Source organism: Passer montanus, unplaced genomic scaffold (assembly GCF_014805655.1).
Source record: "Passer montanus isolate IOZ18808 unplaced genomic scaffold, ASM1480565v1 scaffold28, whole genome shotgun sequence".
Taxonomy (NCBI): domain Eukaryota; kingdom Metazoa; phylum Chordata; class Aves; order Passeriformes; family Passeridae; genus Passer; species Passer montanus.
Window position 1 is genome coordinate 2,806,234 of NW_024367483.1, and position 141,691 is coordinate 2,947,924.

General features: G+C 46.5%; 2 protein-coding genes across 3 annotated transcripts; both read left to right on the top strand.

The window, feature by feature from the left end:
- The first annotated feature begins 20,153 nt into the window (after positions 1-20,153).
- Positions 20,154-86,970, top strand: PTGFRN (prostaglandin F2 receptor inhibitor). 2 transcript variants are annotated; one of them, XM_039713250.1, is made up of 9 exons: positions 20,166-20,615; positions 48,663-49,028; positions 49,885-50,304; positions 53,691-54,074; positions 57,306-57,731; positions 64,478-64,897; positions 74,853-74,960; positions 81,877-82,182; positions 83,458-86,970. In XM_039713250.1, the coding sequence occupies exons 1-9, from the start codon at positions 20,552-20,554 to the stop codon at positions 83,622-83,624; spliced, it is 2,661 nt and encodes an 886-aa protein (XP_039569184.1). In that variant the 5' UTR covers positions 20,166-20,551; the 3' UTR covers positions 83,625-86,970. The 2 variants fall into 2 exon arrangements, with proteins under 2 accessions (XP_039569185.1, XP_039569184.1); XM_039713251.1 differs by lacking the exon at positions 64,478-64,897 and having other exon boundaries at positions 20,154-20,615.
- An 11,145-nt stretch (positions 86,971-98,115) lies between these two features.
- On the top strand, positions 98,116-113,612 carry CD101 (CD101 molecule). Its single transcript, XM_039713158.1, has 9 exons — positions 98,116-98,224; positions 99,137-99,514; positions 100,281-100,697; positions 103,385-103,762; positions 104,590-104,973; positions 105,769-106,173; positions 109,733-110,134; positions 110,957-111,352; positions 113,284-113,612. Exons 1-9 carry the CDS (start codon positions 98,173-98,175, stop codon positions 113,475-113,477), a joined length of 3,006 nt encoding a protein of 1,001 aa, XP_039569092.1. The 5' UTR covers positions 98,116-98,172; the 3' UTR covers positions 113,478-113,612.
- The last annotated feature ends 28,079 nt before the right edge of the window (positions 113,613-141,691 follow it).

A 141,691-nucleotide genomic window follows, 5' to 3' on the forward strand; every position in this document is an offset into this window, starting at 1 on the left:
TACAGCGAGACATGAAGAGAACAACCACCCTAATGGTACTGCAATCTGGGAGACATAATGCGCCACGGAGAAGAGGCAAAGAAAACAAAGGTCAGTGGTGTTCTATTAAGTCTGAAAGCAAAGAAATGTACGTAAAAGGTGTCTTTATCTAATGCTTTGCATCCAGATGCTTTCTGAGATCATCTGCCCAGAGTCTCCTGTTACAGGCAGAGGAAGGACAAACTTCCTTGTCCCACAGGGGTGCTCAGAGCATACTGATGGTAAAAACTACCTAGCAAACTTCCTCCAGGCTGAGGCTGAGGTTCCCACCTGCCGATTCCACCCATGGTTCCATTTAAGCTGCTTTAAGTGAGGACTTCAATGTCACATGCCTAAACCCACCCAGCTGATCCTCTGCCAAACCTGCTCCATTTAATTTTTGCTTCTGGGCTGGACTTCTTCATATTTCAGATGATCTTACAAAAGTGAGTACTGCATGAAGTGCTGGGCAGTTAGCAAGCAAGCTGCCCTGAGCTGCTGCTCATCACCTACCTGACACTTGCACATCATGGTTTTCCACCCTTCTCCAAGCCCAAGCTTCATCTCTAGCTCTTCAACACAGAGAAGAGTCACAAAAAGACACCAAAAAAGTAATTTATGATGTGCCCATGCAGCACCTTGCATTACAGGAAGTCTTTATGTGCAGTGCCTCACTTCTGCATGAAAACATTTGGATAATGTGTGATCTCTCTCCACCCTGGGCAGGAGCAGAGCTGATCTCAGTGCAAAGGGAAGCTTGGAGCCTTTGGCCCATTTCTCCATAGACATGCTGGATGGTCTGACTCATGTGGCATGTGTCCATTAGAAACAGGCTTGGGATTGTCCTCAGCAATTTTTTCAATAAAATGGGCCAGAAACTACCCAGGGGGAACAGCACCAGGCCTTGGCTCTGAGTTCTTCTAGTCAGCAAAATAAGAAAAATCAATTTTTTTGGTTATTCAGCTACTCAAAGGTAGCTGAATACCATCAGTGTGAAACCTTAGGCTGTTGAACAAGATAGGCACATGAGGACAGTGGAAAATAGGGACAAAAAGGGACCTTTTGGACAACATTGTCCAATCCCCTGCTGCTTGGGGTAGCTGTGATAAGGAACTGCCTCGCTTCTGCATTAAAACAAATTGGGTTTTTTGTCGCCATAAAACCTCCTGCAAGTCAATCCCAGAGATGCACTTCTTGGACAGTCAGGTCCTTCTTCTAATTTCCAGCTGAAATGTATTCCTGGCAAATTTATAGGCACTTGTTCTTCTGCCAGCACTGCCCTTTCACTCAAATAGCTCTTCTCTCTTCCTGGTACTTCCCTCCAGGGTATTTGTAAGCAACAAATATATCTTTTTCCAGCCTGCATTTTGCTAGACTCAAGAAATCAAGCTCATTTAGTCTCTTCTTATGGAAGAAAGCTCTCTCCTCCCAGGTCATGACAAGAGAGAAAGGCACAAAAAAAGGCAATTTTAAATTAATTCATCTTTTATATGGACATACAATATTCTGTACTTCTGTGATGGCATTAAAATCTTGCTATTTCTATTAGAAATCCCTCATCTGACATGTCTTAGGCTCACATTTGTCTTTCTCACATCTGCATGCTACTGCCAGCTTACAGACATTTGATCAGCTCGTGCGCTCAGGTCTTTCTCCTCCTCTGTCACTTCCAACTGATGAGCTCCCAGCTGGTAGCAGAAATTCTCATTATTACTCCCGCGGGGCACGACCTTGCATTTTGTACTATTAAATCTGATGCCATCTCTATTGCTTCTGTCCCTTTTTCGTAAGAAAACTGCTCTGATTAGTCACCATATAATGCCTTAGAGACCTAAAGACATATTCACTATATTTTTATTTTTAGAAACTGTTTGCTGTTTCAGTATTTTCATTCAATGAATGATGCTGATGTCTCTCTGTATTACCACTTCTCTCTAACAGAAACTCCAGGCTGATGTGCAGAAGGGCAGGAAAAAATTGCCTTCCAGATGAAATATGTGGCAAGAAAAGCTATATTTCCAAACAATTTCAAAGAAATAATTTTGTAAGTTATTTGTCACTCTGCTGCACAAAATGATCAGACACACTGTCCAATCAACAGCAAACCAGAAACTAACAGGTATGAAAATGTTCTGTTTTATCTAACTATTTTTCCAGTGATCCAGATTTACTGTGAGTAAATTTACTGCGTCTCACTGCTGGGATGCAGCTCTCATCTACAGAGCTGTCACAGTGATGGCTCCCAGCACTTTGGGTTTTAACCATTAAAACTATTTTTATGATGTTCAAAATACTTCAGAAACAACTGCTGTTATTGCCTAATTTTTGCGCCTAATTACTGTGGCAGTGGGCAGTTTATGAAGATCTGTGATGGTGATGAGAATTCATTTACTCTAACCTCTCATTTTCAATTACAAATAATGCTGTGTGGAGATCATTTTACCCAGAGAAGGTCTGGTGTAATTCAAAACACCCCCCACATCCTTAGGATGCTGCAGCCACTCTGAAGTGTCTGACACTGCTGGTGCTTTATGGAAAAATGTATTTCAGAAAATAGCTGGGGAGAGGTGCCCACAGAGGTACTGCAGAATTTTATTTCCCACGCCTAGGCTGTCTGGTGGATGTTTGTGAGGTGTTTCACAGGGCTGTGAGCTCTTTGATGGCTTTGGAGGTGTTTGAGCAGCACCCAAAGCCATGGGGCTTTCTGGCCTGAGGGGACCTCTGCAAAGTCCATCTGTGCAAGTGAATATTGAGAATACTGGTCTGGTATCAAAATCAAAGGCATTTTCAATTTGTTCTTCTCACACAAATGAGGTGCATTCCAGAGGCACATGATGATTTGCCATGGAGGTCATCAGATGGCCAAAACTTGTTTCTCTTGAAAGAACCAAATTTCCTTTCCACACTGTGTTCTGCCTGTGCTCTGGGGATGCCTCCTGTGTTGGGATGCTGTGGGGAAAATGTGTCTGGGGGGGAAGCTTGCTGTGTGCCCATGATACAGGCTTTGGTGGCATCTGCATCATCTGCTCAAAGCATCAGGACCTCTGTGCACCCTTTCAAGCTGTGCATCATGGGCTCGTGCCAGCAAAGATTGTATTTCTTGCCTTGTCCAGACATGCTAATGAGGCACTCTGACAGGGCATACCTTTAGAGATGTGAAAGAAAATAGCAGAGGGAGATGGAAGGCAAAGCATCATTTTGGAAGCATGAGAACTTCTGAAACATTAATCTGGTGAATAACTCCCTGCCAAGAGAATTTCACTAAACCACTGATCTGAATCATGTCACAGATGGCATCGTCTTCCAAAGTGTTAGCAAAACACAGGGCTCAACCTTCAGTGCCCCTGCATTGCTATTTCTGATCCAGCACAACACGCCTGCAAAAGACAGAGCTTTTAATAACTGCAAGTCAGGAAAAAAAAAATAACCAGCCCTGTTTGGGATCTGAATAGCTGCCTTGCAGAAGGAGAATTGCCCATTTTGCTCAGTGCAGCAGTGAAGATGGGCTCAGAGCACACAGAGTACCACATGCTCTGATAGACTGCGAGATCCGCCACGGCGCGTTTTTATAAATGTAAAATCTCGACTGGCATTTCCGAGTGGGAGGTGCTAGGCTTGATAAAGTAGGACCAGTCATGGCACAAATGAAAGAGGAGGAAGGGATTGCATGTCAGCCAGCAGCCTCCATTTATGGCTTTTCATGGCTGCAAGAAGAATTTAGGCTTGAATCATTGTTTTAAATACTAAAACCAGCATGAGCTGATGCCAGGATAGATAAATAGTAGTGCTCCTGGGCATGTAATCTCTGGTGCCAGAAGCTGCATCTGTATTATGTCAGCCAATGACCTTTTCAGCACCTGAATTTAGGTGCCCATCCTGGCTGTGTATCACCTGCTCAATCAGAAGAGATTAGTGATCTCCACCTCCTTATTTCCATGCTCCAGGTCAGATCCATGGGTGGGAGCTCATTTGGGTGGCCAGGACCCTGAGGAGAGCCACAGCACACATCCAAGGCATGCAGCACCTCTCCCAGGCACCTGGGAGCTGCAGCCTGACCTCAGCTGGAGTTTCAGGAACAAGAGCTGAGATTTCCTCACCCTGCTTTCCCAAGGAGGGACAGGCCTCCCAAGGGACTGGTACCTGTCTCTGGAGCTTTGCCCTGTCATCTCCTGAGCTACCACTGAGAAATCTTTACAAAGGATGGTCAGCTTCTGTCAGACAGCTTTCTAACCACCACCACCACCAGTGCAAGGAAAAAGATGTTAAAAGCACAGTGCTAAAGATTGCGAAAGCAAGCCCTCCACAAGGAGGAAGACGGTGGAGGAGAGCCAGAATGATGGTGGCCTTGTGCAATCTGATTTTGGGCCCCATGAGTGTCCAACATGCCTGCTCCTTTAGCCCCTGGAGCCCTGCCTCTCTTAGTGCACAGACTGCAGCTGTGGAGGGGTGAACAGCAAAGCATGAGGACAGAGGGGGCTGTTGCCAGCTGACCTCTGCTCCTTTCTTTGGAGGAGATGGAAAGTGTGTAACAGTTGATGTGGAGGCTGAAAGAAGGTCCTGTCTCACTGAGAAGACACCAAGGTTCTGTCCCAGAGAACTGGACTTTCTCCCTGCCTGTGGTGCCGTGTACCTGTGGGATATCATGGACATCACTTCATTAAGATTTGTAGGTAATCTCTGCCTCTGTGTGCTCTCATTGCCCAGTGCCCATCTTGAAATTAAAGGGGCGCAGTGACAGAAATCAGCAAGAGCCCTGATTCTCCATGCACTGTGCCAGTATCCTGGTCCCTGGGTAGGCAGACCCTGGGCAGCTCAAAGGGGGTGTCAGAAATAGTTGCTTTTTCTCACCAGGTGAGCTGGTGATTATAAATGCAGGAGTTGCTGTAAGCACTTCAGCGTTACAATGGCATTCTAGAAGAACCTAAGAGGAAATTAATAGGACCAGAGTAACCAGATTTGAATAGCATGTCTTACAAAAGGCTGAGGAATCCATCAGCCCTAGGCAAGACCTCACAAAGATGTCAGCCCAGCCAGTTAAAGTCAGGGAACATTAGAAGAAACTGAAGGTAATGCCAACCTGCATAACAGACACTGCTGCCACCTATCACAGTAATGAGAGTTCATAAAGAAAAGCCCATCTCAGTGGCTTCCAGAAGGATTTCCTTTAGCAGACAGCTGGGCACCTGGGCTGATTAAACACAGATACAAGTTTGAACAACTGGAGCAGCCTATTATGTTTTGTTGCACCCAGGCAGTTCAAGATGCAGCAAACACATCCAGTCCATTTTTAGCTCAGCTCTGAATGTATGCACCCTGTGAGATAGCTAAACATTTAGTCCCTACAATGAACACAGTGCATCACACAACACATCAGAAATCCTTCCATGGGAATGGGCACCCTGGGTGGGAACAGCATCCTGCAACCTCTGCCATGAGACAGCAAGAGGCAGTATGCACAGATTGGCTGTCACCCCATCCTGCAGGCTGATGGAGAAAAGCAGGACAGTGCCACTTGCTCTTGGTTAGAAGACAGGAGCTGCCACAGGGTTTCCTCTGTGCTGAAGGAGTACCTCAAAGCAGGACTTAGCCACGAGTGTGTCTACACTTGGATCTGCATTGCAGTACAGCTGTGATGCTTCCTGGCTGCCCAGAGCCTCAAGCACAGCCCTGTCCCTCCCAGCAATACGTTGGTGAGGTTCTAATACCTTTTCACTGGTTTGAAAATCAGCCACTGCCAGTCTCAGTTAAGGCACTGCCAGATGGAGTTGGGGCTGAGCTTGTGATTTTGATCTGCAATTGCCTGGTGACTTGTCGAAAGCAGTAAGAGTCACCAGGAAAAGAGCTGGAGTGAAACCTTGCAGACACTGGGCTTATAGGCAGGGAGCTCTTCAGACCTCACTTCTGCCCACAGAAAGATTTTGTTTGGCTCTCACAGTGATCTGGGTCCCAGTTCCCTCCCTCAGGACCCCACTGCCACCCTGACTAATCATGTAAATCTCAGCAAAACTGGCTTCTAACACCAAGCTTTTTGTAATGTCCTACTTTAGGGGCTCAAGCAACAGTGGGACAATCTAGGGAAAAGAAAGGGCCAGTGCAATTAAGTGAAGGGATACCAGAGGCAGGGAAGGTTTAAACTCCTCTCCTTGTGAATCTTTGTAAAGCTGGAACTGAGGCAAAGCCCTGATTCCTCAAATCACCCAACACCTGGAAGCTACTGGCAGGCTCACAGCACAGGCAAAATTATTCCAGTTTTACTGCTATTATCATCACCAGTCCTACCAAACAAGCAGTGATGGAAGAAAAGCATCATCCAAGGAATGGTGTCCACCATGCATTTGTACACAATATGGCTTTAATTTCACTCAAAGGCTAGCCTGACAAATAAAGGGTAAGTAAATATCCTTTGAACTCAACACAAAGTTTTCTGTTGACTTGAGTGGGCATTGGCTGAGGACCACAACCTGCAGGAGGAAGTCTGAATCACTGTGGCTATCAAATTGGAGGTATGAATTTAGCAAAACCCATGCTGTGGTGTTCCCATTAATTTCTGCCAGATCTGCAGAGGAGTTGCATGCTGGCTGCAGGAGGAAGTCTGAATCACTGTGGCCATCAGATTGGAGGTATGGATTTAGCAAAATCCCCATGCTGTGGTGTTCCCATTAATTCCAGATCTGCAGAGGAGTTGCATGCTGGTCCATAACCCTCACACTTACCCACACCCTCCTGTCCCATTTGTAGGGAGTCACCCTTCTAGAACTATTTTCCTACTTGTAAAATGGCACCAGGTCATCAACTAGGGCACCAGCTCAGAATCTGACCTCTTTTAGATTTTTCCCCATCCTTCACGTAGAAGAAATGGCAATCCTCACTAATTTTTAAAACTGGAAAAACTATCAGATCAGATTCAATTAGCCTCTTTCCACCCCTTGCACATGCCTGAAATAAAGCTTCTGTTATTGGAGTTTAGCTGACAATGCTTTTGTGCAAGGAAGGAAAGGCTCCAGTTAGTTTTTCTGTAACTGAAGCCATATGGAATTGAAACTTGTTGAATCAATAATGAAACATGTCTGTGTCACAGAGCAGTTTTGATTCCAAGACATACAATGGACTGTTTGCAAAGTCACACTGCTGGTTAAAACTATTTTTTTTAATGGACAAATAATATAGGGACTCAGCTGCTTAGGAGGATATGATCTAGTTGATTGCCTGAGAAAGTTAAAAAATTTCCCAACCAGCCTGAGGTTCTCTGTTGACTCGTTTTCATAAGACATTTAAGTACTGTGGCAAATGCTTGCCAGCCATTTAGGCAAGTAGCTTAAGACACATCAAGAAACACAAAGCAAAAATTATTTAAATGTCCTAATTTCCTATCCATCCTTCCCAACACATGCACAGTAGCTGCACTGAGAAGCAGGTGAGTTGCTAATGCAGATTAAGTTGTCCTTTGAGAAGCCACTGCAATTAATCCACCCAGTAACCCCCGAACAAAGAAACACTTCCGTGACACATCAGTGTTTCCAGATTTGGAAAGGATTTGACAAATGCCAAACTGAACTTGCACAGCAAGTGAACTGTGGTGGAGAAAAGAGTGTGCAGCCTCCAGAGGAGGGCAGGGAGTACCTAAGAGGGTAAATAACCTACTTGCTCAATGGTAACATTTATTTTATTTTATTTAGATGCTTGGCAGTAAAGAAGGGTGTTGGAGGATGTCAGAGGTGGTTCAGAAAAAACTGCTGCTGACTAGAAATATCTTCACTTTCTGTTAGCATGCAGGTGGCATGCCCACAGCCACCTGAATTCTGACTATATTACAATATGAAGTATTCCCTCTCGTTTTGGTTCTCGGCCTCAATGTCATGCAGTTTTGTAACGTGAATGTAAAGTAGCATTTTGTGGAACTCAAAAAGCTTTGGTGATTCTTTTCAAAATGCTGAGCTTTTCTGCATGTCCTTTCTTGGCAGTGCTGGGCTGAGTCTGCCCTGACAACATCAGATTTCATAATCTCTTCCCTCCTACCAATTCTGGGTATAAGGCAAACATAGAACCCCCGTGCTCTCCGAGCAGGAGGAATGTTACATGGTGGTGGACTCCGGGCTGGCAGCTCAGGTTTCCTCCTCAGGGACTGAGGGAGCAGATGCCTGGAGCTGGTTTTCTTTCTTTCCTCTCTGATTCAGTGTTGGGTAATTAAGGACTGAAAGGTTGCCTTAAGTGCAGCTTTGGGAATTGTATTTTTCTGCAGATGGTGTTCCCTCTTATCAGTTATTGCATTGCAATAGGGCCAAAAAATCCGATGCAGATATGATCCTCTCTTGAAAAGGTTTAGTATTGGAACACAATAACCATGGAAGCAGATAAGATAACTGGGATTGTGGTGCACTGTGGCACTGTAAATGGAAGTAACATGAGCCAGAGTGCACTGGAAAGAGACAGGCACTGGTGGCAAATCATTCAAATCCCAGCTCAGTGCCTCCAGCGCAGAATTTGAGTCCTGTAGGAAGGGAATCAAAACACCACAGGGGATGAAATCATTACTAACCAAAATAGCTGACATCATCCGTGGTTGTATGGGAACCTGCATGTTGGTAGGCGTATATATGTATGTATATATAAAAATTTCCTGGTGTGGATTTTCCATAGCAATTTTTCACTTCGGCAAAAATAAAAACCTCAACAAAACCCAAACAAATGAAGTGAAAAAAGAAAAGAGCGCAATGTCTCATAATAAGCTCTTTCTGTTGTGGCAGCAGCTGCAGTTTCTCCTCTCAGATTTCTTTTCTGTTATTACCCAGAAAGAATCAGCAGCTGCTTAGGAAATATTCCAGAAAGATTCATTGAGAAGTTTCTGGCTGTTTTTCACATATTAATCTGACAGAAGTAATGTCTTCAAGGAAGGGACTAACTCTCCTGGTCTTTGCCTGCTCCTCATAAATTAGTGGGTTCTGATAATGGGATTACCTAAAAGGAAATAACAGGAGGAAAAATAAAGAAATCACATGTCCTGGTAATGGGAGACAAGTAGGTTTTTTATGTCACGGGGGAGTGTGGGAATTGCTTAGATTATTTTAATGGTTGTGTTTGCATCGCTTCAAAAACTTTTGCACAACCCAACTGCTTCCCAAATGGGCGTATCCAGGGGCAACACCCATAAGAGGGATCTTTTGGAAAAGACATAACACATGCTCCTGTGAAAGTAGGAGACCTTCAGGACATATTAACTCTGGAGTTGTTTCGGCGCTGTCATGCTCTGTGCTTTAGGACTGGAGCGTGCAGCCACCAGAGTCTGGATGGGGAAGCTGCTGGGGTGGAGCTGTGAGCAGGCATTCCCAGGGCTCAACTTCCCTTTTCTTTCTTGTGTGGCTTCTTTCAGCTGGGATGTCTCCTCGAGAAGAATGTTCCTCCCCTAAAGTGGATGCCTCAGGAGAGGCAGAGCTGGTGCCTGACCCCATTCAGGGATCTGGCAACTGGTGCCTATTAAACAGGTCAAGGGATAGAGATGGGCAATCGTGTCAAGGCTCAGCATTCCCTCAAAATCTGGCTGGAAGCTGTCACCCTGAGCTTTTTCCCTGCCATTGCCCTGGATACACACAGGGCAAATCACATTCCCATTGCCTGGTCTCTGGTGCATGAGGGCACAATTCAAACGTCATCTTTTGAATGATGTTTGCCCATCATTCAACATCAAAGCGCCTTTGCCCTTCCCCTGTCCTTCTGTGTCACAGGCAGCTCTGCCTCTGAGCTCACTCCTGGCAAAAATCCAAACCTCCTGTCAGCATCCAGAAGTGGAGACATGGATCTTCACAGAGCATTATGGAGCTTCCAAAGAGCATGGATCTTGCTTCATGGAAAACTCAATGAAAAAGTTGCTCCTTCTTCTTCTGCTGTCATTAGCAACTGGGGAAAAAACCAAACCCTACAAACCCCCAAAAGTAGCATATGATTCTTCCCACAGAAGGACTGAGTAAAAGCAGTTTGAATTTGTGATGTCCAGCACTGCAAAACACTGTCCACTGAAGTATAGAAGCTGTTGGGAATGTGGGAGAGATAATTGGAGGTTAATAGAGCTTTTACTGCTGGCTGCCTGGCTGATTATTTCTATGAAAAAATCCTGACTTTTTTCCCTTTATTGAAGTGAGTTCATGATCATCTATATAAAAGAAAGCTGTATTCTGAGAACACATATGTATTTGCATATGGATGGTGTTCTCTTGGAAATTATTTGAATAAAAATAAAAGAAGAATGAAAACAGGAGTTTTCACTCAAGGGAAAAGTTAATGAACTCACTTCTCTTTCTTTCACTCCCTGATTAAATATTATGTTACCATTTTATCTTTGTGCATGAAGAGTAAAGCCCAATTCTGTATTTTGCCAGCTTCATTCATGAAGCTTTGTATTATTTTTACTGCAATAAAAAACTAAAAATTACTCTCTCCACACGAGAAGCAGAATGGAGAAGAGCAGTAATTCCCCACAGTATGGAGGAAGGAGAAAGTGAAAGACGAGACATCCTCTTTTGTTTGTTTGAATAGGCATGAGATGTGCTCCAACATGTGCTGGCAGGAGCAGTCGGAGAAGACCAGCTACAGAAGCTCATCAAGAAATGCAAAAGGCACAACCTGCTATCTAAGGTATCTGTGAGACCTTCCTTTCTGAAGAGGTTTTTTCCCTTTAATGCTCATTATTTCTGAGAGCCTGTGGGCTCCGTAGCAGATTGTACCGATGTTTTAAAGTTGACTACTTGATCATTCTAATTAGGATCCTGTGGATTTTCAGTGTTGCTAGTTAAGCGAATTTCAGTGCATTTGCAGTTATACCAGCTGAGTACCACTGGATTTCTTGGTGTGCAGTGGCCAGGTAGCTCAGCTGAGCCAGTGTTACTCACAGGGGGCACCACCTTCTTTGAGCTGGCAGCAGAAGCATCACAACATTTGATAAATAAGCCCACATTCGTATGCCAGAGTATGATTCCAGAATTGGCTTGGCATTTGATTAGCACTTCAGAAGGCTATTGCCATGGATTTGCCAGTCTCTGGATTCATTAAATTTGCTAGGAATTCCTATCTGAGACAGGAGAGCACCTGAAAACTAGTGCTATGTCAAAGCAACTTTGTGGGGAGTGTCCATCACCTGCTAAACATGGCAGGTTTTCAAACGTTCTTGAGAATAAACAGTGTTGATTTTAATCTAGAAAGGGATGCTTTATAGAGGCTTAGTGCCTGAATGCCTTGCAGTATTTGATTGGTGCTGAGATGTAAGCAGAGGCAAGGTGAAATCTCAGAAGCAATATTCACATGCAAACCTTGTAATACACAGTGTTCTCAGGGCAGGGTGGGGAAATATAAATTCCAAGTATGTGTAAATGAAAAACAAACAAACATGAGAATGGGGAAAGGAGATTTAAAATGTAGAAGTGGACTCCTCTGTCCAAGGATTTCACCTGTGCTGCTGCTACTGGCCCATTGCTCTAGGTAGCAGGAGCAAGGCTTCTAGCTGCCAGTCGACCATTTTCTTTTTGATAATTATTCACATTGCTGTAGAAACGGAAATTATCTCTATTTTCTCACTTCCCAATTGAAAACTGTAATTGCAGCTGCTCCCTCCTCCTTGTTTGGAAGTTTTGCATGCAGAGAGTCATCAGCCAGGCTTGCCTTAAATCAAATCTTCCCATGCAGCCTGGGTTATAATCTAGTGAGCACAGCAGCTGCCTATTCGAAGCAAGGAGAAAAGCAGCACATTTCTCCAGCCACTGGCTAGGAAATTCTTGCTAAAAGAAAGGGGCTATGCCTTGTCTGATTCCTTTATGGAAACGTAAAGGAGTCAGCTTCCTGAGGGCTTTCACAGATATTGCTAATCATCTTAAATTGAAACAGGACTTCCAAAACCAGCATGTAAATCCCCGTAACACACCTTCAATTTCTGTCTCCAAGGCTACCCAGCTGTCCTGATCCTCCATGACAAGCTCTGGAAATGCAGTGATACTTCCTTTTCCACTCGTCCTTCCCTGCTCCTCAATCCCCCCTGCTCTGAAGTCATCTTGCTTGCACGAAACACCACTCCACAGCATGGTGGTGGGTGAGGAGATGGCCTCAAAGCCCATGGGGAGTCTGAGTGGCAGGAAATGTACAGGCTCTCATCCCTTCCACCAACTGAGAAATGCTGTTTCCCTCAGGGATACAAGGAAATAGCCAGAACCCCCGTGCAGACTTGCCCAGCTTTGCTCACTCATCTGTGCAAGGGCTGGAGTGGAGGTGTCCTTAAAACAATGCTAATGGGATTTATTCATGCTGTTTTTATCAATCCTTCTTATTCTGCTAAAAGACATGCAGTTCATGAATAACAGCCACTACTCCCCAGTCACAGAAGTGCATTTTGAGGGACACAGTGTGTGTAGCCTCATTGAACATTTTCCAGTGACTTTATATGCACACACTGCGCTCTCACAGAGAGCCAAAATCTGCCCTCTTCTGAAGTCCCTTGGGTCTAAATTAGAGAGACTTTCATATATCGTGATTTGAATCTGAATGTGTTTCCTTGCTTGCAGTCCCTGCAGTCAGAGAGTAGGCAAGGGGACTTTGCTGTGGTTTACCTTGTGACTTCTGGGGCTTTTGGGGTGTCTTGAAGAACCACAGGATCAGCAGCCATCATTCTGCCAACACAGGAGCACCTTCTAACAGTGCCCATCTCCCAGGATGCAAGATTTGCCAAGGCACAGGTGTACGGAGCATCCCACAGAGAGCAGGAGCCCTCAGCTGCCAGCTCAGCTGAAGGTCTGGGGTGAGGTACAGCTTCTCTGAGTTACTTCTCTGACCATTATCCAAGACTCACAGAAGATGTGCTGGATGAGCTGATGAGCCTTTTGTACTGCAGATCTCCTCAAAACACTGCAGGGTCAACAGCACAGTGCCAAACTAGAATCAATGAGGCCTTACGCAGACACTCAAGAATAACAAGTCAACCAGTGGATTTGCAGGCAGACTCTAACAGCTTGTTATCTGATGTCCCCTGGGCACAAACACGGAGACATCTGCAGTTTTTGACCTTTTTTTTGTCTCTGCTGGCTCAATAGCTAGTTAGCTGGTCATTCGATGTGAAAACAAAACAGAGGAAAGGAGAGCAAATTGCAATAGGCAGAAGATGCCAAACTATTAGGATGCCAAAAGGACTGGAAATATATAAGTACAGAGGTTGCTTTGCTCTCCTTTATTATTTGTGCATTAAGCTCTCTGAGTTGGTTTTTGGAACTCTGTTAAAAGCAGGGTTTTCAATATGCCAGTTGTCACTGAACTTTTATGTTGGTTTTATTTTGCATGTATTTTGCATCTCTATTCTCTTTGCTTGGCACTGCAAGTTAGAAATTAACCTGAAAAACACATGTTGAGACTTCATTGACTTTCCCAGACTATATTTTTTTTGTCTGAGAACACAAAGCTCTCTTCATAGCATCTCCTCTAGTCCCACCAAGGGGAGGGAAGATCCCCAGAAGACTGACTTCTGGATCATACTTTGTACTGAGATCTCAGTTCCTTGGAATGCAGTGACTGCACTAGCTTATATGCACGGGGGGTGTGGAGCCTCCTTCCTGTTTCTAGGCTCTTGTTAATAAAGAGTGTGCCCACATTCTCAGACAGGGCCCTAATCACCAGCCTTAGCCTAATCTCTTAATTAATTCCTGTTAATGCAAATGGACTCGAAAAGATTCTTTTAGCCGTAGTGTTCAAGAAATTAGAAGTCCTTTTTTGAAGAGACAGTGTGTTTCTTCTTTCATGGTCTGGTATAATGACAGCACTGTCATGCTGTATGAGAAGGATTTCCCACTTCCTATGGTGCTCACTTATCATCCTTGGATTATAGATTATTTTAAATCAACTCAGGATAATAGGTGACAGCTCAGTGTATATTATGTGTAGCATTCCAGTCTAGCATAGGCAGAGACCTCCTGGCCTCTTGTTTCCATAATTTCTGTGCCTCAGAACAGCCTAAAGTCAAGGTTGGGTTACACACCTTGTGTAATATGTGAAGTTCTGGGACCTGCCAAAGAAATGCACTGTTCCTGCTTCTGATTTAATCTGATTTATTCTCATCACATGGATGTCCTGCAATCAAGGTCAGAAAAGGATTTGAGCCTGTTTCTGATGTAGGAAGACAGCAGTCTCACAAGTAAAAAACACAAAGAAGAGCTAAGTTCAGATTGACCTTACTGAAAAAAAAGCAAGCTCCCAAAATGGAGTGCAACTGGTCAATATCATGAGAGTGAATCTGGACCAGGGTAAGAATTGTAGAATTGTACCTGCCATGTTATAAGCAGAGACTCCCCTCTCTCGTGACTTCAATTTTCCCTAGGAGAATCCATATAAAAACAAATAAATTCCAAGAGAAATGTTTCTATTGTTTTCCTTCTCTGTATCTAATGAAATCTGTTCCTTTAAAACAGAGCAATATGCTCCCCTATGATTTTTTGCAGTCACATCGCAGAAAGAGAGAAACCTGAAAGCAAAATTGACTCCTTTTGATTTCTCCTAGTTCAAGAGAGGAGACATGCCAGTGGGAAGGAGAATAAAAATCACACTGAGTAAATCAGGATTTTAAACTGCCTCTAATGATCAACAGCAATTATACAAATATTTATTTCTGGTTTTATAGTTTATTTGTGTTAAGGCTGACAGCAGATTTTAAATTTGATATTCAGTCTTCCTTATTAAAAAAAAAGGCATCTTTTAGATTGGTTATTTAATTATTTACTTCTGTAGGAGTTCAGAGTGTAAGTTGTTGGGGGGATAATTTTGTCATGTATTTTCTGCTCCTTAATTCTTTGGTTGCTTAGGTACTGTCTGCACTCAAGTTGACAAGAAAATGTCCAGTAGTTTGAATAGGGTGTTGATTTTATCCTTACTGTTCCTGGCCTAGTGGGAGCTGCCATAACATCTAACATCAGATCTTTAACATCTCTCCAGCGCTTTGAAGTGCAGCCCCTCATATTTCATTCACCATTTCAACCAAGAAGCAACAGAGGGACTGCAGCCCTGCTGCTGGAAGTGCAAGAGGGAGGCGGGAGGTAGGAGGATGTGTCATTTATTGCTTAACAGGTTGGATAACCTTTTTGCATGTGGCTTGCTCATGTGGCGACAGCGACATGATGTGCAACCCACAGCCACAGGCAGCTTTTTGCAACCTGCCTGTTTTGCAGCTATTATGGCTCTAACCCGTGAGACCATCAGTCATCTAGAGAGATGCTGGTAAATCTGTGCATATGCATGGAAATATCACGACACATGGGGGTTTTCTTTGTGTGTTTAGTGCTCAAAAGTTCCAACAAATGTCAACAAGAGCTCAACACATAGTGTGTCTATGAGAGCTTAAGTAGTTAGGAGCCCAAGCTCAGGCAGTCAGATTTGAAAAATCTAGTCAGTCTTAGAAAGATGTGCTCTGTTGAAAGGAATCTAGTCTAAAGATGTTCATGAAGCTTGAGTTTATGTTGTAAAGAAACCTGTAGCGTGTGGTGTGCTTTTTACTTTTCCTGGATTTCATTATGCCTTCCTGCCTCACAGAACAGCTGTAACATTAAACCCATTGAAATTTGTAAAGTGCTTAGAAATCCACTGAAGGGAAACTGTAGAGGAGTAAAAGGTACTCAATTTTCATTGCTGTTCTATCAAGCAAGAGAGTTTCCAGAGTGTCTTAATAATAAATAAGAATAAATAACTGCAAATGTAGAATCTATTCTGTGCTCATTAATAGGTACCTTTGGGTCTGTGGTTGAGGAGAATTTCTTTTAAGGAGAAGGTATAGATTAGAGTATAGATTTGAAGATTGGAATTCAGATTTCAATATCTTCTTTACTGCCATGTCTTGAAGCATTGGGGTGTGCTTTAGCAGCGTGTGAACATTATCCAGGTCTACCGGAATTTGAATAATTGTGGCAGATTGTTTGACCATTTTCTCCTGTCAGATTTCAACTAGATTTTCAAATAAATCATTCACCAATATTTTTTCCTCATGGTTTGGTTAGCTCAAGAGCTAGCTGAACAATATTCATCAAATAAATTACTCACATTTTCCTCATCAATCTGCAAATAATTTATTCACAAATATTTTTACATGAGGCAGCCAGCTCTAGCCAGGACAAATCAAGGTAATTTCCTACGCTTTTGATCACATGCCAGTAGGACTTTATCTTGGACAGCTCAATAGAGACAGGTTTTAATGCATAATACATAAATGGCTAAGCTGAGTTTTTCATAGTTCTTTGTGAGCTCTCTACTATTCCCCATATTTCTGTTCAACTGCTAAAGGGGAATGACAGGGGGGCATACATTTTCCATACAGGTACGCTCAGAAACATTTCACAAAGCCGAGCGTGGGGCTCACGTCAGCCACAGCCGTGATGGGGCAGCCCGTTGGCTGGAACACACGCTCTGTTCGCTGGAGCAAGGCGAAATTTAACAAGAGTTGAGAAGAGGAAATGAAGACGAGTATTGTGCCTGCTTGGAAACACAAAGGGAACCTAGGGGCGGAATGAAATCAAGCAACGTGGGATTTCGCCAGCATGCTGGGGATGAAGTCTCTAGCTCTTGAGAAAAGGGTCCTTAAATGAGACGGCACATCCCTGCACAGATGTCTCCAGGACAACGTTTGTGGTGTGGCTCCCTTTCCCCAGGCTTCTCATGCAAACAGCTTGGAAGCCACCGAGCTCTTCCTGCCTTAGAGGCTGCTGTGCTGCTGACGGGGCAGTGGAGCATGGCCTTACCTGTCTGTCTGCCCACGCCTCTCGTTTGTTGTGGAGAGCTCCTGGCTGCCACACGCCAGGCAATGGCACCAAAAGATTTCTCCCCTGGTTAAGGTTTGCAGCCTGCAATCTACGCTGCATGTGAGCAGCACTTTTGCACCTCTGCCCCTAAGCAGGGTGCTGGGTTCTCATCAGGCCGGGTCCTTCTGCTGTTGATCAGCCCTTCTAAATGTTCTTTATTCTTCCACTCCGTGTTGGATGTGGGCCTCGTGCACAGAATTTCACCCCATCCTCTGCTGCTCAGGCAACAAGGTGGGGAGAACAAAAGTTGTTTATCCATGTTTGCCAAGAGAGAAACTGCAAAAGCTAGCAAGTGTATGTTGGGGGAGTGGTGCAAGCAGGGAGTGGTTGCGTGTGGGCTTCTTTAGGATCAGGGTGTGTTCATGTTTCATGAACATGTGCATGCATAATAGTGTCTTTAATATAACACTCCAATCTTGATCCTTCCCCGAAATTCTGCTGGCTAACCTAGTTACCCCCAAATGAGAGACACTTTCAGCCTATACATTATGCAGAAATGTAGGTATGAAGAAACGTAAGCAAGCATTTTTACAGCATCATCAATAAATAAATACATACTATCTACTCAAATCAACAACATGCTAAACAGTGAAAGTCAAATGGGATGCCTTCCTGAGAAACAAACAACTGACCATGTATTTACTCTGCAGCTCATGAATAAACATTCAAAATGCACAAAAACAGAGGAAGATATTTGTCTCAACTTGGAGAAAGCTTCTGGCTCAGACTGGCTCTCATAGCTGAACGATACAAAATGGAATTGGCAAGGGGGAAAAATGACATAATCACATACATGTAACAATCCATTGAAAGTAGGACACACAAAAAGGAGAAGAAAACAGGCTTTGAAGGAGAAGGTAGACTACCACAGCGGTCAGCTTCAGACCTGCTCTTTCTGGCATCTGTGCTGGCAATTTACCAGGCTTGGAGAAACGGCTCTCAAGTTGAATGAGAAGCTCAGCCACCTGCTTAAATTGTCACAATGTTACAGAATGTATTTTAACACACCATGCTGCAAGGCCTTGTTCTGAGAAGGGAAGAGCATAGTGATGAATGGCAGGATAAAGATGCTTTCAGGAAAAACACAGATGCAGAAAGAGATTTGGGGACTCAACATGGGTAATGAACTCCACAAGCTTTTTGTACAGCACAGGAAATGGTCTACTTCCATTTTTAGTTATGAGAGAAGGGGGAAAACAATGCCTGAGAAATTGCTTTTACTCTGTGCACAGCATGTGTGTATAGACCACAATGACATTGTACCCATGCTGGGTGCCTGCAAGTCAAAAAAACGCTTAGAAACACTGGAGTCCAAAAAGTCTGCAGTGACCAAAATGAAATGTTACAATGTGAGGCTTCAAAGAAAACAATCTATTCAGTTAAACAAGAAGTGATGGAAGCACCGTGTATAGTTACTTATCCATGAAAATGGGATGGGTGTGCAGTTTTGTAGGCAAAGGCATAACAAGTTCTGATGTCTCAAAGTTGAAGTTAGACAAATTCAACCTTGAAAGAAGCAATTTCCTAGCAGCAAGGATAATTAAACATTGGAATAAATTAGCAGGTGGAAGAAGGCAGTTGTGCCATTACTTGGAGTCTTTAAGACGTGTTGTGTTTCCAACTCACTTTGATCCAGCTGCTGAGGAAAAAAATCTATGGCTTTTGTATATGGGTCAGATTAATGGGTAACCGTGGCCCGTCAGTCTGGAAGTCTGACTCTATGTGGGGGAAAAGTGTTCTTACTGAACTAAAAGAGTGAGAGGTGCTTGTTGAGAACACAACCCAGGGAACAGGACAGCAGGGTTTCAGGACTGAAGCTTGATGAAGGATCAGGAGTTTAACCAGCGTGGTGGAAGCTGACTGGTAAGGGTGAGACATCTAACCTGCTTTCTGAATTTGATGTAAGGGACACGTCTTGGTTTATGGAAGTGATATTTTCAAGTGAAGAAAAAGTGTGTTTAAATGCTGGCTAAAGGAGGAGATGACTGGAAACAGGCAGCAAGAACGAGCAGGGATATGAGGGCATTTTGAACATATTTGAAGACAGCCTTATTTTGATCAGGCATTTTCTTCTCAGTCACATTTGTGGATTCAGCCTCATTTGCTGTCTGGGAGCTGGGAGAACTTCAGTTGTGCACAGAACCAAGTGTCCTCCAGACAGCTCGTGGCTGCAGCTCTGCAAAGAGGTCGATCTACTCCTTGCAGGAGCTCAGGTAACTGTGGCTGGAGGGTGAAAGTTCTCCTCATCAGTTTTAGGAGGGTCTCATTTCATTCCTATCAGGCAACACCCTCTTTCCTGTAAAGCATAACGGAAGGAATAACAAAGTCCAGCCTAAAATCCAGTCTGATAATCATGCTCAGTCAAGAACACAGCAGACACTTCCTGAACCTCGCCCAAGCCAAGTCATGCTCAAGAGCAAGGTGCACTGGAGATGCTAGAATAAAACCTAAACCAGCCAATTTGTGCAGGAGCAGCTGCCCCAAACCATGCACAGGATCCAGAGATTCCCTGCTGGAAAATGTATGACATGGATCCCTCGCTACCAGGGAGCCTGGACAACAGGCAGAAAGATGTGCCCAAGATTTCACAGAGAATGTGGCAAGGGAACTGGAAGAGCAGATAACTGCCCGAGTTACTAGAGAGCCGCCCAGTGCCTCCGCTCTTTGTTTTTACAAACAAACAGGAAATTAAATCCCCGAGCAAACAAAAATCTCTGAGCGGGCTGGGAAGGAAGGCGGTGGAATTGGTGGCACGAATGCCACGCTGCAGCAGCCCCTTATTGAGTAAACTGGGATCTCAGGCGGGGGAAAAGAAACCGAGTCTCAAAAAAGTGCAATGCTGCTTGTGGGGCTGCCTGGCACCAGTGGGCGAGGGAGCGGTGGCCTTGCCCACGAAGCGCTTGGGGCACAGACACGCTTGAGAGTGTCCGTGTCTCCTGCTCCCAACCCGGGCCGTGAGCAGGGTGGGATCGCAGGAGCGCGGGCAGGCCCGCTGCTGCCCGCGGAAGGGAAGGGGACACGGCGGGCACAGCCGGTGCTGGCTTTTGAGGTTACACACGCATGGAACGGGGCACGAGTCCGCAGCGCCGGGGCTGTGCTCAGGGACAGGGCCGGCGGCGGCTCCGTGCGCAGGGATGTGAGGGGACACAGGCGACCCCCGAGCCGCGGGAGCGGACACGGGGGGACCCCACCCCCGTGAGGCGGGGCCGGACGGGCTCCGCAGCCGGGGCAGGAACGAGAGACCAGAGTATCCCGGCCCCACGCTGCCCAAGGGCCGCTCCGGGGGTCCAGGGCACGCTCCCGCCCTCCCCGCACCGGGGCTTTCCCAAGCCACGTGTGCGCGGCGGCGGCCCCGGGAGGGAAGCAGGGAGGGAGGCGGCGAGGGCAGCGCCGTGCTCGGCTGGGCCCTGCTCGGCGAGGCGCTCGCCCCGGGGCCGGCAGCGCCGCTCTCCTCCCTCCCTCTCCCGCCTGAGGGGAAGGGGCCGGGCCGGGCCGGACCCCGCGCCGCCCCCGCTACCTGCGGGCGGGGGCGGGCGCTGGGAAAGTTTGTCTCTGTGGTTGGCTGCGCCGCGCGGCGCGGCCGGTCGGGGCGGGCGGGCGGCTCCGTGCGCTCGCAGGGCAGCGAGCGGCCGGCCGAGGAGCGCTGCCGCCGCCGGTGCCCCCGGGCCAGCCCAGCCTGCGAGCCCGCGGTCCCGCTCGCCTAGGGAGAGGCGCCGCGCAGCCCTGCCAGCATGGGGCACCGCGGGGAGAGGGCGTCCTGCCTGCCTCTCCTCCTCCTCGTCCTGCTGCTGCTCGGTGAGCCGGGGGTGCGCGGCCGGGGGCGGCGGGGAGGGCGGCCGGGGGTGCTCAGCCACCTTGCCCGCAGGTAGCGCGGCGGGGCCGGGAGGGAGCCGCCCGCCGGGCCGTGCCCGCCCGGGGCGCGGCGGAGCCGGGCCGGGCGCTGCCCTCGGCGGGGCCGGGCTGTGCCGGCCCCGGGAGCGGGCGGAATCGGCCGGCCCAGATCCCCCGATCCCCGCTGCTCCTTCCAGGGGACCGCTGCCGGGCATTTCCCCGAAACTTTAGGGGGGCTCCCCGCAGCGGGGGTGGGTCGCGGGGGCTCCCCGCCGTGAGGGGCTCCCGCAGGCTCCGGGGTCCCGCGGCGCCGCGGATCGCGGCGGGCGAGCCGTAGTTGCTGGTAAAGGAGCCGGTGCGGGGCTGTGCTGGCGGTGAGGCGGGAGCGCTCTTTCGCTCTTGGACCTCACCTGGCGGAGGTGGAGCCGCTTGTTGAGGTGGGCACCGTCCTTGTGCCCGTCCCCCGGGGGCCCGCACCCTGCTGGGGCTCTCCGGGCACACGGGCACCCCTGGCGCTCCCCTGGCGCCCTCCCCGCCGGGCTCCCGGGGTTTGCTGCCTCTGCCGGGAAGTTCTCCCGCTAGGAGATAGCGTGTGGTTGTGTAGGTGGTGGTTGAGGCTGTGTTCAGGTAATTGTGTAGCTGTCGTTAGCGTGACATGTGGCGTTGTTCCTTACGGGTGGCAGTGCCAGCCAGGCAGCGTGCAGGGATAAAGACAGGCAAGCTGTACACAAAAGGGTGGGTGGTGGGTTGTCGTGGGATTTTTCTTTTCCTTTTTTCTTTTTTTTTCCTTTTTCTTCCCCCCCAACGCTGTACTTGTAGCGTTGTTGCTAACTCTGTTACAGAGCTAGCAGTGAATGTAAAAGTAGAGAACTAGAAGACCATTGGGGTGAGATAGCTCCGTCTGGTAGTGTTTGAGCGGCTTTGTGTCAGCTCTGGGCAGCCAGAGGGACAGCAGGTGCTGGTGAGCAAGCATGCCCCACAAGTTACGTAGTTCATGATTCAGAACACCTGATTAATTGCAGGTAGTAAGTGGGAGCCCTTTGCAGATTTCAGGTAGAAGGAATAACTAAACAGTGCCCCAGCGCCACACTTGCCAACAGTCTTCTTTAAACAAAACTCTACTTGCTGACTTAGTTTGTGCTTGTACTTTTGACTTCCCTGCGACTTTTTTTTTCCTTAAGTCTGCCGGAGCACTTTCCTGATAGTTTGGATGTTGAATCTTTCACAGCCAGGTCTGCAGAGCTGAGAGTTGCAGTTGAAAAGTCAGCTTCCTAAACCTGGTCTTGTCCCAGCCTTTTTCCTGAGTCTGCTTGCAGGCTCTTGGGGCAGGGGGTGTTCTGTCTACAAGATCCTACCAGACAAAAGTGTCCACTGTGCTTTCTCTTACTTGCAGCTGACGTTAGTCATCTCGTTTATCTTTGCAACATAGGCGTGCTGCCAGCTGGGGAAACAGTCATGAGCTGGAGAGCTCACCTTCAGTATTTTTGTTTAGAAACAGAAAGGGAATAAGATTTTTCAAGAGGATGGTTTAATAGGACAAGCGGAAAATCAAGACTCTCAGATGTTCAAGGTCATGCAGCAAAAAGTAAAAACTATTAAGGATGACGCACAACAGGAAAGTTGTTTCCTTCTTAATTCAAGATGCAATGATTTGAAGAACTTAAAGTGTGCATGCAGAGATATATGGCCATTGTTCATCATCTGGTTTGTCTAGATGTTCTGAGTTGTCTCTTGGGGATCTTTTTTTTTTGGTAATTGGAATGGTGCTTTTAAAACTGAAAGTGTTTTTTGTGTGCAGAAAAATCTCTGAACTGTAGTCTTATTTGTAGTGTGTGTTGCAGAGTGCCTATCTTCTGATACCATTGCTTGGACACTTATATGAAATATTCGAAAGGTTAAGAGGTTTGGAAAGTAGTCATTCTCTCACTCTGTACACTTCTTTGAACCATTTCTAGCAGCTCTTTAATGGAGAGATGGATTGGAGCTTTTGCTGCAAGTATTGAGGAATTCTTGTGTAAGGGAGGGAAGGAGCTGAAGCATACACAAGTTTATCCCTTGTGAGTACTTAGACTTGACTGTTTTCTTCAGATATTTACAAAATAATCCAGCAAAAGGATGCAAATGGCTGAAGTATTTGGCTGTGACAAATGAGAATGTTTTATCATCCTTTTTTTTTTGATCCAGTACAGTTATAATCTGTTTGGTAAGGAGATTTTGGGATCCTGATACTAAGGCTTCATCCAGTCTCTCTTTTCTTGCCTCCTCTGGTGTGGTTAGATCCTGAGAAGGGAGGATACTGTAAGAGCATTTTGCTCTGTCTGTTTCATGTATGATTTCACTCTGTAGCCAATCTACCTAATCAACCTGTGAAATGCTCTGGAAACCAAAACATCTCTCCTAGGACAAGACAGCCAAAAACCAAAACAAGTATCTGATTGTTACCAGGGCTCAGACAGTAAAGTAAACAATAAGCATTCCACCTCCTGGATTTTTTTCCTGGTTCTTGTTTGAGGTCCAAGGTAATAATTTCAGTGGATCTGATAAAAAAAGATTTTTTGTTTAAATGCTGTGGGGCATGAGGAGAGCATGTACTCAGTAGATCCAAGGGGAAAACCACTGATAATGGGTTTCCCAGAGATGGCCTTTTTCTTACTCACCTTTTAGACCCGAGTGGCACTCACTGTCTGCTATGATGGAAGTCAGTTCCAGCATGCCAGAACCCCAGGAGCTGTGTGTTTAGATGGATGGAGTTGTTTCCTGCATCTCGTGTCTGAAATTATTTTTTGTTTCTTTTCCTCAGAAGCTACAACAATTAGTCATTTGAATCGAGGTTTAATTCAAGCTCTGCAATAGAAGGCTTTTGGTAATTAGTGTAAGTTATTGTGATCATGCACTTCAAGGAAAAGCACGCTTTAATCTTTTCCTGCATTTGCAGCTGAAGTGGGAGCATTAGAGAAAGGGAGAGCCTCAAGGTTTAGGGCAGGGAGGCAATGAAAGGATGATTGCCTGCGGAGTGTTCAAGGTATGTTGGAGTGGAATCTCCTCCTTCTTCCCTTGCTGGTGCCTGCTCACCTGCAGGTGAGCCCAGGGCTGGCCCTGGTGGCTTTTGCCTGCCTGTTCTTGGAAGGAGGCAGGCTCAGATCCTCACTGGTGCTCAGAGAAGGCTTACAGCTAGACCTGCCTATCTCTTGTGACTTAGGAGGTGGCTAAAAAGGCTTCCAAAAGGGAAGTGCAGGCTGCTAATGCACTAGAATCACGTAGTGAGTGTTGGAACTGGGTTGGTGAGGCACTGAAGGGCAGGTGGTGTTGCCGAGGAGGAAGCTCTTTCCCTGTGGCTTTGTCATGCTGATGTATTTTCTTGGTGTGTAGGCTGCGGGAACATGTGGGAATCGAAGGGTGAGCAGTGTAGTGAGTGTTTGTTCTTTACATCCTGTCTTCTTTAGGGCTGGCAGATGATAGCTTAGTCACCTTCTCTGGCTTTCTCGCATCTTTGTAGGTGCCTGTCTGGGGCTGCTTTTTAGGGGTCTAGGTGCTTTTTCTGAAATTCTTTGACCTTGTTCCCCAGGTTTCTCGATGGCTACATTTCAGCATTAGCAACAGCTTGCTCTCTTTAGGTAGCCTCTGTTGTATTTGGCTCTAATCCCCGAACTGAGGTATAAACCTGCCTGAACAAGATTTGAAGTAAGCAGTAGGGGTCGTTTAAAAATGCAGCCACATGCTTGATTAGAGGGGAATGTGCTTAAGAAATAATATATATCCATCCATCCAGTTATATAAACAAACATTCAGGGACATTTGAGATTTCAGCTTTCACATCTAATGTATTCATGGGTTGATTTGTTTCTGCGTGGTTGTTTCTTGTTGTTGTGGGTTGGGGTTTTTTTTCCCCATTTCCATAATCCTTGTCAAACACTAACCTGCAAAACAGAAATGTATATATTTTTTTAGAAGGCAAATGGGTACATATCTGAATAAGGTATTTTTAGAAAGAGAGCATTTCAATTGTCTGGCTTTAGATGCCTTTCAGTGATATATTTTATGGTGTGTGAAGTTCTGTGTTTTAGAAGGAAGGAAAAGGGGACACATTGTCTGAAAATGTGAATTCTTTCAGATTATGTATAGAAGTCGATTGAAAGTTAAGTTGCAAAGAACTTGAGGAAGACAAGGAGCTAGGTCAAAATAGTGGTTATGTCAGTGTCTATAAAAGTCTTTAGTACTTTTAAAAGAAAGCTATTAGATGGAGTATAGAGTCAGTTTGTATATTGTAATGCAAATAAAAATATCTGTTTAATACTTTGTTTTTGACTTTTATTGGAGATGTTACCAGGCCTCTGATATTTGTTCTGCTTTCTCAGATCTGTGATAGTAAGTGATAAAGTCTTATAGACTTTAAAGTTTTATAGAGACCTGTGAGGTGCAATTGTCTAGGCATACCAATGTTTCCATTTCTGTCCAAGAATAATAAGCAGTTTCCAGCGTGACCCCAGTTCCTAACCTGCACAAGGTACCTCAAAATGGGATTGAGCAAGGCAGGGAGAGAATGTGTCATAAGCGGGTTTGAAGCTGTTAGAATTTCCTGTTCCAAAGAAGAAATGACCTTACAGGGAGATACTAGTTTCTCAATGGTTCTCAATTTTTCCTTTTTTTGTTTTGTCAGTTGATTCTCTAGAAAGACTCAAATATCTACTGAGAAGAGGCTTTAAAAATAATGAGAAACTTTTAATACACCTTGTGTTTTGCTAGGGGCAAAGGTGCAAAATCAGTTTCAGATCAAACTGCTTTTGGATAAACTGACAGGTAGCTGCTAAGGTGCCAAAAGTCTTGAATAATGTCTTTCCAGGTGATCAGCATATATAAAATAGGATAAGAAGGAAAATGGGAATTAAGGAACTTAGAATTTCTTTTTTTTTTTTTTTTGAGTTTCATATCAGAAGCTGGCTTTTTCATATACATGTAAGATTTCATAATTGGAAGGCATAACTGATTTCTTCATAATGCGGGAATTAAGGAACTTAGAATTTCCTTTTTTTTTTTTTTGAGTTTCATATCAGAAGCTGGCTTTTTCATATACATGTAAGATTTCATAATTGGAAGGCATAACTGATTTCTTCATAATGAAGTCTGAGACAGAAAAAAAAGGATGGTTTTTTTGGTTTTGATTTTTTTCCCATTCCTTCCAGAGTTGGAAGTGGTTTCAAAGCTGCCTTTCCAGAGCAAACTGTAATCATCTTTGACATTCTGACCAAGTTTAAAGTGAATTAGGTAGAAGGTAGAACTGGTGTTGCTAAATGCCTTTGCTGAGTCTTGGAAAAATTATAAAGCAATGTGGTAATGCTTGTAGATTTGGGTTGATGTGACTGCCATGGGGACTGCTTGAAACTGGCACTGGAGTATTGCATTTGGGTGCACTTGGTTCATTACCCTGGAGGAGGCAAGCTGTGGGGAAAGAGGGGCTGAAGAAGCAGCCTGGGGAACAGTATCTGTTGTGTGCAGCAGAGGCAAAATACTGCTGCAGAAATATGAAGAATTGCTGAAGCAAGCTGAAGTATTTGACTAGTGATAATCTCCACGGCCAGATGGAATTTGCATGGATGCTCTAAAGGATCTGAACTGTTAGCTGAGCTATGGGATGAAGAGGTAAGAAAGGCAGAGAATTCTGGACAGGATTTCCTTTAAAAAAGAATCTGAGGGTGGTTTTTAGAATTAATTGACTTGTGAACTTCAGGAATGAGAACTAATTAAAGACTGGAGCTCCCAGGCAATCTGTCTCAGCTGCCAATAAGCAGAGCTGGCAGCAATGCCTGTAGTATATCTGCTTGTTACTGTTTGTTATGAGTGCCATCTCTTAAATTGTTTATTATTCTGCAGGACTTCAGGCATTCATGCTGAAATTTTCTGGGCTGGATATCTACCACAGGTTGACTTCCCCCACCCCCACCAAGGAAACACTGCTCCCCTTGCTCTCTCTTTCCTTAAAATGCTCCAGTATTTCCAATAGTTGCCCTTGGGAAGGCAGCAGGGTGAATTCTTTTTTTTCCTTTTTGATTCTTGCAGGTTCTAGCTATTTCTTCCTTGTCACTCTTGAACCAATAATAATCTCAGCTGGCAAGTTTGGAAGTTCTAGCACAACCGTGCTGTGGTTTAGAACAAGAACTGGAAATTTGGCTGGAGTGTTAACTCTACATCAAGAATGTGGCTTTTGCTGTTCCTAGGAAAATGTCCAAATTTGGCCACATTATAGACTTGGAAAAGCATCAGTTTGTAAAAGCTTAATAGGGAATTAGTCTCAGGTCCCTAGAGAAAGCATTCTGTCATTGCTTGTAAGGTGTCAAAGGATTACAACTGCAGTTGGGGGTGGAGAAATGGAGCCCTCCTTTTTATTCCAGTTTCAGTCTTCTGTAAATGTGTGTGAAGGCCTTTCTCGCCGCTCCCCTGCCCCACACTTCTGTTGTTTTTTTCTCCCCTTTTGCCAAATTGGCCAATGCTGGATTGATGTACTGGTTTATGTGAATCACTGATGAGAGCTGCTGTGAGAGTCTGCTGCTTTTAGCACACAAAGTATATATATCATCTTTCTTATGCGTAGCTTGGAAAAAAAATCAATGTAAACTTTGTGTTGCTTTTAACTTTTGTTCTCTGGCTTCAGTTCTTCTCTCAGGCTTTTTTCCCAGATATCCATCACCATTCTTTACTTCTCACTGGCTGTAAAACAGCTCCTGCTGCTGTAGCTGCTCTTATTCCACTCTTTCTGTTTAACAGGCTTGATTAGTCTGGACTTGCCTTTCTGCCTTTCTTAAAGACGTGGTTTAGCTGTGCTGCTCAGTGCTTGCTTTGTGACTGCAATGTGTGTGCTCTCCTGCTCTTTGAGTCATTCTCTCCTTGCCGTATCAGAAAAGAGTTTGATGGAACCATTGCTGGGGGTCGTGTTGGTTAGCAAGAGTCCAGTTCCAGCAAAAAGCTGGCTCTGCTTAGGTTTGCCAGTCTCAAAAAGAATAATTGCCAGTGTAAAGGATTTTGTTTCCGTGCGTGTTGCACCGCTGGCTCTGAGTGCAGAGATTTAGCGTGGAGTTTCAGTGGGCCTTTGATGCGGCGTGGCTGTGGGGAATCTTTGAGCAGGCTGTAACGCATTGTTCTCCTACACGCATTAGAGTGATTGTTGCAAGAGAGGCATCCGTGGGGACCTCTGCCAGCTCCTTATTGATGTGTGCAGTTTCATCTATTGACACGCTACCCTTCATTATTACACAGTGAATCCTGTGGCAGCGGAATTCGCTATTAAATCTGCCCCGCGAAAGAGAATTGGCAGAGGCTGCCTTAAAAGCAGTGTGACCCCTGCATTTGCAAAGAATAGCTTCTAAATGTGAAACAGATGCTGAACTGATGGAGGATGCTTCCTAGATTTTCAGGGTACCAAACATATTCATTTTGAGCAAGAATTCGGAATTTGCTTGATTTGTGAATGGTAATTGAAGTTTCAATGCCCATTTTCCCCCTCAGAAATGCATGTCTAATCAGTACATGTATTTGTGCTTGAATGAAGCTAGTAATACTGAGGTGAAAATAGGCAATTATTTGTTAATGGAAACTGTTAGAATAAGCAGCGAGGTGTTAGTCTTTCTGTCTGCGCTCTAATCCTCTTCCTAGAGGGTGAGAGAGGTAATGTAGTTCCTTTGCCTTTTGCCTTTGCCACCAGACTATTTTGTGCTTTCACCACCTGTAATATTTACCCAGATAACATCCACCTTCCCCCAAAAGAGATGTTATGTTGTTTGGAAGCCCAGCAACATACTGTGTGTTGGGGAGGTGATGTCTGTGGATGGTGTTTGTGTAAAGAGCCTTTATGGTGTATGTGCAGTGTTCTTGTTCCCATCCACTTTATACAGAGGTTTAAATTAATGCTGAGTAAGAAGTGTATCGCATCAGCCTTGTTTCTGTTTGATCTCAGGGCTTGGTTCTAGACAAGGCATGCTGTACCTTTTGGCAAACAGAGCTTAAGTGTTTGGAGGTGGCCTCATCAGTGAGAAAATAAAGAGCATGACAGCTTATTGGAGACAAAATCACTCAGTGATTGGAAGTGGGAAGTAACACGAGGCTGGGTCTTCCCTGTCTTATCACAAAGCTGGGTTGAATGGTCACTAAAGCTATTGACTGAGCCCTGTCTGCTGGCAACTCTATTGATGGGCACCTGTCAATAGTTGCAAAGCTGCTGATATCCCTAGGTCTGTAGGTTTAGCTATTAAAAAAAAAAAAGGTTGAGAAAGTAGAAAATACTCTGGGGTCCCTGGGCATAGAAGTATGGCTGTTGCTTGAAATTAGAAGTGGGAGAAGGAAGTGGAGGAGAGATAAGTGGAGCAGGGCATGCTTTCCACAGAGAAATGGAAGTGGGGGAATAGCTTGTTTAAAATGGAAGAATTAGTTAAATGTATGTCTGCATGAGATGGTGGTGCTGGGGCAGTTATCACACAAAACAGCACTGGTAAAAACCTGCCGGTTTCTCAAAACTCTGCAGTTGAATCTTGAAATACTCTGGTTTTGTAAGCAAAGTTTTCTGCTCACCACTGGCAGGTAAATGGAATATCTAATTGTAGACGCCTGCAGAGTTTAAAACAAGGACTGAAGTGTGGTGCATGTGGCTGCAGGGTATGCTGTGGCATCTGAGTAGTTGCTGGTGTCTGCCTTTAAAGTCTGAAAGGGCGGGTTGAGGGGGAGGCTGCAGTACTGTGAATAGAGTTACTGGGTGGGGATGTCCTTCCAAAATAGCTGAAGAACAAATGACATTTCACATGGTACCCTTGTTCCTGCTTAGGATCAGAGGCTGCAGGGCGTGTGCCTGTTCTGGACTTTGCCTTATGAACCTCTAAGGATCAACAGAGATAGCCAAAGCTACTTAGAAAGTAGCTGTTAAAGGTAGTTTGGAGTATTTTTCACTGATCCTCCTCTTGATGTGAGCTGTCAGCTTTTAGTTTGTATGTATATAGAGAGATTTTTCACCCTGTCTGATGCTGTAGAGACATTTAAACCTCTTTCTGTGTGTGGACAAGGGTAGTAACTTACAAGTCGGTGCAGGGCAGTGCATGGGGCACTTCTGTACTCAGACTTGTAAGGTGGGTCCTTTCCTTGCTTGAACAATTCCTATCCCAGAATAAGAAATGAGTCCCCTTACCTGGACTTTGACAGAACATGCGTTTGTCATCAAAGTAATGTGCTGGCTTTCTTCTGTATTTTCTTTTTTGGTTGCACTTCTGGTATTGGTGCACTGGGGTGAGAACATGCTTTGCACATGTGAGTTTGGCCCCCATCCAGCGTGAGTTCTGCTTTCACACGAGTGGCAGTCTGGGCTCAGCACTAATCCTCCAGTGTCAGGGCTGCCTTGTTGCTGTGGGATCTTGATTGCAGTCCAAAGCGGGGCTTTGGTCAGGTGACTCTCGCGAGTACACAGATGTTTCTTGGAATTAAAACGCTACAGCTGAGGTTGGCTCCTGAGTGAGCTCGGAACCCAGTTTCTGGTACAAAACAGCCAGATGTGCATGTGTCAGCCACAGCCAATGCACAAGGAGGGACAGCCCTGTCTGCCCTGGTTGTGACTGATTTGTTTGTGTGAGTGAGTGAAGAACTTCGACCTTCAAAGTTATTTGAATGCTTCTTGGCACTGGTTAACACCAGCCCTTCCTTCTGCACCTCCCCAGCAATTGCTGTTTTTGTATGCATTAGAAACTTGAAAGGCTCATGAAATGACAGTTGTTTTCAATACATGAAGCCAAGGAGATTTTTAGCTTGTAGTAATTAATGTCCTACCTGTAAGACCTCTATATTGTCCTGGATGTATGTCCCCAGATGATGACAGGAACTGGTCTGATGACTGTTTCTGTGTCTTTGCAGGATCTCTAAGTTCCTCACAGGCAATTTCATGTACCCTTCTCTTGTAATTTGATATAAATTTTCCTCTTGGTACATTTACCATGTTTCAGACAGATCTTCAGTGCTTCATCAGAGGCAGTGATGTGTCTGGGTAAGTCAGGCTGGGCTTGGACACTCTTTAAAGATGTGCAAAGGGGAGCAAGCATGGCTTGCCTGTGTTCTTGTTCTGCTGTCGCATTTTTTGGAGATGCCTGGTTCATGCAGTAAGCATAGCTTGGAAGGTTGGTGGGAGCTTCAAGGGACCTGTGGGTCTGCTTCAGCAGCCTCTGCCACAGGAGCCTCAGACTGTCTCCTAACTAGCTTGCCTGTGCTGAGGAGGTTCTGCTTTCCCTTGGAAAAGATGGCATGTGTGCTTTGTATTGAAGTAGGTGAAGGGCAGTGAGTACCTGCTGGGAAACCTGAATAGCGCTTGGACAGAATTCTGCTTATCTGGTGGTATATATTGTTGGCATTCTTAGGGGAGTAAAATCTCTTTCGTGCCCTCTTTCAGAACATCTGTTTCTGTGCATGAAGTCATCTTTTGCCTGCCTTTTTTTCTTCCATTTGAATCCACTTCTACCTAGTCTTCTTTGCAGCATCAGAAGTGTGAATGCCAGCAAGGATTTTGTCAGGTCGTCTTGGGTGTTTTGTTCTGCAGGAAAGTCACAGTGAGCAGAAGCATTGGAGTGTACACTTGTGATGGGCAGAACTGTGAGAGGCTGTGGGACGTGAGCTGAGCTGTGTTTGAGCTCACTGAGGCAGAATGATAGCAAAGGTATAGCAGTAGAGGATTTTTTTCTGTGGGATCTTGGTGCTTGTGAAACTTTACAGAAGTTTCTTATTGTATCTGTTTCAGAAAAAGGACATGTATGTAATCTCTTCTTACTGTGACAGCTGGTCTGATGAAAGATCTCTAAAGAATATTGCCTTATATTACTGTGGTTACATAAATACTGCTACTCTACTATACAGTTATTCTGTGACTTGTAATTTTGATGAGTTTTGCCACATGAATGCTGAATTATGCATTGCATGGAAGCTCCTGTCACAAGTCCCAAGTAATAATAAAACTGGAGTTTAAAACCGAGTGAGCTCTAAAAATGAATTAGTTGGCAGAACATTTTTTGAACTTTTGGTGGGGGTCATACAGAAATTCCACTGTCCATTACTGCATTCCCCCTCCTTAGCACCATCTACCTCCAATTGTTACAGAAATTTTTTATGTTGAGATAGAAACTAATGGGAATTAGGGCTGTGAAGATGGTGAAGGGGCTGGTGGGGAGGCTGTACAAGGGCGGCTGAGGTCACTTGTTTTGTTCAGTGTGGAGAAGAGGAGACTGAGATGGTCTTCAACAACCTCATGAGGGGAAGCAGAGGGGCAGGCACTGATCTCTGCCCTGTGGTGGCCAGGGACAGAACCCAAAGGATTGGCCTGAAGGTGTCAAGGGAGGTTTAGGTTGGATATTGAGACTAGGGTCTTCACCCGGAGGGTGGTTGGGTACTGAACAGGGTCTCCAGGGAAGTGGTCACAGCACCAAGACTCACAAAGTTCAAGAAGTATTTGGACAATGCTATCAGGTACATGGTGTGACTCCTGGGGTGTCCTGCCCAGGGCCAGGAGTTTGACTTGGTGATCTTCATGTGTCCCTTCCATCTTGGGATACTCTGCAATTCTGTGAATATTTTCTTTCCTGTCCTTTAACATTTCTGGCATTTAAGGATGAAATAGGGACAAATATTTAACTGGCTGACATCCAGGCTTAGCAGGAGCTCATGAAGTTAGGCTGTTGAAGTCTGTTCTCTTTCACTGACAGAAACTAGGGAGCCTCATTTTAAGCTTTTCCTGCAGGATATTTCTTGTAACCCCAGTACTGCCTTATGGACTTAACCTGACTGTGATAATGGCAATTGAACATTCAACTCTTGTGCATTTCCATAAAAATACATAAATCCTGAAACAATCCACAGTAGTGATGTTAAATTTGTTATTGGCTTCTAGTGTTGACATTCAAGGATACAGCTTTTGCCTCTGCTGTTGTTTCAGGCTCTCTGCAGATAACTTAACAGCCTTGGCTTACAATACTCTGGGTAGGCTTCACTCAAAGTTTGAGCTGCCCTGTGCAAATGTGTGTCCTTCATGCAGAAAATAGGGCTCTGATTATTGGGTTCTGCTGCTTAACAGATGTTTGTTTCAGGGATGACCAGTTGACTGACCATGCCTGTGACTCTTCCCTGGCACTCAGCTGTGTACACACCTTTTCTTAAAGTTGGTATCAGCTAGGAATAAGAAGTGGTTTTGATGATTTACAGCACCATGCCCAAGAGCTTTCTTTTCCCAGAGAATTTGTAATCTGAAAAATGTGATGTGAGTACAGCTTTGTTAGATTTGTAAACTCACATAATGATTAGAAGGGAAGAATGCATCTGCCAGGTGGATTAATGAAGATGGTTCTTTTCATCAGTAGTGAGATTTTTTCAATAGGATCTCGGAGAATTCTGGGAGAGCTCACTGATTGTACTGAGCAATTGTAGGTGATGGACAGGTAGTGAATTTCTTGCATTGAATTGCTAAGAGATGAAAGTGAAGTTTGAGCAGGGTAGGGAGAAATATGAATACCTTAAAACTGCCCAGGGAAGATAATTACTCAAATATTAAACTGTTGTTTTTTTTTTTTTAACACAGGTCTCTTTGGTAAAGAGGATATCCTTTTACAATAAAGGCAGAGTGCTGTTTTTCCATTTAGCGACAGACTGGACTTCTTTACTTTAAGACTTGCTGGCAATCCCTTGTCCAAGGCTTCCTTTTTCTTCGTGAAAGGAATAAAGATCTTGAAATAATCTGTGTTTTGTCTGGGAAAAGGCAAAACATGATCTAGCTGTGTGCTTTTGACTCCAGGTAGGCTTAGGCTATAAAACTACAAATAGTGGAGGCATTTGTAGGCTGCTCTTACATTCACTTTATGTGGTTGCTCTTCTGCTTGAATTCTTGGAAACGTCATAATTTGGTGTTGTGGATTTGAACAGGTCTAAGCTTCTGGGAAATGCTCTTCAGATTATTAAGCACTAAAAACCTGTTATTTTTCTGAAAAATTAAGTGGGGAGGCAGGAGGTGAGAGCAGAATTGTATAGATAACTAGAGCCCCGTAAATTCTGTGTGTACCTTCTATTTAGACCTTCACTAGCAGCAGGAGTGCCTTTTAGGCACTTTGTTATTTTCTTGTAACAGTAGTAATACTGATTGCTCTCTAATAATAAACAAATTTTCTAGAGGATAGTGATGCTGTTAGCATGACTTATGACTGCCATTCCAGCAAGACAGAAACCCAGTTGGTTATGTGGTATAGTAAAATAAAAATTGAGCAGGGCGTGTAAGTAGTACTTAGAAGGTTTAAAGTGTGAATTTATAAACAGTGAAGAAATTAAAAGGGAAATAAACAGTTTTGTTGTATTTATTTATGAAAGGCTTGTCAGGCTTATTGTTATGTATTGCTGACACTGGACATGGCTAGACCTGGGAGGAGGATACTTTATTTTTAAACCATCCATTGAGAAATCTGAGTACATGTATACCTGAACATTAATGAAGGCATAACTCCTTTTCTTTTGCCCAAGGGGGCTTAGATATAGCACTGACTTTTTAAACAATGCTATCTTTTCAGATGTTATCATGAAGTATTTGAGCAAGGAAAAATTCTTGGTGCTGCGCAGAATTCTGTCTCTTACTTGCTTATCTTTTTATTTGGGTTTTTTTTGTTTGTTTGTTTTTGTTGGTGTGGGTTTTTTGTTGATGCTTGTGAAATCAGGCTTTCAGTTCACTTTTTTTTTCATCTACAGCTCTCCAGGTGAATTTTAGCACCTTGACTTTCTAATTGATGATGTACTTTCCCCTTCTGTTCTTACACTGTTAGACAGCTACTATGCTTGCACTAGACATAATTTCAGGTGATGTTAAAATTTTGTTTGCATTAACACAGGGGTTGGTGGAGACTTCTGAGGCTTAGTCAGCTCTCTACTGTTGCTTTTGCAGTGTGTACTTGAGGTGTTGTCTGTAGTTGTGCTACACACATGCACCAGTGCAGGATCCTCAAAATGGCTGGTGTGCTGTCCATTGGGATGCAGAGTCTTTTGTTCTGCTGAACAATGTACTGTGGGACATAACTCTTCTTTCTAGCGCAGCAAATGTGAGAATGTCTGGGGTGCATGCAATCTGCTGTCGGTTTCAATGTGAGCTGATTATAAGTGTTAGTTACCGAATAATTTCAGCATATCCCAAGTTACACCCAAATATTAACAGCTACTTATTTTGTGCGTAGGTTGTCTTGTTAAATAGTGTAACCTAGAATAGTTCTGCATGGAGACTGGAGCAGAAAAGAAACAATTAAGCATTTTCCCTCTGGGTGTCTTTCAAAAATTGTATTCTCCTCCTCCTGCTATTTTAATGTCATGTTGGTTCTCTATCCGCCTTTCACTCTTGTTTCATGCTCAAAAGGATTCCCTCGCTTCTGATTTTGGAGTTATTTGAAAATTCTGTGTTCTTTCAGTCCTTTTTTTGTCTCTGTTCTCACTGCTGGGCCCAGCCTAGTCACCAGCCTGGGCTCCACTGAGGAGCAGCAGTGATAAAAGGGTAGTGCCTCCAAGCTCCTGCTTCCTCAGGCTGTGGAAGGAGGGGAAGGCTGACACTAAAGATGTATTTAGCCTCAGGTTTTGCCTCTGACAGTGGCCATGAGTGAAAGCCTAGGGAAGAGTGAACACATTACTATCCTAATGCATCATTTGATGATCATATGTAGCTTGGAAGCTTCCTAAATTAGAGGTGGTATCCTCATAGAATGATAGGATTGGAGGGGACCTTACAGATCATCTAGTTCCAACCCCCCTGCTGTAGTGGTTTTCATCCCATGCAAAATCAAGACACCTCCCATGGAGAGGAACACTTCCCACTGGACCAGGTCTCTCAGAGCTCCATCCAACCTGGCCTTAACATGCTTAACCTTGGCTAATTCCTCCAATTCATAGGATGGGAAGGGACCTTACAGATCATCTAGTTCCAACTGCTCTGCTGTAGTGGTTTTGATCCCATGCAAAATCAAGACACCTCCCATGGAGAGGAACACTTCCCACTGAACCAGGTTGCTCAGAGCTCCATCCAACCTGGCCTGAACATGCTTAACCTTGGCTAATTCCTCCAAGTATTTGCTGGCTCATGAGTGTTGCATTTGGCTACCTCTGAAGTTGGTTTCTGAGATGTTCTGGGTGTTGGCACCTATTAGCTAATCTTGTTGTCTTACCTTTCTTTTATCACCTCTGATGTTGACTGTCCAATGCATAGCATGCCAATGACAGCAGCAAAGTATCTGCCTAGGAGAGATACATTTCTTGAAAGCAGGAATAACAGGAAGCATTTTAATATGTGTATTTGGGCATGCTTAAATGGAAGTGGGTAGCTAAAGGCTGAACCCCAAACTTTGCTAAGGCTCCAAGTGGTGCTGTGCTAGTCTTCTATTACATGTGGATTTTCTCATGTCTAATGGCATCAAATTCTCCCCAGAAGCTCAAATGTGTGTGACATTCTGCAGTGCTACCTGTTCCTGTGTGTACCAGGGAGGCTGTTCAGGATTGATTGGTGAGGCAAAAGTAGATACTGCGGCAAATGCCGCAAGTTAATCAAAGCGGATAGCAGTGGTAACTTGCTGGCATATAATCTAAAGGGAGAAAAGACTTTAAATTTGTGATGGGGAACATGAAAAGACTGCTGGTCTTCTTTGGCCAGGTGCTGAATTGATGAGCCTTGCTATTCTGCTACTGGAGGTAACAAAATAGCTGCATTGAATTCAGGGTAGGGTTTTCAGAGGTGATGGAAGGCTTAGGATTGTGAGCTTGGAACTTTAGAAAGGAGGCTTGGTTCCCCAGGAGATTAATGCTCAAGAATTTTTGATAATTGAACCTCTTCATTTCAAGAACTACCTAACTTTGGTCACACAAGAGCAGAGCGTTTTTTTGCTTACTCTCTAAGTCACGAGTAGAAATGTTTGTTTTTCTCCAGGATTGGGTAATTTGGGGTGGAATTTCGCCAGGTGCTTGCTCAATGCTTTGCTGGTTTCTGGATCTTTTTTGTGTTGCCCACATGCACATACCTGCCCACCTGTTCCAGAAATCCTTTTCTTCTGTCCAGTAAAATTAATCTTCCAGGAAATTAAACAGCAGCCACATGCAATACTGTTTCCTTTCACGTGTGAGGACAGCTTTCTAGAGGTAGGATTCAGGGCCACAGACAGCTAATTACACAGCTAATTTGCCTTCAAGCTCTTGGAGGCACTGAATGCCAGGAAATTTTTGACTCTTGCATGCTTTTTTTTGGAAATTTTGGCTGTTCAATTTGTTGAGCAGGCATAAGTGTTGCTGCGAAGTGTGGGTGGATTTCAAATCCTGGCCACACATGTGTTCATGGCTTTAGCTCACTTTTGTGGTTTAGGGAAGAGCTTCTATTTCCATACTGAAGTTCAAATGTGAACAATCCTTTAAGCGTCCTTTACAAGCACACAGGTTGCATCTTCCTTATCATTTTGGTTGTTGAGGACTGAATTTTTGAGGTGAGTCCCAGTTTCTGCACTTTGCTTTTTCCTGGGAAGCAATCTGAGTGTGCAGTTAGTATTCCTTGGGATGTAAGTGACCCAGAAGTGTCACTCCAGGAGCATATCTGCTGTGCTTCAGCTGTTTTGGATCTTTGGTACACTGCAACCCCCCCCAAAGATGCAGTGTGATTTTTGGAGGCTTAGCACCAGCTGCCCTCTGTAGCCTGTTCTGTTTTTTAAGACTGTGCTAGTGCCAAAGTAGATAGTTGTGGTAGTCTTAATTTTCTTTGTGATGCAGATTTTTTTTTCTGTTTAGATATTAGTGAAGTAAATAAGGAGGCTATCTTGAGTTCCATCCATTAACCTAAAACTTTATTCTGAATTTTCAGGAGTCTTAATGAAACCATCAATATTGATTTGACTGCTTTTTGTGAGGCTTTTTCCTGTGTTTCCAGAAGTGTCTTGTGTTGGTATTTGTCCCTTTCAAATAATGAAGAGTGCTGTGGCATGCCTGTTTTCAAAGCCAGCTGTTTTGCAGACCCATCTGGGGGCAATTTTATTTAACAGTCTGCGTGGGGGTTGCACAGAGACCTTGACTGGAATTCCTGTGTGCCTTCTAGATGTTGTTTTATGTCCCTGACCTCTCATCTTTTTTCCTATCCAGACCTCTTTTCTTCCCTTGCTCCCACTGAACCGCTGACCCTCTGCTTTGGAAAAGAGAAATGATTCTGTAATGGAAAATATCTCTTCCTGAAATGGGTGATTTCATGTGTCTCCTCTTTTTTTTTTTTTTTTTTTTAATGCTACAGATGAAACTGAGAGATGAAACTACCTATCTTTTCTGGGGCAAGAGAGTCTCTCATTGTCTCTCCCATAGCAAGGTGTTTTCTTTTTTTTCCTTTTTTTTTTTTTTTTTTTTAATGCTACAGATGAAACTGAGAGATGAAACTACCTATCTTTTCTGGGGCAAGAGAGTCTCTCATTGTCTCTCCCATAGCAAATAATAAAAGCTCAGCAGCATTAAGTACTGTAAATACCTTGCAGTCCTGTTCTCAATTACAGAATTAGTTATGTAAATCTTGTCTTAAAGGAGGAAGAGCCCTGATGTCTCTTAAATCATACTCTGTGTGCACGCATGCATGCAATTCCTTGTTGTCCAGGAGAGAAATACCATGCAGGCTCCACAGAGATTAACATACTAAACACTGTTGCTGTGCATGACCTGAAATTGGCTTTTGGGTGCTAATTAGATATGTAGGCTTTGAGAGAAGGGCTTGGAAAACACTGGCCTCCAGTTTTCCAGGTTTCAGGCAGCAGTATGGATGTGATTGGTGTGTAGGGGCCCAAGTGAAGTCCTTGGGGGCACCAGTTGCTAGAGCACAAGTTAGGTAACTGTTGGCTTATGTCATCTTTGCCTGGCTCTTTGCATTCATCTTTATGTAAAGAAACTGTGATACAGTGAGCACTAATCCTGAAACCATCAATGCCTGTTATCTGTTCCTAAATGTCCCTGTATTTTAATTTGGTCTAGTTGGTTAATCTGTCCAAGTACATCTGCTGCAAAAGGACCTGGCAAAAGCTGTGCTACTGGACTTACCTGCATGGCCCTACAAGGCACAGGCACTAATTTCCATGCCATAACACCCATTCTGTGGGCATCTGCTGTTGGCATTTTTAATGTGGCTGCTTGCTTGGAGATTATTTACGGTGAAAATGAGACCGTCAGAAAATTAAATTACAGGCAGAAAGGATTGCTCTAAAACACTGAGCTCCATCCCCCCACTGGCTCCTGTGGCTGCAAATCAGTTGTCAAGCGTGGAGCCAAGGTGGGCCAGTGCCATATGCTGCCTTGTTCAGCACTTCCAGCAGCCTGGCTGCCCTGCCACCTCGTTCCATAATCTCTCACAACAGCAGATGCAGGCAGAGCGAAGCTGCCCTTCAGGATCCCAAATGGAGAGTCTGGGAGCCCAGGAGTGTGTGTGTGTTGTGTCATTTGGTGCTGTGGCTGCTGACTTCTGTGATGGGCCTCTGGTGCTGCTTTTGCTGAGGCCTCCAGGATGCCTTTGCTCATCTGGTGAAGTGCTTGTTAGGAAAAAACACTCAAAATCCACTGTGTGTGGAGATTTGAAGTGAACCCCAAAATAATTCTTGGGGACATAAGGATTAGTAATACCTGGATTATGAAGGTATTTGGCCTTTAGAATTTCATTTCCAAGTCCCCTTTAGATTTAACTTGGCTTTAGACAGGACCTTGTCTAGTATGAGTGGGGTGTTGGGTTAAACTGCAGTGGACAAATTCCACCAAATTTAAGCAGGTAAAGAACACAAAACACCAACAACAAAAACCTCCTGCAGCATGCCCCCCTTCATCCCAAACACCAAATAAAAATCTCACATCTGAAAGCAAGGCAAAACAATCCCTCAAGGAACCCCCCACAAAAAACCTCCAGAAACCTGTTTGTGCTTTTTCTTGCTTTGCTTTTTGGGGTTTTTTTTAGTATAATTCTTAATGAAAAGTAAAAGACTTAGCACTGGTTTCAGCATTTATTGCATTTGTTAGCATTTTTAAAGGATTTTTTAATATATATTACCTAGCATTAAAGATTACTTGGAAAACAAATTATTACTTCACACTAATAAAAATCAATGCTTTCTGCTTTGGGAGAAAAAGAGGGTGATGATAATGGAAATTATTTTGGGGAGAGAAGGGAGTGTTTCAGGATTTCCTTTCTAAAATACATATATATATTTATATGAATTACAGACTTCTGAAACACATGGATATTGCTATTCATGCAGCTTTTTCAAAAGTCTTTTGACAAATACTTTTTCTTAGCTTTCCAGCTTTATCAGCTCTGTTATGAGCTATGTCCTGTTAAGAGACATGTTGGTAAAAAACATAGTGGCTTATAATGTTTTAATGTGATCTTTCTAGGATTTAGATTTTTTTGTCTTGGATTTTCACTCAATGTATGATTTTTACTTAATGTAGATGCCGATTTAGAAATTATCTATTCCAATTGTTTACTCCAGTTAAATCTTCCAAGAGTTCAGTTTAATCCTAGTGGTGTGCTGCATTCCACACAGAGCAAAGAAAATGGTTTGTCTCTGCCCAGAGGAAATTACAGTATAGAACAAATGGATTTGGACTGCTCTGCTCAGTTCCAACTGCTTTGGGAAAGATTTAAGATAAGAGATAAGTGCAAGTTAATGATGTTGCAGAACAGCACTGATTTTAATTCTGTATATTCCAGTTTGGGGACTTTTAAAAAATACTGCTCTTGCTCAAGTTGGCATTAATAGTAGTGTTTTTTTAACCTGTGTCCTTCCTCCCCACTAAAGAAATGTGAAGATACTGTAGATACAGCATTTCTGGAAATATCTGCAGCCTGGTTTCCATCTATGCTCTTAAGCCTTGACTTGTGGGCTTTACTGCTTTGTCAACTGTTTTCTTTAGAATGCAACATATTGAACTTCTCCTCTGCAACACAAATTGCTTCTGAGGAAGAACAACAGAAAATCACCTGTCTTGTGTGGCAGTCTAAACACCACTTCCAGAATCCCTGGACTTTTTGGGTCAGATGTCTCCAGGTAACCTAAATGGGCTGCTCTGTCAGAGTAGGATAAAAATGGAGATCTGTGAGACAACTTGGAGGACACTAAATGAAGGCCATTAGCAGGGGCAGGTTTGTCAGGTGAGACCCAGGAATAAGTGGCATGTTAATTCTGGCATTTCGTGGTTTTTTTTTTTCCTATCCCCTTTCTTTTTCCGCTCCCAGATGCATTTTAGGGACTTGTCAGAAGCAGTTCTTAGATACAGCTTTTTATCTTTAACTGTCAGTCAGTGATAGGGAAGGGAATAGAGATTATATGTGATGGAATTGTTTGACATCCAGGGAATCTAAAGCATGGTCTTTAGTGTTATCTTTGCCTGCTAGGTGATTTGGTGGTGGTTTTTTTTGTGTTGGTTTCTTTTTTGTTTTGTTTTTTGGACGGGTGGTACCTCAAGTTCTCTGCCTGCCAAGAGCTGCTCTGTTTTACAAGATAGCCTCTTGTTTTGCAACCTCTGTGAAGGTTTGTATGGCTTCTCCTTTCCCTTCTGCCTGCCATATGCCTTGGTCTACTTTCCAGTAGCAAACCTCTCCCCATGGCCAGGAATCAGTGGTGTACAGAGATATGTGCTGCCTGCAGCCAGTGGTAGTGTTCTAAACTCTACCTGCACGTGAAACCTGGCTTCTGCCTTACAGCTTCCACTGCATTTTACTGGTCTCTTCTCCTTGTACTGTGGCATGAGTGATCCACAGAAGCACTTGCAGGAAGTTTCTGTAGCTTGTTTTGGCACAGGACTGAGGTGGGTGATGTGCTCTAGTGAAAGATGCCAGTCAGCCTTGTCTTCAAAAGAGAGGAACTGTACAGGTGACCAGTGCTTCATTCCCAAAAGTCTGACATGGCAGGAGAGGCAATGCTGCCTGTTGCAGCTGCCTTGGGAGAGAGACAGAAGGTGGCTTTCATTTTTGTGAGATGGTTCGGTGATATTTTTCCAAAATGAATCTTCTTGGGCAGTGATCAGATGAACTGTTGATTATGTGCAGTGTAATTGATATGGTGAAGTGTTGTTCTCTTACTGTCCCTCGTTTTTTGGACAGTAAGATCTGACTGCTGGCAGGGCTGGAACTTGTTTGCTGTGGAGAAAGGCTGAGAGAACTGGGGATGTTAAATCTGGAGAAGACTCCAGGGAGATCATCTTGTGGCCTTTCAGTTCTTAAAGGGGGCTTGTAAGAAAGGTGGAGAGAGACATTTGACCAAGGCATGTAGTGACAGGACAAGGGATAATAGCTTTAAACTGAAAGAGGGCAGGTTTTGATTGGGTATTAAGAAGAATTCTTTATCATGAGGGTGGAAAGACACTGGAACAGGTTTCCCAAAAAAGCTGTGGATGCCTCATTATTTTGATGGTTCAAGGTCAGGTTGGCTGAAACGTTCAGCACCTTGTTCTAGTGCAACATGCCCGTGGCAGGATGTTGGAACTAGATGATCTTTGAAAGTCAATTCCAACCCAAGCCGTTCTGTGATAACTGAGAACTGTGCCCTAGTGAAAACCTTATGGTTTGTTCAGGTACTTCTGTAATCCCATGCCTTGGTGGAGTGGGTGAGGGGATGAGTGGTGAAGAAAGCAGGTTCTTCCTGTGCTGCAAACATAACACTCATGTGCTTTCACGTGGATCTTAGTCCACATGGTGTACATGGAGTTCAGCTGGGAAGGTACTTGCTTTTTCACCCTGTGCTGGAGATGTGGCTTTTCTGAGATCTCAGATGGTATGGAGATAAGAGCAATCCAGCAGCCTTGCAGTTTGATAGCTTTTCTGAGGCTCCACTTAAGATGCAGTATGCGTTTCTTCATCCTGATAGAGATAATGGGTTTTAAGCAATTACACCCAGGCTAATTCCTTTTGATAAGAGCTCTACATTATCTAAAAAAAGAATCCTAGCCGCCTGGGAAGGAACAATGTAAATGTCTCTCTCACGGACTCTTTCATTTGCTCTTCTCTGAAATCTTCAGATGTTAGGCTGCAGATCTTTCAAGCCATAAAAATCTGTCAGGCTTTTTTTAGGTAAGGGAGTATCACAGTCAGAGAGGTGTGACACAACTGTTTTCTTACAAGGTATGGAGGGAGCCCTGTGTGCCTCAGATGATCCCAGGCTACTGTGGTGATTACAGCTTTGGCATAAACAATCAAGTTTGGTCTCTTTTAAAGGAGCCCCTTGTTTCTTCCCTGTGAGGGCTGGCAGGTTGTAAAGTCTGGGTTGCTTCTGCTGGTTAAGACAATCTGAGTTTGGTAATTTGGAAAGAGTAGGAATAGTCTACCACATAATTTAGCATACATCCCAATCCCTGCTGTGGGTGTGTCTGCACTGAAAAGAAGGGTACAATGATGTTCATGTGCTTAGCAGGGATGGAAAGGGATCTCACTTACTTAGTTTTGGTTTTTTCCTTCTCTTTTTAAGACTAATATGGAAATTTTGATCGTTAGCTGCCTTTCTGGTTCTTCTAGAACTTTCCTTTTCTGCTTAATCACTGACTTTTCCTCTCAGAGTACACAGTGTAGCATAGAAAATGTAATTGACTGCATTTAAAAAGTGGAGGAAATACAAAAGTAAAATGTTTCTTTAAATGTGCCTCTTCTAGGAAAATTGTATTATTTATATATTAAAAAAAGAGTTGCTGTAACAGTATTGAAAGATTTTCAAACATTGGGGGTGTGTTTGGTATAACTTGTTCTTTCTCTCCCAGATAGTCACTGATGAATTCTTGATGTGTAGCTGCCTGATTATAATTGAAGCTGGGAGGATAGGCAAGGGGAATAGGGGCAGATTGGAGATAAGGATTATAATCTCCTGTGCTGATATGCTTTGGCTCTCATTCCCAAGAGGAGAGCCTGTGAATGTGTGGCATGCTACCTGTCCCTTCACCTGCCTGCTTGCTAGGGAAAATTGCTGAATGCTTTCCATCAGGAGCCTGATAATTTCTTTTTTGAAAATGGATGAAGAGTATTTGAGTGGACAAGATTCTGGTGGGATAAAAAAAAAAATAAGCAAAAATAACTTTTTTTCTTCAATTTGGAAAATGGCTTTACACATCACAAACACTGTAGTTAGGCAGTTCAGTACAGAAGTAAGAGGTTTTTTTTGTGATTTTGCTAGAAATAGCTTTAATGGTAGGGATGCATTGCTCGCACTCCAGTGTGGCACAAGAAGGGTTGCCCCTGCTCAGCCCACTCCCACAGTGCTGCAGCAAGTGTTGCTTCGACTGGAAATAGATGGAAAAGTTCAGGGAGGGAGGATTATTACCACCATTTGCAAAGTTGGCTGCAGTATTTTTTTTCCTGTCATAAACTGTTGTGAATTTGAAAGGGCTGCTGGGTATTTCCTTCCCAGACATGGTAATGTTCAGTTGGCAAATGAAACAACCTTTTGTTCGGAAAGCTCTTTTGAGATGAAAGGCGTCAGCAAAGTTGTCGCTGTGTCTCCTGTGACTGCCTTGGTTGAGGAGCTGGACTGTGTGTTCTAAGTCTTTCTGATGCAGAGGCTCGAGTGCTTAGTCTGAGCCAATTTACTCATTCGTTAGCTCTTACTTTTTTGACTTTAATTGGCTTCCTACTGCATGTCAGATTGCATTTTCCTTCAGCTGGCGGATGTGGAGGCGACCTCCTTCTCTGGGCTGCTACGAGAACATGTTTTCTTATTAGAGAGAGCTGTCTAGTGCAGGCTGGAGGAAGCACCTTGTGAAAGAGAGTGCTGAAGCACAAGTGTGTTCTTTAGAATACCTTCTCACGCTTGTGGATGACTCCACAGGTTACTTTTCATCTTGTTCTTTCATAAGTGATACGAAGATGCAAAATCTATATGAAAATAAAGCTCCTAGAAGGCTTTCCACATGTCCCCAATGCAAAGGGACATCCTTAACCAGCCCTTTCCTTGAGGAGTTTTGTAGCTTGTTGAGAGTTTAAACAGACTACCTGTTGTGTAGGTCCTGCATAATTTTGCTGCCTGTTTTCTTGGTTATCGTAAAAATGACAGGTTACTATTTATACTTGGATTAACTTCACAACCCATCTATTCAATCATCTGCTTTTCTTGTTCTCCATATTGGAAGGATTTCATTTAATGCCAGCAATGTAGCAATGTGATGGTGCATCTGGGTGGTGGGTCAAATTTATATACCATTGCTAGGGAAAAAAATACTAGCTCAAAGCTGCCTTGGCTTGTCTGAGCTGTCTTGCCCCGTCTTACTAACATGGCAGACCCCAGTGTAATATTATTCTACCTTGAGCCAACTTTGTCCATGTTTCTGGTGAAGTATTTCATGCATTCCCGTGGGAGAATCCTCTAATCAAGTGCTTGACAAATGTGGTTATTTTACATTTGTGTGTTTCTGGCCCAGCCCTGCAAAAGGACCAGTGTTGCCTGGTGGTGCTGTCACCTGTTTCAGGAACCCAAGGAATATATCCCATGCCTTGTGTTTGTGTGCTGTCCTCCTTACAGAGGCTCCATTACCTTTTGTTTTGGAAAACAGTTCCTTCCAGTTTCATCTGGTGGTGTGGTAACTCAATAAAAATAAAATTTTGTATTTAACAGTTAACCTTGGGCTTAGGAAAATTTGATGTCCAACACTAACTCAGATCCAGTTATTGAGTTCTCACTAAATACACATCTTTGGTAGGATCAGTGATACTGAGAAATACAGAATTGTCAAAGTTCTGTTGTTTTCTGTCACTAGTGTATACATTGTTTTGTCCTCCTCCATCTGTTTCTGTAGTTAAATGGGATTCAGATGAATTCATTAAGAACCTGTCACCTTATATTAGCAATTAAATATATTGGGTGTCATGAAAAATAAATGTTTCCAACAAATTTACATAGTTTTAAGCTCTTGTATCATGATTGCTCTGGGAAGGTGAGGGGGTGTGTGCAACTAACACAGGGCTCTGGAAGAATAAAATATTTGCAAAAGCTCCTCGCTTGTCTGCCAGAGTAATATGGAGCTCACCTTTTGCCAAGATTGATGTCTGTAGCTACTTCTGCCACAGTTGCACGAAATGTTAATCCCTAATGCAAGGCAAAGGACATCTTGTTTAGTCTCTAGGGACAGCCTTGCTGCAGGACCAAAGGCAGAACCTTGAATTCATAGCCTGCTGGGTGACTTAGAAATGCAGCTTACCCTTGGAGTGCCTGCCCTGTGCACACTCCTCCTCACTTGTGGGGAGGGCAGAGCAGCTGCTCTGCAGGAAGTTCTCAGTCTCTTATTTGGTGATGTTGCCTCTGCTCCTGCCTTACCAGAATCCTGATTTATCTTAGCAATAACAAATATTATTATTTGAAAAGTATAAAATTCTGTTACACCTCATCCCTCTTTTCTCCTGCAGTCTGTTCCACTGCCTTCCTTCCAGCCCTGGGTTAAGCAGGAATTGCTTGTGGGATTGTGGTGTGGGGAGGGGGATAGTCATGGCTTTACACATCTGGTGAGGACTCCCTGTGCTCCTATCTTTCACTTTGGTTTGCCTTTTTGTAGGAAGGTGCTAATCACCCCCTACCTTCATTTAGTGTCAAAGGGTCTTTAATGACCTTGGAAGGAGAGAAACTGAGCTGTCGGTGCTAATCTCAAACACAAATGTGCAGCCCTTGCCACATTAGTCATGCCTTTGTCACCTCTAGATTGGATTAGCACAGTGCACGGTATGTGGGTCTACAGCTGAGGACACATGCAGAACAGTGTTGTCTGCTTGTTTTAGTGTCACCAGAGAGTATTTTCTAGAGAGATGTCAGTGCTTGAAGAGTGCCCTCAGTCAGGATCCTGAGCTGACTTCTCACAGTGGTTTGCTGGAAGCTGGTTTGACTGCCAGGCTTTAAAGCTTACCTGCTGCTGTTACCGCTTTCTGTAAGAGGATAAGTTGAGGGATTGAATGCAACTTAAAACTTTGTGAGGAAATCTGTCAGAGTCCTGTAGCTTGCTTTATTTTTTGTTGATTGTTTTTCTGTATGGATGATTTTATGATTTTACCATGGTGCTTGGGTTAGGAGATGTGTCCTTGAAGACATCTGTGGAACAGTACATTGTCAGAGGAGGTTTTCCTCTCCAATGCACATGTGAATGGTGCCCAGCTTCCTTATTAGGACTAGTCAATCACTTGATCAGATATATAATAACAGTCTTCTGGGAGGGATAGAAGGGGTAGGAGATTAACCCCAGTCTGCATTACAAATAAGTTTAATGAAGTACTAATGTTGAATACGGAAGGTCATGGCAGTGAGGAAATTGGACTGTTATGACAGAGCCTGTACACGTGAACAGCTTGCAAAGTAAAGAACATGGTAAGAGTTCTGAACTGGGGAGGTAAAGGCAGTTTTAGTTCTTGGTTCAACTGTTTGCTGAACTGTAACTGCAAATAAAATTGTGCTTTTTCTCTTGCAGTTATGCTCAGTGTGTACAGCTGCTTGTGTAGTTTTTAAATGCCCACAGAAATCTTATTCTTTAACACATCCTTCTCCACACTGCTCTGGAGTAGGCAAGGTGTACATTATTATTAGCAGATTCCCCAGTGGGGAGTTTCTGTTCACAAGACTCTTGCCCACACTTGGACACCCATTGGCATGATGCACCTAAGCCAGCAAGTGGAGTCCTAATCTACAGCAAGAAGATGTGCACAGTGATAGAAGGAAAAAGCTCAGTAAATATATTGGTATTCATGTCACTAGCTGGTGGCTTTTCCAATGGACTTGGTGAATTGTGGCAGATGTGGAATGCTGTACTTTGTGTGTTGGGAGTTGTTTGTTTAAATTTGTCCGTTCCTTTGCAGTATCTCAGATCAATTTTTTGGTCCAATTGCTTTTGTTGTTGTTAGATGTCTTCTTGGTTTTATCAAGATCTGTCTTTCAGTGTTCTGGCTTCTCTTCTACCTGGCTGTTAAAATATTTTGCTATGGATATGGAGGTGGTGGGATGCAGTAAGCTGTTCATGTTTGGAGGCTGAGTTTAGGTAGTACTCATCTCTTAAGAGATTTCTCTGGTTGGAACTATGAATCAAAGCAGTTTGCTCTTTGGAGAAGTAAGGACCTGCCAAAATCCATGTGCAACTGCCGGGGTTTTCTCTGGACTACAGAGCCAAATCAACCAGAAGAGTCTCTTGCTGTGTCTCTGCCAGGTCCTCTGGCTTATTTAAGTGGTTCACACTTCTGCCTGGAGCATAACATTCTGCTTTGCCAGCTTCTGCAGAAAACTGCTGTTGTCCTTTCCTTCTGGTGAGACGGTCCCAGAAAACGCAGTCTGAGCACTGTGCGTTCCTCTGCTTTGGGGTGAGCCTGCTCTGCTCACACTCCCAGGTTCTGGGCCTTCCCCAAAGAGCAAGCTTGTGGTTGCAGGAATCCACTCAAGCAAACTGTGTTAGTTGTTATCAGTTCTTCCTTTTAAATCAGTTTGGAGGGCAAGGAATCTCACCTGTGTTTGAGAAGCCATAACCCTTTAGGGCAGCTATGACTATACTAATTTCTGGAGAACGTCAGCTTAAAATTCTCATGGCCCTCAGTCTAGGGGAGAATTAATTTCCTGCTTCAGACTCTCTAGTAGTATCCGCAGAAGTCTTATAAAAATTCCTGATTAGATTATGCCCTCATTGTAGTTATGAAAACAGTTATTAATGTTGTTTAAACGTCCTACGTAGCACTTGCCTTGTAGTAGAGAAACTGTTATCCATTACATCTATGGCTAATTCTCTTTTTTTTTTTCTTCTTTACAGTTTTCTCTCAGTGAGTATTTTGTTACCTCATGTGGCATTATATAAGCAGCAAAAAAAAAGATTGCCCCCACTAAAAATTGTGTGTTTAGAGGCTTCTGCTTCAGTGAGATGAAATGTCAATGGGAAATATTGCTCTTACTAGCTCTTGCTTCCTGCAGAGTGGGATGCCTGACCTTGGCATGTTTAATTTTTGGTGTTTTCCTGGTTGAAGGCTGTCCTTAACTGTGCACTGTTCTTCACTCTCCTGCCTAGCTTTCTGCAGAGGGCGCATTGTGAGAGTGCCCAAAGGTCCCCTCATTCGGGTGGTGGGCACGGAGGTGGCGATCCCGTGCAGCGTGAGTGACTATGATGGACCCAGTGAGCAGAACTTTGACTGGGAGTTCTCCCGGGACACTGACTTCGTGCGGATAGTGAGTACCTGGGATTCTACCTTCACCTCTGAGGAGTACCAAAAACGCGTGGGCCGCGGGGATATCAAACTGAGACGGAGCAGCAACGATGCTGTGGAACTTGTGATTAGGAACATCCAGCCAGCTGACCAAGGGAGATACAAATGTTCCACGCCCAGCACTGATGCCACCGTTCAGGGAAATTATGATGCAGAGGTCCAAGTGAAAGGTATTTCTGAAGAGTGAGGTGTGCTTTAAATTTGTTTTTGATATTGATTATAGATGTACCCTTAAGAATGTTGATTTTCTGTCGTTTATGATCATTGTGATTTTTAATTTCTTTTCTTCTTCTTCTTATTCTTTACTTCTCCTAAAGCCAGAATTTAAAATTGGGAAATATGATAGCAAAGGCAAGTGAGGTGAAGAAGTGAAGAGAGGCTGTTTACTATAAACACCACTTTTCTTTTTTTCTGTCTAGTAAATATGTAAATAAAACACTAAGTGGTGGGTTTTCTGAAGATGTCTGCAAATATTTCATGCCCCTAATCCTCTTGGTAGAGAAGCTATGTTCAGGTAAAAACCACAGGCTGCCTTCTCTCTCAGTTTTAGTGTCATTTAGGGATCTTTCTGTATGAAGGAGGTAATCTTCCTTGGCTCCTTTATAGCATGTTGATACTACTGGTCTTGTCCTAGCTTTGCTCTGTCACTTAGCATTTTTCAGTATTAAATTTGGACACTATTTCTTTTCCCATATCTTATTTTTCACTCACATGAATATCAAGATTAGTTTTGTATGGGAATAGTTAAAATGATGATGTTTGGATGAGAAACTAAAGTGACTGGCAGGATAAATTAATTCTTGTCTTGGCTTGTTTAAAGCAGAGCACTTCCTTTAGTGCTTTTTCAGCTGAATTTCCTTCTTCCTGGAATATATTCATGTGTGGGAGAAGGAATGATTGGCAAGGTGTTGCTCTGTGGTGGTTTTATTGCCTCACATCTGAACAGCTCACTGTGGGTGTTCTCTACTTGATTTTTTGATCTGTTTTATGATGCTTGTATCGTTTGGGTTTTTTTTCCCCCAATAGTGATTTCCGACGGCTTGTCCGTGAGTGGTTCCAAAGCTCGTTCCTCGACGTCCCTTCGGCTGTCTGAGGGCGACTCCTTCAAGCTGCGCTGCTCGGCGACCACCACCTCCCCGGAGCACACTCACCTGCACGTGACCTGGCAGGTCAAGAGTGGTTCCTCCTGGCGGGACATCCTCTCTTTGACTCACGAGGGCAAGTTCCAGCCGGGCCCCGGCTACGAGGAGCGCTACCGCAGCGGGGACATCCGCCTGGACACGGGAGCCAACGACACGTACCGGCTGTCCGTGTCCCAGGCTTCCTCCGCGGACGGCGGGTCCTACCGCTGCCTCGTCAGCGAGTGGGTGAGAGGGGCCGATGGCTCATGGCAGAAGATCCAGGAGAAGAGCGTGGAGATCGCCACCGTGTCCATCCAGAGGACCGGTGAGTGCTCCCGGTGCGCTGCGGTCACGGCGCTGGGCTGTCCACAGGCTCTGGTGCTTTGGGGTCAGCTGAACGAAGCGAGGGTGCATTCCAGCAGAACCTGGAGTGCTGTTTGGATAGCTGGCCTGTTTACATCCACAACGTAATTTTTCTAGCTTTATTTTGGAGAAAAGGGGGTTGGTGGCATGGAAGGATGTCACAGTGATATTTTCTGAAAAATCCCTTTGCCAGGATTTCTTCTCCTGGGAAGCTGAGAAGCCTCAGAGAGTAATGTAAACAACAATTATTTGATTCACTTCTCCCTGTTTTGCTGCTTTGGAATGTGGTCTGGACATTGTTTACCAACAGGTGCATGTTTGATTCATTCCATGTGAATTGTGTTTTCTTAATGTCAAATCACAGCCAGCAGTGTCAGACTCTGAGAAGTCAGTCATGGGTTTTTATTATTCATTCTTGTTAAGCCTTATGATGTATCCTTTCTCTATAGTTTAGTATAGTTTTAGTATAGCATTATTTTAATATAATATCATAATATAATAAATCAGCCTTCTGAGGACATGGAGTCAAATTCATCTCTTTCCTCATCCTGGGACCCTCACAAACACCACAGAAGGATTGCCTGGAACCTCTTAGATGCCTAGACGCAGGTTTTATCTCGTCTTTTAATCACTTTAGAGGACTCATGGTTTTTATATTTCTGAAATAAACATTATCTTTAACACCTGGTCCCCCAAAGGCTTCTCTCTGCTCTCTTATTAACACAGGGTTCCATAGCACTAAACAACTGCACTTCCCCTGTGAAAGTGGTTTGTGATTCAGTAGATGTGGAGCTTTTCTGTATGCATCTATGCACCAGATATATGTGTAGCTTTTCTGTATGCTGTTTATTAAAATTGTGTGGAAAGATCAAGAGAAAGGAGGAAAGCAGTGATAATTTAACAGGGCAAATTACCCAACGATTTTTATCACTGGTCTGATTGCTCTGCTCTGTTGGCAGGGGTCTAGGACAGTAATGGTTCTGTTAAACACATCATTGCATGCTTGGCTAAGGAGACAAAAATACATGCAGTGCTGTGCTGAGGATATCCAGATATCCCTGCCCATACAGATTCCAGGACTAGATGCACTAAGCACTTGATTGCATTAGCATTATCACTGCTGGTTGGAGGAGGGAGAGAGGGAGTGGAGTGAGTGATGTACCTTATCACTCAGTAGGTGGAAAAACAGGCAGTGATGGTCCTTCAGAAATAAGAGATTATCACAGTATTTTAGAACTGTTCAGACAGGAAGGGTATCTTTTAATTTTTGTAATCCTTTAATCACTATAGGGAGAACCCAAAAGTCTGGGGTTTTTTTTTTGGTTGGCTCATTTGGATGTAGTTTTAGTGTCTTGGTGGTACTTAGCCTGTGAAATTTTACAGGATCAATCTGCCCCCTCTTTTTCAGGGTGTCTTTTGCACAGCTAAGTTTGCAGGTGTTCTCTGCTGACACGGGACTTGGCTAATTAAGAGCTGTAATACTCGATTTTGTCACACTTTTGCAGTGTTTGGTTTAAGTAGGTGGGGTTTAATCACTGGCTGAAAACAGCATGAGGCTGGCCAAGACCAGCAGTGGTACAGTTTTTTGGTGTGGTTTGGTTGTGTGGTTTGTTTCTTGTGGGGGATTTTGTTTGTTTTTCTTTGGGTTTTTCACCTTCATTTTAAACTCAGTCATTAGCAGCACTGTCACTTTATCAGGGGCATGAAGGCTTTTTTAAAGTTATGCTAAAGGGGATAGATTATTCTCCACCAAAATGCTGTATACACATCCTATAGAAGAGCATCTTGTGCTGACATCTGAAATCTCTGCACTTGCATGCTAAAAGAACTTGAGATGTAAATGGTTCTGTGCCTATGGGTAAACTCTCTTCAAGTCCCTCTATGTGCATATATTGCCAGATTGTGAATGCCCATCACTTTCATGAAGACAGAAATGTTGCTTGGAGAATTGCTGCTCTTAACCTTGCAGATGAGTCTTAGTTTGTATTCTGGTATTAGTCTGTTAAATTAGCTAGGCTTTCCTACTGTTTTTAATCTCATGATAAGACAGTGAGGCAAGTCCCAGTGAGAGATTCATCTGGACTTGGTTTCAGCCCTCAGGTGGGGCCTGCTACCCTCTGTCCAGTTTGACTGCTCTGCGTTATCAGGTGGTGAGGGGTGAGAATGAGCCTTGCTTGGTTTTACTGGCAATAGTTCTGACTACTCAGTTTGGCTCTAGCCTTCATGTGTTGTGTCTCATTCCAGATGACAGTCCAAGGAAGTTTATGCAGATGGGGAACTACTATGTAGTAGAACATGGTTTTACATACAAGTCACTAATCTTAGCAGAGACACAGCTGCTGGCTTAAAGCAGGTATCTCTATTCCTGCTTGTGCTGAGAAGAGCCACTGCTGTAGCAGCCTTGTCCACTGGCCTCAGTGGAGACTTTAAGAGCAGCTGCATTACACACTGTAAGAATGTGAAAATATACACACTGTGGGAATGGTGCTGCACTGAGACCCAGATCTAATCTTCAGGCAGTGTAGAACAAGTGAACGAGCAAGTGAAGACATGTGATAGCCTGGTCTTGACACTGTGCTTCCATGGTTTTCTTTTTAATATTCTATATCTAGTCCTGTTTGAATGCTGGCTATAGCCATATGTGATATGTATATTAAAAATATTCACAGGCCAGTGGTTGCTAAGTGTGTTTGGAGTGACTGTTGGTGTTGCTTTGAAGTCCCCAGTGTGTGTTGTTCTGAGCAGTAAGCGGAGAATCAGCAATATAGGCAGTTACTGCTGCCTTCTGTTTGCTTCCATTTAATGTTTTTGCAGCACACCTGAGGTCAGTCAGGACTCCAATATGTGGCCATGGCTGCTTGTCATCTAAATCTGCCCTGTTTGAGGAGCTCAAAAATGTCAGCAGGAGGCATGTTGAGCTCCAATGTAGTTCCTAGTGATTTCTGCAGATACTTGGTCTTCTGAGGCATAGTCCCAAAAATTTTGACGTTCCTGTGAGACTGAAAAATTCTGTACACATTTTCCTGCTGTGCGAAGGTGATGTGTAGTCTGTGCATGAGACAAAGCCTTCATGGACCAGTTGCTGTTGGGTTATAAAAATGCTGTTCTCCCTCCCTTTCTCCCCTCTGCCCTCATCACACATCCCTTGCTTGACTGATAATGTGTATTGCCCTTGTAATAGATCACTCAGCTCAATATCCAATAGGCATTTGAAGGTTGGGCTACTGAGCCTGTTCAGAAGCTCCTGTTATAGAATGTGAAGTCCTGGATAACTTAGAATGAACTATGTTTATTAAAGTAACAAATAAAAAAAAAATTTGTTTGAATTTTTGTGTCTCTCTTTCCAAGCTCTAGATGTGGTCATCTCAACCAGCAATGTGTCTGTGACCGAAAGAGACTCCCTGGATCTTACATGCAACATCACAACAGACAGAAGTGGTATTTTCCAAGCAGAGGTGATGTGGTATTTTTCTGCATCACCTGATGACACCTTGTCAGATGCTCAGCTCTTGCTGAGCATGGACCACAATTCTGTTGTCAGTGATTCAACCCTCATCAGCCTCAGCCATGTGGACAGGAACTCCTATCGCCTCTTGGTGCGTGATGTGGATGTGGAGGACTCTGGCTACTACTTCTGTGAAGCTGCAATCTGGGTGCCACTGCACAATGGGAGCTGGCATAAGGTGGTGGAGAGGACCTCTGCACCAGTCAGTGTGGTGGTGACAGCACTGGGTGAGTGATTGTGCTGTCAGACTTCATGGGTAACGTATCCCTCAGTGCTTGGCCCTGTCGGAAAAGGGGGAGTACCTTGCAGAATCTCTTCTGCACAAATGTTTCTCTTGTTTGCATCTATTATCTATATGTAGGGATCTCTCTCACATATATTTCTCTTTATGCAAATATCCTTAGAAGTAAAGATACCTGGGAGAATTACTAAAAATGAAACTCCAGTAAAACTTCTTAAAAAGCCTATTGTTTTACAGATAGGTGTAGATATGTCAGCCTACCCAATCTGTTCTCTAATTTATTCTTGAGGAGATAATAGCTCCAATTTAGTGGCAGTGAAACTCAGGATGTTGTTGCAGAATGGTGTAGGTGAGGTATGCGCACCTGCTAAATTGCACAAGGTATTGGTGGTATTGGAAGCATGAATGAAGCTGGGTGTGAACTGGCAGAGCTGTAGTGCTTGGTGCCTGTTCCCAGCTCTGACTGGAGGCAAGCATCCAGGCCCAAACCCTTTCAATGTACCCTTTCAGATCTTCTTGTCATGAGAAACTGGTGGTACTACCCAGTTACAAAGGCAGAGCTCCTCCAACATGAAAGTGCTGAATGAGGCTAGCATATAGAGAGCCTGTTTTTCAGCAATAAATAGCTGTGCCATAAGGTTAAATCCCATCAACAATGACTTTAAATGTTGCATTTTAGCATTGTGCAGAGCAGCTGAGCCGTGGCCGTCTCCAAGTACACTTGTAATGTGTACTAAAGTGCACAAGTGATTAATGTCTTCATTTCCTGTCCTCATTCAGCCATTCACATTGCACATTTAACTTGTGAGTGTTCCTCCTTTCCCCACTTGTGTGCATGTGCAGTCATGCACGTGTGTTCATGTGTGTACAGATGCACTTGCACGCTCATGTGCTCCCTTGTCATGCCTGTACCTGTAGGGCTTCTCTTTACTCTTTCCATTCTAATTTAGCATTATTTGGGAACAGGAGAGAATAAAATCTGCTTTTCAGCAGATGCAGATGCTTGGTTGCTAGGGAGAGGGAAAGCAGAATAAATTTTCAGCGTTTGAGGTTTTCAACTGCATCCAGAATTCACCAACTCCTCCTTCTTAATGGAAGTTAAGAGCTCCTGGAGTATTAAGTCGTTGAATTGTCAGTGAGGCTGTTCTTTGACAGCTGACAGAGTGGAGGAATGAGGTTTATCCAGCCAGCCTTTTATTCTTTCTAAATCCTCTGTTTGAGTGTCTGTCAGGGTGAAGCGCCTATCTGGAGTGGTGCTATCAAAGAGAAACTCTCTTCTTAGGGTCCTTTTCCTGCTCACAAATAAAACAAACCACAAGTGATTTTCTGAGAACTTGGGATTCTTGTGGCTTTTTCTTTCTTGTGCTCCTGTCTAGAGAAGTGCATCTCCTTTTGTAGTCTTTGTTGCTGTGAAAATATTAGCTGGTCTTCAGTGCTTTCTTTTTGAGGGGAAGGCGTGGCAAAGGGAGAATTGTAAGAGAGTTGTAGAGTGTGAGCAATACATCATGAGGCCCTGGAGTAAACTACTCTTTTGTGAATGAGAAAGGAAGAGCAGTGTAGCTGTAGAATCTAAGGGGCCTTATACCAAAATTGGCATTTGGCCATCATTAATAATCTGTGCTTTGGTTCTACCAAAATTCTGTGCATTTTCTTTTTATTTTGTCTTGCCCTGAAAATGTGCAGAAATCTCCACATGCTCACTGGTAGTAGGTACCACAGATTTTGTAAGCAGTGCTTTTATGATTTTATGTTCCCTAGTGTCACAGAAGCTCCCCACCAGTATTACCAGATTCTCTGGGGTCTGGTGTGTGTTGCTGCCCTTGTTCTTGCTAGATGCAAGGACACTGGTGAGAGATCTTTTCTGCAGGCTGACATAGAAGCAGCCCAGCTTGTTTGCTAGAATTGTTTTTATCCTTTGCATCTCAAGTCCAAAAGTGCATATGCACACAGAGTTTCCACAGCAGTTCTATTAAGATGCTTTATTATCTTGGCTTGTTGGTGAGCTAAGCCCAAGTTTTAGCCTTGGATTGCCTTCTTTGTCCCAATTATAGCTTCAGTTAATTGTTTCTAGGAGGGCAAAATGCCAAGTAAAACATAAAGCAGGAAATAAATACGGAGTGCTGAATACAGTTAGGCTGTAAAAGCCGTGTGATGAGTATTGGCCGAACAGTTGGGAAGCAGGTCATTTTTCTGAATTATAGTAGACAGCAAGACAAAAATATTCTAATACTAGTAAATAAATATGTATTTCCTTTGTGGTGTGAGGTTCTTGCTGTAATCTTTTTCTTTTACTATCTCTGTAGTCTGAGAGAAAATAGTCATGCGACTCCCTTATCGCTTTTTAGGCTTTGGGCAGCCAGCTATTTCAGATTTAAATACAACAGCCCCATTCTTAACCCGTGAAACTCAGGCACTGATTTTCCAGCCTGAGATAGTCCAGCCTCACAGCTGCACAGCACATACTTCTCTATTCAGACTGTGAAGTTTTTTTCTGATCTACACATCTTCAGCTCTTATCCTACCTAGTATTTATTGACCTAGGTGGTATTTAAAATGCTGACCTCTGAAATGTACTGTGCTCAGCTCTTGGTGCTGCCTCTGGCGAGTGCCAGTGGTATTCTGTGTCACTTGGTTTGGGTGTCTGGGTGGGTGAACTTTTGGCTGGTTTTTATCATTCTTAAACTGTTGTAGAGACACAGTGGGATGGTTAAGTGTGGAAAAGAAGGCTTTTCAAGATGGGAGATGGCCTCTTATCCTGGAGAGATACCAGGAAAATGGGATGTCTCTGGTCAGTCCAAAGCTAGAGGATAACCAGTGTCCTACTGTAGGCTGCCCCAGGCATTTGACAGGTGCAAAAAGGGTCTGGCTGGGTTGAAATTGAACCCACAGATGGGTTCTTGGGGGCACACCTAAAGGAGGGAGTTATTTTGCTCAACAATATCTATTAGTCCTGATTTTTCTGAAATGGTCTGACTAGACCTATGAAATGGAGTGTCTTGTTTGGAAATGTGGATTTAGGGGTACCTGTTTCAGAGCAGTGCAAGTCTTGAGAACCAGATTCCAACTCCCAGAGTCTTGTAAGAAAAATGCATATTGTGGCACTTAGCTGGGGTGCTAAAACTGGATGTTAGAAGTTAGTGTATCTTTTAATGAAGTCTGACATTTTCTGCCTTCTTGCAGATCCTAACCTGTTTCTTCTGTGTTTCCTCTCCTGCAGAGCCAGACTATGATGTGTTCCTGAATGCCTCTAAAACACCCAAGTTTTCAGATGACCCCACAGAGCTCAACTGCAGGATCACAAACGTCCAGGACACCGAGGCGAACATCCGCTTCACCGTTTCCTGGTACTACAGGCAGCGCCTGCCCGGGGACGACGTGGTGGCAGAGGAGCTGCTGGCTTCGATGGATGCAGACTGGACTCTGCTGCCTGGGGACAGGGGCAGAGAGAGGATTCAGAATGGGGAAATCATCTTGTTGAAAAAGTCTGCTGACACCTTCAGTTTGAGAATCCAGTGGACTTCAGAGAGTGACAGAGGGGATTATTTCTGTGTTGTCTCGGCGTGGAGTAGGCACCGCAACAACAGCTGGGTGAAGAGCAAAGATGTGACTTCTGCATCTGTCAACGTTTTCTGGGCTACACAAGGTAGGAACTTCACACCTGGGTGGCTGAGAATAGGCTTGTCAGCCAGAAGGCCTGATAATGGGCTTTGGAAATGTGTTCTGTGTTGATGAAGGTTTAAAAGCACTGTCAACTTGTGTGAAGGCCTCCTATCTGTGGAGGGGAATAACTGCTTTACATCACTCCTTTATTTTACATTACTACTTTACGCCTTTTATGCAACAGTTTGGAGTGGAAGTGCAAAAGAAGAGACACCATCAAAGGAGAGATTCCATCGAGCTGCTGAGACTTCCAGGAGCTGGGCTGGAAGTGGCAGGGGTGGCATCCAGCTGCGTTGCTGTGGTCATTGCCCACTTTTGTGGCTTGGAGTATTGTGGTCTCTTTAGGGTGCATCTTTCTGCTAGCAGAAGGGTTGTACTGAGGTGAAAAGAGGAATGTCACTTTGTCTTCTCTGTCTGACAGTTTGGGAGTTGTGGTTTTATTTTTGTCTTCTATAAGCACATATTTAAAAGGCAGTTCTGAGGAAGTTCATGGGCATAGTACTACCAGAGTATCAAAAAATAAGTGGGTAGCCAAACAAAGTAATTTGGTGGTTTGCTTGGATCTTGACCTTTTTTTGGGAAAAGTGAACAAGCTCCAGTCAGTATTTAACTTTTTCTGGGGGCATTTTTAGAAGCTTAATAGTTACCTGATGTTGCATAGCTCTGGTTTAAAATGGGATCTGTGTTTCCTGGATGTGCTGTAGAGTGATACTGTTTTGGCTCAGAGTGAAGTCATGCAAGAGGGTCTGTTAGAGAGCATCAGAAAGGTTAGGATAACCTAGGATGCAATGTCTTTGTCAAAAATCTGTGGTTAGCTAAGCTGCACTTATCTTGATAGACTAGTTTAACAGTCTAGCTTAGGCATCCACAGGCAGAGAACTATATTCCAGAGACAAGCAATTTGAAATAATTTTGAAGTTGTTTAGGGATAATCACTGAACAGCAAATTGGAAATCTTCTGCTGTGACTCTGCTTCAGTGGAGAGAGAAGTGGTGGGCTGCTTGCTCAGTACTCCAAGCGTGTGGTCCAGGGAAAGGCTTGGGATTTTTTTTGTGTTTGTTCATTTGTAATATTTTTTACCCCTGAAGCTGACTTCTGCAGCAGGACTGAGAAGTCTCATTAATGCTGGATGTTGGTCACAATTAGTTCAGTGTTATGCCACAACACGGAGTGTGTGCATGTGCATGCCAGTGTAATGGATCGTCGCCTTCGGAGCAGCTACAGAGACCAGCTGGAGTTGAAAAGTCTCAGCCTGTGTTGACATTTCTGAGGGAAAACAAACCGTGACAGGTGTGAACATTCTCTTGTTTCTGGTTTTGTTCCAGAAACTCTGCTAATTTTGCAGCACAAATGTAAATGTTATAGTCCCTGTGCTGAGAAGTACGTTCTGTTGGCAGAGCTTGGGGTTGGGGGATTTATTATGTGAAAGTGAGCTCTCCTACACAACCTTCCCCTCCTGAAAAAGAATGTTGTATGTATATGAGGTAGGGAGGGCAAAATATAGGTTTGATTTCCCCTTCTCTTCCACCCATCAACTCCCCCTTCAGCAGTGCAGCCCCAGATGCCTCTCCCTGTGTGCCCTGTCCCCTGCCATATCCTATTCCTGTAAGCTCCAGACTCGGCTGCTGGGAGCCCAGTGCTGTAGCCAGCAGCTATGAAGGAGTTAATCTGCTGCTGCCTGTGCTCTCTGACTGTTGTTTTGACAAGTATCTCTGGTGATTTGAGTCCCTAACTGCTCCCAGTGCTTATAAAAGCCAGCAGCCAGGCTCCCACGTGTTTGCCTAAGGAGAGAACAGAAATTTCCCTCTTCCTTGCATAGCTTATGCCTATACAGAGACTTTTCTTCCATCTATTTCATTGCTTGCATCTTCTTTGTTGATTTTAGAGCACTGCTTTGGGGGAGGATGTTGGAGAAATCTCGCTTTGAAAACAATTGTTCTAAGTTCTTGAGAAAGGATAAATGGGTTTGTATTGTGTCTGTGGGTCTCTCAGCAAAGAGGGGTGTTCAGAGCCTTAATTCAAAATGTAAACATCATGTAAACATGTAAAAAACCCTTTTTTGTGCATTGTATAATAAGTTACGTGTTTGCCCATTTGAACTTGGGGTTTTATTGTCTCTGTTTTCTATTTTATTCTACAGGGGCCAATAATGCTCACACATCTTTCTGCTTACTCAGCTTTGCAAATGCAGCCAATTGCTATCATAGATCACCATTGTTTTTGACATAGTCTGCCTGATGTTTCTTCCCCTCTTCTACTTCTCCCCCTGCCAAGGTGACAAAGGCATCTCTGTCTCATCTCAGAAATTAAAAACATCAGTTGTATTACGTTTTGCTGATTTAGAGTATAAATTCCAGTCAGTGAAAAGGGGTGAAACCTTTTTTTACTAGCTCTGTAAATGCTTTTCAACCCAGAAAAAAGTTTGATATTCTAAAAGATAATTTTATTTATTTATTTGAATATGAGTTACATTTAGAACGCAGATACTGTTTGCATTAAAAAAAAAAAATCAATGCTTTTTTCCTAAACCAGTGTTGTCAGCTTTGGATCTGCATGGAGTACTTAGCAGAAGAAAACATTATCTTTTAATTGAAATTCCAAACCCCAAAGGTACTATTATTTGGGGTTTTGTTAATACTTCTTTCTTTAATTTACAAAATAATTATATTTAACATAATATTACTTGTCCTAAGCGTTTGCCTAGGCCCTCCCATCACACTTAATTGGGAGCAAGGGTGCCTTAATCTTTCAGACAGTCCTGCAAATAGAGAACAGATAATATTTCTGCCCCCTACTTTTCTTTATCATTGCTGATGTATCACAGGCACACAGGGCACAGAATCCCCATGGCACCATGCTGGAGTGTGCATGTGCCAGTTTGGCTGTAGGGACAGGAGTTCCTGCAGCCAGGTGTGTGTTCTGTGTTCAGGTGTAGGCTTTGGTGTGCCTGCTGTGCTTCCAGAGCTGCTGGGGCTGCAGTTGTACCTCGGGGTGTTGTACAGCCACCTCCTGCCATGGCAAAGCTGTCACTGCCTTAATGCCTGCTGCATTCCCTGCACTTGCAGCCTTGTCAGTGCACTGGGGGATGGAGGGACCTTTATGAGCACCAGGATTCTTGTCGGCAGCCTCAAGCAGCACCATGAGGCTCCAATATTGCTGTCAACCCTGGCCAGTGTGCTGCTTTTCCAGCTGCAGTCAAAGCAGTGCAGGGAAGGTGTTTGCTGTTTATTCTAAAGCCTCCTTGAGCTTGTAGCTGTTGGGCTTCTCTAGAAATTTGCCTGCTGTAGATTAGGTGAAAACTGGTTTTGGTCACTACCCAGGAAGTGCTCTTGAAGCTGAGCACACACTTTGTGGTAGAAGAGCACCGGGAGAATTACAGTGTGGCTTAACCACTTGGACTGGCCAGTGATGGAAGGCAGAAGCTTGCACTGCCAGGCTCCAAAGTACAGTTTACTCAAATTTTATTTGAGTAATTTGGCTAGGATTTCTTCTGTTGCTAGCCCGGTCTTGGAATAGTGCCCAAGCTTTGGGTATGGTTTACTTAGGATCTCTTCCCCTACTGCTTTCCAGAATAAACTGCAGATTTCAGCCTCCTGTATATGACCAAGCAGGGTGTGTTTTATTGTGCTTTTCATTCATGGAGCTTTACGAGAAGATGAGACTCCACATGGGACTGCAGGCGTGTATGCAGACAGGCAAGTGTGTGGAGTAGTGGTCAAGACACACACTGCTTCCTTGGCAATTCCCAAAAGATTAGAAATGAGACCTTAGCCTGCAGTTCTTGGAAGAAAACATTCATTTGACCTCTCTGGCTCATCTTATGCTCAAGATCTGATGAGTAATTTCTGCTAACACAGGAAACATGAAGACACTTTCCATTCCCTCTTAATTTTCTGTGCAGATTACTGTAATTTCTAAGATAAGTGCCAGATCTTTGGGCTGCCCTCTTTTTCATAATGTGGACTCTTACACACACAGACAGCTACATGCTTTTATAGGTGGGGGTGAAGGAGTGCTAATTACATTTCATCTGCTGCTACTGAAGAAGAACAATATTGGCACAGAACCAGCATATTAAGAATAGTGATTCAGGTTTTTCTAGTTGATAGGATATGGAGCCTTTTTGTTGTTGTTGTTTTACTTTGCTACATATGCAGGTCTCTAATATTATGGCACATACAGAAACATCCCTTTGATCTTTTTTGTTTTGCCTTTGTTGCAAAAGGAAATATTCAGCACCTGTAGGTGATGGGTTGTGTGTCCCCTTCTCTAGTCTGTTCTAGATTTCTTGTGGTCTAACAGAAGAGGGGGGTGCCTCTGTCTTGTGTGTTCATCCAAACTAAGGATCTCAGGGGTTTTTAAAGGTAGAAAAATGCTTTAAAAGAACTTTCATAAGAACATATCTCCTTGTTCTCCATTCAGCATCCTAATTTCTAACGCTTCTGAACTCTATCACTGTTTTCCAGCTGCATCTCTGGGCTTCATTTGTTCTCTTCCACATTCTACCAGTGGCATTTTTGCTGTTGTCCCATGCTACTGCCACTCCTTTCTCCTTTTCCTTTAGCAGAAACACTTAGTAAAAAGCATTTGCTATTGCCCTCAGATGGAAAAGCAATAAAGGACGTCTAGGAACAAAATCTGCTCTGTCCTTTTTGGGGACAAGACACTGCCCTTTCTGCTGCTGCCTTAACTGTGGCTCAGGGAGTAGTGGAAGTTAAGGCGTTTGAAGCCCAGGTAGTAGTGAGAGTTATCTCAGCTGAAGCTGAACTGCTCTGAACATGTGAGGGTGTTTAATCTTAGGCACATATACCAGTGACCCAATGTAAGATTTCCTTTCTGGTGTCTAGGACCCAGTGTTCTGATGTGAAGATCAACAATGTAAAGAACATTTAAATAAGGAGGGATTTTTGCCCAGAGCCTCCTCATATGGCCTAGAAAGCAACAATATGTGCCAGAAAAGTATAACTAGCTGTTTGTGCTTCTGCTTTTGGGACAAAATATAATTGCCTACTATATTCCTAAAAATATGTGAAAAGCTGATCTGTGCTGGACTCCTAAATACTGCAGCTGTATGAAGAAGGAAATATCAGAGTCTCATAGATACAGAATGAGGACAAAAAAAAAGGATTTGAAGTCTGGAATCTGATATCTGATGAGTCTTTTCACAAGGGAGAGGAGAATGACTCTGATGCTATACAACTTCATTTGTGATTGTACCCTGAGTGCCTAAATGTGCAACTCTTGTATTGTCACTTGCTTAGTGGGTGGAAGTGTGAGGGGGGTTTGGTGTGGAGTATCAAATAATCCTGTGCTCAGCTAGACCACTAGAAGCATCTCAGCCTTCACTGCTCCTGCTGTTTCTTTATATAGCTTTGTACTGTGATCTGCTTTATACAGTACTGATTTAAAGTTGTCATACCGGGTTTCTCATCTTGTGGGCTGTGTTTACTCATTGTGAAAACTGCTGCTTGAAGGCAAAACACTGCAAAATGTAATCTTGACAAGTATCTTGTTGCTCTTGTGGGGAGGACATAAATATTACTGCATTTAAGTTCAGTTTTGGGAAATGTGTTTCAATCTCACCATTGCTTATTTCCCTTTTCCTGAAAAGTTTTGTCTGCATAAAGAAGTTCTGTGGAGCTTTTAAACAGGTCTGCACTCTTTTATTTTTTTCTTTTAATATAGGAGGGAAGGGAGAATATGGTGCAGCAAAGGAAGTCCAGAGAATTGGATTGGCTGTATTTTTACAATACTGGTTCTTCTATGTATTCTGTCCTAGCCCCTCATTCCTTAAGAAGAACCTTGATGTACAGGGTGTCTTTTCATCACAATGCCAGGAAACTAGCAACTCCCTTTCTTTTTATCTGATTCTGATTTCAGTCACTCCTCATTTTCTGAGTTTCTCACTGTGAGCTTGTATTTTGTGTGTCTTGGAGCTGTGCTCCGAGATGTGTAATTTTCCTAAACCCTGTAATTAAGGGATTCTTGGGATTGAGGAGACAGTAAAGAATGGAAGGAAACTAAGCAGTAAGTGTTGCTGGAATGCTTGATGTCAAATGGGAAATGTTAAGACTTCTGCTAGGCTTGTATGCAAGTAAATGTATGAGAAGCAAGGGGTGGAAAGACTGACACGGAGGCAGAGGTGTGTGTAAATCTGTATGGGGATGCCTGGGGTGGAGACTTCTGTTACCACCAACTTCTGTCATGTGTTTTCAGCTGAATGTGTCTGGATTGCCGTTAGGAATGCTGTTAGGGTGGATTTTCAAGGGAAATAAAACATGCTACACTACGTGATGCCAATTTAGCAAGTGGCAGCTTTTGTCATTAGTCATGAGTATTTCAGCAGTGCTCTTATTACCCCATCATCGAGGGTGCTCTTCCAGATCCAGTATAAAACTGGGATTCCGAATCTTGTCTAATATCTTTATTCCTGAATAAAGCAATCCTGGGGATCCTGTCTTGTCACAAGTTGTGTATCCTATTATCCTTTCAGTATTTGGTGTTTGTGTTTGAATTTGTGCATCTTGACCCAAACTGTTGTGTACCTGTGTGTGTGCACTGTTGAGTAGCATTCTGGGCTGTCCACATGTTTAGATAAATGTGCTGGGATTTGTTCCTCCAAAAAAGAAGCTTTGCCTGTCTGTCTTCTTCTAGGTCGAATGGTGCTGCAGAAATACCTGTGCCTGTTTGTTAACCCTCTCTTGCTGCTTTATTTCCTTCCCTCTTCAGATTACACGCTTACAGTGGAGGCGGTGAAACTGAAGCCATTCTTTGTAGCAGGCCACACCTTTGAGATGACGTGCAAGGTGTCCTCCAAGAACATCAAGACGCCACGCTATTCCGTCCTCATCACAGCCGAGAAGCCCCTCGCGGACCAGTCGAACCCCAACGGAACCACTCGCATCATCTCCCTGAACCAGGATTCCGTGGTGCGGCTGGAAGACTGGACGGACCAGACCCGCGTGGATGGGGTGGTGCTGGAGAAGGTCCAGGAGAACGAGTTCCGCTACAGGATGTATCAGACCCAGATCTCTGATGCTGGGCTTTACCGCTGCGTGGTGACTGCCTGGTCTCCGGGTGGTGGGGGCATGTGGCGTGAAGCAGTCAATGGCTTATCCAACCCTATCCAGATAGACTTCCAGACATCAGGTTGGTACCCGTCAGACAGAACCTGGCAGCCGTCTGTCTAAGCCAGAGAGGGAGGGAATTCTGTGGCGCTTTCCCATTGATATCCCTGTGTCTCAGAAATACCTACTATTTGGAACAAATGGTATGATGGCTGAGAGCTGTGCTTGTCTTCTTTGGTGGTACTTGTGTCCTTTGTGCTATTGATTGTTTACAGAAAGATGTTTAATGAATTGGCTGTAATCATAACCCCTGGGTTTTTCTCTACTAATGCAGCTTTTATGGTCCTGCAGGCTCAGAGCTCATTCTCAGTATGGAGCAACTGCTGCTGCATTTGCCAGCTGTATCACTAGATTGTTAGTAGCGGCTGCTCTGGAAGAACATTAATATAAACTGGATTTCTGTTCCAAAACAGACTCTATTAGCATAGCATTAAATTCCCTGAGCACACCTCACTGTTGATGTAATTGCAGAAAATGGTCAGGTCAGGGTAACATTTCAGCCATCTCAGTAAGTGTATCCTGCCACTGCAAGACCTTAGAGGTCCCTCGTGGCTGAGCTACAAAGCTCCACAAATTGGGAGGAATTTCAGTACGGAGAAGGACATCCTGTTCCTCAATTGCTTGCTGAAACCCTTACCTTCAGCTGTAACTAAGCCTGCCTGTTAAGATTTTTCTATAGAAATGTGCCTGTCCTAATACTGTGTTGGATGGAGGGAGAGATGGATGGCATTGATTTGGATCATCAGAGATGCATATTCACTCTGACTTCTGTCATGTTATATTGTTGGGAAGTGCAGTGGGAGCTGTTTTTGTAACACTGGTGCACATAGGAGTGAAGGGCTCCTCTCATGATCTGATAAACCAAGCTGGTGGGGTTTTGAGCTGGTAGGGCTTTCATGCTCATATTCTGCTGGTAGTAACAGGCTGTAGCATATTTAGGAGATGTGTCTGTGTCTAGGCAAGAGCAGCCTGACTTCTGGCTGCATCCACATCTAAAGTAATTATTCTAGATGATGTGGTTCCTAAGATCTGAACTTGCTTATATGGCACACTGGGAAAAGGACAAGGGCAAATCGTAGGAGGACAGCCTGGCAAAGAGGACATCACTTCACAGGAAGCTTTGAGATGTAGATTTGATCTAAGCTGGCCAGACAGAGGACATTGACTCAGCTTCTTTCAGTTTTAGGTAATTTCACAAGATGGTTTAGTGGGCTGCAGTTCTGGCCTTATTACTTTTCATATCTGGGTCAGACACAGTGGGAGAATAGTGTTTGCAAAGGGGGTGATAAAAGAAACCAGCAAGAATGGAATCTGCACAAAGCCCCACCCTGCCTCTCCAAGCTCCTATGCGGAGGCTTTCCTGCACAAAAGTGGTGGTTTGTGCCTCTCCCAATACTGCTGGTCTCGTGTCACTTTGAACTCCCATCCAAAAAGTTTGTTGGGATGCTTTGACACCCAGGGTTCAGAGGGAACCCTGCGAGCAATGCGAGGGAGGGAAGCGTGCGTGTTGTAGTCTTGATTTCTTTTTGCTGTCAGCCTCTCTTCCCAGCCCCTCCACCCAGATAGGATTTCTGGAGCGTGGAGTGAAGAAAGGGAGGCAGCGTGTAGAAGTGCCCTGGGAACGTGTGAATTCCAGTAGCAGGGCTGGAGCAGGGGGAGGGATGGTCCTGAAGCCCTGTCAGCCTTTCATTCTTTACAAAAGAATGAAGAAAGAAATGAGATCCCAGGCACTATTTGCTGCAGTGCTATTTCCCAAAATAATCTTGGCATGTAGCAAAATCTGTTTTGAAATACCTACAATTTTCTTTAATTGATGGATGAACTTTGTGTCCTTCAGTTGTTACTCAGATATCCCTGCTGGATATTCACCCCTGGGCACGATGAGAACATGTGATGAGCACAGTTAGAATGGACTAACTGTGGAATTATTATTTGGGAAATCATCTGGAATTAAGTATACAAGACAGATGATGTTTTCTGGGTGTGTTACTTTGGTTTTGTTTGCTGAAGCCTCCTGTCTTTGATGCAGACTGAGTCAGGGAGCCAGAGGTAAATGGCAAAGTTGTGGAGCAGCTATGAAAGCACAGCTCAGATATCACACCCTTCTCTTGCATCCTGTGGCACAAGCAGCTGTCAAACTTGTTCTTCAGAAAAATAAGTTGGTGCCAGAATTTCCCTAATGGGCATAGTGAAAGGCAGAACTGCTGAGGGAGCTAATTATTTTTAGGGAGAATTTCCTCAAAATTGGAGGGAAGACACTAACAGGAAAGGTGCAGGGGAAAAAGAGGGGCATGCAGCTTTCCAGGCAACTGGAAAAAGCACCCCAAAACCTGGGGGCACCAGTGTGCTAAATCCTGAATTGTAGGGAGGGTGGGGTGTGGTATCTTATACGTATTTGTCCCTGATAGGAAAACTGTTCAGGAGTCAATTGCACTGATTTCTCAAAGTGTAACAGAGAGACAACTTATCTATAACTGCTGGAGGGAATATATACAGCAGTGTAATTTTGAAAAATTGGATGTATTCCTGTCTCCTCCGAACTTTGAAATCTTGGGCTTGGGCAGCATTTTCAGCTTCCATCATGGCTGTTGGAGTGGGGAAGGGATCAATAAGGAAGCAGCATTTTCAGCAAAAGGAAGCCCTTAAAGGGTTTTACGTGAAGCTTTTACTCCTAGGAGGAATTTCTTTCTCAGTTGTTTTTATTGATTCCCCTTTGATGGGGGATGGTGAGGCTTGCTGGGACTGGAAATCCTTCTCTCTCATTTGACTCTCTCCCAGATCTCTCTGAGCTGAGTGATGTTTCAAAGAGGAGCTCTTAAGCATGCATACATATTGTGCAATGTGATCTCTGAGTGGCAGGGGCCTGTGAGCTTTTCATATATGAGCTGGGGACTGCACATGTGAAACTTCAGTGTTTCCTGCCACAATAGGCTTGAAATGTGGCAGTGCTCTGAAATGTTTTTCCATGAACATCTGTGGAAAATGTCTTGCTCGGATTCTTTCCATTCAGGGCAGAACTTGCTGGCTGCAAGCAGAGATCTCCTCTCTTCTTTCTCCACTTGCTGTTGCAGAGGGATGTATTTATTCAATTTGGTGATGACTAAAATGCTGGTGTAAAAGGTGTTTGAAACACCCTGAACTAAAAAAAGGGAAATGTGGATTTTGTCCACTGGACCATATGAACTGGGAGTGTGGTGAGGAGGAGACTACTAGGCCATTAGTTTTCAAATATTCAATCAATGGCAGATTGTTCTCTGCTGGATATATTTAAGGACCAGAGAGGATCTTGTGAATCTTCTGGTATGACCTCATGGATAACATGGATCACTAGACCAGTTCCATAAAACGAATGCCTTCTGTATGTCCAGCTGCTGTAAGCAAAATAAGCTTATCTGGCAGGCAGGGAAAGCTGTCCCATATGAAGAATTTAATATTCGTCAGTGCTTTTTTGTTTTTCTTCCCAGTGTAGGACAGAGAGGTTCTGCCATGTCTTTTTTAAAAGGTTGCCCAGTGATGTGAGGAACAAGAGCAGCTGCCAGTGCCTGTCTTGAAATGTTCTCTTAATTTCATTGCACATTTTCTACTCCAGTGCATCCTCTCTCCTCCTGAGCTATTGGTTGATGCATGTGTACAGAGCCTTTCTTTCAGCCTGGAACACACCAGGCTTCTGTCCCTCGTGTTCTTCTCAAGCCAGTGTATGAAGACATCTTCATAAACTCTGTTTTGGCATGTGTCCTTTAGTCTTCAGATCCTTTCACCATGAACTGGGCAAACCAGGTTAGTGTTTACAATGTGTTTGTCCACTACACACTCTCAAAGATTTCCACAGAAGTGACTTATTTTCCTTTCCCTTGAAGGAAGCAGGGAGAAGATGTCCTTCAATCTTCAAATCCTTTCATCATGAACTGGACAAACTAGGTTAGTGTTTAGAATGTGTTTGCCCACTACACACTCAAGGATTTCCACAGAAGTGACTTATTTTCCTTTCCCTTGAAGGAAGCAGGGAGAAGGAAGCTTTTAATCTCACATTGAGAAGTGTGTTATGAGAGAGATCCATTTGGAGCTTGGCTGTGCTCTGAGCTGTCTCTGCTCTGTGCCATTCAGCAGAGGGTAGAAAGTTCTGGAGAGGCAAAAATAAAAGAGAACTTGTAAGGGAAATATCTCAATGAAATCTTCAACTCTGGATTACATCTGCATGTGAGCTCATTGCACAGCAATGTATTATCGTTCACTTTGGAAGAAGCTGAGATAAACCAAGAGCTGCTGAAATATGAGCTGAGTATTGATGTTGAACTTGCAATTAAAATGAAATGATGCCCTGCAATGACCCCGAGAGATACTCAATTTCAAGAAGGGCGAATAGAAAGATTCTTAAAGGAAAGAAAGCTTAATCACGGAAATGAATGAAAAGCAGTGCAGCAGAAACTCTTTGGCAAGAAAGGCTGGTATTTTCCAGCCACTGTTAATGGGCAGGAACGTGCTTTGTCATTGTGTGCCTTTGTGCCTGTGAGCATTAATTTGTAGCTGGAAGTAGAAACCACGGACTTAACTACTGAGGGCTTCTTCCAGTAACAGCCATTATGAGGCTTGGGGTGAAGCTTGTTAGGGAACAGCTTCACGAAGAAACTGGGAAAGGGCAGGGGTCTGGAAAAGTGAAGGTGAAGAAACTTATTATCTGGAGAAAAGCAGGTCATGGAATTCTCAGCTGAAGAGTGAACGATTTGGTGCCAGGGCAGAGATGAGTAATATTTTGGACGATGCAGAGCTTGTGGGTTGCATCAGTTGTTTTCCCTGTTGTGGTCTGTGGTGCTGTGTGATTGGAAGCAGGGAAGCTGCGTGCAGGAATTTCAGCACCCCTGATAATGGCCTGGGCATGGGCTCCTTGCGGGGAGCAGCCTGCCCCAGGTCTCTGTTGTCATCAGATTACTTGACCTTTCTCTTCTCTACTTGGCTGGGAAATAAAGGTAGCTCATGTCTGTGGGGAGACTAGACCTTGTTTCTGCAGAGAACTACAGGGTGAAATGATAATCAAAGAAGACAAAACATCACCTAGGACCCCAGATAATTAGGACCTCTTCTGTTACAGAACTGTGTTTTAACTGGCTCTTGGTTTATTCTCTTTCCTTTTCCCATTTTTCTTGCAGATTGAAAGTGTTGGGATTACTGAGCAGGGAAGGAAAGCAGGGAGAAAATGAGGTGACATCAGGTGAAGGGGGCTCAGAATTTGTCTCCAATTTGTAAATACTTAAGTTGAGTAAATTAACTCGATCAACTTGAACTCCTCTGTTCCACCCTGAAGCCCCTTCAGTGTGAATCTGACTGAGCACAAAGTAATAAACAAATCTTGGTTCAGCTTACAAACACTTTTTCCTTTCATTTTAGTGTGTAGAAGAATTAGCATAGCACTTTTCAGCTGAAAACTGTATCACTGTAGGGTCTGGCTCCTGGAGTTACCTTCCTGGTAACATGAAATCAACAGTTTGAGCATTGAGATCTATTATAAAAGGGAACATTCAGAGAAAAGTACACTGAACAAATCCTGATTCTGGAACCTGGTTTTTCTTTAAGCACTTCTAGATTTGTACCAGTAAACTTCTAACCTCAATTTCTTCACTTTCTGTTTAAAGTTGTGTAGTGTTTTTCAAGTGTTCAGGAGTCAAGAAATGCTCTGAGAACTCTTACCATCCTAACTGCAGATGCTTTTTAATATAAAATCGTTATTACTTTAATAAATAAAACTTCTTTTAGGGGTTTTATCTAGGCTTACATAAGGCCTTATTTATAGTGAGGAACAGATATTTTGGCTTATTTTAAATCAAAGTTCTCAGCGAAACATGGCAATTTATGATGCTTAGCTCTTAGAATTGGGAATGCTGGTTTGTTTTGTAAATCTGTGCTCTTTAGCTTCCAAATTATCTGAGGGAATGACACTTAACTTCAAATCTGAAGTTATTAAAATCCAGTTATTTCTCAGCATTCAAGCTTATGAACAGCTTTTCAGCATTTAACTTTGCTTTGTTCTTGATGAGTTTTACAGGTCATGCTTGATCTGTCAGCCCTGCAATTGAAACTAAACTCTGGTTTGTTTATTCTCCCGAGTGACCAGTAGGTGCCAATTACAGTATTTCAAACTGTTAAATGCAGGTGGCAAGATGGCCAAAGCCACCTCATCTGTTATCTGCAGAGTTCTGTTTTTCTCGGTGTTAATGTAGCATGAACTCATATCTCACTGAAGGAGAGGGCTCCTGTCACCTCCCCAACCCTTCCAGTGACACTGAAAGTGCTTGAGCGTGACGGTGCCGAGACCCTGAGCCAGTGTCATCAGTGTCTGCTGGGAGCTGCCTGTTTTACCACATGCCTGTATCTGTAACCTTGGCAGTGAGATGCTTGGCCTCTTTTTTTGTGTGGGTTTTTTGTGGTTGGTTTGGTTTTTTGGTTGGGGATTTTTTTTTTTTTTTTTTTTGGTTTTGTCTTGGAGGACAAAATCTTGAGAAAAGTGCTTGGGCTTTGTGTTCTGAGCCTTGCTTGGTGTGGTCCAGATCCAGGGCTTCTTGAACACTGGGTGGGTGAATGGGGCACTCAGACAGCCTCCTGCCTTTTCAGGCTTTTTAAGGGGGGCAATAAATCTCTGAAGGTGCTTTATTCTGTCCTTTCATGCCTGAGGCCCAGGGCATGGGTCATGTGGGCAGAAAGCCTGAGATACCCCCAAAGAAAAGGTGCTTTGTTCTGTCCTTTCATGCCCAAGGGCAGCCTGAGGCCCAGGGCATGGGTCATGTGGGCAGAAAGCCTGAGATACCCCCAAAGAAGACATATAATGCTAGGAAGTTGCAGCCATACAGTTTTTGAGACTGAACTGAGGAACTTTCACTGTAATTAATCTTGCTTAGGTTTTAAAAAACAATTAAATGTTGTTTTCCCTCTTCAGCTGAAGAGGGAAGAACACAACCCCCAACACACATCTTGACTATTGATATCCAGTCCTAGCACAGTACAGTGATTTCTCCCTGGAGGTAGAAAAGGTAATTTGCAAGAAATGTTACCTGCTAGGGAAATACCTAAAGGGAAAGAACTGTTTGTGCCTTACCAAGGGAAAGCACAATCCTGAAATGCCAGTGCAGCTGATGCCTTGGAGCCTTCCTGCCTGGGAAGTTTTGGCTCTTCATGTGGGAGGCCCAGTGGAGAAGTGCTTGGTGACCCAGACTGAGGAGTGTGTTGGGAGGGCTGCATTTCCATGATCCACAGCCTTTCTTGGCTGAGTTACTTGCCAGGCTCAGCTTTTACCCTTGTGACATCCAGCGGCCAGAAATGCTCTGACTCCACTCCACATCAGTGGTTTGTTGGTTTGCCAAGGTTTGAAGGCAGTTTCTATTCAACGCAGGAGGTTCCTGGACTTTCAGCCTAGAAATAAGGCTTGAAAAATCCCATGTGCCCTCTTGTTTAACCTGCCAGGGCAGGCGTAAGGTAGCCCATCCTTAGCCTGACAGAGTTGGTGTCTCTCTTGCTCAACTCATCCCAGCATCCAGCCTGTCTGCTGGAGTAGGAGTAGCCCATCCTTAGCCTGACAGAGTTGGGATCATGCTGTTCATCTCTCTTGCTCAACTCATCCCAGCATCCAGCCTGTCTGCTGGAGTAGGGCATGTCCTGTGTTCCTGATGTGATGTCACCTCACTTGCTACAGGGTAGACTTAGGATAGACTGTGAGCTATGGTCAGTATCAGGATTAGTATGGTGCTGTTCTGCCTTTGATCAGTGCTGCAGAGGGACTGTGCTAGGAATGCAGGGATGTTCCTAGCAGATTCTGGCAGTCTCTTTAGTTCTTTTCTCTGACAGTTCACACACAGCTTGAGATTTTTCTGCTTCTAGTTGGCTGGAGTGCCCTGGTCTGTGTTGCCTTTAATCCCCTAGGACCTTAAACTTCTGTCTGCCCAACTCTGAACAAGTGGATGGAAAATGTCTTGATTTCTCTGAGGGCAAATGATCAAATTGGCTGCAAGGGCAATATAGTGTGGTGTGTGTGTGTGAATGTCAGGAAACAGACTGAATTCACACAAAACCAGTTTAGAGAGATGCTGAGGAAGCATTCAGATTATTCTCTGTTCATCTCCTAGGAAAAGGATCCCATGATGCTGAGCTTAAGGTAGGGCTGCAGTCTGCTTGTGAAGTCACTACCTGAGCAGCTGATCTCAGTTTTCTGGGTCTCTTGTTTCCTTAAATGTGTTCTAGCATAAACATGTAGGAGTCTTGGTTGGTGATCCATTATAACCTCTATTGCATCTCTACCACCCTTTTATGCTTGTTTGGGGGGGTAATTTGCAGTGTTAATTTTAAGAAAGATCTTCTAGTGTCAAAATAGGTGTCTAACTCTCAGATTGTATGTCTGCATACTACCCTTGTGTACAAAAGTACAGCTGCTTCTGGGGCAGAGCACAGGGCTGGTGCAAACTGGGAGAGAGGGGACTTTGAAAGCTGGAGAAGTAATTATTGTGCTGTAGTTGGAATGAATTTCTTAGCATACTGTGTATTTTCTGTTGACCAAAACAAGTCAGGCCTTTGAGTCTAGAAAATTTGCACCAAAAATTATAGCTCTAGCTTCATGATACATCGAAGTTTCTTCCCAGAATCTCAGTTTGGGAATGGTGTGGTAAGTGCCATGTAGTGAGCTATAAGTGTAGAAACCTGTTGAGAGGGCAAGGTACAAGTGGTTGTTTTGGATGATTTCCTAAAGTGTTCTTCATTAAAAGCATTGTTTGCTACTGATCTTCAGTGGATTTGAAATGTAGGGTTCTTGTATTAAAAGAGTAGCAGCTGAGAGTGGAGGAGAGCAAATAAACAGTTTTTTCTTTCCTCCCAAGCCACCCTTCTCTGCTTGTTGTTGCTGCTGCTGCTGTGCCAGAAGTAGGTGAGCTAGGTAATAATGGGAGTCTAGGGAGTGTAAGAAGGGTTACTTTAATCTGAGTCCCAAGTTTCTTCTTGGCTTCCCTGGCTCTTTCCCCCAAAGTCATCCTGGAGGTCACTGTTGGGATCAGCTTTCCTTCTACTTGTCTCCTTCACCTTGATTAGTAAGAGAAATCACAGAGGTATTTTGGTACATTCTTCAGTTTCTGCCCTGTGAAATAGAGAGTATTAACAATGCTGGCATATCTGAGGAGTTGTGATTTTGTTACTTTTGCACTAGAGATGCAGCTGTTGTCAAAATTTGGGGTAGTTTTGGTTTTTAAGCTATCCATGTCAGAAGTCTATTAAAACATCACAGTGTTGTCATGGTATGTGAGTATTTCAAAACAGCCTAATGGTTTTCATTGATATCATCACCACTTTGCCGGGGAAGTTTTGGTTTTTTAACCTATGCATGTTAGAAGTCTTTTAAAACATCACAGTGTTGTCATGGTATCTGAGTATTTCAAAACAGCCTAATGGTTTTCATTGATATCATCACCACTTTGCAGCTGAAGGAGTTACTGTACCCTTGGGCTTTCAGACATCTTCAGAAGAAGTTATCTGTGGCAGAGCCTGAAGGAAAAACCACAAAAAAGTATTATCAGATGCACTACTTGTATTGTCTGTTCCAGTGTAGAACCATTGGTATTGTTAAGATACTGTTTTGCTTTAACTTGAATTCCTATTAACAGCCTCAACAAAAAGATCCATTCTGGATTAGCCTGAAGATCTGAACTCCCATGCTCTTAAAGGAGTCACCAGTGGAAGACCAGCTCCTTTTGTGCTGGAGAGCAGAATGCAGATTTGGGCAGCAGCCTCTGTGTTGGATGAAAGGTCTGATGGTTTGGGTACTTTGTCTTAGTACAGGATTAAATGGCTAACAATGAACAACTATTTTACAACAAACTTAAATTGCTGCTTATCCCTACTTCAGAACTCTGTCTCCACAAACTAGGAGAGGATACTTCAAAAATGTGCAAGAAAGGTGTTGGACAGTGAAATAAAGCCCATCATGAATAACTGTGGTTACTCTTTTCTAGGTCCTGTGTTCAATGTCTCGGTGCATTCTGACAGCCCAACGATTTACCAGGGTGAGGTGGCAGATTTGCTGTGCATCGTCACAACGGAAGGAATGCCACTTGAGCCAGGTATTTCAGCAAAATTATTTCACCTGTAACTCGTTTGCCTTCAGAAGTTACAGCCCTATGTCCTTTGAGTGAGGCTGGAGAGCTGAGAACCAGCAATTCTGTAGAACGAGATAAAAGCAGGACAGTGTGCTTGTTTTTATACAGCTCAATTTAAAGCAAGTTTTTTTTTTTCACCTCCTAAGGGGAGAGGGAAAAAAATGTTCTTACCATCAAATCCCCCTCTGCTGTCCCCACCAACTGACCCCACTGCAGGTAATCTCAACCTACAATCATCAGGTGGGCCATGAGAACTACTCCTATTCCCTCTAAATGGAAAGGAGAGCCATTGGCTAAACCATTTAGAAGAAAATGGTCATCTGTAAAGAAATCTTAGACACCTGGCCAGTCAGCTTCTCACTTCAGAGTGAATTTAATGCTTAAGGTAAGTCTAAAAATCGTAATAATTGACTACTGCAGCCTAAATGCCAAAAGCAATGTTCATTGCCTTCAGAGATGAGCATCCTTTTTTATGTGGAAAAAAGAAATACAGTACCTCGTTCCTGTGAGAAGGGTAGGAGACACAAAAGCAAATTTTTATGGAGAGCTGAAAAGTTTAGAGATTTGCTCAAAACCTAGCTGCTTGCTAAGCATTGTCTGAGCTGCTTTTCATCAAAATGCTGTGAGAGTAACTCTCTCTCTTATACCCAAAATTTGGGTTTGGAGTCAGTTGAATCATTATGTATATGGATATAAGCATCTCTTGAAAATAAATCTACTAATATATATGTAAATATAAATATATGTGAATATATCTAAACATAAAGTTATCATGATTTATGCCAAACTTAAAAGCCTACACATAAACCACTACAAAAGAGGTGCTGTACAGAAAATATTACTTATGATGTAGTGGCTGATGAGATGAGGTACCAGGCTTAGTAAAGGCCCATCACTTTGAAATTACAAGATGTCTGTTCTACATTAAATGTGAGCGTGGCAGGGAAGCAATTTGCTAGATTACAGTCGTGTGCTGCCTGTGAAAAAATGATAGAAGTCTGTAGATTGTATTATTGAAATGCTTAGTAGGGAGGAAAAGCTGAGTAAAATTTATTTCTGTCAAAAGACTCATAGCCTGGGATATTGGGCACAGCAAGCAGCAACGTGTACCTGTGCATCTACCTCAGCCTGTCCTGTGGCTTCTGCTCAGCAGGAAGCCTCTTCCACGTTGAGGTGTGCTCAAACTCTTACAGGTATTGTTGTGAGGCAGTACCCAGAGCAGCTGCTTTCCTTTCCAAAGCAATAATTGCTGACAGGGAGCAGCTGCTGCTTCTGCGGGTGCTCGACAGCCTAAATAAGCTCAGAGTTGCCTTATGAAAGAGGCCTCAGCATTCCTCACTCACTTAAAACTTGAAAACTGGAACACAAGTTCTGAATATGAGGAAGAACTTCTTTACTATGAGGGTAACACAGGTTGTCCAGAGATGTTGTGGAGGCTCCTTCTCTGGAGAGATTCAAAAGCCCTCTGGACAGAATCCTGTGTCATGTGCTGTGGGATAATTCTTGAGCAGGGAGGTTGGACCAGATGACCTCCAGTGGTCCCTTCCAGCCTTAAGCATGCTGTGAAAAGAGGTCACTTAGCAGTGGGGCTCTCCTGTCAGGGCTTCACTGCAGTAGGGTTTGGGATGGATTTGTGTGTATTTGGTACCTTGAGACTGGGAGGAACACGGACAGTATAAGGATAATCAAAAAAAGGCTGAAGTAAAAAGGTGTTGCCTTTTGAGGAGCTGCTCACCACAGCACTAGGAACACGGACAGTATAAAAATAATCAAAAAGGTTGAAGTAAAAAGGTGTTGCCTTTTGAGGAGCTGCTCACCACAGCACAGTTAAGTTTTAACTTGGCAACTTCACAAGGGTTTGTGGGTGTCTGTTGAATTGATAGATTATCCCTGGAGCTGGAGATGATGCTGTTTCCAGCAGTCATGGGCAACCAGAGCAGAGTCTTAAATGTCAGCACTGTAATCTGTTCCATAGCTGGGTAATGTCATCTTGGACATGGCAGACCTCTGTGGTGTTTTTTAATCTTGATTCTTTCATGTTGGTGGTTTGTTTGGTTTCTTTCTTTTTCAGTCTGTAATGGGGCAGATGAGGCACAGACAAGTAAACCTAGAGTGGAGTAAAATGTGGCATTGTGGCAGGCTTTGAGGGGGCTTCTCAGTCCATGCTCTGAGCCCCCAGTTGCAGGATGAGCAGGATTTGGGGCCTAACCAGTTATGCTGTGTGATGAAACACAGTCCTTGGTGGTCCTCTGGATGAGACTGGCAGAAGAGCTGCAGGGAACAGCTGGAATTGATGCAGGGTGTGCAGACTTCCCTCATCCATCTGCCTTCTTGGCCTTGGGAGCTGGAGGGGGCTGATGGAGCAGGTCAGAGGAAGGGCTGAAGGCTTGTATGGTAGCATACAAGTAGCCTTACTGGTAGCCTTATTCCTCTGTGTCCCATCTTTGATCTGTCTTTATGCTGTGTCAGTATCACAATTTAATTCACAATTGGAATGGAGGACTTGCTTTTTAAATTAGTGCCAAATGTTAGACAGACTGTGAAAATAACAGGGCTGTCTCATCCCACTGGGGACATGAGGCATGCTGTTAGGGAAAGCCTACACCTGGCATTTAAAGAAACAAGGCAAGAGTTATCAGCATCTTCTGGAAGAAAACAGATGACTGCAGTACAAACATGGTCATTCCATTTGGGAATGTGATGAGAAAGGAGAAAAGAGCAAATGCATTTGACTCCCTTCTGAGGGATGCGGTGGTTTTCAAGGCCATCTATACTTCTTGTGTCAGACCTGCTGCAGGGCTGTGGTGTGGGATCCCCTGTGAGCAGAGGAGGGGCAGGATGTTTCCTAAGATATCCTGTTAGATGCACATCCTTTGAATGTATTTGGTGTGCCAGGCAGCTCTTCTCTTGAGCACACAGGCACTCAACTTTGTATGTATGGCTCCTGTAGTACATTGGTGTCAGGTGCCACCTCTTCTCCCTCTTTGTATGCACAATTAGAAAAATAAAGTGCTTCCAAGGAGCTGAAGAAAAGTTAAATGACCAGTTATCTTTGTCATTTGTTAGTTAGATTGATCCTTTTTTAAATTTTATTTTTATTCTAGAGGCATCACTTATGGTTTGAACCTTTTTCTGATGGAGGCAGCTCACAATGCTTTCAGTGTGTGTTTGTGTGTATCCACCCTGTGGGAAATTTTCAAAAGGGTAGAAAAGGTTTTGGCGTGACTGCTACATGCTTTAATTTCCTCTGCTTCTTTGAGACCCCGCTGAAATCGAGTGTGTGTTACTAAGCCCAGTACATGGCAGATACTGCTCCATCTAAAGAAGTGCTCCTTTGGTTTGGCAGCTGTGGTTGGTGTTCTGAATTGATACGAGGGGAATATGTGTGTGTGTCAGTGGGGAATAGTAGTTCTTCTGTGCCCTGAAGATATAAAAGCTGCTTCTGATACTTCTGTTGAATACACATTTTCACAAATGATCTCTCTAGACTTCCCAGTTCACCCATTCTTGGGCTGTGTGCTTAGGGATTTAAAAGTATTACTTACTGTGTCTGAAAGGAGATGTGGGGTTTTTTTATTTGCTCCAGCCAGACCCAATGGGCACTCTGGAGAATTTAACAAAACCAGCTTGTTTACCCCTTATATGGCTTGAAGTGGTTTGCTCAGCTCTCTAGGAAGCCCTATTCAACCTCATTTAAATGTAGTAAACAAAAAGGGTCTCAAAATTGTGATTCAGCACTGTAACAGGATGCTGAGAGAGCTCCATTCTAAGCAGTGGAAGTGTATGGTTCCTAAGAAGCTGGTCTAGAAATAGGATTCCCTCTTTTGAGGAGTGATTGGTCAGGGAAGTAGCTAAGACCCAGACAGCTTAGCCCTGTGTGTCAAATCGAAATGTGCGTAAAGATGTGCTTTACATGTTGATGATCCTCACTGGCTGAGGAGGGGAGGAAGCACAGCAGTGCTGCTAACTCTGCTCCCAGAGCTCTGAAGTGGCCAGCTCCCAGTGCTCTCTGCTCCTTTAGGGTTGCATGTCCTGGTGGCACTGAGGTCCTTGATGCCCTTATGGGCACTGGGATGTTACGCTTTGCTGTGGGGCACCTTGGCCAGGTGTCCCACACTACTGACTGTGGCACAGAAAAAAACAGGAAAAGAAACCTTGGTTGAGTGTGAGTCTGGTTCTTGAAGCGGAGTTTTTGTAGATTTGGGTCAAAAATTGAGAGTGACTCATCAACATTGATGTGAGGTGTGTGGAATGAGGCAGATGCCTAGTGTGTGACCTGTTTTATGTCAGTGAATCTACATATTTATTAGCACTTGGGAGCTGCTAGGCATGTTCATCTCTGATATTTGGAGAGCACGTGATTTATGTCCTGGCTTTACTAAATTTGTCTGTGTTTTTATTGCATGAAATCCAGAGATATATAGAAATGAATCAGATGACTTTGCTGTATTAAGCTATTTGAAGGAGGATAGTGGCAGAGTGCTTGGAGCCAAATCCTCCCTCTGACTGTCTGTAGTGAGTCACTAATTGCAAGCTGTATACTGGCTAATAAAATATGTTGGCATAATAATGTTGTTCCACTTTGTAATTACAGAAGATAGATTCAAATATTTCAAAATGACAGCAAGTGCCTGTACTCATGTGAAGGGACAGGAACCTCAAATTATCTGAGATGCAAAAGAAGGAAGTTTCCAAAGCTGCCTGAGGATCTGAAGACTAGAATATTATTATCATCATTTAATATCTAAATTTATTGCTTAAGCAAGGTCAGGGGTGTGTTAAGTATAATTTGACCTAGACTAAAAGGTGTCCATATGCTCCTACAGCACCTGGAAACACAAGAGCAAGAGTCAGTATTGGATCTTTGGAAGGAATTGGTCATTCCCAATGTGACTGCCCGTGGACCAGTGCTATTACTATATTTGGCATAAACAGACAGCAGGGATGAAGAGTGGTTTCTATAAACAGAGCTCTCTCCAACAGAGGCCCTGTTTCCCATAGATATTTGGATGAGTGCACAAAGCAGAGGTCAAAGTTTGGTCTCTTTGACTGAACATGTGTTTATGGTAATTTTTATTAACTTTGGTTTCAAGGGAAGTGCTCCGAGTGCTTTGCCAAGTAACTCATAGTAGCATTTGTAGGATGAGAGGCAAGAGGGATTGCTCTGAGGGCTGCTGGTCCATGTGACCTGTGCTGAACCCCATGTAGGACTGGGACACTTGCTCCTGCTGTAGGCCTGCAAAGCAGACCAGGTGCTCTCCCGAGGTTCTGTGCATTGCCCAGAACACCAGGCTGTGGCAGGCAGGGCAGGAAACTGGCTGGTGTCCCAAAACAGTTTGGTCAGACACTGTCTCTGGTAGGAATATGTGCTTTCTCATATTTTTTTGTTTCTGGAGATGTGTGTAAAACCAGTGCACCTTAGCAAGGAGTTAATTATACCCCAAACACTGGTTTGTTTGGCTTTTTTGTCTGAAGTAAGGAGGAATGTCCCACATGGCCAGCTGATAATATACTTCAAGTAGAAGAGCTGTCCTTTTACTCTAAAATATGGAGGTTCCCTTCTTTTCCAAAGTGCTAGCTTGCCTGATAGACATAAAAATCATCTTCACTTAGATCTGTAAACAATTTCAGTACAACATCAGGCTTAGGGCTTCTGTTATTCCATTAGCCTGGAGGTCAAATGTGAAAGTTTAAGAGAAAAGCAAACTCAGTTAGCCAGAAGATCAGTTTCAAAGCAGATTGCTAGTACTGCATTTTTCAGAGCTCTCAATACTAGAAAATGGAGATTTGATACGTTGCCAAGAATCACTGGGACTGCCTTAGGTGTGCACACACTGTACCAGTACTCCAGACTCAGGACAGAAATAGTAACTGCTGTTTCCACTTCAGGCCCATTGGTTTGTGATGTGCCAGGAAGGAAGACCTGTGAGGAAACAAGTGAGCAGGCTTTCCTGCCTGTGATGTGGGTCATGCCAGGTTTCAGACTCTGACAGGTGTGGCTGGGCTCATGATAGCAAAGAATAGCGGTGCTTTTGAAAGTCGATGCTCAGCTACATCTGCCTAATAGGCTTAGGACTGAGATCTGCTAATGAGATCAATAGGACCTTGCATGAGCACACAGCAAGCTGGATGTGCTGATGGACTCTGACTACCTGTCAGCTGTGTTAAAAGTGTAAGTTCCTGCAAATCCATATTATAGACTGTGTCTTTGGGTGGTGAAACTTGTACAAGGCATCATTCTGATGTGTCACAGTAACCCACAACTCTGGGAAAATGTATAAAAGCAGCATGGTCAGGCTTTGCTCCTGAATGTTTTGTAGTGTTGCAGGTAATTTTTTGTGCACTGTGCAGAATATATGTTAATTTAGGCAAACTCTAAATATAAGGAAGGAGCCTTCAGGATAGAGCCTACTGATCTTGTGGTTGTGTAGGCCCTCATGAAGACAATGACTGTAAATCACTCTCTGCTAGCCAATATCTAGCATTCTACCACTTCCTTTCGCTATAGGTGCAGCATAACTGTAGAACTTCTTATGATACTAAGCCTGCTTGGTAAAAACTTACAGTTAAATACAAATTTCAGAATAGCAGGCAGAAAGGCAAGAAATCACTTCTGTGTCATCCCTGTGGTAAGTCACCCTTTCTGTATAACTCCATGCTTCCTGTCAATGCATTTCATTGCAGTTCACTGCTTGAATCTTCCTAGAAAGGACATGTTCCAGAGACACTCTCTCTTTCTTTCTGTTTTCTTCTTTTTCCCCCCCTCTGTTGTCAGACCATTGTGTTGCTTACAGATTAACCTTTCTGCTGAGAAATGGCACTGTGAATGCTTTTCAGGACTCACCAACACGTCTGAATTCTTCTTTGTCCACAAACACAGATGATATGTCCTTTGATGTCTCCTGGTTTGCCGTGCGCTCCTTTGCCCTGGACAGAGAGCCCATCTTGCTGGCCTCGCTGGACCACAGGGGGATTGTGACACAGGGCAGGAGGAACGGGAGCAGCGAGCTCAGCCTGGAGAGGATCAGCCCCCTGGAATTCCGGCTGCGCGTGCACGGCTGCGAGGACCACGACTTTGGGAACCACTACTGCGTGGTGACCCCGTGGGTGCGGTCTGCCACGGGCGTGTGGCAGCGGGAGCCTGACGTCAAAGCCAAGCCCATCTTTCTGTCCGTGAAAATGGATGGTGAGAGACTGAAACATGTGTTACTCAGTTTGGGTTTTAACACCTTATTATGTCTTTTTGTGGCAAACATTCCCCGTAACTACTTTTAAAGGTGCCTCTGGTAATCTCATTAGATTTTGTCATCTTTTTTTATGGTTAGCAATTTCTGATTGAAGATTCTTCAGAGCAGAAGAATCTGTTCTGCCTACACAATTGATAGATATAAGATTGGAGCATTTTCTTTCCTGATCACCTCTTGGTGATGTTTTCCATAGCTGAGGAATCTTTTAGTCAAGGGCAGAGCATTCTCTTCAAGTGTTAACCCTTCTGCTGCCTGCTGGAGGAAGCCTTGGTTTGCAGATGGGGTGTGTGAATTAGTCACATAGTGGTTAGTGTCAAAGCTGAGAAGAGAAAAATCAGAGTTCTGAGTCCTTCCTCCCTCTCTAATGACAAGGCATGTTGCTCCCTGCACTTTGTGCCTTGTCTCCTTTCCACCCAGAGTTGCAAGTGTTGCTAGACTTCGTGAGCAGGAAGTTGCACACTAGATACTGCATTCAGAATTCAGCTAAGGAGTAAAATGAATACAGGAGGGGTTTTGAACTAGTTGCTTTCTTGATATTTCCAGGAGAGGTCGTTTTTGGAAGTTCCATGAACTTGAAATGAACAAGAAGCTTTTGTTCTCCCCACTGTGCTGATAACTATTATAACTGTACTTTCCAAACCCCTTTCAGTTCTTACTGCCTTTTAACGGAGTAGTAGGTGCTTCAAAATCTTTCTTTTTTTGTTTAAGCAACAGCTTTGAAGGTGATTAGATAGGGTAAATATATAGTAATTCTAATAATTGGATAGGGTAAATATATAGTAATTCTAATAATTCAGAGCACAAAGGAGTCCACTCCTTGCTTTTTGGAAAAGCATTACAAAGAATGCAGCCACACTCTGATGGGGAAACGTTGCAATATTTTGTTTGGAGAAATGTGTGAGAGGATGACTCTTGAAATAAACTCCGCTTTGCTATCTCACTCCAAGGTTCTGCTGGTGCTTCCAGCCTCTTCAAGGCCTTGAAATTATAGAAGAAGAATTAGGGTGAAGAGGAAAGGGAGAGACTAAAAGACCAATTTTTCAAATCTGGGAAGATGAAAATCAAGAAGGAAAATGAGTGTAATTTCTTTCTGAAATGATTAATCTGCCCTTGACTGAATAATGTGGAATTTTCTCCTTTTTTCAGTCAAGCAGAAATAAAGGGGATGTCCGAATTTCTCAGTGATATCTAATGACTCTGCCTTCCTTTTTCAGTTCTGAATGCTTTCAAGTACCCCCTGTTGATTGGCATCGGTCTGGCCACTGCCATTGGACTCCTGTCCTGCCTTATTGGCTACTGCAGCTCCCGTTGGTGCTGCAAGAAGGAAGTGCAGGAAACGAGACGAGAGCGTCGCCGGCTGATGTCGATGGAGATGGACTGAGCTCTGAGCTGGACACACTTGCATTTCAGAGAGACTCACGGGGCTCTTGGATTGTGTTGAGACACTTGCTCGCAGGCCCAGACAAGACAGTCGTTTGCTCTCTGATTTCAGCCTGGACCTCAAGCTTCTCCTGGTTACACATCATGTCCTGAGAACAATCAGGCCATATTTAGCAATTTGGGAGTTCCCCTTTTCCAGCAGCACTTTCTGCATAGGGATCATGTCCTTCTAATGTGCAAACTGTTGAGCCTTCTTTCAGCAGGGCCCTGTGATAAAATTCATCAATGTTTTGTTTATTTGTTCATTGGATTTTTTCCCCCCTCCTTGTGGTTTTGGAAAGATGTCCCTGTATGAAAGCAAGGTGGGCAGGATGATGAATGGGAAAGAGGCTGGTAAAAGTGTTAGATTTTCACTGTATTAACCAATCTGCCTTTCCCCTCTGTCCCCATCACACCATCGTGTTCCCTTTCTCTTTCCACCTTGGACTTCTCTGTGTTGGGTTGATGGCTGGGGAAGGTTCCTGTGCTGGAGCCATCATGAGGCTGTTCTAGAAAAGAATTCTTTTATGGTTGTCAGCATGCCTTCTCTTCCCTGGCTTTCCAAGAGATTGCAGTTAATCCTGACATGTAACTTGCCTGGTGGAGGTCTTTGAAGCACTTTTTAAAAACCTTTTATCTTCAGTGCTCAAATCTCTTAGCTGTGATGAGTAGACACTAACTTGGCAACCCTGAAGAGTCAATTCTCAGACAAGCATTTGATGGATGTCTGCCTATGGCCACCTTCTCCTACACTCTTCCACCTTCTCTTCTCCCCACTACAGCTGCTCACATCGTGCCTGAGACCCTGTTCTGCTTGTGGCAGGGGGGCACGTGGTATCTAGGGACAAGGCTCAGCCTTCTGCTGGCCTCATCAGGGAGGTTGGAGACCTTGCTCCCCAGGTGATGGTGTGACCGATGAAAATAATGAGAGATGGATCTTCATCTGCAGTTGGCCAAGTGATCATGTTTAGAGACTTGTAAACTATGTGTTACCAAATGCACAGACCAGACTCCAGTGCTGCTTCTGCCAGTCACTCACTGGTAACCCTCAAACCTGTGAGCAGAATCTGAGATCTGCAGTAGCTGCAGTGCAGCTCAGGGTAGGAATGAGAGCAAGCCCAAGAGGGCAGCAAGAATCCTTCAGGTTCCAGGGGCCCTGGTCTTGAGCATGGGCTTGCAGCGGGGCTTTCCCCGTGGGCTTGAGACCTATTCCTCGGTGCTATAGTATGGAACTCCTGCTTTGGTCTTCCAATTACACTGACCTGGCTCCTGAGAGGGAGAAGCATCTTTGCCAGGCAGTTCTGTCTTCCCAGCATGGCTGGTGTTCTAAGCAATAAAGGTCAGAATAAAGATACTGTGTACAAACCAACGAGGAAGTAGGACTTCACCACAGTCTGACGTTGCAGCCGTGGTTTAGCTTGCATCAAGAAGGTTGAGAAATGCAGAGATGAGGCCACAGCTCCATCCCTACCATGGCTTCTAAAAGAGCATCCATGGAAGGTAGTGGCTGTGGTGTGCTGTTGCCTGATTAGACATTGGTTATGTCCTAGACAATCTGCTTCTCTATTAGCTCATCCCACTGCATATTCCAGGGGAGCTGCAGGTCTGGTATCTGGCCTATGAAGGTTTTTTGTCTTAGTGTGGATTGTTTTTTTCTGTCTTGCATTGTGACCTTTTTTCTGAGGGTGATGTGAAGGGGTTTCCAGAAGGCTGCTCTGTGTCCTGTGTGTGAACATGTATGCAGTCACATCTCTGTGCATAGAGGTGTCCAGGGATTTTTGAAAGATGAGTATGAAACATCCTCATAATTGGCGTAATTCACAGAATTGGGGCTTGAAAGTTTTTATTTAAGACATTTCATGTAATATTCCAAAACTGGGACCCCCAGACCTATGAACCTCTGAAAGACTTTGGCCTAAAGGAGTAAAAGAAAGTTTTCTTTCTGGCCTGATGTTTTTCTTTCTGGAAGAGCTCTGAAAAGGCCTCTGTTGCAGGCAGACTCAGCTGCCTTTCCTAAAAAACAGGGCAGAAGCAGTCTCCAGCTTCCACTGTGAAAGCCCAGAAATCTGTAGCAATGCTTTCCAAAGGAAGGGAGTTCAGAAAAAGATTCGCTCAGATACTACTTTGACAGCAAGAATTTGTCTTCCTCTCCTGTCTCTACTGTAGTGAAATCCTGCTTTTTCCTGGGGTGTTATGAAACACTATTCTGATATTTGGGATGCTGGCTGTTCTAGCAGCTTCTTTCCTGCATTAACATCTGCTTTCTTCTCAGAAGGCTTGTGGCATTGGGGCATCTTGGGAGGGGTGGAAGTCGTGGTGAAGTTCTAAGCACAGCATCAGTCACTTTTTGTCCTGGCAGACTGACTCCTTGTCTATCTATGCCCTTGGTTAAGTTTTAGAGGGAGAGGATCATGACCGTAATGCAATAATTAGGGAATGGATGAGCAGGGCAATAATTAGGGAATGGATGAGCCAGCTCTTCCCAAACACACAATATAGCACACTTCCTCCCTGCTGGAAAAAAACTCAGGGTTATTTTGGTCAGGGCTCCCTTCTTCTCTAGTGAAAGGTCCTCCTGTCCTTATCTAATGCTGACCTTCCTCCACAGCCCATAAAAAACAGTCTTTGTCACTCCAAGTGAAGGAAGTTTGCCACTAGCTTGTACTGCTAACAGCCCCTTGGAAGGCAATGCTGCATCCCATCCCACCCTCTATTTGCTGTAGTTGGAAGGCTAGAAGCTGATGGGCTAGACCTAGCCTCCAGGTTTCCTTCTACTTGTGCCAATTTTGTATTATCCCCTTTTTTAAAAACAGAGTGTGAATCTTCTCTCTAAGGGAAAAAAATCTAGGTCACTTTTCATGTTTTTTATTATTATTGTTATTATTATTTTGTGTGTGACCAGGGTTTGTGTGAGTGGAGGTGTGTGTGCATCTGGTTGTGTATTAAACCTGCAGAGTATCAGAAGAGTAAGCTGCCTGTGGTGCAGTACAAGCATCCATATCCTCCCTGCTGCAACCTGTGGTATTGTCAAAGTATCCTAAGGGCTCACATTGATCTTCCTCTGTTTGCATTGCCACGTCTCCTGGTTAAGCTGGTAAATTCCTCCAGGCACTTGGAATTTCGATCCAGGGCAACCTTGAACATCATACAGCAGAAGGGCAAGATATTTTCTTTCTTTTGTTTTAATTTCAAAGTTCTAAAATAAAGTTTTGGGCACAATTCTGGAATGCAGGTACTGAATAGTTCTAACAGTGCTGTGTAAAATGTTTCTATTAATGTTTAAAATAAAGAGCGAGCCTTTTTGATTATGTCTGTGCTGTGGGTCTGGATGTTTGAGCTAGGGGCAGTTCTTTCCTTGTTCCCTGCATGTATGCAGACACTATTGTTGAAGGTATAAAATGTAAACCTCACAGTCCTGTTTCCAGCACTGTTTACCTTGTAAAATAAGCATGAACCCTATTTTTACAGGAAGTTTTAAATATTTGCCTACATTTCTGGGATGAATTGGGAAGCATAATTATTTTCTGCATCTATTGTGTTTCTATCCCATTGTAAGTCGTCCTTTTTGTTGGGAGAGTTTTATTTTGATTAGCTAAGGACAGGAGTCACAGTTGGGAGTGTATTTTTAATATCTGCTGTAAAACCTGGTCAGATGTTGAGTCTTCCTTGACCCCTTCATGAGGCTTCTCATTCCCAAGGTACCAGGAGGGAAATCAATAGTGTTGGAAGAAAACTTCCTGCTTTCTTTGCCAATGGCTGAATTTAGGATGTTTTTTTACCCCCAGCAACCATGCAAAGACACTGAAATAATACAGCAAGGAGGTGTCTTGCTGTCATGGTTTGATCCCAGCTGGCAGCCAAGCCCCACACAGCCACTTGCTCACTCCCCTAGCAATGGGATGGAAGAGAGAATTGGAAGGGTAAAAGTGAAAAAAATACCTGTGTTGAGATAAAGACAGTTTAACAGGGAAAAAAAAAGCCATAGATGGAAACAAAGGAATTCATTCCCTGCTCCCCATGGGCAGGCAGGTGTTCAGCCATCCCCAGGAGAGCAGGGCTCTGTCACATGTAGTGGTGACTCAGGAGGACAAACACCTTCACTCTGAATGTCCCCCTTTTCTCCTCCCACCACTTTTATTTGCCCAGCACGGCACTGTCTGCTCTGGGGTATCCCTGGGGTCAGTTCCCAGTATCCCCTGCCCTGGCTGTGTTCCATCCCACCTCCTTGTGTTCCCACTCACTGCTGGTGTGGGGTGAGAGGCAGAAGAGGCTTTGGCTCTGTGCAAGCTGTGCCCAGCAGGAAGGAAAACATCCCTGCTTTATCAGCACTGCTTCCAGCACGAATCCAAAACACTGCCCCATGCTAGCTACTGTGAAGAAAATGAACTCTATTCCAGCCAAAACCAGCACACGTGCTTTCCAGCAGGAAGTTGTTTGAGGCAGCCGTGGTTTTGGGAGGCCAAGGCAGGCTTTGGCAAGGTGGAGAAAATGAACCCTATTCCAGCCAAAACCAGCACACATGCTTTCCAGCAGGAAGTTGAGGCAGCAGTGGTTTTGGGAGGCCAAGGCAGGCTTTGGCAAGGTGAGTTTGTGTTCAGAGTGGTGCATGCTGTGTCTGAGCAGGCTGCAGTGCAGGCCAGGTGACAGCAAAGCGTGTACCTTTGGCTTCTTTCTAGATGGAAAGGTGTGCTCTGCAGAGTCTGCTTGCTGGAAGCTGGGAGGTGACACCAAGCTCTAAATCCTTAAGGAGCAGCAGGAGCCATCAGCCACGATCCAGGAATGTCACAAATGGTCCCTCAGCAGAGACTCTGCCAGCTGTAGGTGCCCAGCACACACAGGTACAGCAGGAAGGGGTGGTGTGCTTGTGGGACAGCAGTCCTTGGCCTCGAGCTGTGCAGGTTACAGCTCACAGGTAAGTTTGGATTAGCTTTTATGAAATTTACTTGCCTTCCCCAGCCTCTGGGATGACCTGGGTCTTAGCACGGTTTTTGTGAACGTGCTTGGATTTTGTCATAAGAAAGAAAGCTGAAAATAAGTCTGGAAATGCAAGGGGGTACTGGCAAGTGCCTGGGTGTTGCAGTGAGTGATGGAAGGTGTCAAGTCTCTAACACTGCCTTGTACTGCCCTGGGCTCAGCTCTGCCAGCTGCTGATGGAGTGTGGCCTGCTGCCATAGGGGCAGTCTGAAGAGCAATTTTGTGCCAGAGCCTGAGAGTTTAGTTGCTTTCAAAGGAGCAGGCTCAGGCAACATGCTTGGCTGTCCTTTTTCTCTGACAGACCCTAGTGGTGCTGCTGTGGCTCTGGCTGACTGCCCTGCTCGGGTCAGGGCCAGTCCAAAAACCCCCTCTGGGCTGGAGCTGACTGGTGTCAAGCAGGATGCCTGAGAAGACCTGCCTCCTCTTTGTCATGTGGAGCTGAAGCCCAGTCATGCAAATCTGCCAAGGGAATGTGTGGCTTTAGCCTTTCCTGTGGGACTTCCCACACTTCTGTGACTGCAGGGGGCTGAGGTCTGCACAGCAGGTATCAGGACAAATGGTGTTTCAAGAGAGAGTCTTTAGTGACTGATTGAAGCTGTGGGATGTGCTAACTGAAGGAAAAGCCATTTCTCATTCTTGTGCCAAATACACCTTAAATGCCACGTGTAGCCTTCAGTCAGACAGCCTTTTGCCAGGGGTCTCCTTCTGCTGCTGAGGAAAATGGCATTGTGCTGTAGCCAGCAGATGACTGAGCCTGGGTTATGGAGGAAAACAGGCCCTGTGGATTTCCAGGTCCCTCAGGAGAGCTGCCATAGACACAAGCTGTTCTCCTCTCCCTGGCAGCAGAGTTGCATTCCATGAAGTGCCAGAAGCATAAGAGCATGTCTGCTTCCACCTCTGCCAAGGGGGTAGAGAGGGAGGACTTTGCAATACAGGCTTTGGGAAAGCAAGCTAGCATTATATTATACTTCATCTGGGATTTTATAACCTCCAGCATGTGCTGGGCCTTAGACCAGACCACAGACTTAGTCTGTTGTTGTCAGAGGTGAGTGATGGAGCTGCAAGGCAAATGGGCACAAAGTTCTGTTTCTTCTTAGCAACTTAACCTGGCTTATGCCCTCTAGTTCCTTTCTTCTGTGATCCTGGCAATAGTTTGACATACTTAATGGATGGTAAGGAGTGCCAAGGACACTAAGTTTCTAAAGGTTTCCTAAAGGGTGGAGCTAGAGAGAAGGGGGGATGAACTTCCAGAGCTCCTGAAGCCGAGCTGGCAATATGAACATACCTGGGCATCTGAGACTCCAGAGATGTCTGAGAGGACAGGACTGCTGTTGCCTTTGTAGTTCTTGTTGCCTCCGTGCTGACTTCAGCTCTACAAAGGCCCTGGCGTAATGTGCAGTTGCTGGGATGCTAGGACTGTGGTAAAAAGAGAGAATATCCATTAGATATTCTGCTTAGATTGTGCCTGGATGTATAAAATCTGTGTGTGGTTACAGCCAAATGCATGTATTGAATGCAAGTGCAGTAGTTGTAACCTCCCCTTCAGTGTTCAGGTACATCCTTTTAGCGTCCTGAAACTTGTTTGCTGATTTAATCTGTGTTTTCTTTCCTCTGCCTTATCTCTTTTGTTCTTCATGCTTCATTTCAGGAGCCTTTTCTTGCCTTTGTCTCTCTGCATCTGAAGGACGATGGCCTTTTGTGCTCCTCTCTCTGGAGGACAGCAGGGGTACATTGTTATAGTGTGTTCTTGAATCATCTGCTGAGAGCTCAGGCTGCAGAATTCCAGCCCAGTGCCCACTGCACAATCACCTGCAAGGCTGGCACCCTGTGCATGTACACACAAATGTTTTGTAGCCGCTTTCCTCATGAGGACTCCAGGCAATGTGCAAGGAAAGTAAGCATTTCTGATGGGGAAGTGACTCCAAAGAGACATTTATATTCCATTTGCCAAAGCAGAAGGGACAGTTATTCTTTCTAAGAAAGATGGTTTAGCCTTTTTTCTCCATCTGCTTGCTGTCATAATACAAATTCTGCTCAGTGTCTAGGAGCTCCAGACAAGCGACCACTGTGCTGAACATTTTTATTTTTCAGGATAACAATGACGTGATTCATTGTTAACACCCAGGATAGCTACCCTGGACTTGAGAAACAGGTAATTAAAGAATGTAATTTATCTGAGCTACTCAAGATACACATCTCAGAATAAGAACTGAAGGCACTTGTTTCTCACTATTGCTGTAGAGGAAAGCATAGCTCATCTAAGACATGAGAATTAGGCAAGATACTTGTATAAAAGTATTGGGCAGACAGGGGCTGAGAGAAATGAGGTAAAGGCAGCTCCATCTAGTGATGGACTGGGGAGGAGGGAAGAAGTCCCAGCAGGGAGCAGTGGTCATTATTCAACCCACAGACAGGTGATGGGTCCTCAGTTTCTCTCCAAACATAGCTTATGTTTCCATAAAAACACTTCCAGGATGGAGTCTGATCTCCATTTTGTTACTCGTATAACACCTCTGCCTTTGTGCAAGAGCCCTTGGATGACGGTTATCAGGATGAATCTAGTCTACTCTGTGGTTTTTATCCTTTTGCAGACTCCTAGGCTTCAGCCAGGTAGCTTTTCTGCTGTGTGGCTACTGGGAGTCAACCGTGCCTCAAACTGAGGTCCCTGCTGTGTTATCCACAGAGTCCAGCCCCTCTGCAGGTGTTTTTCCTAGTGGCTGTGCCAACAGTGCGTGACCAGGCTTCTCGGAGTATTTAGAGCAAAATCATTGCCATAAGGTGAGTCTTCTAGTTTAAAAAAAAAAAGAAAAGAAAAAGATAATGTGTCTTTCTGCTTTATTGTGGTTTTGGCTTTCTTCTGCAGGGACAGACCTTACTAGCTGTTTTTTTGTCACTGCCCACTCTCTCCCCTGCCCCCATCACTGTAGGCTGACAAAAGCATGGCCTCTTCCTCTAGCTCAGAAATGTCCATCTCTGGTTTTCCAGGGAGAGCCCCTTCAGCTCAGAGCGTTCAGACTGGTAGAATTATCCATTTCATTAGAAATAAGATGTTAAGGTCCTTTTGAAGTTGGTGGCTTTTCCTGTAGTCTTTCAGGTCCATGCTGAGATGTCTTTGCCTTGTGCCATTATCCTTTTTTTCTCTCTCTCTTCTTTCTGTCTCCTACAGTTCCCTGCATGGATGAATGCAGAAAAGGTCTTTTCAGAAAAGGTCTATAAAGGTCTTTTGTGAGTTGCTATTCATTAAATTCCCTTTTCTCGACCCGACTGTGTACAGTGTTAACAAGACAGCTCTCAGGACCCTTGGGCATGGTACTGCTGTCTTTAAACCCTCCTTTACCTCATGTCACTGGTGGCAGCAGCGTGTTGCCAGAGTGTCACCTCTTCCCAGCTCGACCGAGACACACATTTCAGTGGTGAGAGGTGTTCTCCAAGTCCCTGCGAGTAGCAGGGGAGTTCTGCAGGCTGTCTTGTGTGGAAGGTGTCAGGCAAAAGGAAGATAGCTGCTGCTGCTGTGTTGCAGTCCTGAGCACATCCTTTATCAAGGCCTTCAGTGGCACCATTGAAGGGGGAGTTGCTTTCACACTGAGACTGACAACCCGAGCACAAACAAGTGAGATGTACTGTGTACATTTGCAACTCTTCCTGCCATCTCTGTTTAATCAAAGCAGTGTACCCTGCAGGCTTTCCCTGGAGTTCACTGCAGCTCCTGCCTTTTGTTTGAAGGGAATTTGTTTGGCTCAGAGTAAATACAACTTAGCCTTTCCGTGATGATAGCCAAGACACCGTTCTGTAGTGCAAATGGAGGAGAGCAGCAGCAGCCTCAGTGTTGCCTACAATGTGCTCTGCTCTTGTGGTGCTGGTGTGACAGTGAGGGCAGTGTGGGGTGCTGCTGTCCAGAGTGCTCTGCTCAAACTCAAGGAGGGTGAAAAGGTGTCACATAGAACCAGAGCATCTGCTGCATGGCCAGGTACAGCTCTCTGGTGGCTAAACACACCCAGCCCATCATGCTGATACTACCTTGGGAGTCAAGGTTCCCCTGGCAACCCCTCAGGCCCCAAGCTGACTTTGGATACCTGCATGCTTGAAGAGAAGAGAGAAACTCAAACTTAAGGAGGGTGAAAAGGTGTCACATAGGAACCAGAGCATCTGCTGCATGGCCAAGTACAGCTCTCTGGTGGCTAAACACACCCAGCCCATCATGCTGATACTACCTTGGGAGTCAAGGTTCCCCTGGCAACCCCTCAGGCCCCAAGCTGACTTTGGATACCTGCATGCTTGAAGAGAAGAGAGAAAATAAGCTTTTGGAGGTTCAAGAGGAACTGAAGCTGGCAGTTCTGGGATTTAAAAAAGGACCACTCTGCCTCTGCTGTTGGGCCTTGAAAAGCCACTGTTATTCCTGTGATCTTAGAGGAGTGGGAAAGAGGGAGTTCTTTCAGGCAGATGAGCAAAGCCTTTGATGGTAGGTGAGGTGTAAGTGTAGTTCTGCCATTGCTCCCTCACTTTGTCATTTCAGGAGCACAGCTGAGAGATGGTCCCACATTGTTGGCAGTGCTGGGCCAGCCCCACTCCTCTGGTGCAGAAAACACTTTGGTGTCCTGGCTGGTAAGGATGGGACTTTGTGTCTGTGTAGGTGGTGGGATTTTATGTGGTGAGGTTTCCCCTGCCAGCCCCAGTGCTGCTCCGTGGAACCCCCAGCTCCTCCCTCTTCAGCCCTGAAGCTCCTGCCTACAGCTCCTGGATGCTCTGCTCACTGCAGTAGCCTTAGGGCAGGGAAAAATTCACACACTTCCCAATTCACACTGCCACTGGAAAAGCGTGTGCTTCCTGAAGTGTCTTGGAACCCTCTGCCTACCTTGACTGGGAAACATGGTTTTGTGCATATTCCACTTGGGTTTGTTAGGAGAGCACCTCCCTGCTGCAGCCACTGGTGCAGTGAGTTTTGGGAACTGGAGTTGTCATTTTCCCAGCCTAGATGTATTAAACAATTGGTTGCAGCAATGGGTGTTTAATTCTCTTGCTAGCATTTCCAGGCCAGCTATTTAATTTTATTTTTTTTTCAAACCCTCTTGCTTCTGGAAATCCTGTAATCGAATCCAAGCTCTGTCAATCTAATTAGTTTTGAAGTGCAGAATCTCCATAACTTAGAGACCTAAATAAGCAGCTTAATATGAAAACCTAGTTTCTCTCCCAACACGTAACACCATCCTGTATTCCCCCCCAAGAAATTCCTCCTGAACAAGAGCCCACTGTGGCTGCTCTCCTATCCCTCTGTTAACCTCCCTCCTCTCTTCCCCGGCCTCTGCCTGGGCTGTATCCATCGGGAACTCGAACAACCAGGCTCATCCCTCTGCTGCTCTGCTTCAAAGAGCCTTTCATGATGCTGCTTGCGTAAAAGATGCTGATGCTGCTTCGCATGCCAGCACGGAGCGGGCCGGGGGCGGCGCGGAGCAGAGGCTGGGCTGGGCCGGGGGCCTGCACTTGGAGACTCCGCTGTGACGTGATCAGGCCCTGCTGTGCTGCAGAGGGGATCACCAGGATTTATGGAGGGCAGGCTGCTCCCTTCTTTGATTTGTTTTGTTTTTTTTTTTGTTTTGTTTTTTTGTTTTTGTTTTTTTTTTTTGTAGAAATGATGGCTCAAACAAGAGCAAACACCAGATCATTGGAAAAGAGTTGTGCGTGTTCTCAGCTGTTTGCTACTCAGCATGGCCAGAGTCAGCTGCAACTGGTACAAGACAGGTGTTTCTCTGCTCCTCAGCCACTTCTGCTCTTAGATTTCAATTTCTCGTGTTTTGTTTGTGGTTTTAATTATTTGCTTTCACTTGCTGTACTGTGTTGTGTTTTTTCAGTGCAAACTGACCCCAGCAACCTCTCTGTGCGGCTGTGGGGTTTTGCTCATGAAGAACCTGACCTTGCTCTGCGTTGGAGCCATGTCCCATGAGGGCCATGCAAGATTTGACTAAAGGATGGAACCCTTCCCACCCCCATGAGAAAAGGTTGTTGTTTTTTTCTCTTTTGTTAGTCTTCCCCTTTTTTTTTTTTTTTTTTGTGGCTGTCTGGTTTTCCTGGGACTGACAGGCCCCACAGCACATCAGCGGGGAGATCTCTATCCACCGAGATCTCGCTTGGATCCCACAGCCCAAGGTGAAAGCCACGTGGCAGCCAGGCGAGCTCCCAGCAAAGTGAGCCTGGCTCCAGCAGGAGCTGGAGGGAATTTGGGCATTTATGCTTCGTCAGGAGCTTTCTGGCCGTGAGAGTGTGCCCGGGGGAGCGCGGCTGAGCCGCCGGCCTTGGGGAAGGCAGGCAGCAGGCCGGCTCGCTCTGTAATTGGGGGCAGCAACCAGCTGCCTTTGATGTCTGAGCCGGGCTGAGAAAACCTGATGGCAGACTTCAAAGTCTGTTGCGCCGGCTCCCCTGATTATCTGCAGGCTTCTGGCGCGTCCCCCAAGACTGCCAGATTATCCCAGCTAATGCTGTGCTCTTCCCCCTGTCCCCCCCACCCTGCCTGGCGCCAGCCTCTTGCTTCCAAGGCTGCAGCTTCCATCCCTCCCTGTCCTCCTGCCTCTCCACATCACTGTGGCCATGTGGCAGTGGCATTTCTGGGTGGGGGACAGAGCTCCTGAGACCTGTGAGGCAGAGGCAGCATTTTTGGAAAGCTTGCCCACAGCCTGCACCCCTGGGATGTATTTCTCCTCCCCATTTGGTTGCAAGAGCAGCCTGAAATGTGGGGAGCTCTCTGCAGCTGCTCTTTGCAAGGCACAGAGGTGTTTACAGCCACACAGGCTGAAAACCCTTCCTGTGCAAAGCTGGATTTGCCTATGACATGGTTTGAGGTCTGATTTCCTTTGGATGGGGGCATTTGTTGTGACTTTTTAGTGGAAGCCAGCAATGAACGTGATGGCTGCAGGCGCAGGAAACCACAGCTTCCCTAACCCCAGGCGCCCAAATGGGGTGAGGGAACTCATGGGAGCCATATAGCCAGGCTGGGATCTGGGTTACAGCCTTTCCCCTGTGCTTGCCTAATCACTTCTGGGTCTCAACAGACTCCTCCCCCTAAAAACAAACACTGGTTGCTGGGTCACCTCCTTCATCCTCAACAGCTTCCTCCACAGCCTTTCTACCCTGATGTGGGGCTGAGCCTGCCTTATTTCCATCTCCCCCCAGGCTCACTGCAGTGTGTAAGGTCAGTGTCAGCACTTGTCTAGCCAAGAGGTTTCCAAGTCACTCTGGATGCTGCTGGTGGCTGCTCTGCTCTTTTAGGCAGAGCCTCCACCTCACAGTACTGGACTAGGTAAAACTTTCCATGCTGCATTTTTGGTGGTGTTTTTCTGGAAAGCTTTGACCCAAAGTGGCTGAGCAACATCCAAAGAGGGCACCTTCAAAGGGATCCAGGGAGAGGCAGGAGGAAGGAGAATGGAGGCATGCAATTAAAGATGGTCATCAGCAGCATGAAAGACAAAGCCTGTGGTCTGGGCAAACCAATATCCAGCTGTATGCTCTGGAGTGGGAGGTAGTTGTACCCTGCTGAGGTGTACTAAGGTGGCCCTGCTGTGGTGAACCTCTGTGCTATCCAAGAAGCATATTTCCCTGTCATCTCCTGGCTGGGAAAATAGGGCAAGGGAATCTTTCTCCCCATGGATTTGGGCTCACCAATGTGGCTTCCAATGGCAATGGTGTCTTTGTAAAGAATTCTCTGATCCCCTCCCTTCACTCTGCCCTGCTGTATGTCTAGTTGCACTGATTTCCCAGGGAGGAAGAGAATGAGTTTTAGAGTGTGCAGTCCCAGGAAGAGGGAACTGTTGGTTTTGTCCACAGAGCATCATTATTGCCAGGGATAGGGCTGGGCCAGGTTATCCTATTCTCCCCAGTTTCTCTGCCGCAAATGTAAACTGCGACTCATGCATCATTAGAGTTGCAAGCTTGGAGTTAAACTGTCCCCTGGTGTGTGTTTATCTGCACACTGCCTGTCGGAAGCTCACTGAGGTTGAACTCCAAGTTTCCTTTCCATTTACTCTGTCACTGTAGCAGAGATGCTTTTGATGCTTTTCCCTCCTCCAAAGTGGTAAGTGGGTTGGCTTTCTGTCAACAGGATGATCCCCCAGGGCAGTGCTGGCAGTGGGTTGCTCTTGGAAAGCAAACCTCTCCATCCCTTTCCTTCTGAAATGGGAAGGTTTAATCCTGCAGCATGGAATGTAAGCCTACCACACAGTTACGGCTGTGTCCTGCTGCCACAGGGCACAGACCCTCCTCAGGGTACAGGTGGGATCCTGCAGGGACCTCTGCCTGCTGCCACAGCCCTTCCCCTGGTCTGGATTTGGTTTTCTGAGGAGCTGGCTCATGGAGGGTTGAGCCTTGCAGCAAGAAGCCTCTGCCTCCACCTCCCAGCCTGTCATATGAGTTGGTTTTATTAATGGGGAAAGGAGGGACCTCGTGTTTGTTTTGGGTCGTTCCATGAATCTCATTCCCTCTGGAAGCCCCCTGGGATCTAGCAAGAGGAGCTGTTTTATGGCTGGTTTTTGCTTGCGAATCCCTGAGCTAATTAAGGCATTCAGTCAATCCCTCTGGCAGCAGTGGGAGCAGCATGGCTCAGGGATAAATGCTTTGTGCCACCTGGGGAAAATAGCCCAAGAACTCAAAAACAAAGAAAACAACCCCACCCCAAAAATCCCGAAAACAAACAAACAAAAAAACCCCAAAAAACCCCACCAAATCAAAAAACTCAAACAAATAATTTCAGCTGTGCCTCTGAGCCCATCTCTAGTGTTATGGCTATATACCTCAAAGACTAGGCCAGCATCTCCCACATCCAGGCACTTGCCCATGGCATGTGCATACAGGATAGAATTCCTGGGCAATTCCTGGCTCTGTGACGATCCCTCAAGAACCAACAAGCTGTCTGGACTGGCTGCTATGATTCTCCTGACTGTGTAGTGGATGGGCTGGGCTGGTGGGGGTGCTTGGGAGGGATGCCCCACTGGGGGCACTGGAGTGGGGAGAGCTTGATCAGCCATCTTCAAGGAGCACTCTGCCACCCTAGCCTCTACCCTAAGGCATCATGCCTGTCTGCAGCCATGGGAAATAAATAGCTGGAGGAACCTTCATCCCTAGAAATCTGCTTCCATCCCTCCCTGGAATCCAGCCCCATCCCCTCCTTGCTGTCAGCAGGGAGCAAGCTAGTCCATGCAATAAAGGGGAAGGAGTGAGACAGAGGTTTAGCTGTGAGTTCTGTTGGACAGCAAAGCCACAGCCAGCGGGTGCCCACAGGTGGGCATCTGGCATGGGCACAGTGGCAGAAGGGGCTTTGGGCATCGCCACACTTGCCCAGGTGGCCTGGGGACAGGGTGCAGGCTGTCACCTCCCAGAGGGTGTTACTTTGCTGATGCACCCCGCTCCGTAACTTCTCCCTGCCATTCTAAGCAGAGGAAACCACCACTGACAGACAGTTTCCTCCCAGCCTCTTTCTAAAGAGCGGCGTGGCTGTTGCCCGTGAGAACCCACCACCACCCCTCTGGGAGAGGATCCAAGCACAGAGGATTCCCATGGGGCTGGCACAGTGCCTGGCAGCTGCCTTCCTCTTCCTCCTCCTCCTGGGTGAGTGCCCTGCCCAGTGGCCGGAGCTTTCTTGGAAGTGTTGTGGGGAAAGCAGGGCATGGGGGGCTCAGCCAGCGCTGCTCTGGCTCAGTTGCCATGGGAAGAGGTGCATCAGCATGTGCTCCTTTTGCTCTGTGTTTTCACTCCAAAATGAGAGCCCAAACCCTTAGAGGGTTTCAGTGAGGGGACACACACATCTCTGTTGAGTGGCTGATTGCAGTGTGGAGGCTGTTACCTCCCTCCCTCTCCCATTGGGAGGGAATTTCTGAAGGTTTTCTAGGCAGCCCTGTCACCAGCTCTCTTCCCTTGCCACCACAGTTGTTTTTTGACTCAGGTCCCATGTCCTGTGGGCATTCTGCTTGGTGTGCATGCTGAAGTCAGAGTGAATGTCACTGCTGGGAGCTCTGTGGAAGGGGAGAGTCTGTGGGTGGCAATCCCAGACCCTCTGCAAGCAGAAATGGAGGGAGCTCTTGATGCTTCCTTGTGCCTCCTGCCTTCAGAGTTCTTGCTGACCGCCTCTCCTGTGCTCTCCTCCATTTCTGCCTACGGAGCATCTCTGCAGCAGCCACCCTGCTGCCAACCTCTGCTGTCCCGTATCCCTCAGCCTCTGCGTTGCATCTCCTGCTCTGGCAGTGATCAGCTCTGCACCCCTGCCCTCTGAGAGCTTGGCCCTCTTCATTTTAACACACCACAAGCTTCCTCCAGTGATCTCAGCCTGGTTGCTGCTTCCCCTGCAACGCTGCCTGAGAGAGGCTCTTCAGGAAAGAACGTGCTTGGCCGCCCTCTGGCCACGATGCTCTGGTCCCTGTTGTGTGACCCCCAGTGTGGCAGGAGACAAGAAAGTTCAGGGCTCTGTTGTCGCAGGGCTTGTTCTGGTAACTGCAGCCCTGCAAACACCGTGTGTGCTGACAGGTCTGACCACTGGCCAGCGGCTGGTGACTGTCCAGCAGGGCCCCCTCTACCGCGTGAGGGGGTCCCACGTCACCCTGTGGTGCAAGGTGAGCGGCTACCAGGGCCCGGCGGAGCAGAACTTCCAGTGGTCCATCTACCTGCCCTCGGCCCCCGAGCGGGAGGTGCAGATCGTCAGCACCGTGGACCCCTCGTTCCCCTACGCCATCTACACGCAGCGCGTGCGCGGCCGCGGCATCTTCGTGGAGCGGCTGCAGGGGGACGCCGTGCTGCTGCACATCACCGAGCTGCAGGAGCGCGACGCCGGCCAGTACGAGTGCCACACGCCCAACACCGACGAGAGGTACTTCGGCAGCTACAGCGCCAAGACCCACCTCACAGGTGGGTCCTGAAGGAGAGGCCTGCCCCCCGTCTCTGCTGTCCCCATGGGGAGGTCTCAGCTGTCAGAGGGATGGCTGGGGAAAAGGGTGATGAGTGGGGCTGGGGTATGTCCAGATGTCCCCATGCATGTTCTCTTGTCAGAGCGAGGAGAGGAAAGGAAGCCTCTGCTCTCCCGTGGCCTGACTCAGCTCTTGACACAGACACAGCATGTTGCAGCTGAGCACTGCAGGAGTTTCCAGGCTCTGTGGGTGTGGGAATTGACCCAAGTGGGGTACCCACAGATGGAGGGAGGTAGCAGATCCTGCAGACCACTGGGGAGGGAAGGCAGTGGGGTGGAGATACAGAGGGAAAGGCCCAGCTGTGAGCCCACTGAGTCTACATGGTGCTTCCACTTGGTGTTCAGCCCTGTTTTCTCCTTTATCTTGGTGTTGCACCTGTCTACATTTGGGACAGTGAAGGGATGGATTCTAATCTCCTTGGGGTTGCCTGATTAATACTGACTGTAGTTTGAAGAGGGCACTGTAAAGAGATTCACTGTTTTTCTTGTTTGCTGAGGTTTTAGTCACTTCACACCTCAACACAAGGTGATGGAAGCCTTGTCAGTCAGATACAAACGATTTTTCTCCTGTCCTGTCAGATCCCCTAGGCCCTGGTTGCAGATTCTTGGGAGTTGTCCTATGCAAGGCCAGGAGCTGGACTCAGTGATTCTTGTGGGTCCCTTTCAACTCAGGATATTGTATGATTCTGTGTTTCTCCCCATGCTCAGTGATTCCAGACACACTCTCGGCTTCCATGGCACCCCAGACCCTCAGTCGCATGGAAGGGGATGTGGTGGAGCTGACCTGTGAGGTGTCCAAGTCCACTGCCCAGCACACCCATCTCTCAGTTGGCTGGTACCTGCTCCAGGGAGCAGGAGAGCACCGTGCCAAGGAGATTCTCACCCTCTCCAAGGACTTCATCCTGAAGCCAGGGCCCTCTTATGAGCAGAGGTTTCTGGAGGGGGATGTGCAGCTGAACAAGGTTGGGAACACCACGTACAAGCTCATCATCAGGGGAGTGAAGCAATCTGACCAGGGGCAGCTGTATTGTGAGGCAGCCGAGTGGATTGAGGATCCTGATGGGACATGGAAGGACATCTCCTGCAACCAGACACAGAGGACTCAGCTGGCAGTTTTGAGCCGGGGTAAGGCTTATGCAAACTCACGTGTTGGCTCCAGCTCCCCCGTGCATTCCAAGCTCTACAGCAGCAGATTTCAGTGTCCCTTCACCTGCCTCTGCTGCAGCCCAGGGACACACTGGTGGGTCTGCTGGGCACGGAGGGGCTGGGCTGGGCTGGGCTCAGGGCCATGGCAGCCCTGGCTCAGGAGCTGCTGGTGCTTTGGCTGTTCATGCAGCCGAATCCCTGATGCCAGCAGCAAGCCCACAGCCTCAGACCCTGCGAGGTGTTAGCAGAGGGCACGAGCGTGGCCCACAGCAGCCCAGATCCTTGGCAGTACTAAACTCCAGAGTGTGGAAAACAGGGTTGTTACACTGCCTTGAGGCTCTTGTGGCCTTAAAAAAGTGCAACCCAGTTGGCTGCTCGTCACTGTGCCTCAGCACAGGCACGGAGTGACACAGGGATGGCCTGTGTGTGCTGCACAGCTCTCCTTGGGGACGGCTTGGTCCTTGGGGGTGCCACCAGCCCGCTCGTTTCCAGAGCAAGTGGGGCTGCTGTTTATTAGCCTTTCCTCTGAGCACCCTGTCTGCCATCCCTCCTGCCACAAGCCTTTGCTGGCTGCCATCCCTCACCCTGCTCTTCCCCCAGATGCGTGTGAGTAGCTGTGCCCAGGGGAAGGGAGAATCTCTCTCACCAGTCAGCTTCAGCTCAAAGCTGCCAAGACAAGGTTGTGGCTAGTTGGTGTCCTTTACCATAGGGTGCAGTAATATTGAAGCAAGTCTCCCACTGAAACCCTGCCTGTGGGGGTGGTGTACCCTGTCCCCATACCTCAGGGTGGATGGAGGAGGCTGCAGAGCTGGGGCAGTGAGGGGAACTGATGTCTCGTGGGAGGGTGGTGAGTCAGAGCAGGAAACCAAAGAAACAGACGGGTGAGAACTGAGCACTCCCTACATGGCTCAGGGGAGCAAGGTATCAGGAGGAGGGGGAGGGAAGTCTCTTGTCACTTTGTCACTTTTTGTCTGACTGGCTAAGCTTTATTCCCCTCATTTTGCAGTGTTTGCAGCAAAGGCTTTCCAAGCCTGCAATGGCAGTCAGTGCGCTTCTGTGCATCCTTTTCTTGAGGAGGGCTTGTCATGACTGGTAGTGTGATGATTCAGGTATCAGTGCCATGGGATTGTTTAGAAACCTTGTCAGAGTTTGATATTTGTCCTGTGGTAACTGTTAAAGGTAGAAGGGAGGTGATGGTGGTGAGAGGACATTATGGTGGCAGCGTTGGTGCTCCTGGTATTGCCATGGTGGGACAGCAGTGGGTGTGCAAGCCCTCCATCAAATTTTCAGGGCTGGTTTCCTCCTCCAGCACCCAGGGGGAACCCAGGGCTGAGCACCCTGTCACTCTGAGAGCCATCGACCACTCTGGCCATGGGTAGCTGCTCCAGTGGTTTCTATAAACTCTGCAGCAAATATTTAGGAATGCCAAACATATCTGCAGCAGCTGGGATTCCTGTTCACAAACTGTTTATGAACTAGTGTTTAAATTCACAGGGTACTGCGCTTTTGGTAAATTATTTGAGCCCTTCCAGTTGTGGTCTGGGAGCTGCTCTGTTTTACTTCCAAACTACAGCATGTAACCTTTCCCTTGTTTTGAGACTCAGGGGACACCACAGTGACCCAGGGACACAGTGGTGTGAGCCAGGGAATGAGGGCTCAGTCATTCCTCCAGGTTTTTGGCCAAGCCAGTGCTTTGTGGGGTCATGGCTCTGGGTTTTGGGATACCCAGTGGGTCTTCTTGCAGCCAATGTCCAGCCAGGCTGATGCCAGGAGCCAGGGGTGTTGAATGCCCAGTGAGGAAGGTGAATGGTACCATAGGACCCAGAGATGGGGTCCCTACCTCAGACACAGCTGACTGACTGCCCAAGAGGGTCTGCCAAGGGGAAGATGACTTTGGGTTCCCCCTGTCACTGCCTTCTTTGCTCAGCAGCTCCTGCTAATTGGTATGGGGAGCAGGATTCATCTTCTCTTTCTTCCTTCCTACCTCCCTGTGCTGGGACAAGTCTTGACATTTCTGCTTTCTGTAGGAACTTAAGCCAAATCCTCTCCAGCTTGGAGAGCATCTCTTGCCCACAACCCACAGTAGCCACTGGGGGTTTCAGCATGCAGGAACAGCCACAGTAGATTCAGACAAGCCACTTGAATGCCAGCCCCTCGTGCACCTTTTTCTACCACAAGCAGAGTTAAAACCACCACTAAATAAATAAAACCCTGATAAATTATAAAACCCCTTTGTGCCCCTTTTTGGCTTACAGGATAGGTGTTCCATGAGGTAAAACAGCTCCAGGAGGTGAGGCAGAGCAGCTGATGCCTCTGAGTTAGGGCAGCCCTCAGTTTGGATGCCTGAGCTGAGCAGGGGGAGGCTGTGGCCAAAGGCTGTCCCAGTGAAAGCTGTGCTCTGTTTGGTTTATCTGCTCTTAATGGGGGAGCTCAGCTCCCCAGGGCTCTGGCTCTTCCTCCACCTGCACTGCTGCTTACTGGCCAGAGCTGGCAACCCTCTCCCCAGGGCCAAAGTTTTCATCCTGATCACTTTTCTTATGAAAAAACCCCGTGTTTTAACAGAGAATTCCCTCCTGTTGCCCTCTGCAAGGCCACTGGTGCTGCCAGGCAGGAGGGAAGCATGGGCAGGGCCACCCACCACCCTCCTTGTTTTTGGTTGCCCACAGGCAGAGACCTCTCCGTGGACATCACTGCTGCTGAACCCTCCCTTTCTGAAGGGGACACCTTGCAGCTCAGCTGCGTGGTGGAAGCCCCAAAGAGCAGCAACTTCAAAGTGATCTGGCTCTTCAATGACATGGAAGTGGTCGGGATTGACCCCCATGGGGTATTGATTTGGGAGGAAGAATACGAGGAGAGAGCCAGGCTGGGGCAGCTCCGAGCATTCAAGCCAAGCAACACAGTTTATGTCCTCACCATCTCTGAGGTGGGGCTGGAGGACCAGGGTACATACCAGTGCTCTGTGTCGGAAATGAAGACTCCTGGAGACTTGCACAGCATCCAGACCGTTGTGTCATCACGCATCCAGGTCGACGTGAAGCCAATAGGTTAGTAAATCCTAACAGCTGCTCTTCTGGGTAAAGTCTGCAGGATCCTTGACTGGGAAATGCTTTAGGTCTGGCCTCATCTTGACAAGGGCAGCAAGAGTGCAAATGTGCCGTAGTTTTTGATAGATAATGGGAAAAGCACTTGCTTTAGCTCATATTAGCATGACAGACACAGTAGCTGTCAACAAAGCGAAAACCTTTAGTCCAGTCTTTTGACAGTAAGTTTTGGGGCAAATAGGTAGAATTCTGAGGAGTCTGGGTCCTCCTGTGTCTTTGGTACTGAAAACTGTGAGCAGCATCTGCTGCTACTCCTGAAAATCACAGGAAAACCCAGCAGAACAGGTGCGTCTGGGGAGGGGGATCATTGCCATTTCCATCAGGGTACTCTCACTGTTTTGGATGGATGATTTGTGAGAAACTACTCTAAGAAAAGTGTGTAGGAGGCTCTTGGTTTCCTTGTCATAGCTAGATAATGGTTATTCTGACAACATTAGCAGGAGGAACAGTGTTATTCTGATAACATTAGTAGCAGGAGCTGCCTGCTGGGACTCTGTTTCTTAACTGTATCCGTGTCCCAAGAAAGACATAAAACAGAAAGATATTAAATAAATAAAAAAGAAGCCAAAACACAACAACAAAACAAAAAACTGCAACCACAAACCTTTCTCCAAATTTATAGGAAAAGGCTGGTTGAAAATTTCAGGCAATTCCCCAACTCCTTTCCTTTTCCAACACCAAGATTTATCTAGCCTTTCCATTTAACGCTACAGTACCTCTGGCTTTTCCTAAGGAGCGCAGCATCCCAACGCGGTCACTGTCGTTTGCAGAGAGCCACATGCACCTGTCTGTGTCCACCAGCACTCCCCAGGTGACAGCGGGAGACGCCCTGGTCCTGCACTGTGAGGTGCAGGGAGCCACGGGCCCCGTGTCCCTGCGCTGGTGGCACCTGCCACCGCAGCACCCGGGGCGCAGGGTGCTGGTGGCCGCCGTGGAGCGCGACGGCGCCCTGAGCCTGGGCAGCGCCTACCAGGATGGGAGGGCTCGGGGCAGCCTCCGCCTGCACAAGGAGAGCCCTGGCACCTTCACCCTGGTGATCCCCAGCACGCTGGGCGAGGAGGACGGCGGGCAGTACCGGTGTGAAGCGACGCAGTGGGGCCAAGGCCGGAACTGGACAGGGAAGGGGGAGGCAGCAGTGACGGTCAGCTCCATGGGTGAGTTCACCCTGCTTCTGGGTTGGAGGCACTGCTGGAGAAGTGGGATGTGGGCCTGCCGTGCTCTGAGCTCTGCTGCTACTGCAGGGTAACCCAGGGGTGAGCACTTGGTCCTGCAGTGCTTCAGTTTCCCCATTCCTCCTTGGTGTGTTTTGGGAGAGACCAGTGGGAGACAACAGCTAAAATGCTCTGAGACCTGAAGAGCAGTATCTTGCTCAGCAGGCCTGTCTCCTTAAGCTAGAATACAAAATATCTATTCTAGCAGTATAATTACTTGCAGTAATTAAGTTCCACAAAGCTACTTGCTGAGTAGTGGTGGTATTTATCAGAGATACACCCCTGGTGCTGGCCTCTGATTGTGTCTTCTGCCCTCCTCTCTGAGAGCAGAGAAACTCATCTCCAGGGTGTACAGCAACCATGTCCTTCCTTCTTGGGTTCCTTTATGGAGGGGCAGCTTTTGGCTGTGATTTAGGGTGATTTTCCTTTCTTGTTGCTGGTCTGGGTGCCGAGAGCACCAGTGAGGCCACAGGAATTGTTAAGCTTTTGTGGAGGGTGGAGGGAAGCAGCAAACAGGACAGCACCATCAGCAGAGAATCCCTGGCTCCTCTGGTGTGGGTCTGGGGACCTTGGAAAAGAGGGTACTCAGGGTTTTCTGGGAAATTGGGGGTGGGAAAGTGACAGGTAGGAGAGGGCCAGGGGCTGCATGGGTTTGGCAGAGCACAGTGCAACTAAGTGGAGAGTGGCACTGTCACAGGATTTGTGTCCCCACACCAAGGGCTCTCTCCTCCTGGGCAGGTCTTGGTCTGCGCGCCATGCTGAGAAGCCGAATTGCCACCGTCACTTACGGGCAGAGTTTTGAACTCTTCTGCCAAGTGGAGGCCGGCTACACCCTGGAGGAGGTGCCACTGTCTGTGCAGTGGCTTTTCCAGCCCAGCCCACCCTCGGGTCCCCTACACCAGCTGGTCCAGGCCCTTCCCAATGGCACTGTGGTCTGGGGGACAGCACAGCCGCACTTCCAGGGGCAAGCCCAGCTGGCAAAGACTGACACCTCCTTCAGGCTGCACATCCACAGCACCTTGCCTGCCAATGAGGGGACATACCAGTGTGAGGTGAAGGTCTGGAGGAGGAACATCCAGCCCCTGGGGGAGCCAGCAGCCAGCGCCAGCTCCAATGTCGTGGGAATAAAAGTGGTGCTGCCAGGTAAGCAGAACCTTCAGCAGAGGTCTCTCCTGCAACTTTGAATCCATCAAATGCGGCCAGGGGCAACCAGGGCCACTGGTGTCTGGGGTGTCCCCAGCAGGGTCTCCTCCCAGGGCTGCAGGAGATGGTGCTGCCTGTTCTGGTGCTTCCTCAGCACCTGGCAAAACCTTGGAGGCAAATTTGGTGTTGGCAAGTGGGAGTATCTATTTGTTTGCAGATTACACCAAGCATATAGGGATCAGCCTTGCCACTAGGATTTTAAGCCTGGTTTCTGGAAAGAAGCAGTGCCCCCCCAAGAAGCCCAGCTGAATGTTTGGGGTGTGAGGTACACCCCATGGTGTGGGCTTCTGGGGGGCAGTGGAGAGAGACCAACCCCTGAAGCTGATGCTGGGATATGTCTGTGCTCCCTGACCAGAATATTGAACGTATGCTGGGAAAGCAGCAGGCCTCCCTGCCGGGCTGGGAGCCAGCACTGAGCCTCAGGAACTCCGTGGGGAGGTATCTCCTGCAGGGCACAGCTGGGCTGAGCAGCCGAGCCCTGCCCAGGCTTCCCTTTTATGGCCAGCCCTGCAGGCAGGGTCTGCGCTGCCATCCCTCCTGCCAGCATCCCGCCGGGAGCTTCATCCTCTTATGGAAGAGAGATGGTGCAAGCAGACCCCAGCCCCCCAGGCCAGCCTGCTTCCTGCCACCCCCGGCAGCAGCACGGTGCCCTGCTCACAGCTGGGGCTGCTGCAGGAACTGCGGGGTTTGTCCTGGCCAAAGCCTCTCAGCCTCTGGAGGCAAGCGTGACAATATGGGCTGGTTTGGTTTTTTGCCCTCGTGTCTGTTCTGCCAGCAAAAGAGAGTTCTTGCTCTTGTTCTTTTTTTTTTTTTCCCCATGCATTAAGTGTTCTTCCTTCCTCTAAAATCATTGGATTTTCAGAATCACAACCCAGTGAACTGAAATTATGCATTTTTCATGTATTTTAACTGATGGGTTTGCTGTGGCGCAAGCTAATACATTTCCTACCCTGTCTGGGCTCGTTTCTCTGGTGCTCTCTCCAGTTCCACTCTTAGTGGTTCCTCACCCCTGTGGAGCTGACTGCTGGGATGCTCTGTTGAACACTGGAGCCACAACCAGCTGGGGCAGGGTGGCAGGGAGGCCAGGGGTGACAATAATCAGCATCTTTGGGTGTACATCTCTAGTGTAGATGGCATTAAGATGAGCAGGTGTAATTGCAGAGCATCTACACAGAGAAAATGGTAGCAGCATGAAACTACAACATTTGGCTCCAAATGTGTTGCAGCTGCTGCTGGAGACTGCAACACGGTAAAAGACGGTGGGAACTGGGAGAGGGTGATGCACAGTGGGAAGTTCCTGCTGGCTCTAGTGCCACCTCTCTAGGAAAGACAGCATGAGCCAGTGAAGGATATTTGGGAAGGTAGGGAAGTCTGGGGAGGAAGCCAGCTCTGGCAGCAATAGGGTTGAGGGGAAGCTGCAGAAAATTAAGCTGCAAATCATGAAAATCACCAGCCTGCTTCTCCTCATATAAGACCATATAGTTGGAGCCTGCAGAGATTCTGGAGTTCTTGACTTTTTGCTTCAGCACTTTGTTTACTACTTGATGTCAGTCGGTGCTTTAGCAGTTTACATGTTGCTGTGGTCTGCAGACCATCTTCACATGGGAGGGACATCCATGAAAGATTATAACAGGGAAGGAGGACAGCTCTTTTCCATTTCAAGTATTTGAGGTGGGATCTCATAATTAGTGCTCCATGAGCCTCTCAGTGCAGCTGCTTCCCCTGCTCTGGAGTGGGCTCTTTCACCTGGTGTCCCTCAGGCCAGCAAGCCCACATGGGCTGTGTCCTTCTGCCTGTTCCACTGCTCCTGGGCCAGGAGCAAGCCAAGAGTCAGCAGGCAGGGCTCATAGGGAGATGGGCAGTGAGGTGCTCAGCTTGGCTAATTAAATTGAAAATGAAAGGGAAAACAGCACCATGGCTTTATGTGAGACAGGAAGAGGCAGGCAGCTCCTCTGCCCTTTTGGTGAATGATTGTTGGCAGTAGAGAGAGAGAAGACCTGAAATGAAACAAAGGGGCTTTGCAGCAAGCGCTCTGCTTCCTCTTGAGGTGATCTCCAAGAGTGTAACAGCAATTTTCCTCATCAAAATCAAGCACTCAAGGCAGTGGTTCCTGTGCCTCGTCTCTGAGATCTAGTAGCTTTTCCTTCTCTGGAGCATTCTCTGCCCCAGCGGGTGTCAGGCTAGGCCATACTCAAGCAAGACCCTGCCTGCCCCCTCATCCCCTGGCACTTCACTGACTGGCCAAGTGGTATCCTTGGTGCTGAGCAGATGAAGTTCAGGATTAAGTGTCTTACTTTTTCCAGTTCACCTGTCACAGAAATACAGATGGTGGAGACATTCTGAGGGACCATCTCAGTGTGTCCTCTGCTGCCTGTACCCAGACCAGCGCCCAGGGGCTGAGCCTTAAGGGAGCTCAGTTGTCCCCAGACTCTGTGGCAGAGGGTGTCCTGCTGCTCAGCTCATATGCAAGGAAAGTAATAAGAATGGAAACAGCCTACAGTCCCTTAAAACCCTGATGGTGTTTCCTGCTGAGTAATTTCTCCCTACCTGAGGGTAATACCTATGTGTATTCCTTCCCCTGACTGCTGAGCATGGAGGGGAGGGTGGAGAGGAAATGCACGAGGATCTTTAAAGATATGGATTTGCAGCCTTTTCACTGCTGGAGGAGAGGTTCCAGCAAGAGGTGGGAAGAGGTTCCCTCACAGCAGGAGTGGCACAGACACATCAGGATCAGAATTTCCCTCTGCCAAGGGCAGAGCTGCAGGCAGCACCATCCCTCTGCTCTCCTCAGCTGCACAGCACTGAACAATCCCTGGGTGTGATCACACAGGGTGTGCAGGACTGTTGTTGTGGTTTTGGATTGATAACCACAGCAAACACCTGTAATTTCCCTCTGCCGAGGGCAGAGCTGCAGGCAGCACCATCCCTCTGCTCTCCTCAGCTGCACAGCACTGAACAATCCCTGGGTGTGATCACACAGGGTGTGCAGGACTGTTGTGGTTTTGGATTGATAACCACAGCAAACACCTGTGATGGCAACTGCTAGTGAAACCCACAGAGGCTCTGTAGTCTCTCTGTGATAAAAGACACTTGTTCACAGTCTCCAAAGCTGTGGGCTGGTTTGTCACATATGTGTGAGCCTGCTGATGGGAGCAGTGGCAGACAGACACATTTGCTTCAGACAGAGGCTTTTCCTCCCAGCTCCAGCACAATGGCAACCTCCATCCCCATTCCTGCTCCATGGTCTCCAAGGCACCTCCTCTGCTGCTCTCCTGCCCAGTAACACCCAGCTGTGATTCCCTGCTGTTGTTTCAACAAGGGTGTGTGGATTTCCTCTTTCCCTCCTCCCTCCACCCTCTGCTCCAGCATCCCCTAATGAGCCTTTGTCCTCTGTGCACCCTCTTCCTTACTCCTCTTCCTCTTTTCTCTCTTCTCTCCTTGTCAGTATCCTTGTAGAGGCAGCTGCATCTGGCATGACTGTTTTGTTTCTCCATTTTAGAAAGCAAGTTTCAGGTTGCTACGAAAGACAGCTCCGTGGAAATTGCCGGTGGTAACACAGCCATTGAGTGCAGGATTGTGTTTGCCCAGAATAATTCACAGTTTGCTGTTACCTGGTACCTCCTGCCTCCTCTGGCAGACACAAAACCCCTGCAAATCGTCAGGGCCGACTACAGCAGCATACTGGAATACGGGTCTGAATTCAGCTCTCCTGCACAAAAGTCCCGCTTCCTGAGCCAGAGGGTGTCCAGCAACATCTTCCAGCTGCAGATTCTGTCTGCAAACCTGGGGGACCGGGGCAGCTACTACTGTGTGGTGGAGGAATGGCTCTGGCTGGTGGATGGCTGGTACAAGCTCGGAGAGGGAACATCAGGAAGGACCACGCTGAAGTTCAAGCTCCCAGGTGAGCAGGTGTGATCCCTTGTATAGGTGCTGCTGGAGGAGGTTGGATCAATTTATGACAGGCTCCTGCCAGGCCTCTCCTAAGCTGGCAGGGCTTAGGAAAAGCAGCAGCTCCTGTGCTGGATCAGAGGCTTAGGGATGCAGGAGTTGTCAGTGTCTCTCAAAGGGAAATAGGGAATTAGGAAGATTTACCACATCCTCCCAAGCCAACTGAGCTGCTATTTTTGCTACAGGCAGACGTAGTCAGATGCTTCATAACAAAGTGAATTGTGGCCTTTTTCTTTTCCCTCCAACACCTGGTGCACTTGGGTGGTTGTGCAACGCTGTGAACAGAAAGCTGCCCTTACCTGGTGCTTGTGAGCATCCTGAAGGAAAACACTTGGTTTTCCTTACCCTGCAGCACTTTGCTGCTGAGGAACAAGGCTGGAGGTTCAGCTGCTCTCACCTTAATCACTGCACTCTGGGGTGCATGGTGGGTCTCCCTGACTCAGTTCTTCCCTCTCTCAGCCTCACTCCAGCCCTAAATAAAGTGCATCAGTGAATTCCAGCTTCCTAAATAGCTTTTGGTCCAAAAGATGCCTTTATCACTTATTTGGAGGGGCTAGGAAGTATTACTGCACAGGGGGCAGAGATGATGGGGAAGGTGGGGACACAACAACCCAGGGAGAATGAGTCACAGGAGCAAGGGGCCCATGGGAGGCCATTCCAATCCCTCACACTTTCCTCCAGAAGGCTCCTGTCAGCCTGCGGGTGCAGGCAGAAGTGTTTTTACAGCTGTACGCCACCACAACACCTCTTTCAGCTTGCACTCTTCCCCCCGCAGAGCGCGAGCTGCCGATGGAGAAAACCAACCGCAGCATCTCGGCGCGGGAGGGCGAGCAGGCCACGCTGCCCTGCCGGCTGCAGGCCACCCTCGCGCCCGGCTCGCACCTCGCGGCCACCTGGTTCCGCGTGACGGGCAGCGGCCGCGGCAGCGCCCTGCTGGCCCTGCGGCACGACGGCACCGTGGAGTACCCCGAGGGGCGCCTGGCAGCCAGGCTGCTCCTCCGCCGCCCCTCCGCCGGAGACTTCAGCCTGACGCTGAGCAGCGTGGAGAGCGGAGATGCTGGGGCCTATTACTGCCAGCTGCAGGAGTGGCAGTGGCTGGGCGAGGGCAAGGACTGGGCTGTGCGAGCCTTGGCGTGCTCGGGGTACACCCAGCTCGCCACCATCCCGCCAGGTAAGGCTGCTGGGTGCCAGGGGCTGGTCGCCCTGCGTGCCCACAGCCTTTCCCCCCAGAACCTAAGCGTTTTGGGGGGAAAATTCTTGGCGTGATTTCTCTGTCCAGACTGAGGTCTCTAAAAACAGCCTCTGTTTGCTTTGGGGTGAGTGGGGGTGCATGCTGGTATTAGGTTCTATTTTGTCGGGCCAGGGTTTTATGAGCCTTCAAAAGGGAACCTAATACACCCAAGAATAGCTTGGCTATTACCTTTGGAGGCCAAGAATGAGCAGGATGGCTTCTGCTGCAGTGTTAGAAACAAAAAGGTTTAATAAAAGGCAAAATAACAAACAGAAAATCCGAGCCAGGTACAGAGGTCTGCCCCTGGTACAAACACCTTCACAAAACCTCGTGGCTCTTTTGTTTTCTTCTTTTCTACTTGATGGGCCAGGCGGGACTTTTTGGCTTCTATCCAATTAGGTGACCTCAAGGTTTTAGTGAAGCCTCTGGGGTCCTATAAGGTGGCTTTTCACCTGATCGTTGGGAGAAACTTTTGGGCTTCTTTCCTTTTTTGGGGGACAAAGGCTAGCTTTGCCACTCTGTCATTAGGGGTCACTCTCCTACACTCCTACATGCTGGGTGCAAAGGTAGGACTGGATTCTGCACGCAGAAGTTTAAGTAGATAAAAGCAAAGGTTTCAGTCAGGTGCACACAATGTTTTTAGGAAGGTAATAGGCAGGAGTTGTTGCTGCTTTGGGAAAATAGGAGGCTCAGATGACCCATGTGTAGGAAAAGATATAAACTGTGAAATCAATCATGATGCACCCAGCTGAGAGGATCTTGCACTCGTACTCGCCTTCAGCTCTGGAGCTGCCACGCCTGAAGCCAGCCTGGGTGCCTACACAAGTTACAGCTTCTGCAGCAATTCCCAGAGCTGACCAGCATGGAAAGAGTGACCCTGCAGAGCCCTCCCCTCTGCCTGCTGCTCCCACAGCCAGGCACGGGGCCTGCTCTCATGACTTTGCACCTACAGCAGGGCTAATCTGGGTTTAATTGCACAGAGAGGGCCTGACAGCACTTCATCCCCCCTGCTGTTGTGTTGCTGCTGTTATCCATCACAGCTCTCTAGCACGCAAGATTTCTCCTTCATCAGCTCCCTCTATCTCTTGTTACCCATTACTGGTGGAAAAAGCATTGCTAAAATTGCTCAGTAACTGGTAGTAAATTCTCCTCCAATTTTTGAATAAGTGTTTTTGCCAAGTGGTTTTCATGGTTTTCACAAAAGGCAAAAGATTAGCTGGGTGTTTTTTCTTTCTCCCTCTCTTTTTTTTTTTTGAGGGGTGGCCATGTGTGTACATATGTGTTCCTCCAGTGATGCAGGTTATCTTTGAAGTACCCAGCAGCCTCCACCTCGGCTGGGGAGCTGCTCTGCAGGAGCTGCCAGGGATGAGGATGGTGCTCACAGCTGCCTGCAGCTCAGTAAGGATGAAATATGATAGCAGATCAGCAGTAACAAGAAGGGGAAGATGTCTGGAGGGACAGGGACCTCTTGATCTGGTTTCCTTAGCTTTCCTCTTATCCCATCTTGCTCAGTGGTGCAGCCTCTGACAGACTTTTACCTCATCCCACTGTCACTGGTGTCAGGTAGGGTATGTTGCTTTTCCTTACTGAGCCCAGTCTGGAATGGGTTAGCAGAAGAACTGGGCTGTTTCTGTTGAGATGTTTCAGGTGAACAAGCCAGGGCCTTATCTGACCTCCCCAGGCAAGAAATTGAAGCAAATTACCTGGTTTGTCCCCCTCTTCTCCTCAGGTAGCCTGTATGAATTCTTAAAAATAGGTAGCTCTTGAAGATTGAGGGAAAAGTGTTAAGAAAATAGCACTTAGAGATAACAGTAGGAGAGAGAAACTCAGACTAGCTTGGGGTCTCACTTTTTCTTTCTATTTTCCTTCAGAGTCAACTGTTTTGTCTAGGATCTGCTCATCCCCACCACTGCTGAACTTCATCTTATACTTACCACTGGTTCTCATCCTTCTGCTGGCCCTTGCTGTCTTCTGCTGGTGCTGCAAATTCAGGAAAAGCAAGAAAAGCAACATCACAGGGTGGATGATGGAACTGGAAGGGAATGAAGAGGCCAAGAAAACTTAGGTGGTCTATGGAGGCAGATGTAACTTGGAGGAGCAGAGCTGCACAGCTGAGGAGGACTGAGTACTTGCAGAGGGGTTTTTTATTGTTTTGTGGTAGCTCTTGCAATAAATCATTGAAATTGTGGGTTTGCTTTTGGTGGATTGAAGCAGCTTTGGAATAACTGAGCAAATAGGGTTTTCATAACGAGTGTTTCTGTCTTTTAGGTTAGGTACTTGCCCATTTCCTGCTCTGGTTGTTGTGGTACATTTGGAGGTCCTTGCATCTCCCACTGTGGATGGAAGTGGTGTTATTTCTCTGCAGGAATAAGGGAAAAAACCAGCTCTTTCTGCACTGTGACACAAAAAGTACCACATTTCTACTAATTTTAGGTGTCTTGACAAAATCTATGTGGTATCCAGGCTAAAAACCAGTGGTAGAACTGGAAGGGGACTAGTGGTGTCCTATTGAAGTCATTGCCCTTGCCTTTGCCTACTCTTTGCTGGGGAAGCTCTTGGACACCTCTGTTTTCACATCCTGAGAGTGCCAGTGCCCAAAGAGCATCACCTCTCCAAAATGAAATGGGTCTTCATCACAAAAGCTGTCACAGGAACATGAGGACTGAGCAGGGCTGGCTGGGCCTGAAGAAAGTCCAGAGCAGAGGAATTGCAGCCATCCACAAAAAACCAAATCCTGTTGACCCAGTAAAGGACTGGCATGGAGTCTTGGATCCCAGAAGGAAGATGTGGGCATCAAACCATCTTGGAGATGAGCCTACAAAGTTCCGTCTCCTTCCTTTGCTTCTGCTGTAGGAGAAGATAGCATCCAGCCCCCGGTACCTGGGCTGTCTGTGGGTCAGGGAGCTGCACAGCTGGGACCTGGTATTAGACACATCCAGGCTGTCCCATGTAATAAAAAAAGTCATGTGTGTGCTTGTGGGGCAGCTTCTCCATACCCTGGAATCCAGCTCAGGTTCACCTTTTCAAGGCTGAGGAGCGCTGCTACCTGAAGAGTGTCTGGCTGATGCACAGAAGAAAGCAGATTTCTATCCAGTCCTGATAAGCCAAGGGATATTCCACCCCTAATTGTGCAAAATGGGATGTGGTCCCAGGGAGTTGTAGGGTCAGGTATCAGGGCAACACTGTGAGCACTGTCCTCAGACCAAAGTAGCTCTATAGAAACCACAGCAGACACTTCCAGACCTGCTTCCTGTGACCACAGGGAGATTTGGAGACACCACAGCCCCTCTAGATGATCTGTTCTTTCACTTTGCAGGTAGGGAAACTGCCTGACTTTATCCTGAAGAACTTGCAGGTGCTTCAGTCCCTTGAAAATGCAGTTTTTGCACACATCTGCTCCCGTTTCCCTGTTCAGCCACCTCTGTCTGTGCTGGCTGGTTCCAGCTTGTGCGGTCTTTCCCTGCAGGATGTTTTCTGGACCCCGTGCAGCTTTTCCCTTTGCTGCCCTGACCCCAGCTGCCTCTCCCACAGCGTGAGTGCTCAGAGCTGCATGTGGGGCTCTCTGCAGAGGTTTCCCCCCTGCCTTGTGGGTTATGTCCCATTTACACATCCCAGTAGGATGTTTGATTTCCTCTTTGTGTGTGATGGTGCGCTGCTGTTTGTGCTTGGCTCATGACCATCAGGCTCCTCTCCTGCAGATTTGCTGTCTAGCAAGCTGTGTCTCCACTCTGTGTTCAGGCTGTTCCTATCTAACAGGGGCCCCATTTTCGTGGGGGTGTTGAACAGCTTTCTGCACCAGTTTGTGGAAGATCCTGCTGTCTGTCTTAGCTCTGTCTCGGTAAAGCTTTAACTCATGGGCCAGTTTCTGTCTTTTTGACAGAGAAGCAGAATGCTCCCGGGATATTAAACTCCTACAGGTTTCATGGAGAGTGGTAGGTGGATGAAGGAGAAGAGGAGGCCACCAAGGGAAGGCTGCAGTGTGAGCTGGCCACCTGGTGTCTGGTTTGTGTTTAGGGGATATGGAAAGGAGGTGCAGATGTGTAAGGGCACGGGAAAGGAAAGACAGAACTGCTTTTCTCTATCCACTGTTAACAATAAATCTGTGCACATAGCTTATCTGCAAATTTTGTGCTGTTTATCCAGGTTTTCATTTGGATTGTTTCCTTAGTTTGCCCAAGAATACCTTGGGAGCCTACTCCACCAACCTTGGTAAAGTCAAGAATATATGATGCCTGCTGCTTATCCCTTCCCACCAGGTTTTCAGTCTTATTGCAAGGGAGATACATAGGTCTGCTTTGGTTTTGTTCAAAACAAACAAATAGTAGTGGGTTGGTTTTTTTTCTTGCATTGTTTTTTGTACTTTTATGTACTTTGTCCCTGTATCTCCCTAGGGATTATAGTTAAAAAGATGGTACTCATGTTCCACTTATTTTTAAATATAATTTTGCCTTATTCGCCTCACTTGGTGTCTCACTGCCTCAGATATTACCACAGCAAAGTACTAATAGATGGCTTGACAGCCCATTCTTTATGTGCCTTAGGATGAACCTCCTGAAGACCATCTTTCTAGTCAAAAATCTGAATAATTTAGCTTGCTACTCATTACCTGAGTGCTGGGGACAGCCCCTACCCTACTTTAGCAGTCACATCTGTGGGTCAATCTCCAAAAGCTGTGTGAGCCCTCTGAATGACCTGGGTTTGGTGCACCCCCCAGAACTGTGCTTCCCCCTCACTCAGCCACCTCAGGAGCCCATGGCAGGTCTGTGGAGACATCTTTCCTGCCGTCTGATCTGCACACAAAAAGCTGCAGACTGCTGTGACACGAGATTTTTGTGTCTGGTGGACTGGGAGAAAAAGGTGGGCAGAGTCAGGGAGGTTTCTTCATCAACAGAGCACTTTGTTATCCTGTGCCATTTTTGCTCAGTTAACCAGAGCCCCATAAGTAGCAGCTTTCTATTCATGCAGGTGTAGAGGTTTTAATTTAAGTTTGTAAGTGTGCCTAGGGCCTTGATGAAAGGGTCTGCAAGGAGAATGTGCGTTTTTGCAGTGGTGGGCTTTTGTCCCTATTTTTTCTTCTGACTTTGCTGGGTCACTGCCAAACCTTTCGGCTAAATGTTTAAGATGTATTTTTTTCCATGAGTGAACTTAGGGTTGTAACTTATCACAGCAAAAGCTCCAAAACTGTCCTGTTTTTAAAGAGAACAGTTCTGTCACTTGTGGTAAATGCATGAGAAGGGTGTGTGTGCTTGGTGGGACAGGGGGAGGATATCAATTTTGCTGCTGAGGCTCTTGACCACCTTCACCCACCCTCATCAACACCTTTTGTCCAAATTCAGCTTGTGATATAAATTAGAACAGCTGATAAAATATATATTTAGCTGTTACATTCCCTACCTGAAGGGGAGAAAACAGTGCAGCAGCACAGCAGTGCCCGTGCTGCACCCTGTCCTGCCATGTGCCTTGCCCAGGGAATGAATGTCCTGTGTGAGGGTAGCACGTGGAAGGGAGATCCAGGGTCCTTTCACAGGCATTAAAGCAGTTTGAAAGGGTTACAGAGCAATGCAGGGCTTGGTCCATGAGGAATTGATCCACTCGGAAGTGGTTGCATGGAGCTATGAAAACAGAAGTGCTGTGCTGTGTGTGGAAAGTTTTCAGAGGAAGGTATGGAAACTGTAAGGCAAGGGGAAAGCAGCACACTCCTGCAGCTTGGATGGATGATGTGAGGGTGGGATGGGTAGGAATATAACCCCTGCATTGTGTGTCCTTCGGGAAGTGGTTGCATGGAGCTATAAAAACACAAGTGTTGTGTTGTGCTGTGTGGAAGGTTTTCAGAGGAAGGTATGGAAACTGTAAGGCAAGGGGAAAGCAGCACACTCCTGCAGCTTGGATGGATGATGTGAGGGTGGGATGGGTAGGAATATAACCCCTGCATTGTGTGTCCTTCCTAAAATGCTCTTATGATACCTTGCCTTTGGGCAGGGAAAAGCCCGTGCTCAGTGATTTATCCAACATGCAGGGGGACAAAGGATCATACCAGTGATTCACCTGAACTGAGGACCTTTTTTGGCAAGAGAGAGGGTGGATGATGAGCTGATTGCTGTGCAGGAGTGGAGGGAAGTGGTTTTCAAGCAAGGAGACAGTTTGTGGCTGATGGCTTAGGGTTTCCTGGCCTGCCCTGCTGCCCTGGAGTAGAGGACACAAGAGCATCGTGCTGTCCTGGACTGCCAGGGCAAGGCTGCTGAGGAAGGTTGCCAAACTTCTGATAAATTATTCCAAACAAATGACCTGGAGTTTTCCTGGGATGCCCCCTCTCAAGCAGCATCTCTTCATTACTTCCTGTTAACTCTGAGACAGTTTTGAAATCTGACATTCAGTTTTCTTCTGTTATGTGCTATGGCCTCACTTGATGCTATTTGGCATTCCAACTGGTTCCTGCAGCTCCTGCTTGTTTTGTGTATCCTTTGGCCTTGGTCTTTGGCAACTTAGACAAAGCAGAACCACTCACATAAATCTGAACCTTCCCTAGCCATTGAGAAACTGCTGCACTGGATCTGCCTGCTGCTGGATTTTTTGGTCCTTCTCAAGTCACCTGCTCCTCCCTCTTTTCTTCCAGTGGATAATATGGCATTATGTAATTATTGTTGTAGTTGCATTTGCACAGGGCAGGACAGAAGTAATGCCTTGCAGGGCAGAAGCAGTACAGCTGTCAGGCTGGAGGTGTGAAGGATGGATGAGAGGTGGCAGGGTGGAATCTGGCTCAGTTTGCTGCCACAGCAGGCAGGAGGAACCAGCTCAGTGTCCTTTTAGCCAGCTGCACTCCCCAGAAAATATTCTGGTTGTGGTGGTGTGGGACTGACAAGATTAATGAGTGTACCTGTGCTGTACCTACTCCTTGTAGGGGTGAGAGGAACATTCATTTCTAGGGCTGCCGACTAAGTGTGAAAATTGACCTGCTGGGGGGAGAACGGTGGTTTTATCATCATTTTAAGCATGAGGGAATTAATGGGTGAATGATGGAAGCAGCATGGCATACCAGGAGGGGCTGTGACTCCTCCCAGCCCCCTCGTGGGATGCTAATAGGGAGGAGAGGTCCACTGTCCCATTTGAAAGAGCAGGGCCATGACCAATCGATGTTCAACGTGGCGGCAATGCCTCACGCGGTGGCCGCGGGACTAAAAGGCAGAGGCAGCCTGAACTGTAAAGACATTTCATTTCCCTGGTAATGAGGGAGACACACTGTGGCAATGAAACCAGGGAGAGGGAGGCTGCGAGATGCTAATTTCTGCTCCTGCTGCCGCTGCTGCTTTGATCTGAGGCAAATGCCCGTTCTAAATTGCAAACGGATGCGAGTCAGATACCATCCAGCCAGTGGCTTACAGGCTTAATGAAGTGGGACGTACGCTGCTGCCTGGTAATGTCAGGAGAGGCAGGCAATTCAGAGGGGAATTACTGAAGGTCTAAAGAGACAGGGAGCAAGGATAGGGGGGATGTCACAGGCTAACTCTGTGTGGTACAGTGTCCCCTGGTTTCTGTCCTTGGGAGGCTGTCCTGGTGTCACACGCCCACGTTTTAAGGCACACATCCTGTGCAGGCAATGCAAGGTTATCCTGCTCTTTGGGCTCAGAGCATTAAAGTCAATTTACATCATTCTCCAGGTGAGGCAAAGGCATGGGAACTTAGGTGTTGCTCATTTTGTGCTATCACTTGGGCATTTAATTGAACTTGAGCAAGACAACTGACAAAATTCTTCAGGTGAGGGAAAGGCATGGGAGCTTAGTTGTTTGTGCTATCACTTGGGCATTTAATTGAACTTGAGCAAGACAACTGACAAAGATATTCTGGGATAGACCCAGAGGCTCCCGAGGATGGAATTGTTAATCCAGAAGCAGTGACCTGGGAGCCTGGTAGCTGATACTGGACAATGGCATCCTCTTGAGATTCTTTTGGGGAAAGATCTGAATTGTCTTGAAGAACGAATGTCTGAAGGGATATTTATTATACTCTTCAGTAACACAAGGCTTTTGGATCCTGGGATGAGAGTTTGTTCTATGTGAGTCCTGGAGTTTGTTATATGCTTCCTGTGGGTATTCAGAGGTTTGGATGTCTCTGCAAGACTAACGCAAGGCTTTTGGGTCCTGGGATGAGATTTGTAATATGTGGGTCCTGGAGTTTGTTATATGCTTCCTGTGGGTATTCAGAGGTTTGGATGTCTCTGCAAGATGCTGCACTTGACCAGGCAGACATGAGAAATCTGAGGGACCTGCAGGGAGGATTGGCCTCTGCTCTAAGCAAAGAAATGGTCTGGCTATTGAAAAAGGCTCACAAATCTGTTAGGCTCTTTGAAGGAGTCAGCATGAGAATGGGAAAAATCTCATGGCTGTAGTCTGTGTGGAGCCAAAAGAGGCTCCACAATGTCCATGGTTATTACAGAAACTAAGTAACGATAGGACAAGGCTGGCAGCTCCTCGCAGGGCTAAGCTATTTGTTAAAAATACCAGGCAGAAAAGAAAGTAAGTGGTTCTGACAGAAAAGGGAGGTCACCAGCGATGAGACCTGTGCTGCTCAACAAATGCAGAAATGGGCTGGAAAAGAGGATGATTGCTAAACAAAGAAAGATAATATTAAGTTAATCAAGGCATTAGCAGCAAGGGCTGGCTCTGATGAAATTCACAGGGTGCTATGAGACTGAGTGGCTGGGTAGTGAAACAGGAGATGACTTTTGTGTAGGTGGCTGTAAAGTGAGACATGGTGGCAAAAATTAACCAGTCTTAGCTTCACGTATGGAACGATTGGCTCTGAGCTGACCACTGTCATTCAGAAGCAAAACCTCCATATGAGAATGGCCAGGTGTATGTAACATCTGCACGATGATCAGAGCAGCCAAGGCAGCAAAAAGAGGAGTGAGTTATCAGGAAATAAAGACAAAAACATAATTTTGCTGCTGTGTACACCTGGGGAGCATTCACACCTTCCTTGAAGGGCTGTTCCTCCTCCCCCACAAAGGACATCACACCTAGCCAGGGCACAGGGAGGGCTGGCAAACAGTTTTGGGGTTTTTTTCCTAAACACTCTTTTAAAAGCATTAGAATCCCTATTCAGTACAGTAAATCATGTTAATCTGTAGGCCACTAGGCAAGATGAAGCTTTTAGATTATCCATTATCCTTTCTTTCTCTACAGCATTCAAGGACTTCACACTATCACAATAAGATAGTTGAGAATTTTTTCTGCTTAACAAATGAGGGAACTTAGAGATAGTGGTTTGCTGTGAAACAGGCAAAGAAATAGGAAATCTGTTTTTTCAGAATATCTCTAGAGAAAGAGACAAGAGAAAAGACTGACTCTAATAGTGAGAATCAAAGGGAGAAATCTCTCTGCTGGATTCAAAATAAGTTTCCATAGAAACAGATTTTTCAGAGAATGAATTGCTGCAGTATGGAATTAAGATTGTGGATCTAATTCTGCAAAATATTTAAGCATGTTCTTTGCTTATCCCTATTCAGTTCAAGATGCAAGTGTGTGATTTCCATGGAGGCTTACGTGCTTTATTTGATGGAGGTAGAAATAAGGATAAGGTGCACTGAGGTGGGATCCAGGTTTTCTTGTGCTTCCTTGTCACTGACAAACTTGCAGTTTATTTTTTATGACAGCATGTGTTGCTTTGCTGCCAGAAGTGTAGGCCCCAGTGCCTCCATTTGAGAGTTCAGCACAAAGTTCCTTCAGACTCTTGCCACTGCTGGGGAGTGGAGTCAGCAGAGTTTTTACATTGTTGGGTACTTTATTGTTTTCTTAATTAACCTTTTTTTTCTATTTATGTGCAGGTTTAATTTTAAATGGGATACTTATTCTGTAAATGAATGTCATGGTGATTATCAGATAATTAATTTGAGAAGTGATGGTATAAGAGGTTGAGATTTGCTCATAATCTGTCTTTTGTGCACCTCTATTTGTGGCCCGTAGATATTTTAAAGGCAGGATAGGTTCTTAATATTTTGCATGCTAATTGCTTTTATTGTAAGTGTGTTCTGTTAAATGATTGGGTTTAGTTTAAGCTATTTAAGACTGTTTTGTATATCTTTTCCTCCCCTCTCTGTTGTGACTTTATTCGTAGCTGAATTAGCAGGACAAATAAGGTTTGACTCAGAGTTTTATTTCCATTTACTGTACTTGGAATAGATGAAGCTATTGTATAGCCAAGCTGCAGCTACTCTTCTTCATGCAAACTTTCCATGTTCTTATTCCCTCTTTATTTCACATCTTCCTCTTTATTTCACATCTTCCAGCTTTTTATTTGGGGAGGCATATATTTGTAGCCCCCTTCCAAGCATTTCCCACCAGCACTACAGAGCTCAAAAAAATGAACTTAAGCCTAGTGCTAATAGTGCTTTGGGACTCTGTTGAGATGATCCAGAACAAATAATCCTCATGGAAATGGTATCTAATTTTTTTCCCTTCTCTGAGCCCTTGTGCTTGTCCCAGCCAAAATAAACTTTCAAGGCATTCAAACAATCCATCTTCATATAATGTTCATGTCAATGTTCCATCTTAACATGGAAGCTCTTGACTTGCTTGGGTCCAGATGAACTATTTCCCCCTGCTTGTCACCCACCAAGCCAGCTGTGGCTGCAGGGCGTTCTTGCCTTCCCTGGGGTGGTCACAGGTGGTGGACCTGGTGCTGGAGCCCAAATCCTTAGCAGGGCAACAGCAGCAGCTGAATCTGTCCCCTAGCACTACTGAGCTTCAGTGTTCCCTTACAGATGGAAAGTATTCTTTCTCAAAATCTCCCCTGACAGGGAGATGGAAGACACACTTTATCTCCCAGAGACTCAGTTGTTCCTCCTCCTCGCTGAGAGCCACGCCTGCTTTGCTGGCATCCTCCCCTCCTCCTCCTCCTCCCTGCTTTGGGACAGATTTTTTGTTTAGTCAAAGCCTACCATCAAAGGGTACATCAGTGGTGGCAGAAGTTATGCCTCTCCTTTGGTGGTGGTTTTCAGCTTCAGGCTTTTCCAGGTGTGAGGAAAGGATGCTGTCAAAGGACATTACATTCCTGCAGCAAAACCACTGAGGGGAGCCTAATGGACAGCTTTTCTTCTCAGATGATTTCAAATCCCTGAGGAGGCCATGACCTGTGTCAGAGGCCAAAATATTGAACAGATTTGCATGGGAAAAGCACCTTTTCTCCCTTTTTGCTGCCTCCTCAGACCTCTGGCCCCACATGCCCAGCAGAGACGGGCACCCAGTGCAGAAGCCAGCCCTGCCCACTCCCCATCTAGGCTTGCCCAGGTGCCCCTGCCAGGCATCCCAGGCCCACAACACAAACTGTGGAGCTGCACACACCTTCCTCAGTGCTTCAGACCTGAGCCAGGTGAGTACATCCCCACACAGACCAGCTCTGCTGGCCCCCAAGGCAGGCACATCTCCCCTTTGAACTTGCAAAACCTGCAGCCTGCGTGCTCGTTTGAAGCAATGAGAATGGATAAATCCAATCTATTTTTAATCCAGTGCAAGATCTCTTACTCTTGGCTATTTTTTCATAATTGGTTCTGTTTTCTGCTAATGATCTGAAATTTAGCATCTATTTCTGCCACAGATATTTTGATAACTGGTGTTGAGGAAGGAGATTAAGACTGTTTTTAGCACTGAAGGCTGCAGGACATATGGATGCTGCAGACCTGTTAGTGACAGACAGAAAGTTGTTTGGAGGCAACAGGACAGATTGTCTGGGATTCCTGGCTCAGTCCCAATGAAAGGCTGATGAGGTAAGTAGTGCTGGGAAAATCCTGTTAGGGAAGGAAAAGAGCAGACTGGAGCTGAGAGATCACTGGATGTGCTGTACTGAATATGCAGTTTCTCTACAAAATTGAATTCACTTTTGGCACAGAAATGGGATTCATATTTCTCTCCTTGGTGCACTTGCTTCGTTAGCAGGCTGGTAAGGCACTCTGGACTGTCCAGCTTTTACCAATGGATTAAGACCAAAAATTCATTCTGAACCACTGAGGCAGTTGGCTCAGGTTTGGATCAGACATTTGTCTCCATCCCATTTGCAGATGCCATAGTGTGGGATGAAGCATCTAGAACAATATCCTTGTTGATATGACAGAGGTCAGAGGCTCCAGTGTAGAAATGTTTCTTGCTGAGCTGGAGGAGACCTGTTTCCAAATTCAGGCAGGGCATTTTGGGTAGTGGGAATGTGTACACACAGATATGGGAAATCCATTTGGTAACCACCACCACCATCTCTCTAATCCTGGGAGCTGCAGTCTGTATTTCCATGTTGAGCATGTTTTACACTTCCCTGGTCCCTTTGGTCTATGAGTGATTTGTGCCCCTTCCTCTACAATAAATAGATTAGCTGTGATTTATTTGGGACAGGCCTGGGACTGGTGATTTGTGTGCTGCTGTGGGTGTAGGAGTTGTGTGATCTCATGCAAAGGGTGATTGCTGCCAAGTGCAAAGGCACAGATTGGGATAAATGACACTCTGGATCCAAGAGCTGAATGGGGATGTGGGTGGGATATCTAAAATCCTTCAGGTGCATTCTTAAATACCTCCTCTTCCACTCCCTGCATCCTTCTGATTAGGGATAACAAAGTGGCAGGTTTGTCTCTCCTTTCATTCTCTGCTTTTTCAGGAGGAGGTGAAAGGAGAAGCAAAGGACCAAATTCTTCTGCAGAAGAAAAGAAGCAGAAAAGGGGTCTGCAAGCAGAGATAATGCTTCTCCTGTCAAGGGCATATGCTCTCTGGTCAGGGCAGAGCCAGGGGAGGGAATGCCAGCAGGGATGGGTGGAGGCAGTGTCCCTGAGTAGCAGGAAAAGTGTCCAGGAGGGAACCTGCACAGGGGTCAGGAGGGGCAAGGACCTGGAGGGAAGCTGGGGTCTGGAGATGGGACCAGTGTCAGAAGCACAGAACAGCCCAGGCTGGAAGAGACCTTGAAAGATCATCTGGTTCAACCTTTCATGGGAAAGAGAGAGTGTAGGTGAGATTCTCTGGCACCCTGTCCAGTCACATCTTGAAAACTTCCAGTGATGAGGCTCCACCACATCCCTGGCGAGACATTCCAGTGATTGATTGTTCTCACTGTAAAAAACATATTTGTTATATCAAGATGAAATCTCTCCTCCTACAACTTGTACCCAACTTGTACCCTCTCCATGTGGCTCCTTGTGAAGAGAGAACCTCTGTCTAAATTGAAGTCACCCTTAGGTTCTGGAAAACTGTGATGAGGTTCCTCCCTGAGCCTTCTCCAGGAAGAAAAGACCTAATTCCTTCAGTTTTTCCTCATACTGAAGGATCTGAAGCCCACTACAGACCTCGAGATCCCCCAGCAGAGAGGGGAGCTGGCCATGGGTGCCAGGGTTTGTTTGCACACTGAAGGTGGGCAAAACAATTGCAACGTGGCTCAGGAGGATTTTGATGCCACAGGAACCCCGAGGCACCATGATGTGTCACCTCCCAGGCCTGCAGAGAAGCAGCTTCTCCTTTCCCATGGGAAGTGAGGGGCTGGGGGAGGCCAACAACACGCATGCTGTGGCTTCTGCCTTGCAAATCTGCTGCCTGCTGCTGCAGGCCCTGTATCTACACCTCTTCCAGGCAAGGCTCTGTCCAGCTGGCATGGGCATTTGGAAAGCATTTTCCTGATGCTTGTAAAATGGCATTTTTCTTTTCCAAAATCCCCATCTTCCATGTCTCTGCGTGGCAGAGCTGACCCCTGGCATCCTAAACCTCCATATGGAGACATCACTTTCCTGCTTGGCTGACTTTTTCTTAGATTTTCATGCATCATGGGAGCGAGGGGAACAAGAGCCTTCCTGTTTTTCGCCTTGCTGCAAGTCAGCACCCTGCCAGTGACAGCAAACCTGCAAGAGGCTTGTCAACTTTTTGCTACAAATCCATATGAAAATCTGACACCCGCATGAGCTGCAGACTCAGCAAGGTAAGCAACATCTGGCAATAGATAAATTTGGCTGCAAAGACAACATGGAAAGTGAAAAGTGCTGTTGGAAACAGGCACATCCCACAGCATCCAGCAGGCTTGGGTTGAACTGGGAGCTGTCCTGCTCCTCTTCTACAGACAGAGGGGAAGCAGAGTCCACTGGACACCTATCCCCTGATGGAAGCAATGCCTGGACTCTGCAGTGAGATTTTGGGGAATGCAACCTGTGCTGTCCTCCCCTCAAAGAGGTAGGATGGTGGGCAGGGAGGAGTGCCAGACTTCCCCCTGAAGTCCAAGAGCTGTTACCAGCTCAGCTGGCTCTTGAATCCCATCTTTTCCTTTGAAATGAAAGAGGATGAGCCTCTGTTTTTGAATCTTCTTCAGGAGGAAGTGAAAAAGGGTGGCTTAAGGACCCGTGACAGTGGCCCCAGAGCCATGACCCACAGAGCAGTAAGGAGAGATCCAAGGAAATGAGAGCCTTTTTGTGGTGACTGGTTAAGAAATGGAGAGGAAGGCTGCAGGGAGATCTACAAGAAACTCAAATTAAAACCATGGTTTGTTGCTTCAAGATGCTGAGAATCACCAAACCATGGCAGAAGTAGAAGAAATCACCATCTGAAAGAATCAATGGGCTTTTGGTCTGGTGGTCAAAACCAACATTATTACCAGCAGGAGCCTGACAGGCTGAAGGGGTTCATATCTGAAAATCAGTGTTACCTCCAGCCTCACGAGCAATCACAAGAGTGAAGTACTTTGTTGGCCTTGAGCAGGGCTCTGTCTAGGCCTGGAAGAGCATCTGCTCAACCCAGAGCTCAGAGAAAGTTCCTCTGGGTCAGGGTGGGCACAGTCTCCATCCTGCAGCACCTGGCTCTCACTGTGGCTGGGCTCACAATAAACACACATGGTTGTTGCCCTGCCAGGCAGAAGTCCTGTGTCCCCTGGGCCAGTGACCAGCACATCACACCCTTGGACACGTCTGGGCACCACAGTGCTGCTCAGGGGCTTGTCACCCAGCTGGGGCTGACACAGCCTTTTGTGTGCCAGGAGCTGGAGAGCAGCTTAGACTCACATCCAGTGCCACCAGCTGCCACCACCACCAGCTGTCACTTGCGGTGGGACTTGCAGCTGCCACCTGGCAGGCAGCTCAGCATTGTGGCTGTTTCCCCACCCCGTTACCAGCCACATGTCACATCTCTCTCGGGCACCTGTTAAAAGCTTGTACTGAGAGCCTGCAGCTTTTGGGTCTTCGTTAGCCTTGCAAAGCTGCCAGAATGTTTTGGCTTTTCACTTGGATGCCTCCTGTTAGGTCTCAATAGTGATGGAGAAGTTAAGATGGAGAGTCTCAAGCCCTCCTCTTGGAGTGAACTACAGTGGATAATTACCTTCCCCAGCTAAGAGGACACGGCTTTTCTGACTCTAACTTTCAGTCACTGAATCTTCTTTTACTTTTCTCCACCCAATCCTTAGACTGTTCTGAAAGCACTTGCTCAAAGAATCTCACAACTGGTTTTGGACAACTCAGACTAAGCTAGCTTTTCATGCTCTTCATTGGACAACATTTTTTACCAGTCTTAGAAGATCAAAATGAGTTTAAGCATGCAGAAACCTAGAGGTGTAAGAACATTGATTTCCCAAGTAACCCATATATTGGGAAGTCTGCTTAAATATTTGAGGATTGAGTCACCTGTACTTAAAATAGAGCAATTTAGGAAACTAAATATGTTCTTCAAGAGCTGAATAATTCCTTCACATCAGTATCCACTATGAAGATGGCTCTGGAGGTGCTTACTCAGATCTTGCCCTTTTCTGCACCAGGAGCAAATAGCATGAGAGACTGAGAGAGGAGGAGCTGGAGCAACCAGTAAGTATCATTAAGCTTCCAGGTCATGATGGTGTACAGCCAAGAGGTCTTGGGGAGCATGAGGATGAAAGGGCCAGATCTCAAAAAGAAATATTTCTCCCATTGAAGAAAAAAGAGCCCCATACACACTTAAAAAAATAGAAAGGGAAAAAAAAAAGACAATGTTTTACTCACATTTTTGTCAGCTCTTGGGCTGATCTGGAGAATTACAGGTCTCTTTGACATGCATGCAAATGAATGCAGTGCCTAGCAAATTAGGAGAATTGGCCATGAAGCTTACATGGGTAAGACTGCTCGGAGGTGCAACCTGCAGAGATTCTGCAAAAGGAAACCACATTTCCAGCATTCATGCAAGTCTTTGAACAAACCAGTGAACCAGCTGAAAAGAAAAACTGCCTGACACAACTCAGTTACCTTTTTTGGCAGGCTTTTTGCAAGTACACATTCAACTGCAGACATCTCACCAGCATCAGAGGAAATAGCTCATCACTGTGGCTCTGACACTGGCCAGGACATGGGAGAGCAGGTGGTCAGTGCTGGTGTGGAATGAGGTGTCAGTGACATGCCTTGATCAGCCATGGCATCCTCTGGGGACAGGGATAAAACATGCCAAAGCTGCAGCGAAGCTCAAGAAGGTCACTCCAGAAAGAGGAGAGGTGGAAGACCTGAAGGAGGAAGCAATGGATTCAAAGGGGTACCTGTGCCCAGGATGGTGCTATAAAGAGGTATTGAGGGATGAAAGTTGTTGTCTCCTCAGCACTGTGTGTTTATGTCCCTCATGCTGAAGATCTGGCTGGATGTGGGGACAAGATTGTTTTGCCAGGCACTTTCAGGGGTCTGTGCTAGACCAGTCCCAGAGGAAATGCTGAAAAAAATCCAGAAGAGGAGACAACCCAAAAAAGCAGCATAAAGGGGAAGAGATTACCCCCTTCCTGGTAACATCTGCATTGATAACCTCCAAGCATAGAGGACTGGGCTCTTGCTGAGCCACTGAAGCACAGCTGATCAATAACTCAAAGTCCCGACTTGCACATTAGCAGAGTCAATTATCAGCTCTGCCCTCTGCTTCCTTGATTATTATTTCAGCATGTAGCAGCTGCTTCACAAGCGTTATGGCCCATCACACTCTGAAGGGACTGAGTTAAATGCAGATTATTGACCGATGAGGCCATAAGAATGTACTGTAAAATATACAGTCATGTTCGCCCATAAATCCCCAGCGAGAGTGCTTTCCAAAGCAATTCCTCTTGTGGTGGGACTCTGGGTCACTGTCAAGGCCATGAAAAATGTTTTTTCCACCTTATTCCTGCCATCTCTGCTGTGGTGGTGTTGTCACTCTTGTGAGTGGGGGGAGCATGTGGATGTGGGGTTCTCCCCACCCTGAGCTGCTCTTCGGGACCCCTGGGCTTCTGCACTTGGGCTATGGCTGACTTACACATGGGCAAGGTGAACAGTATGTAGTGCTTCTGGTCTGGCCCCAGATTTTCTGCTGCCCCTGAGTTTCCCAAGTTCCTTCAAATCCCTCAGTTTTGGCTGAGGTTGTGGGTTTATGATTTGCAGCAGCCTAAATTCGGCTGTAATTTAGCACGATGTAAATCATGAGCTGTTCGAATGTCAGGCAATGACAGCCTTCACCTCTCTGCCAGTCTGACACCCTGCTGGCCATCAGCCACGGGCTGCACCAAGCCCAGAGGTGCCCTGCTCATTTTAGTTTGTAAACCTCCTCAGCTTCAGCATACAAATCTGTTTGAAGGAAAGGGATGAATGTCTGTGGCTGTGAAGTGGGAAAGCTGTGTGTCTATACAGAAAACCTGCTGCACCAAGGCCAGAGGTGCCCTGCTCGTTTTGGTTTGCAAACCTCCTCAGCTTCAGCATATTTCAAGGAAAGGGGTGAATGTCTGTGGCTGTGAAGTGGGAAAGCTGTGTGTCTGTACAGAAAACCTCTCTCCACTGAAGACATAGGTAGCTGGGCCAGCAGTGATGAGGTGCTCAGCAGCTCAGTGGTGCCCTTCATGTGGAACCTGAGAGGAGCCTGGGCTGATCCTGGGCAGGCTGGTGGTCATGGCAAGCACAGCACACACTGACAGCTCAGGTCCCTCTTCTGGGCTTCAGAGAACATCGCTCATTTTGACCACTGCCCTCAGGCTGAGACCTGCTGGTTTATCCCATGCCCTTGAAGGTAGATCCCTGCTGAGGCTTCCTTAGCGCTTCTAAGGATTTCTTGATCTGCTTCTCCCTGGGGTGCTCCCCTTCCAAGGACAAGAGAGGATTTCAAATGCTTTGAGCTGGAGAGATGGCTAATTTGGAACTTGACAAGTTACAAAAGTTTGGGGGTTCTTAATACAATTTTGACGTGACTCTGGGATTATTTTTTTCCCAAGTGCAGCATTCTGGCCACAGTTCTGGCTGCAAGTGTTTTAAAAACTAATTTTGACGTGACTCTGGGATGTTTTTTTCCTGAAGCTTTCCCAAGTGCAGCATTCTGGCCACAGTTCTGGCTGCAAGTGTTTTAAAAACCTTTCAGTGTTGGAGCCACTCAGATCCTCAGGCCTCATGAATTCCCACGGAGCCTCAATCCCCAGGGTGGTGCCAGCAGGTGTAGGGGGATTCTGCTGGCCACAACTCCTGAAGCCTGGTGCTGGGTCCCAGCTCCTGCAGCACCTTCATGCCACACAGATAAAGCACTGCAAGAAGGGAATTCCTTCATGCCACACAGGTAAAGCACTGCAAGAAGCAGAGGAATGCAGGGTGTTCCCTGTCAAGGCAGGTTTGTCCCAGCAAGGCCAGGCACAGCAGCACACAGCGTGGCCACAGATGGCGGAGCGGCTGCTGTGGGATCTCACCACGTCTTTGAGTGCTGTCAGCTTCCTGGTGTTGAGCCTGGTGCTGGATCCCAGCTCCTGCAGCACCTTCATGTCACAAGATAAAGCACTGCAAGAGGCAAGGGAATGCAGGGTGTTCCCTGTCAAGGCAGGTTTGTCCCAGCAAGGCCAGGCACAGCAGCACACAGCGTGGCCACAGATGGCGGAGCGGCTGCTGTGGGATCTCACCACGTCTTTGAGTGCTGTCAGCTCCCTGGTGTTTGTATTCCTTAGCTCACTTTTCATCTCATTTTGTGCTCCTCTTTGTTAACATGCAAGCTTGCCTTCAGCTGTGTCGTGCACATTTACTTTTCAGTGCCAGGGTGAATCTCTCCTACCAGCCCTGCACAAACACCTCTCCTTGACCCCTCTGCTTCTCTTCCACACCCTGCATACACATGAAACACCTTTGTTTAAATATCAGCCTGGAAAAAGAGGTTTCCTGGTGATAGAGTTGTCTCCTTATCAAGGATATCACTTCCCATCAAGGAAGGACAAAAACTTTTGAAGATTGTCCAGGAAAGAACCTCTGTGAAGTGACCTCTGTCCCTTCAAAGGCCTGAGGTGCAGGGAAAAGCCAACAAGCTACTGAATTTTTTTCTTGCTTGTCATTGTCATAGAAATCTAGCCAGCTCAGAGTTTCATAATTGCCTCGTGTAACCCATCTGGAGATCCAGACAATATCTCCAGCATGTTCTGTATGCACTAATGTTCACTGCTGCCTTTGCCTGCTCTAGAAATGTCAGGCCACACGTGATGAGAGAGCCCTGTGGTGTGATGTGAAACCTTGACACATTGCAAGCAGCTGAAACCATGCTGCACCAGCACAAGCTGTTCTTGCCACACTTCCAGTCTTGCAGCAGTGTTCAGAATGGCTTTATCTCACTTCTTTTAAAACCTTCTATGTCCTCACAGTCAAAGACTCATGTGCTAGACCTGGAGTGTCTCCTGGTTAACGCTGATGGGTGCATGCCAGACCTGCACCAGTTTCTACAGTGATTTTCAGGCTGAGTCCTCTCACATCTCCACAGATGTTTCTTGTTGGTCACCTTGGATATGTTCTTTGCCTTCAACCTGGGGCCACTACCTAAATACTAAGGCAAGGGCAGGGAATTAGATATGGTTATATTGGCACTTTCAGGGATGCAGCTTAGGCTCACATTACCCTGTGTCCTTTGAAAGCTGAGGGATGTGAAAATACTTCAGTTTTTGAAGAGGATGGGGCTGTCTAGGAATACAAACGAGGTTTGCTAAGCCTACAGGCAGTAAACAGGGAGTTGTTCACCCAAGCCTGCAGCAGAGCCACTGTGAGACACTCACAGAAACTCCCACACTTCTTTGGAAGAAGCTACAAGAGGAAGCACATCTTCAGGCAGCAGGTCCTGGACACCTGGCCCTCTGCCCCCAGCAGGTCTGGGCAGGGTGAGAGGCATTTGAGAACAACAGGCTCAGGACTGGGGTACTCCAGGGGGTGGGAAGTGCCCTGTCACACCTGTAGGTTTGAGAGGATGGTGGGACAGAACCCAGGAGTGGTCGACCCTGTGTGCTCTTTCCATGGCTACAGTGGCAGATCAGACTAGACAGCCTATCAGTGTGACCTGCACAGGCATTTCCTAGGAACCTAATCCCAAGATTTAAAGCCTTGAGAGAAATCTCCCTCTCCCAGAACAAAAGTGAGGATTTGGAAGCTGAGAGGTAATGCAGACAGAGGGAATTATCAGGAAGTTAAATATGTGAAATCACACTGGTGTCCTCAATTTTTCTGCTCCCGATTCCTCTGCTGTGGCAACGTTCAAGCTTGAGTGTTTTCTTCCTGGGTGATGTCTCACCTTTTCTCACTGCAACACAGAGGTCATGGTTTGTGGCTGAGGGCCCCACTGGTGGCACTGACCCAGAGAGAAATGAACAAGCTGGAGCCTCTGATTAAAAATGCCCCTGTGGGGAGGGAGGACGTGCTTAACTGTGCCCTGGAGAGCTGTAGCTGCCTGGTGGCAGCTGAGCAAAGGCCAGGGTGATGGTGGGGGTCTCAGTCCTCTAGCTGCTTACTCACATTTGTGGAAACATAGGATGTAAGTCAGGGGGACCTTAATATAGCTGAGACTGCAACCCTTTCTATCAAATTTCCTTGCAACTTGAAGAAAGGACAGTGAGAACACATCCATGGGGAGGGGCAAAATGCTTTCTCAGACCTCCTTACTCATGAAACCAGCCTGGAAATCTTGTCTAGAGAGAGGCTTCATCCAGGGCTGCTTTTGAGGCTGGCAGCAAACACCTCACAGCACTTCTGGGGTGGCATTGCCTGCCTGCTGCACTGACACACAGACGTGCACAGGCTGCAGCTGCCAAGGCTTGGCCAGATGTGTCAGCCAGGAGGGGCTGGAGGGCAGGGAGAGACCCCAGGCGTGGGGCAGAGACCCTGGCAGCCAGAGGCACCACTGGCACAATCTCCTGGAGAGACAGGGATGTTTATAAAGCACCTGCATTGCCCCAAAAAGCAGGAAAGCCTAATGGATGCTCGTGCCTGCAGAGTGCAAGGCAGGGGAGAGGTGAGGTAGCTGCATCCTGAGGTGAAGGCTGGAAGGGCTGGAGACACAGAGCTGAATTCCTGCTGGAGGAGAGGGCTGGGGTGGTGATGCTTGGGAGTGTGTACGGAGGCCAGGGAGCCTCCTGTGTGTGACAGGAGCTGTTGTGCTCCTTGGCCATTCCAGCAGCAGCTTGGTTGTCAGACTGGGAAAGCTCCTCAGCATGCAAAAACTGCTCCAGCAGGTTTGGGACAAGCTCTCAGGGCAGAGAGCAGGGTTTGGTGATACAATTCCCTGGAGTGGAGGGGAAGGTGAGGGCACTTGCCAGGCAAAGCAAAGCTGGGCAGGCAGCTCTCTGCCTGGCAGCTCCCACATTCAGGCTCCAGCACTGAGTCTCCTCCTGGAGCACTAGCTCTTGGTCCCAAGCCTGCTTTCCAAGGGGCTCTGCTCACTCAGCTCTGCCCTCCTCACAGGGCTCACCTGGAGCATGGTGTCATGGTTTTTAATAAAATGTAGGTGAGCTCAGCTGCTGGGTGTACATGAGGAATGGGTGGGCTCTCTGCTCTGTAATTTAAAAGCTGACTTTTGTTGAGCTGTAACTGCATCACCCCCAGCTGGGAGCACCAAAGCCCGTGTGGGTGCTTGAGGTCAGCATTTTCCATCCCTGGTGTGCAGTTCCCTGGGGACACACATCCTGATTTTTGGGGTCTGAGGAGTGCTGCCAGACCATTGCTGGGGATGGAGGTAGCTGGTTGTCCCCTGGCTGTCCCTGAAACACCCCTGTGTGGCTTCCCAGGCAGCTGGGCCTTGAGATGGCACAGCTTCCTGCATCTCCACCAGCCCCTGGCACAGTTCTGCTCACAGAAAGGTTTGGGAGAGCATCACTGCTGCCTGAGATACCTCTAAAAAGCCTTGGGAGCCCTGTGGTCAGCAGGAAGGGCCTGTTGTCCCCGTGCCTGAGCACAGGGGAAAGTCTCTGAACTGGCTTAGCAATGAAACTCTCCCTCCTCTGCTGGCATTTGACATGGAAATGATGCTGATTTATTCTGGAATAATAGGATGAAATGGCGCAAAGGAAAATTTTACACCGAGGATTGAGACAAATTGCCCAAAGCAAAGTCGGCCAAGAGAAGGGAGGGGGCGAATTGCATTGCTCTGGCCATTCTGAGGAGCAAACACCGCGGCGGAAAATAAAAAAGCTGGGAACAAGGAGCCGCTGGCCAGGGCTGGCTGGAGAGCCGGGCGGGCTCCCGGAGGGTTCCTGACAGTCTGGCACCATCTGCTGGGGCTTCCCGGGACACGGAGAGCCCGGGCTGGAGCCGGAGATCCCCAAATCGCGGGGTCCTCTAGGCTGGAAAGGAGCGCTAAGGTCGCCGAGCCCGGCCGCAGTTCCAGCGCTAAAGCGGGCGCGGCATCCAGGGATGGCGATTCCCGGGACAGCCCGCTCCAGGGTCTGACCTCCCTCCCTGGGAAGGGGCTCTCCTGGCTCCCAGGCCGGGCACAGCCTGGGTATCGACTCACCATCTCAGATTATTGGGGCCTGATAAGCTCTTGATTAGTGTGTGATCACCATATGATCACCGTGTGATGGTTGTGTGTCGCCATGATATTTCATGAAAAATCCTTTGCTAGGATTTTTTCCCAGCTGAGGAGCCTCAGGAAAGAAATGTAAACAATAACTATCTGCTGCTGTGGAATGCAACAGGTGAATCTGTGATTGGTGCGTGTTGGTTGTTTCTAATTAAGAGCCAATCACAGATGCAGCTGCATCGGACTCTGAGAGTCACAAGATTTTGTTATGCATTCTAATCTTGTTCCTTCAAGCCTTCTGATGATCTTTTCTCTCTGTTCTTTTAGCATCATTTTAATGTAGTACTTTAATATAATACATATCATAATACAATAAACCAGCCTTCTGAAAACATGGAGCCAAGCCTCGCATCTCCACACATGGGAAGCTCCCAACATTGTGAGATTGGCCTGGCACAGGCGCCTTCCCTGGCACTCGCCATGTTTTGTCCATGGAATGAACTCACCCCTCTTAACCAGGCTTTTCCTCGCCACCCAGGTAAGTCTTTTCAGTCTTCCTGACTCTTTCCCTAAAGCTGCCCCCCCATGCAACTTGAGGCCATTTCCTTTTGTCCTGTTGCTTGTTACTTCATCCTATCCTCCTCCTCCTCCTCCTGGTCACTGTCTTGCAGCCAGTGTGTCCTCAGTAGCACAGTGGCAAAGGTGAATGATGGTCCATTTTTATGGATCTGGAGCCAGCTTCCAGCTAGGGTCAGCCTGGTGACCCCTCACTGGTTCACTGGGTTTAGCCGAGGGGCTGGGGCCATTCCCATTTGGAGAAGGTGCCTGCTTTTCCTTGGGCCTGGCAAGGTCAACTTTCCTGCTGCTGGGTTTCCTTCATATCCTTTCCCTTTCTCTTGTCATTCCTTGCCCAAAGGTGGTGGCCACTCCTCTCCCAGTCCCTGGTTTGCTGTCCAGGCACTCTTGATCTATGTTCTGAAGGTGTCTTAACAATGGGAAGGCATCCCAGGGCCACTGGGATAGGGAGAGTCCTGGGAATGATGGAGTGTACTTAAGCAAGTTCTTCCTCTGCCAGGTGGCCCCCCCACCCCATGCTGGGGGGTGTCCTGGGGTTAGCATTGCTCCCTCTGGGACGGAAGGAGCAGCAGCAAGGTGAGCACACATTGAGGAACACATCCCTGACTCGTGATCTGGCAGCAGGGGCCGGGCACGGCTGAGTTTGCAGAAACCACCATCCCCTCTACTGCCTGTACCCTAGCTGGGCAGCAAGAAAACACTCCCAGTTACAGCTGCACTGCCCCTTGCCGAATTTGTCCACATCTGCTGGGTGAGGCTGTGCCTGGCCCCAGCCTCAGCAGACAAGGGATGTCCCGGATTCACACACACTCGTCCTTATTAGAGGCTCCAGTGAAGCAGGGAGGGAGGGAGATGGAGAAAGGCAGAAGTCTGCCTCCAGCAAGACGGTCTGCACAAATGGACTGGCTTATAAATGAATTTATAAGTTGAAATTGGCCTATAATGAGAGAGTTACTGAGAAAAAAGAACTGTGCACTGCAAACCACTTAGGAATTGGAGATCTCGGTGCATTATGCGGAGCCAGAGGGGAAATGCTGGGTCCTGTGAGCAAAGGCATCACAGATTGCTGTGAGCAAACTAAGGCCAGTTATGCTGCTTACCCTGGAGCCCTTCACTGGCCCTGAATGCCTTCCCCAAAAATGCATTCCCCTCTGATTAAATTGTGAGAGTACTGGGCTCTTGAAACTGCTGCTAAATGCCGTCATTAAAAATGGTTTTATTTCAAGGCAGCTTTTACTCGTAATGGTTCTAGAGTCAGTTCTCCAGAGGAATATGGTTGTTTTAAGTTTTTAGGGTCTTTTTTTCTCTAAAAATAAAGCAGTCTCCCAAGCCCACTGCTGTGGTTGAGCTTTGTGCTTACAGGCTTCTGTCGACAGCTGGCTTGATGAATGAAGATGTGAGGGAAGACGAGCGTTTCAATGAGGAGTGCTTCCCAGGGCTGGAATGGTAAACAAGACGATAGGCAGGGCTTGAAACACAACATCCTGCTCTCACTACTCCCCAGCATATGCAGAATCAATTTCACCTTTTGAATTCCTTGAAACCAGAGGAGAAGTTGGTGTGCTTCCATGCATGTAACCCGTGGATTATCCGATTGGGAAGTCTGTGAAGATTCAGGTTTCTGTGAATTACACGCAGCCAAGGAGGTGTGGGGAAAGTTCAGCCTACAATTTTCCTTCTCCCAACAGCCATCTGACCCCCAAAGCTGTCCAGAAACCTCTTGTCTGATTTCACCCTTCCCCAGCATCTAATCTCCACCTCAGTGCTGCCTTCCTGAGGTGCAGAGAATAAGCATTTCCCTCCTTTGAGCCCGAAATGATGTCAGGTGCCATCCCCAGCTGTGCACATGAGGCATTCCCATTGTCACCAGCTGTGCCTCACTCCAGTGCCTACAGCCACGAGGGATGAGACCAAGCAAGCTCACCAGGAGGGTCTGTTGTTCCCTCACGCCTCCACGCTCATTCCATGACAAATCCACTCTTTGCACCAGGGAAAGCCACACTTTTCTTGAAAGCTCAGCCAGCCTGGCCCCCTCCTAGCCAGGTGTGCCGCCAGCATGATGGTGACCTGCTCTCCTTGCCTGTGCAAAGCTGCTTCTCCTTGCAGGGCTGCTGCCTTTCCCACAACCTGGCATTTCTCTTCCCGTGTTGGGAACGTATTAGCATATTTTCTCTCCTTACTGTCACATGCAGCTATAAAATCTGCTCTCAAACAATTGGCCCGGGAGCTTCCAGAGACCACTAATAGAAAGAGAAAAACAGCATCTATATAAAGAAAATCAGCCTCAATATTCAGCTGGCATTGCTTGAAGCTGAAGGGCTTCAAACCTCCTCTGTGACAGGAAGGTCTTAGGCAATGGGAAAAAATGCCAAGCAAGGAGTAAAAGCCAGGAGCAGCAGCAAACCTCCTGGGAATGTCTGCTGGGTCCCATTTTCCCAGGGGTACAGAGTACAGACACACATCAGCTTTCTGGAGTCATTTTAAAATGAGTTCTCCCATCAGAAGTGCTTCCCTGGCTCCTGCAGGATGAAAGGGGACCTGGAGGATGTTGGTGTGCATTGACCCAAAAGTGCACATCAAAGAGGATGCATTTGGTATCAGCCAGAAACCCAACAGAAATGTCTTTGTGGGCGCAAACCTCCTGTGGATACGTGTGAAAAACCACATTTCTGTGGCTATAACCTCTCCTGGGAATAGCTGGGATAACACAGAGGCGTGATTTTTTCCTTTAAAGTGCACTGCATCTTTGTGTTCTGCTGAGGTCAATTAGAGCTGTGGGAGACCAGAGGCTGATGAAAGATGAGTGCCTTGCTGCTGCCTGGCCTCCAGAAGCACTGATCCTTTGTTGTCTGAGTTCTAGTAAAGCACTTACTCGGGAGGCACGTGAAGAACTCTTGGCTGCTCCTGGCTTTTCCCCAGGAAAAGAGGCAACCAGCCTCCAGGAAGACACAAGGATGGCAGCTGGTTTGGGTTGGCCACCTTTCCTCCACCCCATCCCCTGTGGAGCAGCGTGTCCTAGAGGGCATGATCCTCTAAGTTGCTGGGACTTGCTTGCCTCAGGGGTGCTTGCCCCTTGCCTCCTGGTTCCAGGAGGCCCTCAGCCTTGGAGGAGACATTGGTGCAGGAAGCACTGGGGCTGCTCTGCCATTCCCACTCTTGTTGTTTAGCAGAGGAGCTGATGCCCAGGCTCACTCTCTCCTTAGGAGGTGTGACCCCTGGGGTTGCTGCCTGTGTCTCTGCTGGCTGGGAGAGACAAGGAGCCTCACAAAGGCTGCCTGACTCTCTGCATGGCTCCTCAGAGCCCTGTCAGGGCACAAGGGAGGGAGGGAGGGATTTGCCTTGGCACTGATATGATTCTGTTATTGGATGTTCACCTGGGGGCACAGCAGCACCTGAAAGAGCACAGTGCTCCCCCAGACACCAAGGACCAAGCAATGCTCGCTTGTTGCTTGGCTCACACTGCATCCTCCTAGTCCCTGTGCCAAGGCTGCTGTGTTTTTGTCACTGGGGGAGAGCCAGGCAGCTGTTTGCTCTATGACAGTTGCCTGGCTGGCATCCCAAAGTGTTTTGCTGCTTTCTTTCCTCTCCTGACAGACAGATGAGTGGGATTATTTGGCTGGAAGAGGTTTTTTCTAGCACCAGCCTCTCTGGTGGCAGCCTTAGAACAGGGTCATGCATTTGGCAGTGAAAGCAAGGCACTGCCTTCCTAGCACTGACACGTCCAACACAGCAGTCCCTTGGCTGGCATCAACCTCCTGAATTCCACAAAAATTGGAGAGACCTCTGGGCTGATGTCACAATTGGGAATTGCCATCTTTTGTTCAAGACACAAGAGGGGAGCCCCTGGCAGCCAGGGGCAGGTGGAGCCCAGAACTTCTGGGGCACCTGGGAGAGGCAGGAGAGATCCCCTGCTGCTGTGCCCAGGCTCTGCCTGGGGTGAGAAAACAAGGATCACTCAAACCCTGATGGGAAAGAGGTCCCCAACATGCCAGAGTCAATTGTGGAGGAACTTAACACTTGCAATGCATTTCTGAGAAGTCTCTCTACTTGCTAACCATTCAAGGAAAGAGTCTGGAGGTCTGGCTTTGGCTAGAGCCATGTATGGAAATCTGGAGCTGCAGCTGCTATCGTAGAACCTAAGAGACAGGAAAGAATGTCTGTGTGGTTTGGGGGCATTTTAGGCAGGTTTTTTCCTATTCTCTCCACAAGTTTAGCAGCTGTGGGGTCCCTGCAGGGATGGAGGGAGGGCAGAGCCCTTTTCTTGCACGCACAGCACTGGTAGGGGCTGTGCTCCCCATGGCCCTGGGACGTGTGCCCCTGGGGAAGGGAGCCAAGGAAGAGCTGACTGCAGCTCTGAGCCATCCGTGGCAGGGAATGCCAGCAGGAAATTTAACTAATGACTCTGCCCTGAGCTGGCTTTTGTCACCTCAGCCTCCTGGCACAGGGGACTGCAGGGCTCCAGGGCTTGGCACCTCCCTCCTGCTTTTGCTTGCAGCAGCTGGAGGACAGTGCCAGCGTGTCACGAGCTGATCCAAATGGCCACAGACTGGACAGGCTTTAACACATGTTTTTAATGCTTTGTAAAGCCTCCCCTTGCCCGTGCTCCAGCCACAGCTGCCTGAGAGGCTTCCCTTCTGCAGCTCCACACAGACTTGTGTTTGCCTGAGGAGCCCAAAGCACAGGAGCAGAACAAGCAGCAGAGCAGCCCAGAGCTTTTGGTCTCGAATGCAAGTGGAAAGCAGCAACACCAATAGTAGCAGGCAGACTCTCTGCAGCTCAGCTCCACCTCACAACCCTGCAGATGACATGTGAGGAATTCCAGAAGCTGGACACCAGTTTGGCCCTGCTGCAGCCTTTCCCTTGCACCACTGCTCCATGGCTGACACTCAAAAATGGCCATAAAATTGGATAGGATGTGTTGTTTCTCTGCCTGGAGCAAGAGGCAGAGCCCTTTCCAGGGAACATGTGGCACCAGTGTGTCACACGTGGCTGTCTGCCCGTGATGTGTGCCAGCCTGGCTTTCCTCTGAACGACAATGCTCAGAGAGCAGAAACCCAGAGGAGAATTTCACCTGCTGACAGGGCCTTTCTGGAGCTTCCTGCACAGGGTTTAGGAGCTGCAGCTGCTCCTGACTGCCCAGAGAGCCTGTTAATCTCTGGAGATGTGCCCCCTTCTGCTGTGCCCTGGTGGCACACGGCATGGCTGTGCTTTGTGTTTGCAGCTGGGGTAAAAGCAGGAGAAGGGAGGAAACCCCAGTTCTTGTTAAATACTGATGGGTAGGTAGCACAAATGTATCTCTGCCTCACATGTGGCTGCTGGGTGTGGCAGTACTGACAGGTGAGGGCAGTAACCAATATACAGCCTTTAATCAATCTAAAGAGCATGTGGGCTTGTAGCCTGGTTGGGAGAAGGGAATATCCTTGCTAGGGGCTCAAAGCTGTGCCAGGGGAAATTTAAATTGGGTATTGGGTAGCAGTTCTTTAGAGAGGGGGTAGTCAAGCGCTGGAATAGGCTCCTTAGAGTGGTTGATGCCCCATCCCTGTCTGTGTTTAAGAGGCATTAAGAGGCATAAGACAATGCCCTTGATAACATGCTTTAATATTTGGTGAGCCTTGAAGTGGCCAGGCAGTTGACTAGGTGATTTTTTGTGTCTTACAACTGAAATACTCTACTCTAATGTGCTCAGGCACAGAGAGAGCAGGGCTCCCTCCTGGCAGAAGACACACGTTTTCTGCAGTGGCCTTGTGTGCCTGATAATCAAAGTAGCACTCATGGGCTGGTGGAAGGATCTGCTTGCTGGACATCCCACCTGGCACCCACCCCTCTCTGGGGTGGATGGGACAACGTGGGACAGTGCCTGAGCTGGTGCAGAAGCAGGGCTGTGACAAGGTAAATCATCAACCTTTACATGCTCCTCGTGTTCAGGTACTGCAGAAAGTAAAGCTGGGGGTGAAGATTAGAGACAGGAATAGGAAATACTGCCCTGGACTAGCAACAAATCAGCTTCCAGTTCAGGGACTGCCTTCTCTGCCAAACCGCAGCAGGTAATGTCCCCCTGGAAAATGGATCTGTGTGGTGGGGAAGGGATTTTTGCCAGCTGGAGGTTACACTGCTGTAGAAGCAGAGAACAAAAGCTTTGGGGAAGGGATGGGTGAAGTTAAAGGATAGCTGCTGGCACTGCTCTTGGCTCAGCAGTGCTGGAGCTCACCCTCACCCCTTTTTGCTGGTAGGCCCTGTGGCTGCTAAATGCTTGCTGGGGGTGCCTGGAAAGGTACTTTGCTCACTCCAACAGGTCTGGAGGGAGGAGGAAGATGCTTGAGGGAGAGAAAGAAAACTTTAGATGGTCAAGTGTGTCTGCCCTAAAACAAAAGCAGGTACACTTTGAATACCAACATAATGGGTGCCAACAGGGTGAGGAGGGGAAGAGGACTTTTCTTACATTTGTCTCTCAGGTATTATAAATGTTTCTTACTGCTCTGAGGCTCAGGCAGATCATGGGATGCTCTAAGCCAGGCAGTGTCGTGCCTGCCCTCCTTGTGCAGGTGAGTTGCTTGTCAGCCTCAGCTATTTCTTATCCTTCTTGTACTGCTGTTTCTTCCCCACCCCTTTTCTTTTGAAGCAGACCAGAATTAAGGGTGGGGTTTATCACAGCCCGCTTTTGGGAATGGTAGATTTGTAGGGCAAAGACTCCTTGTGCTCTGAAGGGTAATCCCACCTAAAGAGAGAAAGAAGAAGCTTTAGTTCTTCCTGGCAGAGAGAGGTCTAGGAGAGCTGGCAGCCTGGAGAGAGAAAGGTGTGGAGAGAAGAGAAAGCTCCTGGAGGGGAGAATGGCCCCGTCTGTTTCTGCATGGCTGTTGTGCTAATGTAGAAGAACAGCCCTCAGGCCCTGGAGTCCTAAATCTTGAGCTTGTTGTTAAAGCCTAATGTACACAGCACTCCACAAAATAAGAGGATGCCTGGGCTGCGTTGTCAGGGACGAGTTTGGGAGGCTCCT

What these genes read in the sequence shown, in the direction of transcription:
- PTGFRN (XM_039713250.1), top strand. Translation starts at nt 20,552, where the DNA reads ATGGGGCACCGCGGGGAGAGGGCGTCCTGCCTGCCTCTCCTCCTCCTC. An exon ending in CGTTTTCTGGGCTACACAAG is followed by an intron (nt 57,732 to 64,477) that starts GTAGGAACTTCA and finishes TTCCCTCTTCAG; the next exon opens with ATTACACGCTTACAGTGGAG. An exon ending in TCTGTCCGTGAAAATGGATG is followed by an intron (nt 82,183 to 83,457) that starts GTGAGAGACTGA and finishes TTCCTTTTTCAG; the next exon opens with TTCTGAATGCTTTCAAGTAC.
- CD101 (XM_039713158.1), top strand. Translation starts at nt 98,173, where the DNA reads ATGGGGCTGGCACAGTGCCTGGCAGCTGCCTTCCTCTTCCTCCTCCTC. An exon ending in CCTCTTCCTCCTCCTCCTGG is followed by an intron (nt 98,225 to 99,136) that starts GTGAGTGCCCTG and finishes GTGTGCTGACAG; the next exon opens with GTCTGACCACTGGCCAGCGG. An exon ending in GGTCGACGTGAAGCCAATAG is followed by an intron (nt 103,763 to 104,589) that starts GTTAGTAAATCC and finishes TGTCGTTTGCAG; the next exon opens with AGAGCCACATGCACCTGTCT.